This window comes from Corylus avellana, chromosome 2, assembly GCF_965113065.1.
Source record: "Corylus avellana chromosome 2, dhCorAvel1.hap1.2, whole genome shotgun sequence".
NCBI lineage: Eukaryota > Viridiplantae > Streptophyta > Magnoliopsida > Fagales > Betulaceae > Corylus > Corylus avellana.
This window is the reverse complement of record NC_142491.1, coordinates 224,852-364,532: the sequence shown is the minus strand read 5'-3', so window position 1 is coordinate 364,532 and position 139,681 is coordinate 224,852. Positions and strand designations below refer to the sequence as shown.

The following is a 139,681-nucleotide window of genomic DNA, read 5'->3' as shown; positions in this document are numbered from 1 at the left end:
TTCCATTTTCAAATTTTGTCAAAATGAGTGGTTTGGCATTCCTAAACTCTCTTGGATGCTCAAACTATTCTTTTGACTACTAGGGTAGTTTGGCTACCTTAAAGTAGCAAGCTAGTCAAAAGGGTGGCAACTGCGTACCCTTAGCGTCGGTGATAATGGGACTATGGGAGACTGATAATGATAATGTTACGTGAATGCTTTCACAAACAAGCAACAGAATAAATTGTTAGGTTTTAAGGGAACCTAAAACATTTTCAAACACAATGTTTAAAATAATTTTCTACTTACCTTTTCACTATTTCATCATAGATATCCTATCTTAACATATATTCTAACATAAATAAAATATTTTACCATATCATATATTTTAATATATTCTAACATTAATAATTATTTCCCATAAAACTCAATTCTCATAACAAATAATTACATAATTACAGTAGAGGTGAAATTGGTGAGAATGGCCACCGTTGCTAGAAATAAAACTTTAGGTTTTAAATGATATGATAATTTGCGAGAAATTTCCCGTTTCTGATAATTTGGACGTTCTTTAAAATAATCTGCCCAAATTAAAACTCAGACATATTAGTCTTCTATTTCTCATTCATCTCTTATATATATATATATATATATATATATATATATATATATTTTAAATTTACCATTAAATCTGTGGAGGATTTAAAAAACATATAGATTAGCATTTTTGTATTGGAGAGGCTTTGTTCTGACAGAATTGGCAGGCCACAAAGCCTAATAGCCAAACAGGAATATGCATCATCATGATTTACTAGACCTACTTTTCAGCGTCACATTCACACATGTGAACAGCAGGCACAAAGAAATATAATTATGAATATTAAAATGTTTAGCTAGCTTGGGACTCACCTACTCCTTTCCCCATTAATATATATTTATTTATTTCAGTAATTGTTTAACCGATAATGGCCGTCCATCATTCATCATCAGCGCTTAGAAAAAAACAAAAAAGAAGAAGAGAATTTTCAACTTTCTTCCAGGTTAAGTTATATGGACATGATCACCCACTACTTTGTTTGAGAGAGAGAGAGGGAGAGAGAAAGAGAAAGAAAATGAAGACATCTTCCCTCTTCATTGTGTTCATCATCACCATTGATATCTATGGTTTATCATCATCCTTTGTGAATTCACAGGCAGAAACTTGCAGCTCTAACCTAAACTTCAATGGTTCTGTGTCTTTCGATACATCTTCCCTCAAATGTCTTGCTGTTTGGGATGCTCAAGGTTTCATCCTACGAGTAAGTTCTTCACCTTTCTTTTTTAACTTTTTCATAAATTAGATCTCAAAAACCCTGTGCAAAGCGCCCCGTAAAGTTTTAACTTTCATCCATAGACATAGTCCTTAGAATTGTTTGCATTCAAAAAGAGTTGAGCCAAAGCATTCAAACCAAGTTATTTGCAACTTGAACCAACCCTCCGGGCAAGCACCCTTCCATACGGGTCGCATAAAGTTCAAACTTTTGCTAGTGGGTGTGATCTTAAAAGATTATTTGCACTCAAAAGTGATTGAATGTTAAAGATTATGCTTCATATTTAGAATATCGTGCAAAACGTCTTTTTTACACTGACTAGGATAAATTTCGAGCTTTCGCATATGGACGTGGCTCAAAAAATTGTTTGTATTCAAAAGGAGTCGAACCAAAATTCTCGAACCAAGTCACTTACCACTTAAACCACCTTCCGGAAAAAGGCACCATTCCACACGAATCGGATAAAATTCAAACTTTATGGGCAATCATAGCCGAGCCCTTTTGAGTTGGAATGGAATCCTTTCCACGGAATTGGTTAAAATTTGAGGGGTAAAATTGTAATTTTACCGTTGATGGACAATTTTACCCCTTAAAAGTAAGAAACGGGTTCGTCTCCTTTCCGTTTGCTTTTGGGTTGAAGTTGTTTCAATTTCATCAATGTCGCCACCATTTTTTGTACTTGTACTAATTAATTAACAAATCTATGGATGGAGAAACTGTGCAGTATTCGCAGACGGCATCATCATCAAACACATGGAGCTTCGTTCTCTCGGCTCCTAACACCAACTCCTACATAGCCATGGGGTTCTCAAGCAACGGCGCGATGGTGGGCTCGAGCGCGGTGGTGGGTTGGGTGCCGTCGAACGGCGTCGGAGTGGTGAAGCAATATTATCTGGGCGGAACTTCGCCGAGCCTTGTGACGCCTGATCAGGGAAACTTGCAAATTGTGGGCACCTCAACCACTATTATATCCCAATCCTCGCGTTTATATCTGGCCTTCCAGTTGCAGACCACTCAGCCGCAGACTCGGCTGCTGTACTCCGTCGGGCGGGGTGGCGCGCTGCCTTCTCCGCCCAACTACGCCTTGTCGGAGCACCAAGCAAAGGTCTCTACTACCATCAACTATGGAACAGGTAGATTTAACCCCGGCCCCCTTTGATCTTAATTATTTGCTTTTCTTCATTTTCTTTTGGGAAATTTTATTTATTTATTTAATTTTATTTATTTATAACTATCCCATCTCACAACGTTGACACAACATCTTAACTCATTTTTAATATATAAAATTTTTATTTTCTTTTGGGAGGAACCTTCTTTTTTCTTTTTTAATTAATTATTTATGGGTTGGTTTGAGTGGTAATTTTGTATTGTGAGATAATTATAAAATAAAAATGTAATTTTTATTATTATTTTTGAAAATATGAGATTTTAAAAAAGAGTAATATTAGAAATTATATTTTTATTTTATAATTATCTCGTAATGCTAACGGAAACAACTTTAATCGACCATTGGATCTGTTTTTGTTTTAAAAAAAATAATAATTAAGGGGTTGATAGAACCGTCACATCAGTATTATGGGATAAAAATAAAAAATTTTAATGCTTTAATAAACTACGGTATTTTAAAATGAAGTTAATGTTTTTGATACGATATATAAAAAGAATGCTGTTTTTATAAAATCAGATAGATATTTTTTATGATTTTGTTTAAAAAATATGGATTTCCCTACTAAATCAGGAAAACTCAATCCCAGTAGGAATATAACCAATAACTTGCATTTTAATAGTTCAATAATTTGATGCTTATATAATCAAAAGCCAAAGTCAGCTACTTCTCTAAGCTGTTAGGTGCAATTGACAACAACAATTACCATTAAAAAAACAAGAGATTAAAGAAATTAAAACAAAAAAAAAATTAATAAACGTGGCCATCACATCTAAGTCTATATATAAATATATATTATTTTTTTTTCTACCACCAACCGTTGAACATTTGGTTTACCAGGTAAAAGAAGGTTGGTTGGAACAGTTTGCCCATGCGACTTTATAAGTTGGAGTAAATTTAAATACTCAATTTTTATTTTTATTTGATTGGGCTAAGCGTTTATTAGTTCTTAATTATTATTTTTTCTTTTTTAATAGCTGATGGTTACCTTGAATATAAATATGAGGGAAGTCTTCAATATCAAAATTGTCTATAAAAATTAAAAAAAAAAAAAAAAAAGAAAGAAAAGAAAATTGTCTATAAAAAGTTTCCTTCCACTAATTAATGACCTTTGGAGGGTGGACCAAATGTCATCTCCACCTCCATGGTTGGTAAGTAAAGCTAAGGTGGACCAAATGTCATCTCCATGGTTGGTAAGTAAAGCTAAGGTGGACCAAATTCTTTTAGGTGCTTAGATGGATAAAACGAAAGGTGATTCTTTAGTTAAAAATGCTTTAAGTTAAGATTTCAATTTCTTTTAGGGTCATTGAGGGATGAAACCAATTATATTTTTCATTTGAGGGTCAAAATATGAATGATGGGCCAAAAACTAATTTTGACAAGTGTCTAGCGTAATTTTTAAGCCTAAAAACATATATAGACCTTAATAAATTTTTTTTAAGGAAACTTTTCAAAACCAAGGGGCTCATAGCCCTCTTAGCTCCCTTAGCTCTATTTTTTTTTTTTCTTTTTTGACATGTCCACACAAAAGAAGAGGGAGGAGGAATTCGAACTAATGACCTCTACTTTATGAGGCGTGGTCCCCAGTCGATTGAATTATCCCTTAAAGACTAACTTCCGTATCTGTTCTTGAAGTAATGCTAGAAATATGACTTTTATTTCATTTTTTATCCCCAAAAGTGAAGTGACTCTTAAAAATGGGCAAAAGCCTTACTTTTATAGCCTAGTGCATGAGTAAGAATAAGTAAATTAGTTAAACACACACACATACACACACACACACACACACACACACACACACATATATATATATATATATATATATATATATATATATATATATATTTATTTTAGATATTTATTTCCTATTGTTAAAGGGTCTCTTGCAAAGGTGTTCATTTGGGTAAAGATTCTCAAGAGTCTTGTTTTTTTTTTTTTTTGGAAAATTTTAAGATCTCTAAACAATCACGTATTTTGAGAAGACCTCCCAAATTTAAAAAAGCTCTCAATTCCATCCTCTAAACTTTTAATTTAATGCAATGCACCTCCTTTCTTTTTAAATGTTAAAAGTGATAAAATGACCTTTATACCTCTGACTTTTTTATAAAATTTCAAATTTATCCTTAATTTCAATTTTTTTTTTAAAAAAAATTAAATAGTACTTTAGTCTTTTTAGTCATTTCCTTAGAGGTTAACAGTTGAATCTGACGGATGGGAGTCAATTGAATCAAATTGAAAGTTAAGGGGGTTAAATTGAGAGTTTTTGAAATTTAGGGGTCTTCTCAAAACACATGGTAGTTCAGGGGTCTAAAGTAAAGTTTTTCCTATATTTTTCATTTGATGGTCAAAATATGAATGATGGGCCAAAAACTAATTTTGATAGGTGTCTAACGTAATTTTTAAGCCTAAACACACACACACACACACACACACACACACACACACACATATATATATATATATATATATATATATATATATATATATATATATGTTTTCTTAATAAAAAAAATTTTAAGGAAACTTTTCAAAACCAAGGGGATCATAGACCTCTTAGCTCCCTTATTTCTGTTCCTGAAGTAATTAATGCTAGAAATAAGACTTTTATCCTTCAAAAGTGATGTGTCAATGGTGAAGTAAATTAGTGAAACAAATTTTGTTTATTCTTAAGATTGTAGATCTTTATTTCCTATTGTAAAGGGTCTTTAATTTGGAAAGGAATTCATTTGGGTAATTAAAGATTCTCAAGAGCCTTTTTTCTGTGCTTATTATTGAATAATACAAGGGTTCATGGCTCAAATAGAGTAATTATCTATGGTTGTTTAATTGACTGCATGCAACAGGTCAAAGTGCAACAGGAGGAAGCCCATACGTAAGACTAAGAAGGAGCCATGGAGTGCTAAATATGCTTGGGTGGGGCATTCTAATGATCATTGGAGCCATGGTTGCTCGTTACTTGAAGGAAAAAGATCCATTTTGGTTTTATTTCCATGCCTCTATTCAATTATTCGGATTTGTTCTTGGATTAGCGGGAATAATATGTGGATTTGTCTTAAATAATCGTCTCAATGCTACTGTCACTACTCACAAGGGTCTTGGAATCTTCATTCTTGTGCTTGGCTGCCTCCAGGTTTGTATCATATCATTTCAATTTCGAGATATAACTTTATTATATGTTGGATTTAAATTTATTTACATTTTTTCATGAATATCTCAAATATTTTGAATTTTTTTCCTTAAAATATTTCTATATAGTTAAAAGTAATGCTATATGGGGAATTTCTATCTCTCAAAGGTCCAATTAATGGATTTCACTAATCAATCACATTTACCTACCACATAAAATTTAGAGTAATGTTATTCTTCATATTTATTTTAAACGGGCTCATATAATGTGTTTTAAGTGGTTTTCTTTTCATTTTGTTTTGTGGAAGGTGACCTTTTGTTTCCAAAGGGGACGTTTTTGCAAAAATGTCAATTTGTAAGGTCTTTTTCACCGTTCAAACGTCCATAATTTTTATTCTAGTCACTATATATAAGAACATTTGCAAAATGTCACTATTCAAACGCCCCTAATAGAATAGAGACATATTTTTTTGGCTTAAAATGTCACCTTCCACATGTCACTATTTTGCCTAATTTTTGTAGTGTTGATATGAGAAACTACTTAAAATATAACACATTAATGGGTGTGAAATGGAAGTAAGTAATAAATGAGTGTGAAGAGTAGCATCAGTGTAACACTTAACAACACGTGTCATCTATTTAAGTTTGCTAGATTGATGAAACAATTTAATTGTAATTTTTTAAATTATTTGTAAACTTGATTACTACTTTCAAATTTTTAAAACCAAATTAGAATTACTTTATGAATTTTTCAAAGACCAACCAAATTTTATTATTGTTATTATTTTTCTGGTGGACTGTAGATTATAATATTTTAATTAAGATTATTTGTATTGATATCATTTTACAGGTGATGGCCTTTTTGGCTCGACCAAACAAGATGTCAAAATTTCGAAAATACTGGAATTGGTACCATCAAAATGTGGGGAGAATTTTAATTATTTTCACAATTGCAAATATCTTCTATGGAATCCATTTGGGTGAAAATGGACATGGTTGGAGTGCTGGGTATGGAGTTGTTCTTGGCATCTTGTTCATTATTAGTGTTGTATTAGAGATAAGAATTTGGATTAGGAAATAAAACTCATTGCTAAGTAGCTTAAGTCTAATTATGCTTTGTTAATTACTTACCCCACCCTAGCTATGATGTTCCCCTTGAATATTTGATTTGATTAATATTTCCCCCAATTTGTTTCCTTTTTTTTATTATTATTATTTTAATTTTTAATTTTTAATTTTTTATCAACCAAATGAAGTCTTGTGTAAACAAACCCCTTTGCCATACAATTGGCTGATTTTCAACGGCTAATTTTTACATAGTCATTTAAAAGTTTACTAAATAGTATTACTTATTTTTCATTAACAAAGCTAGCTATTAGGGTAATTGCTATATATGAAGAAAAATGATATATTTTATCATTGACTACATGTGAAATTTGAAGAAAGTGGATTATTTATTGTGAAGTTGAGAAATTGATTTTTCCATTTTTTTTTTTTTTAAATACAACAAAGTAAGCTCTGAGAAAATAAATTTGGTGGCACAAAATTATTATACAATTTTGTAAGTAGATCTGACGTGCGATTTTAAAATGTGTATTTAAAAAATACATTTAAGTATTTAGCTCTCTTCACCATCTTCTGTTGAACACCTCCACCGAAGTCACTAGGATTCTCTCCAGTTGGTTTCAATTTGAGAGGAATCGAACAACATGAGGGTAAAATGGTCCAACCAAAAAGTAAAATTATCATTTTACCCTCATGTTACAACTAAGTGGTTCCTCTCTTTGAAACCGTAGCATTTGGGTACTAACTTTTTTACTAACAAATGGGTACTAATTCCTAGCATGATGTGAAGCTTATTTATTGGTGAGGATCAAAACAATTAATAATAATAAATAAAAAAATGCTACGAATACCAATAAATAAGCTTCACATCATGTTAATACCACTTGTTAGTAAAAAAGTTAGTATTATATATTTTCTCTCTTTAGTTCATAGAGGCATTAAATTTTCATTAACTCTAATATTTATTTTGTGTGATAGCTCGCATGTTGTAGACTGTTAGATGTAAGGAAAAGCATGGTTAGGATTTAACAATATGAGAATCTCATATTTGAAAGAAATCTGAAAAGATCTTGATCCAAATTGAAAATGTGGATCTAATTAAGGACAGAAATTTCCTCCAAACCAGTTTGAAGGAAATATCCTCCAACACATTTAAAATAGTGCCAAGTGTCTATAAACATTTAAACCACACATTAAATTTAGTCTAAGTTAGTAAACTCCTATTAATGATGTTAGTAATTTAATATGAGTTTTAAATGTTTATAAACATTTGACACTATTTTAAATGAATTGGAGGATATTTCCTTCAAACTGGTATGGAGAAAATTTATGTCCTCTAATTAATTGAAACATACATTTTGGGTTGTCGCCGAATGTTCTAAAAGAAATAACTCATTCTCGGTGATTATTGAAAATGGAAATTACTTTTGCTCGTACATATTACGGAAATCACAGAAATTTCATCCAAATCAGTCTAAAGAAAAATATCTTTTGACTCATTCAAAATAGCTTCTAGTGTCTATTTTGGGAGATGGTGCGAAAATCGAAGGCCCTTCAATCCCAGTTGAATTCTTCAGTGGCCTTTACTTTCTAACGCTAGATGGAATCAACGTGGGAATCAAACGGCTTGAAATTGACCTCCAAACATTCAGAAGAACAGAGTCGGGGAAATGTGGGGTTATAATCGACTCGGGTACAATAGATGCTTCTCTCGCTAGCCAGAGCTGGTCTCATAGATTCAATGATAAATCTACACATATCTTAATGGAGATGGACAAAAGATGTATAATGGAACGAAAGCAAATATTCCTCTACAAAACAACACACAACTCTTAGAATTTAAATAAAATATAAAACCCAAATTAACTCTCTCTTGTCTGTCCCACATCGATCACTAGCTAGAATTTGGTCTCCAATAGTTCACAATCTATCCGCTGGAAGGAAATCTTTTTTCCAGCAAGATCATAGCCAACATTATAGTTCTGCTGTGCCAACACTCCAATAATACTCACCTCACCATACGTAGGCGGGATTACAGCCATGCAAAATTGATTTGGAACATCCTCAAAAAACATGCTCTTTGCGTCCAACGATAGGTCAACTCCTAAGGCGAAGTTAAAGGAAACTATAGGAAATCCGGCGAGGTCACCGTCGATAGCACCCTTGAAGCAGGGAGTAGGGAAGCCAGGTCTGTCCACACGTGTCAGCAGGGCCTTCTCCATTAATCTCTGCACTTCACTGCTAAACGGCTCGAATGCAGATCTTGGTAGAAAAGTAAATGGCGTACCGGAGTCAATTATGACCCCACGATTCCCCGATGGTGTTCTTCTGAATATTATGGGATCAATGGCGAGCTTTTTGTCTCCCAAGGTGATGCCATCAAGCTTTAGATAGTACAAGCCATTGAAAAATTCAACTGGGGTTGAAGGGCCTTCGACTTTCGCACCATCTCCCAAAATCAAGTGATTGTGAGGAGCATTTAAACGCCCAATGCAGTACGAAAATTTAGAACCCATTTGAGTCGCCAAAGATAGTTCACCGTTGCCAAGACCAACTATTCCGTTGCTTTGGCCTTCAGGAACTACACTACTAAACTCGTTTGCACAACCAAAAACAATGTCGGAAACCGATGTTGTTCCTTCATCGGAGGTCTCAAACGTGAGCTTTTCAGTGGCAATAACTCCGGCTGCAGTGGTGCCATCCACGTAGCGTAAGTAGAACTTGCAATTCTGGGAAGAATCACACCTGGGCAAACATGGGTTGTATATAACTCTTAACTCTTAGGTTTTTTTTTTTTTTTTTTTTTTTTTTTTTTTTTTTCTCAATAGCATTAACTCAAACTTGCAATTATGGGAATTAGAGTCAAACCCGAGATTGTGTGGAAACGAGGGGCAGGAAGCAGTCATGCAAGACGTGATAGCGTATGTGGAGGACTTGGAATTTTTTGGAAAGAACAGAGTTACCGGAATGATTTGGTGCAGGGGAAGCATCGAGTCCACAGTAGATTGCTGCCTGTGTGTAAGCTTAGAAGTTGTGGAACAGGAGGATTTCCGATGGATATGTTTGCCATAAACACACCACGAAGTTTGTTGTCCTCAATAACACCCGACCGGAAATCATCATCGCCATTGGTATTGGCGACAGCCCTTGCCTGTAACACGTACAGAAACGGAACTAAGAATTTTTATCGATAGCAAAAGAATGAATGATAGATATATTAATATTAAATATTAAACCAACATATATAAAAATAAAATTAGTATCCTCATATGCATATGCATGTACACTACACTCAAGGAAACAATATGGATTTTGGGGAAATACTAATGGCATTTTAATTCTATGGGTTTGGGGCATTATGGTCATATGGATTTTCTTGTTTGAGAGGCACAATGTATTCTTAAAAATTCTAGACTGTTTTTTATGGGTCTAAGCCAAACATAAAATTGTGAACTAATTACTTTCTTTTTGGCCCGGGGCCAAACTATAGATTTTTTTTCTCAAATATAAATTTTAAAAGTAAAATTAATAAGAAAATGGTAAACCATGCATAGGTCCTTCTCTACCTGTAAGTAGGCAAAACGTGCGGCTGAGCTTTCATTCCTTCAATGACAGATCCAACGGTGTTATGGTGAATGAGTTTGCTGACAAACCAAAGCCAAAGCAGTGAAGCAAGAGAGTTGAAAGAGATTGATAGCCATGATATATCCGGTGGACGCTTTAACAATTTTGGGGGTTGAGGTGCTCAACCATTCTAACTACAAGATATGGATCGGAGGTCGTGCATGGAATCTTATCTTGTTGGAAAGACTTATGGGAGGTGGTTGGTGGTGATGATGTGAATCCTCCAGAAAATGCTCTGAAGAACGTCAATAACTTAAAGAAATGGCTGATAACGAACGCAAAGGCGGAATCTATCTTAAAGAGATCTATTTCTCATGGGCTATTTGAGCATATCATCGAGTGCAAATCAGCTGGTGAGATTTGGACCAACCTCGATGGGTTGTTCAATAAAAATGATGTTGCTTGATTGCAATTATTGGAGACTGAGTTGGCAAATACAACTCAAGGTGGTGATCTCTCTATTTCTCAATTTTTCTTGAAGATTAAAAATCTCTGTTAATTTGGATATTTCAGCCCTTGATCCATAAGAACCTATATATATAGGAGGCACCGATGAAGTGGCATATTATTCGTGGATTAAAGAGGGAGTATATTCGATCCCTATGTTACTTCTATTCAAGGATGGGCTCTTCTCACATCACAAGAATCATTGGCTAGACAAATGGAGGGATGTTTCATTTCAGGAAATGAAGGAGCTAGATGCTCTCTTTTCCAACAAAAAGAAAAAAAATTCAGCATGACAAAAGACAAAGCTAGCAAGTATGAAGATGGTGGAGATCGAATCATTCGAGAAGTGATATGGAAATAAAAAAGGTGTCAAGTGTTATTGATGTGGTAAACTTGGACACATAAAGAAAGATTGTTGTGTGAAACTCAAAGAAGGATATGTAGCCAAGAAGGAAGGTGAACCTAAACATGAAGAAGAGTACCGGGGAAAGTGCTTTATGGCGGGAACCACTAAGTTTAATTAATGCCTTGTCATCAGTCAATTATAAAAATGATTTGGTTGTTCCTAATTTTTGGACATGCATCGTATAACTAGCATCGATAAAAACTCAAAGCTTCCAAGAATTTTAACTACATACAATAATTTAGATACATAATACTATATATGTCTAAAAAATTTAGTACAAGATCCCAATTTCATATACATGGATAGATACATATATAGTACTCCTAAAATTACAAACAAACAAAAAAAGGAAAAATTTATTGAGCACACTATTTATGAAACAGTGTAGTTCGCATTTTTATCCTTAAATTCTTTTGGATGGATGAATTTTTTTAACTAATTAACAAAGAACAAGTTTACAATTCCCGCCAGATTAAAATAAATCGGAACGACTGCATAACATTATCTGCAACGCAATAACTGCAGAACCCACAATACAATCCCACCCAAAAGCCACAAAGTCCTCAGGATCAACATCTCTAGGATACAATTATGGAAAATCTAAGCACAACAACCAAACAAAACTGTACACATGCACCTATACACTCCTAGACAAACAAACTACAAAATCAATCTATTCACAAGAAAATCAACACAAAATCTTTACATGTACATGTATTCCCTAATTAACTTTCACAAAGGGCTTCATTTTCTCGTGTCTTTTTAAACCTCCCAATAAAGATGATCTTTGATCTGACTTGCCATTTGATTTGAGCAACAACTTTCTCATACATGTAAAACCACATTGAAAAAATAAGAGATCTCCCAAGTTAATTCTTCTATAGTATTTTGGAAAGTATAAATTGGAAAGTTTGGCACCATTAAGCTGCTATTATCAAGCATGTCTCCCCGATCGGTTTCTAGAAGATGTTCCATCTCCAAAGTTTCCTCCTCCGGAACCCCTGATGCTAGCAAACATCTACTCAAACCGATTATGGGTAGCAACAAACATCTCCTCCATTTTTTGATCATTCGCTCATGTTCTTCGTCTTTGAAGATCCTATTGCTCGATACCCAAAGAGCTAATTTCTTTCTCCAAATATTCCAAACGATGGTTTGCCATGGCAGAACCTAGCTCTGATATCAAGTTGTTATGTGGCTTGGATTGAGAACGCGTATGGGGATGATGAACGAGCAATCCTGCAAAAAAATCGGTTTTCCAGAGCTTGCCTATAATGGTGAATAGGATAATATATTTTGATAACACAGTAGGGTAGTTTGAGTCACCTTGGTCCTCATCTGAATACTTGAAATATTGATACTTGATAATATTATTCATCAATCCCTTTCTTAAATTAGTGTTACAAGACACTGTGATAAGAACGGAGTAGATGTTCCTCAAAAAAAAAAAAAGATCAGAGTAGATGAATTACATTGGGTTTCAACGACCGATATTGATAAATACTACTACTAAACTACTAAAAAGATACCCTCTTATTCCAGGAGTCCTTTTATTCCACGCCTACGTCTCCTTGATCGTGTATGATTCATGCCACATAACACATAACTAAACCCCAAAAACTCAAAATGTAAAAAGAAAAACATAAGAGAAAAATCCTTGCGCACACTAATTATAACACGTAATACAATTTAGTAAATTGTTATATAACTATCGTACAACATAATAATGTGAAAGTGAAAATCAGCCATATGATCAAAACTTTATAAAACAATGCTAATTTTTACTGCCACATCATCCAAATTGTACAGAAGTTGAATAACAGTCTACTAAATAGTATTATTCATTATGAAATAGCTAGTGTAGATCCCATTTTAGTTATCGATCAAATATCTAAGCAAACAATGCATATAGTTGAGCAGGAAGTCGTGGAGTGAGATGGACTTCGAGTGGTGTGGCTTTCATGTCGGTAAGTCCGACTTTCTCTGTCATGTCCACGGGCTCATCTAATGGGGTTGCAATTTCAAAAGTGTGCAGCAAGGTGGCAAGAGTGAGTTGCATGACTTGCAACGCTAATGAGATTCCTGGGCACATTCTTCTACCGGCACCAAATGGTAACAATTCAAAATGTTGGCCCTTAACATCAACACCCTTATGGCTTGTAAGGAATCTTTCTGGCTGAAATTCATTTGGATCAGACCACACATGTGGGTCTCGATGGATCTTTGAAAAATTAACAAGGAGTTGTGTGCCTGCTGGAACGTGATAGCCTGCCAAAGTGCAGTCTTCCATAGACTCGTGTGGGATAGTGAGCGGTCCAGCAGGGTATAAACGCATTGCTTCTGTGATGATAGCTTGGAGATAGACTAGATTTTTTGTGTCTGATTCATTTACTTGCCTCTCCCTGCCAATCTGGACATCTAACTCTTGTTGTGCTTTCTTTAGGGATTCTTGGTTGTTAAGAAGTAGAGAGAGAGTCCATATCAATGTTGTTGCTGTTGTATCTATGCCCGCAATGATTAGGGACTGCAAAAGCACCAAATTAACTTAAAGCATCATATGGTCATGCTAAAAAGATTGAGGTCACTCGTGTTTCAAAAGCACCAAAATTAAATGCCTAGTAAGTATTAATAAAAATAACAAAAAAAAAAAAAAAATCCTAACGTTTAAAAATGTGCGTGGTCCCTAGTTAATTTTGGGACAATCAAGGAAATAAAGAACAACGATTGATGTAACTGTAACGTGGCAATCTTTGTCGTTTGGTCCAATAACTGATCTTTAATTCAAAGAGAAGCTTGACACACAAATTACACCCTGAATATTGAACCTCAAGCTTTTGGATAGACTTAATTAAACACTTCCACAACCTGACATCACTGCTAGCTAGCCAAATCCACAATACTTCTATTTGGCTAAAGAAAAATATTTGAAATACTTCAACTTTTATTGTAAAGCCATTTAAAAATTGATTTGGCAATCCATAATTGATGAAATACTTAAGAGAAATTGATAAATTAGATTTTTTTTAAGCTAGATCTTTTTGCTTAATTATTTTACCAATTATAATTAAAGTGACTCATCGGTTTATAAATAACTTTATAGTAATAGTTGGGGTTAAATTTACTCTACCCTCTGAAGTTTTAGGGGTTTTTTTAATTCGAATTCTATTGTTTAAAAATTGGCAATGTACCCCCTAATGTTTCAAAAAATTTCAATTCAAACCCTTCGTTACTAATTTTTGTCTAATTAGACGAAAATCATCCCACGTGCGTGTCACGTGGGATTTTGATGCCCTCTATTCCAATTTTGCCCTCATTAAAACCTATAAAATTACGTTTTTAAACATTGAAATTTGAATTGAAAAACTCCTGAGACTTCAGGGGGGGTAAAGTGGATTTTTTCCTAATAATTGTAGTACCCAAATCACTCTTTGTTAAAAATTTGATTAAGAGTAATGATACGATCTTCACACCCATTAATTCATACTAACATGATTTTCTTTTGTTTATTAAAGTGACAGACATAAGAAGCTGCTTAAAACACGTAACGTTGGCTAATGTGAAATAAACATAATAAATGGATGTGAAAAGTAGCAGAACTATTCGTTTAAACCAACACATACATCACTAATATATAGTGTTAAGACAAGTATTATTTTGGTTGTTATTTTTTGTATCATAGACTTCATCAAAATGGTTGATTACCAAACATCCTAAAATTCAAGGTGAAGCAAAAGGCATCCTGACAAGACATGTAGCTTAATTACCAAGGTATATGAATGTGAATTTTAGTTATAATTTGATACATAAAAAGCTTACCTGACATGTAGCTTTAATGATTGTATCAGTATCATAATTTGATATCTTTTCGTCGTCGTCGGCAACAACAGACAACATCACATCCATAAGATCTTGGTGTCCCTTTGCCTCACTGGAAACTTTCCTTTGCTTATGTTCTTCTAACCATCCTTGAAGCACATGATCAAATTCTTTTGCAGTTCGCTTCATGGCCTTCTGGTAGCCTCCCAAGTCCAACCACCTTAGGTAAGGAAGCGCATCTGCAACCACAAATGTACTACTCAACTCCAAGAGATCTCTTAATACCTTCATGCACTCATCGTTAGCTTCATTCTCCTCCTTGGTTCCACTCCCATCAAATCGCTTCCCTATAACCATCTGCAATACAACATTTAGGGTTATGGATCCGAACCATCTCTTCATCTCTACCAACACGTTGTTGTTCTTCACCCAGACCTCATATATCTCTTTCACAGCTCTATTTACCTCAGACTCTCGGATGTCTTTGACAATCTCAACGCGGTGGTTTGAGAGAAACTCGACGGTGGCTATTTTACGCACTTGGCGCCAGTGAGGACCATAAGGGCTAAGCACAAACGCGGCATAGTTGTAGCCCAAGAGTTCTGAAACTATAGATTTTGGACGGCTGGCAAAGGCTCTGTCGTTTGTGGTGAAGCACTCTTTTGCTATCTCCCAACTGCTCACTATCAGAGTACGATGTACTCCCAGCCTGATACTGAAGATTGATCCATACTTGTCGGCCATGTTACCCAATGTTATATGGGTTGGTTTTGTCCCTCCTAATTGGTGGAGGTGGCCAATCAAAGGCCAGGCGCCACCAGCTTCTGGTGGAAGTACTGTTGTTTTACGAGCTTTTCTTAGTATCCATAGTAGAAAGAAGAGGAAGAGAAAAAAGGCGAGGATAGTGGCCATGAAAGTTGTAGAGGATGCGTGAAGAAATCAAGAGCATACTTGTGTAGGGCGCAGTCCCTTGTATATATACTACTCCAGTCCAGGTCAAATGTACAAGATTTGCTAAAACCACGTGGTCTTGACTCTTGACTACTGAGGGTACTTAAACCTATAAATTAATGCAGTAGTTCTGTAAACTTGTTATTATTCATGGAGAGAGTGAGAGGTAAAAGAGAAATGCTTGAATGCATTCTCCCAACCATCTTCCCACCATGTCGTTTCTTTAGCATCGATCTTATTTTTAAAAAAAAAAAAAGAAAAAAAAAAATTAAACAGGGAAAAAATGGTGGGGAGATGGTTGGGAGAATGCATTCAAGTATTTCTCGAGGTAAAAAGGATAACCGTCTTCTCTGGTCATTGACAATCAGCATTGGCTCAAAATAATGCCAACTTGTATTCGTTTCATCACGCATGCTTCTTCTCAATAAGGCCACGTAATTATCAAACTTTTCCCCAAGGACAACAACCGTCTTCTCTGGTTGTTGACTAGCAACATAGGCTCCAAATTCCAATAATGCAACATAATCATTAATTAATTAAGCCTTGCATGGGCAAACCGCAACCACAACCCCCGGAGGAGTACTACTATTTCTCTTTTTTTTTCAGATATTCACCATGATTATATATAACCCAATTTTTAATGGGAGGGGTGAGTTTCTCTCTAGCTCGTAGTCTCGGTACCTTTTTTAGTGAACTTGGTATTATTCATCAAATCATTTGTGTTGATATTTTTCAACAAAATAGAGTTTTTGAGTGAAAAAATAAACTTCTTAATTACTGAGATAACTCGTTTATATGCATGTTCCTAACCTACTCATTTCATACTAGTTTTATATTGTACTTGTCATCGTGTACAAAATTGTCAAACCTTATCAACAATGAATATAAATAACGAGAGAGACTTCAACGTGTAGATTTCAATTCAACTAAATGAAATCTAATGGTAGTAAAACACGCTAGCTTGCTATTGTTTGTTGGCCGTCGACGTTTACTATACGAGTTTTAGACTAGTCAACAAACAGTGATCGTTGATTAAATGAAACTAAATTTTTGAAACAAGTGGTTAGGTAAAATGTTATTAGAGCTAAATGATCTAACTTCAAATTTTAACTTCGTTATTTACTATTATTTTAATTAAATATTCAACGTATAGTATTAGGTATTATCTATTAAAATGGAGTTAAACTTAGTGGAATTTCAGTTTCTAAAATTTTAGATTTTGACCGTTCATTTTTCATCAAATGGTCATTGTTTCTGTCACATGTCCCACTACTAATAAAATAATAAATATTTATTATTTTATTAATAATGAGACATGTGACAAAACAATGACTCTTGGATGAAAAATGGAGAGCCTGAATTTAAAATTTCAGGAACTAAAATTCTTAGAATTTCAATAAATCTTGATTTAAACTCATACGCTTAAACTTTTAAGACAAATAGTAACGGTCATATAGCGAATAATTAGAAGAAAACAACTCTTGGTTGTGGTCCAGGCCAGCGTCACCTTGGAAAACTCTTTTAAAGCTATTATTAAGGGATTTTGAATGAAGAGCTCTCCCGATCCCTGCTAATATGGTCCCCTTCTAAGATGACAAGTCAAAAATTGTATAATTGAAATGTCAAAAATTTCTGCAGTTTACCATTATTATCATGATTCATGCATATTGAAAAATTAAACGTGCACACGTGTACCAGTTGAATTTTTTTTTTATAGCGCGTCAAGTGACATCTTTTTTTTTTTTTTTTTTTTTTAATTCACTAATGAGACAAAGGTTATAGAAAAAATATAAATGAAATGGGGTGAGCTCTCCAACAATAAATCCCAAACGAAAAAGAAGCAATACAAAGATAAGAATGAAAACACACAGTAGGCAATAAAACAAAAAAATATATGAGCCTCTCTAAGAGCCTCATGGCGCGGTATACAAGGAAAAAAGGGATTCGTTAAAAGCTCTATGCAGTAAAAGCAACTACTAGCATTGCCACCACCAAGGTGGTAGTCGAGTTAGTAATGGAATTCTTTTCATCCTAGTGGTCGCGTGTTCGAATCCGCTTGCGGTAGTAGATGCGTGAACCAGATGCTACTTTGAAGAGGCTTTATCGGCTTGCACCTTGGTGGGATTGTGGTGACGGGCTCGCCTTCCCTGACAGTAGCTATGGCTCAAACCGAACATTCCACAGCGGGTGGGGACCCCGATGGTAACGCCCAAGGGGGAAAATTACACTGGTCGCCCATTCCCATCCTTTTAATTAAAAAAAAAAAAAAAAACTACTAGCATTGTCAAGAACTGAGTGAGATCTGTCAATGAGAAAAACACACTAGTTACAAAAGTTTCTATTTTCAGATCAGTCCACAAAAAGGATAGGAGACGGTAACCCAAACACCAAAAAAAAAAAAGAAAAAGAAAAAGAAAAAAAGAAAGAGTAGCAAAAGCACAAAAAGAGCTGCGTAAATACATTAAAAAAAAAAAAAAAAACACAACAGAAATACAACAAAACACCATAAAACAATCACCAAACCGACTATTAACGGCACTGACGAAAAAAAAACTAAAGCATATATTAAAACATTGAATTGCGATTCTGCGAAACTCTCAAATTTGCAAGTTCAACTTTAATTTATACCACAACCCTCAAATTGCCATTATTCTTATGATAGTTCTTTTTTTTTCAGAGCATGTGAAGAGACGGCTCAAAACAGAGAAAAAAATTAACCTTTTTTTTTTTTTTTTTCTTACAATTTCTATTTTTTGAAAAGTTTTAGGTATGGAATCAAATCGATTAAGCTTTTATATTGAGATTGCTATTTTAAATTAATTGTTTATATATATAGCTTTTGTTATATATTTCATTTGTATGAAAGATATAAATATAGTTACTTGAGATTATGGAGAACAATAATTTCATTGAGCTTTAATCAAATTCATAGCAAGTCAACCAGTAGATCATTGTTTAATTTTTTTTATTACCATTCTAATAATGGAGACCAACTTAATAAATTAATGCTTAAATAGCAACTAAATAAATTAGCGCTAAGAGTGAAAAAATAAATTGTAAGTTACATTTATATGTTTTTATCAACATTAAATTTTGTTGAATTGATTATTTATTTTGTTAGTTCTATTCTTTAATATTTATAATAAATTTTTATTTAATTTTATTTTTTAATCTTGACCTCTCTGGACCAAAATCTTGACACCCACTGCCTGATTTTACTACACTTAACACTAACTATTAGAGTAAAGTTGAGCGGGAGGAAAACTAGATATCTTTAATTATAGAACATTGTTAAATTTTAAAGTGTATTTTCTAGAATGATGTAATTATTAATTTTCTTCTTTTTGTTTTGAGTGATGCAGTGGGAAATTTATGTAAGTTTAAATGTGGAGAGACTCATTTGCACATGATAGATGATGCATGTCATTCTCTCCTTATTCAGCCTTTCCACCTTACTACCTTCTATCTTGGTCATCTAACCATAACTACCCTCATTCAACCCACTTCATCTTTCAAGACAACCTTACACCTTCGCATGAAACATTATTACCATTTCTTGCACAAATTCGTTGCTCTTCCTTAGTCTCATGAAAAGTCACACCTATCTTGTTAATTAAGTGTGAGAATACTCTAGAACACTTCCTATATATATATATATCCTAGGCATGTTTCTAAGCCTCTCATTCCATCATATCTCAACAAAACCTTCTACTATCTTGTGCAAGTGTGGTCCAACCCAAGTTTTTCCATTGTTGCAATATTTCATAAATAAGAAGTATATTTTTCCCATAGAGTTTTGATCTTCTATTTTTGGTTGTGAGTCATTGGGCTAGTATACCTTTGTTGCACTTCTTGAAAATTAGTTGTTCCTAATTTTTACACATAAATTGAAGGGTTTCAGATGAAATGAATAATGATCTTTTAAAAGTTTTTACACGTGAGGAGGTTGATTATGCACTCAAGCAGATGGCACTGCTCAAAGCCCCGAGGCTGGATGGTTTTTCAGCAGGCTTCTTCCAAAACCATTAGGAGACAATTGGGGTTGAGGTTAGCACAGGTGGTTCTAGAGATATTAAATTATGTTATTATGCCCTCTACTTTAAACTTGACGTACATAGCTTTGATTCCCAAGGTTAAGAACCTATTGAGTGTCACCGAATTTAGACATATTAGTTTGTGTAATGTGTTATACAAATTTTCTAAGGTCCTTGCAAATTGTTTGAAAAAAATATTGCCTCATATTATATCCCCAACGCAAAGCACATTTATACCTGGTAGACTTATAACTGACAACATATTGGCAGCTTATGAAAACCCATCATACCATGCATTCTCGGATGAAGGGAAAAAAGGGTTTTATGGCGGTCAAGTTGGATATGAGTAAAGCCTATGACCAGGTGGAGTAGAGTTTTTTGAAAGAAAAAATGAGAAGGATGGGGTTTGCGTCTAGATGGGTCCAATTGATTATGATGTGTGTGAAGACAGTTCAATATTCAATTTTGGTGAACGGTGAGCCATGTGGGAATATTCATCCTTTTAGAGGACTTCGGCAAGAAGATCCCATTTCTCCACACTTGTTTCTAATTTGTGCTGAAGTTTTGAGCTCTATGTTGACACAAGCTAATATAGATGGACTACTTTTGAGTGTTCCAACCTCCAAAACTGGACCCGGAGTAAGCCATTTATTTTTTGCCGATGATAGTGTGCTTTTTTGCAAGACTAGTATTTTACAGTGGCATCATTTGACTCATCTCTTGCAAATCTATGCAGAGGCTTCTGGACAGAGGCATAACAACAACAAGACTACTATATTTTTTAGCAAAAATACCTCCCAGATTAAGAAGGAAGAAATTATGGAGGCGGCAGGAATTCCAGTTACACAACGATACGACACTTACTTAGGCTTACTAGCATTGGTGGGAAAGTTGAGAGTGGCTGCCTTTAAGAGCATAAAAGATTGTGTATCGAAGCGACTTCAAGATTGGAAACTAAAATTTCTGTCCCAAGCTGGAAAGGAAATTCTTCTCAAGACGGTGATACAAGCTATTCCTACATAGAGCGTGGGCGTGTTTCTTTTACAGAAGTCTTTATGTTCGAAAATTAACGCTCTTATGCAAAATTTCTGGTGGTGTAACCAAAACAAGTCAAGAGTGTATTGGATGAGTTGGAGCTAGGTGTGAATAGCCAAAGCAAATGGAGGTATGGGCTAGAGAGATTTTGGTTGCTTGAATAAGGCTATTTTAGCAAAACAGGGTTGGCCACTTAATTTGGCAACAGCCAAACAGCTTTCTTGCACAAATTATGGAAGCTAAATACTATCGGGGTGGAAATTTTTTGGAGTCACTAATAGGCACCCGACCCTCGTTTGCTTGGCAGAGTATTCACAGTTCTTGTGCACTAATCAAGGAGGGTTTGATATTGAGGATTGGGAATGGGACTGGAACTCGTATATGGAAGGATAAATGGAAGGTAAGTGTCATTGATCAGGGGGATGTGCAGGTCTGGAGGGCAACCAAAAATGGCATTTTTTCCGTTAAAAGTGCCTACTATATCCAAAAGGACCTAGAAGCTAAAGGAGTGGCTGAGTGTTCATCGAGGCATAAGAAGAATACAATATGGCGAGATATTTGGGACCTCAAGCTTCCCAATGTGGAGAAAAATTTTCTATGGCGTGCTAGTCATGATATTTTGCCCACTCGGGTTAATTTGCATCGGCAGAAAATAATTGATGATCCCTTGTGCCCCATTTGCGAAATTGAGGAGGAAACTGTTCTTCATGTTTTGTTGCAGTGCCCTGCAGCGGTGGACGTGTGGTGTGTGGGGGATAAAAAATTGCAGAAAAGCACAATGACTGGCAAGGAATTCATACAAATAGTTGAAAGTATTTTTGCAAAATGCAATATGGAGGAGATTCAACTATTTTTCGAAATTGCATGGAAGATTTGGATGAGAAGGAATGATGTTGTGCATGGAAATTTTTTGCGTCCATCCTACGGAGCTGGTACAGTGTGCGAGAAGAAATCTGGATGAATTCTTGCAGGTGACAGAAGGAAGTACAACACAAAACTTAGTGAGTGCAGATGCTAGGTTGCGGAGTTGGTCTGCACCATTAACTGGATGGCTGAAGGCGAATTGGGATGCTTCTTTTGAGAAGCACCATGGCTGGATGGGATTCGGGGTAGTGGTGCGGGATGAGAGGGGCTTCATGGTAGTGGCTCAGTGTAAAACTTTCCTCGACAGCTTTGATCCATCAGTGGCGGAGGCCCGAGTAGCGTTAATGGCGATCCAGCTGTGTAAGGAAATGGGCTTCATGCACGTTCTTTTTGAAGGTGATGCGAAGGTTGTGATTGATGCGGTAAATTCCTCAGCGTCAGATTGGAGTAGAATCGGATTATTGGTGAAAGATATTCGACGTGAAATACAAGCTATCCAACAATGGCGGATGTCGTTCATCCACGTACAGGGAGGGAAACTAAGCAACACCTGCGTTATCTAAATTAGCTACACGTAGTGTTGTGGATCAACAATGGCTCTATGAGTCACCCGAATGTATTGATGAGATTATTTCGATAGAGCTAGCTGCTCTTATCTCTTTGAGACTTTAATGAGAATGCTTTGGATTTTACAAATAATAATAATAATAATAATAGTCCTCAAAAGGTAGCTCAATCGGCTGTGGACCACGCCTTATGAAGCGGAGGTCACTAATTCGAATCCCTCATCTCCCTTCCCTTGTGTCGGCATGTCAAAAAAAAAAAATAATAATAATAATAATAATAAACAAAATATATGAGAGAATTGAGTGGAACCCACGTTGGGATTTTATTCAACACTTATAAAGAAGAATCCCATATTAAATAACATATTTTTTTGTTTCCAACTTGAGCCAAAAAAAAAAAATCTCAAGTTCTTCTAAGTATTTCTCATGGTAATTGAAATTTATCAACTTCTCTTTTATTAGTCCCAAAATATTAGAATTACGATTCACAAAATTTTCAATTGCATATTCATCACTTTATAATATATATGCTCCCATTAATGAAAAAAAAAAAAAAAATCAAAAGATTATATTTTCCTCAAACATTCTTTAATTTTTATGCACACAAAACATAGCTCTTGAATTTTTCTCAAAAATTTTACTACATTTTTTTGTATGCATAATTCTCCAGGAATTTTTTGAAATTTAAGGAGCATTAATAAAAATAAATCACTTGATTTTTTTCATTAATGGGAGATTTTGCCCTCCACCACGGAAATTACTAATATAAGCAGGCAAATGGCTGCTACCATATATAGGATGAAGGCACATCTGATCAATAATTTTAACAATTATTTGGTGATCATGGTGGTTGAAGTTGAACGTAAGAAAATTATTGGATCTTATTTGATCTGATACCAAATTGATGTAGAGCAAGGAAATTAGGAAGAAGAATAAAAAAGGATTATTGAGGAAAAGAAAAGAGATTGAGTCCTACAATCGGCAGAAAAAGAGAAGAAGAATCACACCTCAAACAAAATTTGTTTAGTTATTCATCAATTCCGGCTCCATTTGAATAGACTCAATGAGCGAATGACTGACTAAACTTTAACCCTAATTTGGCTCCGTTTGGGATTACGGTTTCAATGAGTACAATTTTAAAAATTGCGTTTTTAAAATCGTTACTTTTTAAAATCTCAAAGGCGTTTGGTAAAACATATTAAAAAGTATATTTTTATCAAATATTTGTTATTCGAAATCGTGATTTTGGTTTAAATTAACGCATTTTCAAATAAACACCCTTAGTCTGCTTATAGAAATCACATATTTTTTCCTATTTTAAATTAAGTACTGGTTTTTAAATTGCAATGTCAAACGTCTTACGTTTTACGATATCTTTTAAAAGTGCAGATTATTTTTGTGAAATAGCAATTTTATATGCACAATTTGACTGACTTTAGAGCAGACCCATTCATTAAATTACAAAATAGATATGTGTTTGGTGTCTTTCTCCTACACATCTCTTGTCCAATTTTTTTAAATCCTTGTACCATTGAATCTAGAGACATGTTACACATCATTCTCTCAAGCATCTCTTTTGCAAATTTATCATTGGATTTGTGGATCCAGACTTACATTTGAATTCTACAAATTCGTTAATGGTGGATTCACACATCCATTGTACGTGGATGAGTGAAAAATAGGACAAAGAATAATTTTTATCATTTCTCTTGAATCCCTGAGATTTACATGTGGTCTTATAAATTCAATGGTAGATCTGCACATTTCTTATATGGAGATAGGCAAAAGATGTGTAGTAGAATGAAAGCAAACATTTATCTAGAAATAACACAACTCTTAGAATTTAAATAAAATATAAAATCAAATAATTAATAGAACTTAAATTAAACTAATTAAAGACCAAATTAACTATGTCTTGTCCCACATCATGACTAGATTTTGGTCGACGTCTCCAAGAGTTCACAGTCTATCCTTTCGATGGAAATAGTTTTTCCAGCAAGATCATAGCCAATATTATAGTTCTGCTGAGCCAATAATCCAATAACACTCAAGCTAGGATTCTTAATACTCGGTGCCACAGCCATGCAAAATTGATTTGGAAGAGCCTCCACAAACAAGCTCTTTGTGTCCAACGCCAGGTCAGCTCCACCCGCGAAGTTAAAGATGAGGATCGGAAATCCGGAAAGGTCACGGTCAATAACACCCTCGTAACAGGGAGGTTCGTAACCAGGTTTGTCCCTACGTGTCAACACCCCATTCGTCAAGGCTTCTACTTCAAGCTTAAGTATGTTGAACGCAGCTCTTGCTAGATAAGTCAATGACGTACCCGAGTCGATGATGACTCCACCTGACGGCGTGTTTTTGAATACTATGGGATCAATGTAAAGCTTTGTATTTCCCAAAGTAATCCCTTCTAGGGTTAGAAAGTAAAGGCCCATGACATATTCAACTGGGGTTTTGGGGCCTTCCATTCTTGCACCCTCACCAAGTATCAACTGATTATGAGGATATTGAAGATCCCTCACAAGCCCTAGACAATAAGAAAATTTAGAACCCAATTGAGTCGCCAAAGACAGATTATCATTGCTAAGACCAAGTATTCCACTACTTTGGTCATTCAAATTAGCACCGCTATCAACGTTATTTGCACAACCAAAAACAATATTGGAAACCGATGTTATTCCTTCATCAGAGGTCTCAAAGGTCAGCTTTTCCGTCGCAACCACTCCGGCCGTGGCCGTGCCATCGGTGTAATTTTCAGAGAACTGACAATTTTTTGCAGCGTCGCACGGGCCGTCCTTGCTGCGGAATGCGAGACAGGTCGACGTCGTGCAAGACATAACGGCGTATGTGGAAGACTTTGAAGGATCAAAAACTGGGAGGGTTTGGGTAAAACAAGGTTTCCAGAATGATTTGGTGCAAGGGAGGCATTGTGTCCACAGCACAGGGCTGCCTGTGTCCATAGATAGGAGCTGTGGAGCAGGGGGTTCACCAATGGATATGTTTGCCATAAAAAGCGCATGATATTTACTGTCTGGAACAAGACCAGACCGAAAGTCATCACTGCTAGTGCCAAGAGTCCTTGCCTGTAAGTAATCAAAACGTGCGGCTGAGCTTTCAATGGGAGATTCAACGGTGTGATGAGAGTGAATGAGTTTGCTGACAAACCGCCGAGGTTTTGAGATGGTGATGGCGGTGGTGGTAAGGGACATGATCATCATCACCAAAGCAAGAGTAATGAAGCAAGAGAGTTGAAAGAGATTGATGATAGCCATGGCCACAACGTTATTGTTGTTGTAAACCAATGAATCTGTTTATTGTATATAAACACATTGCATTAATGTAATTTTCATAATATTTATTAAAATGACAGAAATTTCTTCCTAACCAGTCGGAAGTATCCCCCAACCCATGTAATTTCCATAATATTTAAAACGTCAGTTTAAGTTAGTAAATTGCTAGCTATTAATAACCTTAAAAATTTAATGTGCGTTTTAAATATTTATAGACATACTATTTCAAATAAATTAGAGGATATTTCCTCCATATTAGTTTGGAAGCCTTACTAAAAACTAATGTATCTGTTTATTGTATATAAACATATTGCATGAATGTAATTTCCATAATATGTTCTAAAAAAAAGTAATTTCATCGACAACTTTGGTCGATATGTTTTAATTTCCGTAATCTGGGTGTGTTTTAATTAGAGTATTCATCGACAACCAAAAAGGTATGTTTTAGCTACACCTACATTTTCAATTTAAAGAATGCTCAACTCTTTCTATGATCACATTTATTTCCTTAAACATCCTATCTACATGTCATGCTATTGCTACATTACATACCTACGACTTGATTTCCAAAAAAATTTAAATTTAAATTTGCCTTCTTTTGGAAAGCCCTAATTTCAAATTATCTCAAATTCTTACCCGAGCATTTCCATCATCATTAGGTATTTTACCTAGTGAAAAAGTACAATTCTTTACTTTAACTATTGTTTTTTCACTACACACAACAACAGATTCTCTATTTCATTATCTACTTGGTTTAAAATATTATTTCTCATTCTTTTTTTATTATATTATTGCCAAAAAGAGAAAACAAACACATATATAGAAATCATTCATAAAAACCAAAATAAATACATATGAGGAACATTCATCTCACATGCAGATACTAATTCTTAAAATTAATAACATAAATAAATTTTTCATCTGCAATTGATTTGTTTCCATTCGTGTGTTTCTATGCGATTATTTTTATTTTATTTTTTTGCATTAAATTTTTTCATCCAACTACAATTGATTTGTTTCTATCGGTGTGTTTCCATGAAATAAATTTTTTCTGCATTCAATTTTTTCATCCAACTGTGTGAAGAAATTTTGTGAGCGAGAGAGATAAATTTTGTGTGAAAAAATTGTGTTTGAGAGAGAGACATAGCAAATGTGAAGAGGTGTTCAAAAGAAATAAAAGATATTTGGTGAAAAAAGGTGAAATGAAGAAACAATAAACAAAAGAAAAAGGGAAAATTATATTTTACCCCTTCCCCTAAAGTTTGGGGCGATTTGCAATTTGACCTCTAAAATTTTAATTTTGACACTCCGCCCTCCCAAAGTTTCAAATTTTTGCAATTTGACTAATTATATCCAAAACTTCCCATATTGTCCCTCATTTTTAATTTTTAATTTTTAATTTTTTATAAAAAAAAAAAATTAAAAAAAATTTGGGGTGGCTACGACCATCTGGCCATTTTTGCACCCCCAAATTTGTTTTTGTTTTTATAAACAATTAAAATTAAAATTAAAAATTATGGGCAATATGAGAATTTTTGAATAATATTAGTCGAATTGCAAAAATTTGAAATTTTAGGAGGGGTGGATTGCTAAAATTAAAATTTTGGAGTTCGAATTGCAAATTGCTCCGAACTTTGGGGGGGGGGGGGTGGAGGGGGGTAAAGTGTAATTTTTCTAACGAAAAATAAACAATAGTTTATTCATCTAGTGTGCTACAGTGAATAGCTCGAAATTGCTATTCACGGTAGCAATGTAGTTATTCTAGCTAATGGCAAGCTACTTTGTTCGAGCTAAAAAAAGAGCAATAATAACTAAATATAGCTAAGTCGGATTGAGATCCTTCAAATTTTTTAAAATATGAGCCCTTTATTTCATCTAACAATTTAAACAAATGCAAAAGTTTGTATGTTATTGAAGTAATTAATTTTAATTTTCAATATGTCAAATACACTAGTCTCCATAATATAAACTACTGCATTTGTTTAAACCGTTATGGATGACTCAAATTTTAGAATTCGAGAATCTCACATTTTAAAAATTATGAGGAAATCCAAATCCCCAAAAGTCATTTGCTTCATGCATAAATGACAAATATCACTCTTTAGAGGTCGGTAGGAGTTTCTACAAATAAATTCCTAGAAATTTTATGTCCAAAGTGTAACTAGATGCACGTACATTTTTTTTTTCTTCCTAAGTGTTTTAAAAATAATTGTCCAAATGCCTTAACTACCATGTTTTGTTTTAAAAAATTATTTTTCGGAAACAATTTGTCAAACACTTTTTTAATGAAAAAGCAATAAAACATGGTTTTATATTTTTGTTCTCGAAAACCTTTTATTTTGCAGTGTTGTAATTAATGTCATTGCTAAAGGCTAGTTCTGTCGTTTTGTAGTGGCTTTGGCCGGCTACCCTTATCATTTTTTCACTTTTTCATTAAAAAAAAAAAATTTTAACGTCTTTCTAATTTATATCACATAAACCACATTTTAGTACTATTAAAAAAAAAAAAAAAAAAAAAAACTCACCTCAAAAAGCTTTACCAAGTATTACACCGGGTCCCTCTCAATCTCGTCTCTCTTTTCCTGCCAACAGAAGGAACATAAGAAAGTTTTGAGTTAATTTTTCTCTACACCTTTCGTCTCTCTCTTTAGTGTATCTTTTCCATCACGAGTTTTCTCTTGATTTCTCGGTATGGGTGTTTTGAAGAGAGGTTTGTGAGGGGTGTTAGAGCAGTTTTTGGACAGCGTGATTGTCGATGGGCTACCTAGTACGTAAAATAGTAAAAAGCCTCAAATGAACCATAAAAAGTTAGCATTATTATTTGGAGTAATAATACAGCAATGAGATAGTTTTTTTTAGACAAAAATCGAGTCTTTTTACCTAATGTATAATGTATTGTGTCCCTTTTATAGGGTTTTCCGTTGTTGATTCCTTGTTCTAAGGAGAGATTGAATATGGATTGAATATCAGAATCACTTACTTTTTTGGGATTTATATCTTTCATTTAAGGAGATTCTGCAATTATTATCCATACAGTCTTAATATTTGAGTGGGACTCTCCATATATATCGAAATTGAGTGTAGGGTTTCCATGAGGAGAGGATTATGATTTTCCTTTAACAGCTTGATTATCTTCCATGTATATGTGATTGAATGAGACCCATGATGAGATTTATTCCCAACAATGGGTATATAATTTCTTTGATTTTCTTTATTTTTGCTAGTATTCATAGAAGTTAGGACATAAATTTCCTTCAAATCAGTTTGAAAGAAATATCCTCCAAACCATGTAAAATAGTGTTAAATGTCTATAAACATTTAAAATGTACATTAAATTTTTAATCTATTAATAAATGAGTATATGTGGTTTTAGATTGTTATAAAAATTGATAACTTCTCTTATCATATGGGTGATTATGTGTTGTTTGTGGGTGATTATTAAAAAGTGATCATTTTGGGTTTAGCAAAAATACTTTGACCAACAAATTTCAGCTAAAACCCCGCTTTACATCATCAATCACACCTTTCATCAACCCCAGCCACAAAGACTGGTGGCCGGCCAGCTCGTGGCGACTGTTAATGGCTTTGGTGTTGTTGTGAAGATTGTTTATGTTACATTATTCCTTGTATTTGCACCTCCAAGGATGAGGGTATATGTTACGTACTCATCATCAACAACCATATGCATGTATGCTATGGTATTAATTAATTGGGAAAAATACAGTTTATCCTTCTGAAGTTTCAGAGGTTTATCAATTTTAACCCTAAAGTTCAAAAATTAGCAATCTACTCCTTAATTTGAAGTTTCAAAAATTGGCAATTTAAACCCCCGTTTAATTTTTTTTGTCTAAATTGACGGAAATCTATAAAATTACATCATTACCCTCAAACTTTTTTTAAAAAAAAATTTCTGTCCAATTTAATGGAAATTAGTAACAAAGGTTTAAATTATCAATTTTTGAAACTTCAGGGGGATAGATTGCCAATTTTTGAACTTTGAGATTAAAATTGAAAAACTCCTGAAACTTCATAGGATAAACTGCATTTTCTCCTAATTAATTAATTAATACCATAGCATACATGATTAATTTCTTTTCAGGCAAAGACGGCTACATTTGCTGCTGTTTTGGATGTGGGGTTTCTTGCAGGAGCAATTTTGATCACTCGTTTTACGTTGCACGGAGATACACGGATCGATGTCATAGGATTCTTGTGTGCAAGCCTTAATATAATCATGTATGCTTCTCCCCTGGCAGCCATGGTTAGTAATTTTGTCTTCCTCCATGATATATATATATATAGCCATGGTTAGTAATTTTGTCTTCCTCCATGTTCTTGATCATCTGCCATTAAAAGCTCATGGACACAGGCAGCAATCTAGTGTGGACTCAGTGCCTCCCCTGCACCCTCCCATGTTTTCCCCAAACCCTCCCAGTTTTTGACCCCTCCAAGTCTTCCACATTTGCCACCAAATCTTGCATTTCTTTTTCCTGCCCCGGTGATGGGTGTGACTCTTTGCTTCAATGCAAGTTCTGCAAGCACTACGTACCTGGATGGCACTGCTGTAGCTCAGTAGCTGGCCGGAGTGATTGCCACTGAAAAGTTCACATTTGAGACATCTGACAACCTTTGTTTCCGACATAGTTTTTGGTTGTGCAAATGATGTCAGGGCTCGTTTGGTCGGCCAACATAGTGGAATAGTTGGTCTAGGCAGTGCCAATGACAAAACATCATTGCCGGCTCAATTGGGTTCAAAATTCTCAGGATCCTTTGTATCCCCACAATCAGTTGATTTTGGGAGATGGGGCAAAAATAGAAGGCGTTTCAACCCCAGTTGAATTTTTCAATGGCCTTTACTTTTTAACACTAGATGGCATTAGCGTGGGAGACAAGCAACTTGATATTGATCCCCAGACATTCAGAAGAACAGCATCAGGCAATGGTGGAGTCATAATTGACTCTAGAGCAACATTAACTTACCTAGCCAGAGGTGGGTTCGAGCCACTTAGAGCTGAAGTGCAAAGATTGGCAGATGGGTTGCTACAACCTGTGGAAATGCCTGGCTTAAAGGTCCCCTGCTACAATGGTGTTATTGAGCGTGATCTTGTGGGGTTTCCATGGGTGGTTTTTCACTTTGCAGGGGGGGTTGAGTTGGAGTTGGACACAGAGAGCATGTTCGTGGAGATTACTTCAAATCAATTTTGTATGGCTGTGATGCCGAGTGAGGGAGGAGTTGAGTATTATTGGAGTATTGGCTCAGCAGAAGTATAACATTGGCTATGATATTCTTGCTGCAAAAAAGATTTCCTTCCAACGGATAGATTGTGAACTCTTGGAGAGATAAATATTGCAGCTGCATTTTGTTTTTTTTTTTTTGACATGTTCGCATAAGGAGGGGGGAATTCGAACTAGTGACCTCCGCTTCATTAAGCGTGGTCACAGTCGATTGAGCTACCTCTTAGGGACTCAGCTGCATTTTGTTAAAAATATATAATGAAAAAGAAGAAATCAAGTCTCCATATCGTAACGACGGTATCTTTAGAGCGTATTTTCTCCTATTTTCAAGTGCTAAGGGTATATGACAAAAGTAACAAAAAATCATCCTTATGGAGAATTATACAAAATAAATTTAAAAAAAAAAAAAAAAAAAAAAAACTAAATGCTTGTGTCCTGGCACTTCGCCAAAGGGTCATATTTATCTATATGTTATTTATCTCCCGTTCGTCTTTATATATATATATAAATTCACTACTAAATCTATAGGACTCACATATATTCCATAGCGAATTTGAAAAAGAGATTGATGAAAGATGGATGAGAGATGGAGGAATTGGTCTCTTCCAAAATATGCTCATAATATTCTTATAGGTGCCGTTTCTTTATCCTTTGGTGACGTGTGAACAGTGCAAAACGGTACCTTTTATAAAAGGTGCCGTTTCGCACTATTAAAACAACACTATCCCATTTTCTAGTTTTTGCACTTTTTGCCATTTTCAAATAGTCACAATTTGAATGTCACTAAGCAATTAATGATGTTTTTTGGCACAAAAATGCCATTATATGGCAGTCACAAAACCAAAGAATTTTTGTTGATATTTTCTCATAATATTATCCCTTAATATTCTCTTAATATAGTTCATAAGGGACCTGCTATTCCTCTAACTCTTATCCTGACTCTTTCAAATTCACCATTGAATCTGTGGAACCCACACAATTCAATGGTAGATTTGAAAAAAATTATGAATGGAGGTAGACGGATGATGGATTATGGATAGGAGAAGGAAAAATAGCATTTATCTTTTCATACTTAGAATGATTATGTATTTTTCAAATACATTTATTTTTTGCATTATCTAGTATAATTATTTTCCTAAATAAACGGCAATACTTTCTACAAAATGACGAAGATTCCTAGGCTACAATTCAATTATAAATGGGAAAATAGAATTGATCAGTGGAAGTCGTAAAACCCTAGCTATGATTCCTATCACCAGTACTCCAATGGAAACGAACAAGGCCAAAGATGATGAGCTCATCATCCCCTCTCCTTTCAAACCCTTTTGCAAGTGGCGTAAAGAAGAAGGATGTAACGTTCTTGAGGTTCATCTTCAAGGTATTATCTAATTTTAGTTTTCCGGATTAACATGTGATTACTCAAGGGCTTGTTGGAATGATTTTCTTTTAGTCTATTTCGCTCCGCGTTTTCAAAAAAATTGGGATTTTACCAAACGGGTGTTTTCAAATCGTTTTCATTAAGTTGCAAATCTAATCGGACCATAAGTTGTACAACACTAGTCATTCTAATTCAAGAGTAACAAAGCCTTTTTTATATATTAATTTAGTCTTTAATCTTAGGATATTTTTCATCTATTATTTGGCTCTCTATTTAAATATATTTCAAATTCATTCTTTGGCCCATGTCGATAAAAATCTCTTGATCCGTCTCTGCTTCTTTGATAAAGCGTTTTAAAGAGTACTTTTTTTTTTTTTTAATGATTTTTCTTGTGTGATTATTTTGTGTTGGAAAAATCTCTTGTTCCGTCTCTGCTTCTTTGATAAAGCGTTTTAAAGAGTACTTCTTGTTTTTTTTTTTTTTAATGATTTTTCTTGTGTGATTATTTTGTGTTGGAAAATATTTGTATTTTTTTGGTAGAAAGTCAAAAAGTGTTGCCATACGAGAGTAGTGGCCATATATATATATATATGCATTGTAAAAACGATCAATAATAAAGTGAATAAAAAAGTTTCCTTTTGCCATTTTGTAGGGTACAAAAGTGAAGAAGTTACCGTTGATCGAACTTATGAGTGAAAATCTTTGCATAAGGGGAGAAAGCACTAGTCTAATCAGTAGCTGCTTTCACAAAGAAATTAAATTTCCAAGAGATTGTACAATATATGAAATTAGTTCAAAGTTTGATGGCGGAATTCTTTATATAACAATGCCCACAGAAGACCCTTGGTCGAGTGTTGGAGAGAGGATTAAGGGAAGGTTAAGTATAAGAGATATGTTGCCATTAGCGGGGCTTATGACTCTAGCGATGGTTCTAATTATTATATATATAACGTTTATGGCAATATTAAGCGGACCGAAAATAGAAGCATCACAACAAATCACCACGCAGATGGGCCAAGCGGCGACACTTGATATGCCAATGAAAGACTCAGCAAGCATCGTGAAAGCTATGGTGCAGGCAAATGTATGACAAACCTTACTAATTTACTTGCATTGTAGGCCAATTTAATCCATTTGATTCAGAAAAATCTCTTAGATTTTCGGCGTTGTATGTTTTGTAGGTCAGAGGACAAAATGCTCCGGACTCCAACTCCCCGGTCGGCCAACCAACTAGTCAGCCAAGTGATGGTAAGTTGCTTGGTGTAGCGTGCACTAGTAAAAAAAATGCAGTTTTATGTCGTTTTCATAGAACGACATTATTTATACCATTGAAGGGAAAAGTAAAAAATATTTACCTTTTGGTAAAAACAGAGTCAATTGTGTGGTTGTTTGACATCAAAACTTGATTGCACCTTATAATTTTATTATCACATGTAGAATTAGGGCAGTAAATTAATCGAATTGTTCGTGAATATATAGTTTTGAGTATTGATTTTTCTTTTTTTTTTTTAAAAAAAAAAAAATTAAAATACTTGTGGGGTTGTAGATTTGTATTGAACTAATTGTATCAGGTTAATTTAGAGAAAAGTTGAGAATGAATTGCAGTTTCGGGTTTGCATTTCATTTCTATTTGATTTTTTTTTTAAGATCGATATGATATAAAAATTATAAAATATATTTTGATTGGGCAGGTGAGATTCCAAATGGGATGAAGATGATGAATTTGAGGATGAGGATGATGGGTAAGACCGTAAGAGTGACTGCTTGAAGGGCTAACTAGACATATTTTGGCTGCATGCATGATTTAATGGACCAGATTTATGTTATGTTTTATTTATCTGTTTAATTGTGTTTTTTAGATAATAATTATGTTTTCATATTTTTTGGAGTACTACATTATGTAGCTTATATTGACAATTAATATTTATGAGCCTTCAAATCGCCTCCTTTCACATGGAAGGTGAGGCACTGGTTTGGTTCCAGGACTTAGATGAAACAGGTCAGTTCCCTACTTGGGATATTTTTCTTCAAGCTCTGCTCACTCGATTTGGTCCAACCTATGATGATCCCATGGAGTCCTTGGTCAAGCTTCGACAGACCTCTACGGTGGCAGAATATACAGCCCATTTTGAGTCTCTCTCTAATCACCTCCGTGGACTCTCCGATGCATATAAACTGAGTTGCTATCTCAGTAGTCTTAAAGATGAGGTTCATCTTCCCTTGAGGATGTTGGCACCTTGCACTCTAGTAGCAACCTTTGGCTTGGCTAAGTTGCAAGAGGAGTATCTGTCCAGCTCCCGCAGAACCTTTAAACCTCAAGGTTCTTCCTTTTCCTATAGTCGGCAACAATGGGGACCGCCTGGAGCTTCTTCCAGCCAACATGGGGGGTCTCAGATGTCTCAATACTCCTCTACATCTAAAGCTTCAACTCTGGTACCTGTTCAGAAAATTTCACTAGCTCAAATGCACGAACGAAGAGAGAAAGGCTTATGTTACAACTGCGAAGAAAAGTGGAGTCCCACTCACAAATGTAAGGCCCCTAAACTCTATCTTTTGCATGGAACTGAAGTATCTGCTGATGACAAGACCGAGGAAATTTTCTATGATACCTCTGATAAGGTAGAACCTTTGTCAGAACCTATTATTCCTGAGATGTTAGAACCTAAAATTTCGTTAAATGCTATATCTGGCTCCTTGAACCCTAATACTATGCGAGTAGTGGGGGTCATTAAAAATCAAAGGGTAATGATTTTAATCGATTTGGGTAGCACTCATAATTTTATCGATACATCTGTGTTCAACAAGGTCTCTTTGGGTTTAATTCTACCACACAATCTCCAAGTGAGGGTAGCGAATAGGGCAACAATCTTAAGTGAGGGTATGTGTAAATCTGTTTCTCTCAGGGTGCAAGGTCATTCCATTACTACAGATTTTTACCTTATTCCATTGGGTGGTTGTGACGTTGTGTTGGGAGTGGAATGGTTAAGAACCCTAGGACCTATATTGTGGGATTTCTCTCGCATGACAATGCAATTTGGTCATGGTCCTAACCTCACATTGTTCAAGGGTTTACACCCTATGGGTTTAACTATGGAAGATGGCCACCAATTTCTAAGGTCCTCTAATTCTGAGAATATGGGGTTCTTCTTACAACTTTTGACTCAAGTAGTGGGCTCTAACATTCCAGATTGCCCTCTTCAGATCAGGGAATTATTGGAAGGGTTTACGAAGGTTTTTGAGGAACCTAAGGAGTTACCACCACCTAGAAGTCAGGACCATCAAATCCAACTTAAGGGGACACAACCTATTAGTGTAAGACCCTATAGGTACCCTTACTTCTAGAAGTCAGAAATTGAAAAGATTGTGAAAGAACTCTTGTAGACAGGGGTTATTTGACCTAGCCAAAGTCCTTTTTCCTCCCCGATCTTGTTGGTTCGTAAGGCGGATGGAAGTTGGCGTATGTGTGTCGACTACAGGGCTTTAAATCAGGACACCATCAAGGATAAATATCCTATTCCCGTCATCGATGAGCTGCTGGATGAGCTCTTTGGAGCTCAAATTTTTTCTAAGTTGGATTTGCGATCCGGGTATCACCAAATACGAGTCCGACCGGAGGATGTGCCTAAAACAGCATTTCGGACTCATGAAGGGCACTATGAGTTTCTTGTCATGCCCTTCAGTCTCACCAATGCACCCTCAACATTCCAAAGTTTAATGAATGACCTATTCAAGCCTTTCCTACGGAAATTTGTCTTGGTTTTCTTCGATGACATATTGGTCTATAGTAAGTCATTGGAAGAGCACCTAACACACTTGGAAACAGTTTTGGGTGTGATACAAACTAACAATCAGTTTGCTAAGGCTTCTAAATGCAGGTTTGGCGTCTTGGAGATTGACTACTTGGGTCATTTGATACCTAGCCAAGGTGTACGGGCTGACCCATCTAAGCTTAACTCTATGCTACAATGGCCACTTCCTCATTCCATCAAGTCCCTACGAGGATTTTTGGGATTGACGGGCTACTAACTAAAGTTCATTCGGGGTTATGGGGTGATAGCTGCCCCCCTCACAGATCTCCTTAAGAAGAATTCTTTTTCCTGGACCCCCTCGGCTACTGCAGCATTTAACAAACTCAAGGAGGCTGTCACAAGTCCTCCTGTATTGCAACTCCCGGATTTCACTCAAACCTTCACTATTGAGTGCGACGCATGTGGTACAGGCCTAGGGGCAGTTTTGATATAGGGTGGGCATCCTATAGCTTTCTTTAGTAAGGCTTTGAGGCAGGCTTTGTATCTTTCCACATACGAAAAAGAGTTCCTTTCACTGATCTCGGCTATCCAAAAGTGGCGTCCTTACTTACTCGGACAGTCCTTCAAGGTGAAGACCGACCAACAAGCACTCAAATTTCTCTTGGAGCAGAAAATAGGTACACCTTCCCAACAGAAGTGGATTTCTAAACTCTTAGGGTATGACTTTGTGATAGAGTATAAGAAGGGGAAAGAGAACTTGGTGGCTAATGCCTTATCAAGGAGGTTTGAAGAGCCAAACAAAAAGGGGGAATTATCCATTTCCCTCATCTCCTTTCCAACTCCATCTTGGGTTGATGAATTGAAGGAATCCTATTCACAAGATCATGAGACAAAGGCCTTACTCATTGCCTTACAACAAGGCCACTCTGTGCCTAAAGGTTACTCCTTACAACAAGGGCTGATTTTGAGGAAGGGGAGGTTGTGGATTGTTAAAGGTTCTCCATTCCAACTACAACTCCTCGACTATATTCACTCTAATCCCACGGCTAGCCTTTCTGGTTACCACAAAACTGTTCAAAGAGCCAAGATGGATTTTTATTGGAAGGGTATGCGGAAGGACATCAAGAAGGTAGTCAAGGAATGTGAGGTATGCCAAGTCAACAAACATGAGACAATTCATCATGCTGGGCTACTACAGCCACTCCCCATTCCATCTAGAGCTTGGTCAGATATCTCGATGGATTTCATAGAGGGGTTGCCGCCCTCTTATGGGTGTAATGTAATCCTAGTAGTGGTGGATAGGTTTACAAAATATGGCCATTTTCTATCTCTCTCTCACCTCTATACAGCTTCTAAGGTGGCCCATATTTTTTTGACTCACATCTTCAAGCTACACGGCATGTCTAAGACAATTGTTTCTGACCGAGACCCTACATTTACTAGTACTTTTTGGAGAGAGCTCTTTCATCTTCAGGGTATATCCCTTGCTTTTAGTTCTGCTTATCACCCACAGTCTGATGGGCAAACCGAAGCACTAAATAAATGCTTAGAGACATATCTAAGGTGCTATGCAGAAGCCAAACCTAAGGAATGGAACACATGGCTTCCTATGGCGGAATGGTGGTACAATACCAATCACCATTCCTCTACCGGATTGACCCCATTTGAGGATGTCTATGGGTATCCTCCACCCTCCCTATTATCTTATGTTCTTGGCACCTTAGCAAACATGGCAGTAGACACTCAACTCAAAGATCGCAACACTGTCATTACTATTCTGAAGGAACATTTGCAGCAAGCCCAAAACCGTATGAAGACCTAAGCGGATAAGAAGAGAACAGAGAGAGAATTCCAGGAACAGGATTGGGTTTACCTTAGATTGCAGCCTTATCGACATAAATCAATTGCTATGCGAAAAAATCTGAAGCTATCTCCTTGATTTTTTGGCCCATTCCAAATTCTGAAAAGGATTGGTTATGTCGCATATAAACTGAATTTACCCCCTAATGCATGCATCCATCCCATCTTCCATGTTTCATGTCTTAAGAAAAAATTGGGCAAACACTCCACACTACTACTAACACTGCCTCCTGTTGACATACATGGAGAACTCAAGCCAGAGCTTGAACTAATCCTGGATTGGCGTTTGATAAAAAAGAAGGGCAGGGCTGTTACCGAAGTTTTGATTCACTAGAAGGATGCTCCGTCTGAGGATGACACTTGGGAGAACCTCTGGAATTTACAAAATCAATACCCGCACCTTGTGGGCAAGGTGCTTTGAAGGGGGGGAGACTTGTTACGGGTGCTGTTGGTGGAGCTAGGTCATGTTGGTGAGTCACTCAGTGGCAAGACACGTGTGAAGAGGAAGGGGAAGACTCTAGAAGATTGCTCTGCACAGCTGGCATCCCTTATCATTTAAATGCTTTATTTTATTTACCTTGTCATTTTACCTTGTATTTACGCTTTGTGTTCACTTTGCTGTGTTTGTAATATTCCCTCAAGCTATCGTTTGTTAGCTTGTGTGAATAGGTGGAATTCTGTTAGAATCCTTTCTAACAGAATGCTGGATATAAGGGCTAGGCTAGAGGGGTAGAAGGGTAGATTTGAGAATATTTGTATTACCTGAGTCTATGGAGAGTAGCTCTCTCGAAGCAGCTTATCTTTAATATTATTGCACTCTGTGTTTTTTTTTTCTCCATTATCATCTTCAACCTTCCTTCATTTTGCCCCAATATCCCCTGTAAATCTGCACTGCCAGTAAACACCCCTTACATTGGTTGTTGAAGGATTTTTATTTCTCTATTTAAATGAATATGATTTTGATGTACACATCAATTAATGTTAAATTTAACCTTTTTTTAAACATAAAATAAAATACAAACTAAGTTTTTGGTGCTTGTACGTATAAAACTATGCACCGATAATAATAAGAAAAACTTGCAAGAGTGGAGGGGTAAAACTATGAAGGCATATCTTTGTCGGTTAGTTTTTGATTCTATAATTTGTAACATTTGGAGGAATAGAAATACATTGAGACATGGAAATAATCCTTGAACCAAAGAGAAGCATGTACAACATATATATATTAAGTGGTATAACTTAAAATGAATTTTATCATCCTAAATTTAGTGCGAATACCTCAAATTTGAATTTCTCTTTAATATCTCTTTTCTTCAATTTAAAAAACAAATTTTAAAAATAAATTTGCTTTTGAGTTTATGAACTTGTTTGTGTTTTATTTTATTTCCGTGTGAATTTATGAACTTGCTTGTGAGTTTATGAACTTGTTTGAATTTATGTATAAGACTACATTTGAAGTGATGATTTTGTTGTAATTTTATTTGTATATTATATGATGTGTAGATTTGTAGAAGGTGACCAACAAGATTTTGGCATATAGCAATTTTTAATGCTAAAATGGCCATGAAAAGGGGGGGGGGGGGGGGGGGGGGAAACGTTTAAGATGAGCAAAAAAAATGTTTAAAGTGAGCCAAAAACTGATCTAAAACCAGCCCAAAATCGGTCTTAAAAAAAAGTTAAAAAAAAGGCTCAAAAAAGCGGTTAGAAAAAAGCGGTTATCCCAAAGCGGTTAACCGCTACTCGGTTAGTAAAAATTACTAACTGCCTAGGCGGTTGCGGTTAGCGGTTAGCGGGTTTTGAAAACTAGATCCTTCTTATTAGGGATTGGATACCTAATTCATTCTAACACATCATTGAGGGGTTTGTAATTAATTACCAACCTAGGGGTTCTTCTCTCAAGTTCAACATTTTTCATAACATAAAAGGCAGCAGAAGACCAAGGGGACTTGCTTTTGTGAATGATTCCTTTAGCAAGGAAATCAACAGTTTCCTTTTGACAAAATTCCAAAGTCTAAGCATTCATTTGGATAGGTCTGACTTTAGTAGGAATTTTGTTTTCAGAAAAATCTTTAATATAAGGTAAAGAAACAATGTGTTTTTTCCTGTGCCAGAAAGCAATAGGAAGGTCATAACAAACGGTATCAATTATCAGAGTATTAAAAGCATTAATCTTTGATTGCAAATATATATATATATATATCTGTGTGTGTGTGAAAGATATGATGATAAATAATTTTTATTATTTTTATATAAACAAACTACATTTTTTTTTTAACAACTATTTTATAATATTAATATGACTGTTTTAATCAACTATTGGGTTAGTCATTGTTAAAAAAAAAATTGTATTCTACCAATTTTGCAAGAGTATCATCAAATTACTATTTATGACACCTACCCCTCGAAGTATTAATTTACAAAAGGGGCCTTCGATAGTTATTGGCATTAAAATGGACCCAAAAGAAAAAAATGGCATATGCGACATATTTTTCAAATATCAAAATTTTCTTAAATTACTGTTTGCAAAGACACTTCAAACTCCCGATTTGTGACACTTGGTTTGCTGCATCAAATTGTCATTTTGTTGTAATTTGGCCCCTCTTATCAATGATGGTGTCAAAATATACCAAAAATGGCTTAAATTATCTTGATTTTGGAAGAAAATGTAACAATTTAAAAAATAAAAAAAATAAAATTGAACGAAAATAAGGGTTTGAGAGGTTGCTGACCACTAAGTAGTGGATCGTAACCTCAAAAGCTTGTACAGCGGCGATCATCAGTTTTGGGATGACCGAACCACCTCATGATAAACCAATTTCAAGAGTCTTTTTATGATGGCCTAATTAAGGGGATGTTCATTCACCCCTAAAAACAAGGGAGAAAGATCATCTCCATTTTTCACTTGAAGTGGAGATGGTTCATTTAGTGTGCTTAAGAGGGCAATATTGTCCATTTAATTTTTGAACAAATTTTTTTAGACAATTATGCTCTTCTAAATGCACTTAATGGAGAGGATCCGTTTCCCAAAATAAGAGATTATCGCTTCACAGTCCACAGGCTTAGGCCTTGGGCTGCCCGCTACTTTGAAAGTTTTAACAATTGGTAGAGGGCTCCTCCATTCTATATTTATGTTTTGGGCCCAAAAAAAGATGTAGATAGGACCTTGGCCCTTAGAAGAAAGTCCAAACAAGCCCAAAAGTTGGAATACATCTCAGAATTTGAAGCAGCCAAAAACTCTTATAATATGGCAGCTCATCTTTTGGCAAAAACGGCTCTTCAAGTCTTTAATGGATAGCTCAATCGGCTATAAACCACATCTCATAAAGTGGAGGTTACTAGTTCAAATCTCCCTCTCCCTCTCCCTCTCCCTTCCCTTGTGTGAACATGTCAAAAAAAAAAAAAAAAAGCTCTTCAAAGCTCATCTTTTGAAAAAACGACTCTACAACAAGTTAGAGAAGAAATTTGAATGAAAGATTGTCATTCACTCATTTGTTTCTCAATGATATTGTAATTTTTGAGCGTTGTAGTATTTGATTTGGTATTATTGAAAGTCTAATACTCACATTTTCATAAATAAATAAATAAATAATTGTTTTGAGGTCAAGACACCTAATAAAGGGTTGTTTTTTTTAAAAAAAAATTACTCATTTATCAATTATAAATGGCATTCCCTTATTTATTATTAAACATAATAACTTTAATATTATTCTTCTGAGTTTTTATTATGGAGAATATTATGCACCCTGTTGTTTTAATTATGCTTATACGAATGCCAATACAAGAAATGGCACTAAATTCTGTAATTTAACAAGTGATTGATTTAAAAATTGAAATATCTTTTGAAAAACAATTACTCTTTGTTTTAATCTTCAAACTTGATACATTTTTCATTCATGTCTGACCCATCGATAAAAATTTATGGTTCCGTCGTCCATCTCCAACTTACTAAAAGGGTTAGCTTTCTTGTGGCAGCACCTCTCTCTTCCAGTCTCCCTCTTAGCTCTCTCTCTCCCTCTATCGCAGCTTTGCAGGCACCATCAGGCAGCAGCTCCCCCCCCCCCCCCCCCAGTGCCACTCTCTCTCCCTCTCGGCTCTCTCTCTCTCTCTCATCTTTGCCAATGGCATTGGTAATTTGATATATTATTAATTTATTATTAATATTAAATTATTTTTTCCATTTTTTATCAAGGGTTTTTTAACGGGTCGTGTCTACCCGATATGACTTGGTAATTTTTAACGGGTTAAACGGGTCGTGTCGGCTGTCGGGTTACCCGGATATTTTTCGTGTTATAATCGTATTAGACCCGCTAAACCGTTTAGCTAAACAGGTCGTGTTCATGTCTATGGTAATCGGGTCGTGGGTCTTAACGGGTCGTTATTGGGTCTACCCGAGTACCCGTTTTGCTGGCCCTAATTATGTGTTATTTGTGGGCTAACTAAGCTTAATAACAAAATGAACTAAAATAACAAACTAAGTGCAGTTATATATATTATTATATACGAACTAGAAATTCAAAGAAAAAGATGGCTGTGAGTTACATTCTTGGAATAGTAGGTAATCATCCTCCGCATATATTTCTTGGAGGGCATTCATGCATGTTAATTAGGGTTCTAACTTGATCTTCCAAAATACCTTCGTTGCAGGAAGCATCATATCAGTTTTACTATTCATTTCCCCACTGTAAGTATTCCATCAATCGATCTTTAGATTTCTTGTTTTGGGATGAAATGAGAAATTCAGACATTTTTGCAGACAAACATTTTGGACAATTGATCATCAAGATCAATCACAAAAGTTCGACAGCCTTCTTTACATTTTTATGCTACTTAATACAGCACTGTGGATTTACTATGGAGTTGAAAAGACTGCTGTGCTTGTGGTGACTGTTAATGTCATTGGTGCCACTCTGGCTTTTGTTTATGTCGTATTATCCCTTGTATATGCACCTCGAGGGACAAGGGTATATGTTAATTACTCATCATCATTGTAATGTGTACATCATACTCATCATCATCACCATATGCAATTTGCTTTTCAGGCAAAGACAGCCATATTTGCTGCGGTTTTTGATGTTGGGGTTCTGGCAACGGCAATGGCTATCACTCGCTTTATGTTGCACGGAGATACACGGATCAAAGTCCTAGGAGTCTTGGGTGCATTCCTAACCATAATCATGTATGGTTCTCCCATGGCAGCCATGGTAAGTAATTTTGTCTTGCTCCATGTTCTTGATCATCTGATATATATATATATATAGAGAGAGAGAGTTCTAGTTGTTAAATTATTGATGAATTTTAATTTTATATATATATAATTGCAACGTGTAGATCAACAGCAGTGAGCACGTGCCTTTCCTTCCCCCCTTCTTCACGTTCTTGAATGGAGGGATTTGGACTATTTATGCCATCCTTGCGAAGGATTTGTTCATGGGGGTAAGTAACTCATTTTCATCTTCATGGTCGGCATCTTTAATTGTATTTAATTTTCTGATTATATACAGTATAAATTAAATGATTTAATTACAACATGATATTAAACAAAAGGTTTTAAATTTGAACTTTGTTAAGCCAATACAAGAATTGATGGGTGAGTAATTGCAGATACCAAATGGGGTTGGGACTGTTTCGGGAGTAGTACAACTGGTTCTATATGCAAAACGCAAGAACTCCAACTCCTCCCAGATAACATCCGAACATTTGGAGGATCAATCGCAACGCCAGCCTCTTCTCTCCTCCCCCAACGACTTGGAGCATGCTCCAAGTACGGATCAATTGCAACAGCAGCCCTGTCTCTCCTCCTCCAATGACTTGGAGCATGCTGCAAGTACGGATCAATCGCAACACCAACCCCGTCTCCCCTCCTCCCAGATAATATCTGAAGACTTGGGAGATCAATCGCAACACTAGCTAGCGGCTGCTCCCCTCTTAAAGTACTCCTTTCAGGATAGAGATCTAGAACTTGCTATTTCATTGATTCATTTGTTTGTATACCATGTATAAAAGATTGTTAAAAAAAAAAAAAAAATTAGCTGCTGAGTAGATTCTATAAAAAATGCTTTTACTAGAGAAATGTAATACGAAAGAAAGTGTTTTTCTCATGTGTAAACAATTTGCTACAACAAAGACCCATCTGCCATAAATGTATGATTTATGGTCTGTCCTTTGACACGAGGAACCAGATATAAATTGCAGAGCTGATATCGGGAACATGATGGTTTTCGCCTTAAAATTAAGAAGAAGAAGAAGAAGAAGAAGAAGAAGAAATGAGACTCATATTCACTAATCAGAATTCCTAAAGCTCCGATCTTAACTAAAAGACTGTACGCCCATGTTCAGTTTCTTTCATTTAGCACTCCACTATCAAAGAGTAGCGTTCAAAAATCCATCTGAATATCCTACTGACAGATATAACATCTGCAAAAAATTGAAGGCACTATTCCCACTAATAGTCACAGAATCATAATCCACCCTAAAGTTTATTTCATCTATAAATTCCATACTTCAAAGTAACATTCAAAATTCAACAAAGTGAAACCCCGTTTTCATTATGCTACCACCCAACAAAGTATCCCCGTCATCCTAGGCATCCTTTCTATTCAAAATACCCATCACTCATCCTAATCACCCCCAACGAAGCGTTATTCAAACCAAAAAAGAAAAAAACACATACGCACAAACTGAAAAGTCAAAATTACGAATAATAAAAATTTGTTATCTCGTACGTTATGTGGGGGTCATTGATGTACCTTTGAGTATAGCAGTGAGCTCCTGCTCCTCCCTCTGGAGCCTCATAGGCATAGCCTCCTCAGCCCTCTCCTTCTCAGCGTCATCACCCCCCAGAAGTAGTACTGTAACTACTCTCAACCCCCGGTTTCACCGACCTCCCTTACAACCTCCTCCTTGAAACCGAACAAGTCGTCCTTGTCCTCCTCCTCCACCAAGCTCCAGGGCTTGTACCCCTCCGCTGTGGCCCCACTCCTCATCGCCACGCGTCTTTCCCTCGCTTGCTCTCAGCCAAGACTCGTCCTTCTCGGCGGACGGAGAGGTCCCGGCAAGGTCTCCGGATTCCTGGGTGAAGAATTGGTCGAATTTTCCAGGGAGTCGATGCGGATTGGTCAAATTTACCACTGCTGTTGTTGTCGCGGGAAAAGAATTTGGGGAGGGGAGGGAAATAAGTGTTTGGGGGGAAATGGATGTGATTTGGAGGAGAGTCGGGTCAGGCGACGGAAATGTGAGGATTTGGGGAGGAGACGGGGGGAGAGCATTGTAAATGACAGAAGCAGATCGAGGAGAGCCGGATGACAGGGTTTGGGGGAGGATTGGATTTTCGGTAGGGTTTTAGAATTGGGAACAAAGATCCGGCCCGGTTCAACTCAGGCGGGTACAGGATCGTATATTATGTTATATATATATATATATATATGCATTTTCGTGGTACGTAGATCATAGATTATAATATGCATTTGTATGTCTAGAGACTAGACATATTTCAGTTGTCCAAGGTAGTTCCTCCCATATTGTATATAAAAGAAATATGCCCATAACTAGGGATGTTTATGCCCTTAACTAGGGATGTTTGCACAATAAACGTCCTATTCCAAATTTTGCGACCCTCTATATTTTGAAGTTGTTGAAGGAAATTGTTCTAGGTGTTGCATTTTAAAAGGTAACGCTTTTTTGGGTAAAAAAACGTCCCCATTAAGGCATCACTATTTGGACCTATTTTGTAGTGACGTTGAGAATTTGTCAATGCTTAAGCCGACAAATATATATTTTATTAATATTTATTGCCCTACAAGGTGCAGGTAAATATTAGTGGTCGTAACCAACTTAGTTTGTATTTTATTATTATTATTTTTTAAAATGTTCACATTTAACATTAATTGATGTCATTCATTGATTCAACAACACACTATTAAATAGAGAAATAAAAATCCTTCAACAACCTTCATAAATATTAATTGTTAATATAAGCTGCATAATGTAGTACTTCAAAAAATATAAAAACATAATTATTGTCTAAAAAACACAATTAAACCACAAAATTGACTCCATTTTTACCAAAAGGTAAATATTTTTTTACTTTTCCCCGGTATGTCAAGGTATAAATAATAACATTCTATGAAAACGACATAAAATTGCATTTTTTTTTACTAGTGCACGCTACACCAAGCAACTTACCATCACTTGGGTGACTAGTTGGTTGTTTGGCCGGAGAGTTGGAGTCCGGAGCACTTTGTCCTCCGACCTGCAAAACATACAATGCCGAAAATCTAAGAGATTTTTCTGAATCAAATGGATTAAATTGGCCAACAATGTAAGTAAATTAGTAAGGTTTGTCATACATTTGCCTGCACCATAGCTTTCACGATGCTTGCTGAGTCCTCCATCGGCGTATCAAGTGTCGCCGCTTGGCCCATCCGCGTGATGATTTGTTGCGACGGTTCTATTTTCATCATAGATAAAATCACTATAGTAATTAAAGCCAAGGATAGAATCACACCCCACACAAGTGACACAACTACCAATTCCCTTCTTTTAACTAAGGTGTCCTCAATCCTCTTTCCAGCACTGGACCAAGGATCTTCATTAGGAATTGTTATATAAAGAATTCCGCCATCAAACTTTGAACGAATTTCATGCAATGTACAATATTTTGGAATTTTAATTTCTTTGTGAAAGCGGCTATTGATTAGAATAGTGCTTTCTCCGCTTATGTGAAGATTTAAACTCACACGTTCAACAGTAACTTCTTCACTTTTGAACCCTGCAAAACGGCAAAATGAAATTTTTTATTCACTTTATTATCGATCGATTTTACAATGCATATATTTTATATATGGCCACTAATCTCGTTTGAAAACGCTTTTTGACTTTCTAATAAAAAACGCAAAAGCATTAACAAACAATATTTTCAAACACAAAATAGTCACACAAGAAAAATCATAAAAAAGCAAAAAGTGATCTTTAAAATGTGTTACCAAACAAGCAGAGATGAAAAAATAAATTTTTATCGACATGGGTCAAAGCATGAATTTGAAATATATTTGAATAGATAGCCAAATAATTGATGAGAAATATATTAAGATTAAAGACTAAATTAATATATAAAAAATAAAATTAGTATTCATTCAATGTTAAGAAAATATAAACAAAATAAAAAATAATTATTTTTTAATATAGTTCAATTTTCAAAGTGTATTAAAACAGATCATCACACACAGTCACACAACATAAATGTAAAGAGCATTAAAACTAAATATTTTTGGACTATTTTTTATGGTTCACGACCAAACTTTGGACTGCTTTTTTAATGGGAATGGGGCCAAAGTAAAATATAAGCATATTTAATAATAATAAAAAAAAAAAAAAAAAAAAAAAAAAAAAAATTCAAAACTAGGGCCACCCTGTAAGTTCATCTCTGCAAACAAGGCATTGTCACTCTTGAATTAGAAGGACCAGTGTTGTACAACTTACGGTCCGATTGGATTTACAATTTAACGAAATCGTTTGGTGAAATCGCAGTTTTTTTTTAACAAAGAAAAAAAAACGGAGTGAAACATACTAAAAGAAAATCATCCCAACAAGCCCTTGAGTAATCACATGTTAATCCAGAAAACTAAAATTAGATAATACCTTGAAGATGAACCTCAAGAACGTTACTTCTTTCTTCTTTACGCCACTTGCAAATGGGTTCGAAAGGAGATGGGATGATGAGCTCATCATCTTCGGCCTTGTTTGTTTCCATTAGAGTACTGGTGATAGGAATCATAGCTAGGGTTTTACCACTTCGATCCACTGAATTCTATTTTCCAATTTATAATTGAATTGTCGATTTCTACCTCATTTTGTGGAGAGTATTGCCGTTTATTTAGGAAACTAATTATCTTAGATAATGCCTAAAATAAATGTATTTGAAAATATAAAATCTTTCTAATTATGAAAGATAAAGGAGGAATTTCACTTTAGACCGTTGAACTACTTTGCGTTTTAAAAATACTCCCCAAAGTTCGAAAACTCTCAATTTGAACCCCTCAACTTTTAATTGCAATCAATTTTAATATTTTGTTAGTTTTTAAACGTTAAAAGTGATACAATAACCAGTATACCCCTGACTTTTTTATAAAATTATATATTTTCCCTTAATTTCAAATTATTATTATTATTATTTTTTTTTAAAAAAAAAAAAAAAAATTATCAAAAAATAAATAAAAATTCACAAGGTGACCCACGGTTGGGCCACCTTGTGACCCTTTTTTTTTTCATTTTTTTTCTTCATATTTTTCAATTTGTTTTTTTTTTTTTTTTTTTTTAAAAAAAAAAAATGAAGGGTAATTTTGTCTTTTTAGGGGTTTTAAAGGCAAAAATTGACAGAGGGAGATAAATTGCAGCAAATTGAAAGACCAAGGGGTAAAATTGAGAGTTTTTAAAATTTATGGATGTCTTCTCAAAACGCGCAGTAGATCACAGGAATCCTTTGTGAAGTTTCCGCAAAGATAAATTTTATTTTTGCTTCTCATATCCATCTTCCGTCCAACTTCCTTCATATATATATATATATATATATATATATATATATATATATATATATTTCAAATCTACCATTTAATCATGTGGGTCCTACATATCTAATAGTAAATTTAAAAAATAGTTAAACAAGAGTTCGAGGAATAGCAAATCTCTTATGAACAATATTAAGCGAATATTAAGGGTTGAGGAGTACTACACATCCAAAATTTGTTTTTCAAAAATTGATTCCCAAATGATGTGTCACCATTTCATGAGATTTATTATTTTGGGAAGCGTGTCAGAAACTCATGAGATGGTGACACGTCATTTGGAAAACAAATTTAAAATATGTAGCATTATCCTTAAGGGATACTATTATGAGAAAATATCATACGAATATTATGAGCATATTTTGGGAGACCAATTCCTTCATCTCTCATCTATCTTTCATCAATCTCATTTTCAAATTCGCTATGGAATATATGTGAGTCCTACAGATTTAGTAGTGAAGTGAATTTGAAATATATATATATATATATATATATATATATATATATATATATATAAAGACGAACTAGAGATAAATAACATATAGATAAATATGACCCTTTGGTCAAGTGCCAAGACACAAGCATATATATAGCTTATTTGTTTCTCTTAAGGTTGATTTCTTGTTACTTTTGTCATATGCCCTTAGCACGTGAAAATGGGAGAAAATACGTTCTACAGATAACCGTTACGATGGAGCCTTGATTTCTTCTTTTTCATTATATATTTTTAACAAAATGCAGCTGCAATTATCTATCCAAGAGTTTACAATCTATCCGTTGGAACGAAATCTTTTTTGAAGCAAGATCATAGCCAATGTTAATATGTTATAGTTCTCTGTGCCCAACCCCAGGTCAACCCCCTGCAAACTGAAAGACCACCCAGGAAAGACTACTGTGTTTTGTTTCTAAGAAATTATTTTCGGAAACAATTTGCCAAAGACTTTTTTAATAAAAAATGGTTTTATGTTTGGGTTAAATTCCTTATTCACCTATGAGGTTTAACATCTATATTTTTTGACCTTTAAGATTTACTTTTTATCACAGGAGGTCCCTCTTGTTTGCCTAAAGACCGAGATGGTCCTTCCAACCATTTGCCGTTAGTAGACTTACAGAAATCTACTTCACTGACACTTAGACCAATTACATTTCGACACGTGTCCTAATTGCCAAATCATCATATATGACTGGATTTACATCATTGCCACGTAATAATTTTATTTTATATATTTTTCTTTTACAAGTACTAGATTAAAATACTGGGAAAATAGATTAAACGAACCCATTCCAGCTTCCATCGTTCTTCCACGCCAACCTAACAAAAACCCCAAACCCATTCGAACCCAACCCCAATCCTAACAGAAACCCCAAACCCCGCAAAACTATATAGATTAAAACTATATTTTCCAGTTATCGAGCCTGTTCCATATGTGAGGTCGAAAGCTCCTGTCATGGACACGTATAAATGTCATTGGGACGTGGCAGTGAAATCGGATGCTAGAAGGGTGGGAGTTGGTATCATAATCAGGGACTATATGGGGCTCGTATGTGCAACTTCTTGCCTATGCTTAGATCGTAGTCCACACCCTACAGTAGCAGAAAAAATGGGAGCCCGATGTGCAATGGAATTTGGTAGAGATCTGGGTTTCCAAAATATTATATTAGAAGGGGATTCAAAAACAGTGGTCCAAGCTATTGCTGGGAGAAATAGCTTTATTTCATGTGGCTATGTCATTCCATTTTTGTTTTTTTCTTAAATTTTCTACTAAATTATATATTATTTTTGATTCAGATTGATTATTTTTCTGTGGTAAATTTTACATTGAATTCAGGGAAATGATAGTGAGAGAGAGTTTCTTATCATTATTTTTGGTACGAGGTATGACTTTTTTTTTTTATTATTACATTGATCTTTATTGAGTAGTTTTTTTGTTTTTTTTTTCCTATGTGTCCTAAAAGTAGTTCATTTTACGAGATATATATATATATATATATATATATTCAAATTGATTATTTTTCTTTTGTAAATTTTACATTGAATTGAAGTAAATGATAGTGAAAAGAGGTATAAGGTATGAGGTATAAATTTTTAAATTATGTTGATGTTCATTGATTTTTTTTTCTTTTTCTTTTCTTCAGTTTGTCCTAAAAGTAGTTCTTTTTATGTTATATACGTGAAGGATAGTCGGAAAAAAAAAAGCCTTTATTTGATAATACTTTTTTCCTTATTTTATGTTCTACGTTTGAGTCACTTATATTTTTTTCAAATTTATATATTATTTTTATTCAAATTGATTACTTCTCTTTTGTAAATTTTATAATTAAAACATAGGAGTTTTATTTGTAATATATTTAATTGTCTTTATCCTGTAGTTATGTTATTCCATTTTTGTTTTTGTTCCTTATATATATATATTCTAATTTATACATTATTTTTATTCAAATTAATTACTTTTTTTTTTTTTGGTAAATTTTACTTTGAATTCAAGAAATGATAATGAGAAATAGTTCTCTATGTTATTTTTAGTTGATGATTTTTAGTTTGCGTTGTTGTTCATTGAGTAATTCATTTTTCTGTTTACATGCTTAATTAATGGATGACATTGGTTTTCAAGGTTTTTTTTGGAATCGAGAAACGTATACTGCAAAAAAAGACAATACTTTCAATTATATTAAAAATTTTATTTTTAGTTTTTTATCTTTATTTCATATGGTTATGTTCTTCCATTTTTGTTTTTCCCTTAAATTTTCTACTAAATTATATATTATTTTTATTCAAATTGATTATTTCTCTTTGGTAAATTTTACATTGAATTCAGGGAAATGATAGTGAGAGAGAGTTTTCTATCATTATTTTTGGTACGAGGTATAACTTTTTTTATATTTTTTATTTTATTACGTTGATGTTTATTGGGTAGTTTTTTTATTTTTATTTTTATTTATTTATTTATTATTATTATTATTTTTTTTTTTTTATGTGTCCTAAAAGTAGTTCATTTTACGTTATATATATTGTTATGTTATTTCATTCTTCAATTTTTTTTTCCTTATATTTTTTTTTCTAATTTATATATATTTTTATTCAAATTAATTATTTTTCTTTTGTAAATTTTACGTTGAATTGAAGGAATTGATAGTGAAAAAGAGGCATGAGGTATGAGGTATGAATTTTTAGATTATGTTGATGTTCATTGAGTTTTTTTTTTTTTTTTTTTTTCTTCTTCTTCTTCTTCAATTTGTCCTAAAAGTAGTTCATTTTATGTTATATATGTGAAGGATAGTTGAATTTCATTGGATCTAGGAAAAATATAGAGAAAGGGATATTTATTTCATGTTGTTCATTTTATATATATATATATATTTTCCTAGGTTTGTCCTAAAAGTAGTTCATATATGTGAAGGATAGTCTAAAAAAAAAAAAAAAAAAGGACAAAAACTTTATTTGATAATACTTTTTTTCCTATACCTCTGAATTTCATTAGATCTAAGAAAAATATAGAGAAAGAGATATTTCATGTTGTTTTATTTTTCATTTTTTCCTTATTTTCTGTTCTAATTTATATATTATTTTTCATTCAAATTTCTTATTTTTCTTTTGTAAATTTAATCGACTTTGTTGTTCATTATTATTATTATTATTTTGTGTTCCAATATTCCTTCCATGATTTTTTTATCTCTTTATTTATGAAAGAGATAGTATATGGTTCTTATGATAGTATATTTTTATGTGATTTATATATTCATGCAATCTTATGTGTAATTGTGTCACTATGTTCAGTAATATACTGTTGTATAACTTTCAATATATCTTTTTATTATTATTATTAGGGGAAAGTCTATATAACCCCATCAAACTACCACTCAATTGACAATATCTCCCCAAACTTTCAATTGTGACAATGTTCCCCCCAATGACGAAATTACCCTTAGTAAAATTTCAAAAAAAAAAACAAAAAAAAAAACTTAAACTTCTAGAAAAAACCTAAAACTAACAAAAAAAAAAAAATCCAAACGTTGGCCAATTTTTTTTTTTTTTCAATAAAAATTGAAAATTTTTGTTTTTTTTCTTTAAAATTTTTGTTTTTGTTTTATAATTTTATTTAAATAAAAATTTACGTTTAAAAAAAATAAAATTTTCGTTTAATAAAATGAATTTTTTTGTTTTTTTAAAACTAAATAAAAAAAATTGTTTTTTTTTAAATAAAAATTTCCGTTTTTTTAAAAAAAAAAATTAAAATTTTTTGTTTAAAAAAAATTGTTTTTCTAGAAAATATTATTTTTAAATTAAAATTTTTCGTTTTTTTTTTAAATCAATTTTTTTTTTGAATTTATAAGGGTATTTTTGTTTTATTGAGAAATTTATAGTGGCATTTTTATCTTATTACTAGTCTTGGGGGAGGACATTGACGATGTTTTGATAGTTTGAAGGGAACATTGTCACAATTGAAAGATTGGAAGGACATTATTAATTGGGTGGTAGTTTGAGGGGATATGTGGACTTTACTCTTATTTTTATTATTATTATTGAAATAGGCGTGATAGATTTTTTTTACACAACTTTTTTGACCTATGATAAAAAATACAATGGAGATGTGTTTTAAGTTTTAAAATTAAATTATAATGAATAATTTCGCGCATTGCACGGGTTTTGAGCTAGTTTTAATAACATGTGAGATGCACATGAGTTTTTAATAACCTAGTCTAAACAATAAAAAGAAATAAAATGAAAATATAGTTTTAAATTGAAAATGGTAAATATGTTTAGCCCCCTTTTTTTCATGAATGAATAATAAATTAACCAAAAAGAAGATCGAACAGCATAATAAGGGTAGCAAGCCAAGGGCCGCCTAAAAAATGAGAGAACTAGCCCTACAACATTACGTATAAAAAGATTACCAATGGTGCAATGCCATTACACACAACAAAACAAAAGTCCAACTGATTTTTTTTTTTTTTTAATTTTTTAATTTTTATATGTCCACGCAAGAGGGAGATGGAGATTCGAACCAATAATTTTTATATGATATTGCGCTACCACTTGGGGATCTCACTACAAAAAATTCAACATTCAATGACATTTGAATAGTGATGTTTTTAGAAAATGTCACTAAATTGAGATTTTTTTTTTAACTGTTCAAATGTCACTATTCATAAAATAGTGGTGTTTGAATAGTATTGCTAACGTTTGAACACCCACCCCAGATGTCCTTGGGGTGGCTCGAAAGGCCACTCCCAACATATTTTTAATATAACTATATATATTTATTATTATAAATATTATTTTGGTAATTTTATTCGAATAATTTTTTAAAGGGTAGTGATGTTTGAATAGCGCAAAACGGCATCTTTTAGAAGGTGTCGTACACTGTTCAAACGACACCTTCTAAAAGGTGCCGTTTTGCTGAAAATGGCACCAAATAGTGTCATTTTCATTGTTCAAACGACACTAGCCCCTTTTCTAGTCTCTGCACTTTTTTTCATTTTGAAAAAAAAAAAATACTATTTGAACATCACTAGACAAATAATGAAATTTTTTTGGGCCAAAAACGTCATTATTGTGAGTCATTAAACACCAAAATTTGTGTAGTATTGTTTTTTGTTTTTGAGATCTGTTTTCGAGAACAAAAACATAAAGGGTAAATAACATAACTTATTCACCCTTAGGGTTTACACATCTTTATTTTTTGATCCCTAGGGTTTACTTTTTGCCATAGGAGATCTCTCTAGTTTGCCTAAAAGCCGAGATGGTCCTTCCATCCATCTGCCGTTAGTAGACTTTATAGAAATTCACGTCACTAACACGAGGGCCAATTACATTTTTACACGTGTCCTAATTGCCAAATCATCAAATATGACTGAATTTACACCTTTGCCACGTAATAGTTTTTTATTTTTTTTATTTTTAGAAGTAATGGATTAAAATAATGGGAAAATAGATTAAACGGACCCCTTCCAGCTTCCATTGTTCTTCCACGCCAACCTAATAGAAACCCCAAACCCATTCGAACCCAACCCTAATCCTAACAGAAACCCCAAACCCATTCGAACCCTACCCCAATCTTCGGCCACGAAGCCTCCACACTCTCTGGCCATGAAGCTTCCCCAATCTCCGGCCACGATGCTTCCCCAATCTCTGTTCAAACCCTACGCTTGATACCCAAAACCCATTCAAACCCAACCCCAATCTTCGGTCACGAGCCTTCTTACCCAACCTCTAGCCACGAAACCTCCACACTCTCTGGCCACGAAGCCTCCACACTATCCAAACTCAAGCAACCACCATCACTATTGCCAGAATCTTCCTTCGGCTCGTTTGAATTTCATATCTGTCACTCAAGAGTTGTGATCAATTTGGTTTCTCAATTTTCAATTTGAAAGATTTAGTTTGCATTGTTGCCCTTAATATCCCAGCAAGTATAAGGAAACTAAAGCAAATCAGTTCTTATTGGAACGACATATGTTGTTACAATTTTATGCAGAAAACAACCCGGCTTTTTATGGGAAAATTTAATCAAACTGAGCAATTTTTAATAAAACTAATGCTCGTGACCGGAGAGTGTGGAGGCTTCGTGGCCGGAGGTTGAGGAAGAAGGCTTGTGGCCGGAGATTGGGGTTGGGTTAGAATAGGTTTGGGGTATCAAGATTAGGGTCTGAACGGAGATTGGGGGAGCATCATGGCTAGAGATTAGGGAAGTTTCGTGGCTGGAGAGTGTGGAGGCTCCGTGGCCGAAGATTGGGGTTGGGTTCGAATGGGTTCGGGGTTTTTGTTAGGTTGGCGTGGAAGAACAATGGAAGCTGGAAGGGGTCCGTTTAATCTATTACTTGTAAAAAAAATAAAATTATTACGTGGCAATGGTGTAAATCCAGTCATATTTGATGATTTGGCAATTAGGACACGTGTCGAAATGTAATTGGTCTAAGTGTCAGTGAAGTAGATTTCTGTAAGTCTACTAACGGCAAATGGTTGGAAGGACCATCTCGGTATTTATGCAAACAAGAGAGACCTTCTGTGATAAAGAGTAAATCTTAGAGGTCAAAAAATATAGATGTTAAACCCCATGGGTGAATAAGGAATTTAACCCAAACATAAAACCATTTTTTATTAAAAAAGTCTTTGGCAAATTGTTTCCGCAAAATAATTTCTGAAAAACAAAACACAGTAGTCTTTCCTGGGTGGCCTTTCAGTTTGCAGGGGGGTTGACCTGGGGTTGGACACTGTGAAGTGAGAACTATAACATATTAACATTGGCTATGATCTTGCTTCAAAAAAGATTTCGTTCCAACGGATAGATTGTAAACTCTTGGATAGATAATTGCAGCTGCATTTTGTTAAAAATATATAATGAAAAAGAAGAAATCAAGGCTCCATCGTAACGGTTATCTGTAGAACGTATTTTCTCCCATTTTCACGTGCTAAGGGCATATGACAAAAGTAACAAGAAATCAACCTTAAGAGAAACAAATAAGCTATATATATGCTTGTGTCTTGGCACTTGACCAAAGGGTCATATTTATCTATATGTTATTTATCTCTAGTTCGTCTTTATATATATATATATATATATATATATATATATATATTTCAAATTCACTTCACTACTAAATCTGTTGGACTCACATATATTCCATAGCGAATTTGAAAATGAGATTGATGAAAGATAGATGAGAGATGAAGGAATTGGTCTCCCAAAATATGCTCATAATATTCGTATGATATTTTCTCATAATAGTATCCCTTAAGGATAATGCTACATATTTTAAATTTGTTTTCCAAATGACGTGTCACCATCTCATGAGTTTCTGACACGCTTCCCAAAATAATAAATCTTATGAAATGGTGACACATCATTTGGGAATCAATTTTTGAAAAACAAATTTTGGATGTGTAGTACTCCTCAACCCTTAATATTCGCTTAATATTGTTCATAAGAGATTTGCTATTCCTCGAACTCTTGTTTAACTATTTTTTAAATTTACTATTAGATATGTAGGACCCACATGATTAAATGGTAGATTTGAAAATATATATATATATATATATATATATATATATATATATGAAGGAAGTTGGACGGAAGATGGATATGAGAAGCAAAAATAAAATTTATCTTTGCGGAAACTTCACAAAGGATTCCTGTGATCTACTGCGCGTTTTGAGAAGACATCCATAAATTTTAAAAACTCTCAATTTTACCCCTTGGTCTTTCAATTTGCTGCAATTTATCTCCCTCTGTCAATTTTTGCCTTTAAAACCCCTAAAAAGACAAAATTACCCTTCATTTTTTTTTAAAAAAAAAAAAAAAAAAAAAAACAAATTGAAAAATATGAAGAAAAAAAATGAAAAAAAAAAGGGTCACAAGGTGGCCCAACCGTGGGTCACCTTGTGAATTTTTATTTATTTTTTGATAATTTTTTTTTTTTTTTTAAAAAAAAAAAAATAATAATAATAATTTGAAATTAAGGGAAAATATATAATTTTATAAAAAAGTCAGGGGTATACTGGTTATTGTATCACTTTTAACGTTTAAAAACTAACAAAATATTAAAATTGATTGCAATTAAAAGTTGAGGGGTTCAAATTGAGAGTTTTCGAACTTTGGGGAGTATTTTTAAAACGCAAAGTAGTTCAACGGTCTAAAGTGAAATTCCTCCTTTATCTTTCATAATTAGAAAGATTTTATATTTTCAAATACATTTATTTTAGGCATTATCTAAGATAATTAGTTTCCTAAATAAACGGCAATACTCTCCACAAAATGAGGTAGAAATCGACAATTCAATTATAAATTGGAAAATAGAATTCAGTGGATCGAAGTGGTAAAACCCTAGCTATGATTCCTATCACCAGTACTCTAATGGAAACAAACAAGGCCGAAGATGATGAGCTCATCATCCCATCTCCTTTCGAACCCATTTGCAAGTGGCGTAAAGAAGAAAGAAGTAACGTTCTTGAGGTTCATCTTCAAGGTATTATCTAATTTTAGTTTTCTGGATTAACATGTGATTACTCAAGGGCTTGTTGGGATGATTTTCTTTTAGTATGTTTCACTCCGTTTTTTTTTCTTTGTTAAAAAAAAACTGCGATTTCACCAAACGATTTCGTTAAATTGTAAATCCAATCGGACCGTAAGTTGTACAACACTGGTCCTTCTAATTCAAGAGTGACAATGCCTTGTTTGCAGAGATGAACTTACAGGGTGGCCCTAGTTTTGAATTTTTTTTTTTTTTTTTTTTTTTTTTTTTTTATTATTATTAAATATGCTTATATTTTACTTTGGCCCCATTCCCATTAAAAAAGCAGTCCAAAGTTTGGTCGTGAACCATAAAAAATAGTCCAAAAATATTTAGTTTTAATGCTCTTTACATTTATGTTGTGTGACTGTGTGTGATGATCTGTTTTAATACACTTTGAAAATTGAACTATATTAAAAAATAATTATTTTTTATTTTGTTTATATTTTCTTAACATTGAATGAATACTAATTTTATTTTTTATATATTAATTTAGTCTTTAATCTTAATATATTTCTCATCAATTATTTGGCTATCTATTCAAATATATTTCAAATTCATGCTTTGACCCATGTCGATAAAAATTTATTTTTTCATCTCTGCTTGTTTGGTAACACATTTTAAAGATCACTTTTTGCTTTTTTATGATTTTTCTTGTGTGACTATTTTGTGTTTGAAAATATTGTTTGTTAATGCTTTTGCGTTTTTTATTAGAAAGTCAAAAAGCGTTTTCAAACGAGATTAGTGGCCATATATAAAATATATGCATTGTAAAATCGATCGATAATAAAGTGAATAAAAAATTTCATTTTGCCGTTTTGCAGGGTTCAAAAGTGAAGAAGTTACTGTTGAACGTGTGAGTTTAAATCTTCACATAAGCGGAGAAAGCACTATTCTAATCAATAGCCGCTTTCACAAAGAAATTAAAATTCCAAAATATTGTACATTGCATGAAATTCGTTCAAAGTTTGATGGCGGAATTCTTTATATAACAATTCCTAATGAAGATCCTTGGTCCAGTGCTGGAAAGAGGATTGAGGACACCTTAGTTAAAAGAAGGGAATTGGTAGTTGTGTCACTTGTGTGGGGTGTGATTCTATCCTTGGCTTTAATTACTATAGTGATTTTATCTATGATGAAAATAGAACCGTCGCAACAAATCATCACGCGGATGGGCCAAGCGGCGACACTTGATACGCCGATGGAGGACTCAGCAAGCATCGTGAAAGCTATGGTGCAGGCAAATGTATGACAAACCTTACTAATTTACTTACATTGTTGGCCAATTTAATCCATTTGATTCAGAAAAATCTCTTAGATTTTCGGCATTGTATGTTTTGCAGGTCGGAGGACAAAGTGCTCCGGACTCCAACTCTCCGGCCAAACAACCAACTAGTCACCCAAGTGATGGTAAGTTGCTTGGTGTAGCGTGCACTAGTAAAAAAAAATGCAATTTTATGTCGTTTTCATAGAATGTTATTATTTATACCTTGACATACCGGGGAAAAGTAAAAAAATATTTACCTTTTGGTAAAAATGGAGTCAATTTTGTGGTTTAATTGTGTTTTTTAGACAATAATTATGTTTTTATATTTTTTGAAGTACTACATTATGCAGCTTATATTAACAATTAATATTTATGAAGGTTGTTGAAGGATTTTTATTTCTCTATTTAATAGTGTGTTGTTGAATCAATGAATGACATCAATTAATGTTAAATGTGAACATTTTAAAAAATAATAATAATAAAATACAAACTAAGTTGGTTACGACCACTAATATTTACCTGCACCTTGTAGGGCAATAAATATTAATAAAATATATATTTGTCGGCTTAAGCATTGACAAATTCTCAACGTCACTACAAAATAGGTCCAAATAGTGATGCCTTAATGGGGACGTTTTTTTACCCAAAAAAGCGTTACCTTTTAAAATGCAACACCTAGAACAATTTCCTTCAACAACTTCAAAATATAGAGGGTCGCAAAATTTGGAATAGGACGTTTATTGTGCAAACATCCCTAGTTAAGGGCATAAACATCCCTAGTTATGGGCATATTTCTTTTATATACAATATGGGAGGAACTACCTTGGACAACTGAAATATGTCTAGTCTCTAGACATACAAATGCATATTATAATCTATGATCTACGTACCACGAAAATGCATATATATATATATATATATAACATAATATACGATCCTGTACCCGCCTGAGTTGAACCGGGCCGGATCTTTGTTCCCAATTCTAAAACCCTACCGAAAATCCAATCCTCCCCCAAACCCTGTCATCCGGCTCTCCTCGATCTGCTTCTGTCATTTACAATGCTCTCCCCCCGTCTCCTCCCCAAATCCTCACATTTCCGTCGCCTGACCCGACTCTCCTCCAAATCACATCCATTTCCCCCCAAACACTTATTTCCCTCCCCTCCCCAAATTCTTTTCCCGCGACAACAACAGCAGTGGTAAATTTGACCAATCCGCATCGACTCCCTGGAAAATTCGACCAATTCTTCACCCAGGAATCCGGAGACCTTGCCGGGACCTCTCCGTCCGCCGAGAAGGACGAGTCTTGGCTGAGAGCAAGCGAGGGAAAGACGCGTGGCGATGAGGAGTGGGGCCACAGCGGAGGGGTACAAGCCCTGGAGCTTGGTGGAGGAGGAGGACAAGGACGACTTGTTCGGTTTCAAGGAGGAGGTTGTAAGGGAGGTCGGTGAAACCGGGGGTTGAGAGTAGTTACAGTACTACTTCTGGGGGGTGATGACGCTGAGAAGGAGAGGGCTGAGGAGGCTATGCCTATGAGGCTCCAGAGGGAGGAGCAGGAGCTCACTGCTATACTCAAAGGTACATCAATGACCCCCACATAACGTACGAGATAACAAATTTTTATTATTCGTAATTTTGACTTTTCAGTTTGTGCGTATGTGTTTTTTTCTTTTTTGGTTTGAATAACGCTTCGTTGGGGGTGATTAGGATGAGTGATGGGTATTTTGAATAGAAAGGATGCCTAGGATGACGGGGATACTTTGTTGGGTGGTAGCATAATGAAAACGGGGTTTCACTTTGTTGAATTTTGAATGTTACTTTGAAGTATGGAATTTATAGATGAAATAAACTTTAGGGTGGATTATGATTCTGTGACTATTAGTGGGAATAGTGCCTTCAATTTTTTGCAGATGTTATATCTGTCAGTAGGATATTCAGATGGATTTTTGAACGCTACTCTTTGATAGTGGAGTGCTAAATGAAAGAAACTGAACATGGGCGTACAGTCTTTTAGTTAAGATCGGAGCTTTAGGAATTCTGATTAGTGAATATGAGTCTCATTTCTTCTTCTTCTTCTTCTTCTTCTTCTTCTTAATTTTAAGGCGAAAACCATCATGTTCCCGATATCAGCTCTGCAATTTATATCTGGTTCCTCGTGTCAAAGGACAGACCATAAATCATACATTTATGGCAGATGGGTCTTTGTTGTAGCAAATTGTTTACACATGAGAAAAACACTTTCTTTCGTATTACATTTCTCTAGTAAAAGCATTTTTTATAGAATCTACTCAGCAGCTAATTTTTTTTTTTTTTTTAACAATCTTTTATACATGGTATACAAACAAATGAATCAATGAAATAGCAAGTTCTAGATCTCTATCCTGAAAGGAGTACTTTAAGAGGGGAGCAGCCGCTAGCTAGTGTTGCGATTGATCTCCCAAGTCTTCAGATATTATCTGGGAGGAGGGGAGACGGGGTTGGTGTTGCGATTGATCCGTACTTGCAGCATGCTCCAAGTCATTGGAGGAGGAGAGACAGGGCTGCTGTTGCAATTGATCCGTACTTGGAGCATGCTCCAAGTCGTTGGGGGAGGAGAGAAGAGGCTGGCGTTGCGATTGATCCTCCAAATGTTCGGATGTTATCTGGGAGGAGTTGGAGTTCTTGCGTTTTGCATATAGAACCAGTTGTACTACTCCCGAAACAGTCCCAACCCCATTTGGTATCTGCAATTACTCACCCATCAATTCTTGTATTGGCTTAACAAAGTTCAAATTTAAAACCTTTTGTTTAATATCATGTTGTAATTAAATCATTTAATTTATACTGTATATAATCAGAAAATTAAATACAATTAAAGATGCCGACCATGAAGATGAAAATGAGTTACTTACCCCCATGAACAAATCCTTCGCAAGGATGGCATAAATAGTCCAAATCCCTCCATTCAAGAACGTGAAGAAGGGGGGAAGGAAAGGCACGTGCTCACTGCTGTTGATCTACACGTTGCAATTATATATATATAAAATTAAAATTCATCAATAATTTAACAACTAGAACTCTCTCTCTCTATATATATATATATATCAGATGATCAAGAACATGGAGCAAGACAAAATTACTTACCATGGCTGCCATGGGAGAACCATACATGATTATGGTTAGGAATGCACCCAAGACTCCTAGGACTTTGATCCGTGTATCTCCGTGCAACATAAAGCGAGTGATAGCCATTGCCGTTGCCAGAACCCCAACATCAAAAACCGCAGCAAATATGGCTGTCTTTGCCTGAAAAGCAAATTGCATATGGTGATGATGATGAGTATGATGTACACATTACAATGATGATGAGTAATTAACATATACCCTTGTCCCTCGAGGTGCATATACAAGGGATAATACGACATAAACAAAAGCCAGAGTGGCACCAATGACATTAACAGTCACCACAAGCACAGCAGTCTTTTCAACTCCATAGTAAATCCACAGTGCTGTATTAAGTAGCATAAAAATGTAAAGAAGGCTGTCGAACTTTTGTGATTGATCTTGATGATCAATTGTCCAAAATGTTTGTCTGCAAAAATGTCTGAATTTCTCATTTCATCCCAAAACAAGAAATCTAAAGATCGATTGATGGAATACTTACAGTGGGGAAATGAATAGTAAAACTGATATGATGCTTCCTGCAACGAAGGTATTTTGGAAGATCAAGTTAGAACCCTAATTAACATGCATGAATGCCCTCCAAGAAATATATGCGGAGGATGATTACCTACTATTCCAAGAATGTAACTCACAGCCATCTTTTTCTTTGAATTTCTAGTTCGTATATAATAATATATATAACTGCACTTAGTTTGTTATTTTAGTTCATTTTGTTATTAAGCTTAGTTAGCCCACAAATAACACATAATTAGGGCCAGCAAAACGGGTACTCGGGTAGACCCAATAACGACCCGTTAAGACCCACGACCCGATTACCATAGACATGAACACGACCTGTTTAGCTAAACGGTTTAGCGGGTCTAATACGATTATAACACGAAAAATATCCGGGTAACCCGACAGCCGACACGACCCGTTTAACCCGTTAAAAATTACCAAGTCATATCGGGTAGACACGACCCGTTAAAAAACCCTTGATAAAAAATGGAAAAAATAATTTAATATTAATAATAAATTAATAATATATCAAATTACCAATGCCATTGGCAAAGATGAGAGAGAGAGAGAGAGCCGAGAGGGAGAGAGAGTGGCACTGGGGGGGGGGGGGGGGGGGAGCTGCTGCCTGATGGTGCCTGCAAAGCTGCGATAGAGGGAGAGAGAGAGCTAAGAGGGAGACTGGAAGAGAGAGGTGCTGCCACAAGAAAGCTAACCCTTTTAGTAAGTTGGAGATGGACGACGGAACCATAAATTTTTATCGATGGGTCAGACATGAATGAAAAATGTATCAAGTTTGAAGATTAAAACAAAGAGTAATTGTTTTTCAAAAGATATTTCAATTTTTAAATCAATCACTTGTTAAATTACAGAATTTAGTGCCATTTCTTGTATTGGCATTCGTATAAGCATAATTAAAACAACAGGGTGCATAATATTCTCCATAATAAAAACTCAGAAGAATAATATTAAAGTTATTATGTTTAATAATAAATAAGGGAATGCCATTTATAATTGATAAATGAGTAATTTTTTTTAAAAAAAAACAACCCTTTATTAGGTGTCTTGACCTCAAAACAATTATTTATTTATTTATTTATGAAAATGTGAGTATTAGACTTTCAATAATACCAAATCAAATACTACAACGCTCAAAAATTACAATATCATTGAGAAACAAATGAGTGAATGACAATCTTTCATTCAAATTTCTTCTCTAACTTGTTGTAGAGTCGTTTTTTCAAAAGATGAGCTTTGAAGAGCTTTTTTTTTTTTTTTTTGACATGTTCACACAAGGGAAGGGAGAGGGAGAGGGAGAGGGAGATTTGAACTAGTAACCTCCACTTTATGAGATGTGGTTTATAGCCGATTGAGCTATCCATTAAAGACTTGAAGAGCCGTTTTTGCCAAAAGATGAGCTGCCATATTATAAGAGTTTTTGGCTGCTTCAAATTCTGAGATGTATTCCAACTTTTGGGCTTGTTTGGACTTTCTTCTAAGGGCCAAGGTCCTATCTACATCTTTTTTTGGGCCCAAAACATAAATATAGAATGGAGGAGCCCTCTACCAATTGTTAAAACTTTCAAAGTAGCGGGCAGCCCAAGGCCTAAGCCTGTGGACTGTGAAGCGATAATCTCTTATTTTGGGAAACGGATCCTCTCCATTAAGTGCATTTAGAAGAGCATAATTGTCTAAAAAAATTTGTTCAAAAATTAAATGGACAATATTGCCCTCTTAAGCACACTAAATGAACCATCTCCACTTCAAGTGAAAAATGGAGATGATCTTTCTCCCTTGTTTTTAGGGGTGAATGAACATCCCCTTAATTAGGCCATCATAAAAAGACTCTTGAAATTGGTTTATCATGAGGTGGTTCGGTCATCCCAAAACTGATGATCGCCGCTGTACAAGCTTTTGAGGTTACGATCCACTACTTAGTGGTCAGCAACCTCTCAAACCCTTATTTTCGTTCAATTTTATTTTTTTTATTTTTTAAATTGTTACATTTTCTTCCAAAATCAAGATAATTTAAGCCATTTTTGGTATATTTTGACACCATCATTGATAAGAGGGGCCAAATTACAACAAAATGACAATTTGATGCAGCAAACCAAGTGTCACAAATCGGGAGTTTGAAGTGTCTTTGCAAACAGTAATTTAAGAAAATTTTGATATTTGAAAAATATGTCGCATATGCCATTTTTTTCTTTTGGGTCCATTTTAATGCCAATAACTATCGAAGGCCCCTTTTGTAAATTAATACTTCGAGGGGTAGGTGTCATAAATAGTAATTTGATGATACTCTTGCAAAATTGGTAGAATACAATTTTTTTTTTAACAATGACTAACCCAATAGTTGATTAAAACAGTCATATTAATATTATAAAATAGTTGTTAAAAAAAAAATGTAGTTTGTTTATATAAAAATAATAAAAATTATTTATCATCATATCTTTCACACACACACAGATATATATATATATATATTTGCAATCAAAGATTAATGCTTTTAATACTCTGATAATTGATACCGTTTGTTATGACCTTCCTATTGCTTTCTGGCACAGGAAAAAACACATTGTTTCTTTACCTTATATTAAAGATTTTTCTGAAAACAAAATTCCTACTAAAGTCAGACCTATCCAAATGAATGCTTAGACTTTGGAATTTTGTCAAAAGGAAACTGTTGATTTCCTTGCTAAAGGAATCATTCACAAAAGCAAGTCCCCTTGGTCTTCTGCTGCCTTTTATGTTATGAAAAATGTTGAACTTGAGAGAAGAACCCCTAGGTTGGTAATTAATTACAAACCCCTCAATGATGTGTTAGAATGAATTAGGTATCCAATCCCTAATAAGAAGGATCTAGTTTTCAAAACCCGCTAACCGCTAACCGCAACCGCCTAGGCAGTTAGTAATTTTTACTAACCGAGTAGCGGTTAACCGCTTTGGGATAACCGCTTTTTTCTAACCGCTTTTTTGAGCCTTTTTTTTAGCTTTTTTTTAAGACCGATTTTGGGCTGGTTTTAGATCAGTTTTTGGCTCACTTTAAACATTTTTTTTGCTCATCTTAAACGTTTCCCCCCCCCCCCCCCCTTTTCATGGCCATTTTAGCATTAAAAATTGCTATATGCCAAAATCTTGTTGGTCACCTTCTACAAATCTACACATCATATAATATACAAATAAAATTACAACAAAATCATCACTTCAAATGTAGTCTTATACATAAATTCAAACAAGTTCATAAACTCACAAGCAAGTTCATAAATTCACACGGAAATAAAATAAAACACAAACAAGTTCATAAACTCAAAAGCAAATTTATTTTTAAAATTTGTTTTTTAAATTGAAGAAAAGAGATATTAAAGAGAAATTCAAATTTGAGGTATTCGCACTAAATTTAGGATGATAAAATTCATTTTAAGTTATACCACTTAATATATATATGTTGTACATGCTTCTCTTTGGTTCAAGGATTATTTCCATGTCTCAATGTATTTCTATTCCTCCAAATGTTACAAATTATAGAATCAAAAACTAACCGACAAAGATATGCCTTCATAGTTTTACCCCTCCACTCTTGCAAGTTTTTCTTATTATTATCGGTGCATAGTTTTATACGTACAAGCACCAAAAACTTAGTTTGTATTTTATTTTATGTTTAAAAAAAGGTTAAATTTAACATTAATTGATGTGTACATCAAAATCATATTCATTTAAATAGAGAAATAAAAATCCTTCAACAACCAATGTAAGGGGTGTTTACTGGCAGTGCAGATTTACAGGGGATATTGGGGCAAAATGAAGGAAGGTTGAAGATGATAATGGAGAAAAAAAAAACACAGAGTGCAATAATATTAAAGATAAGCTGCTTCGAGAGAGCTACTCTCCATAGACTCAGGTAATACAAATATTCTCAAATCTACCCTTCTACCCCTCTAGCCTAGCCCTTATATCCAGCATTCTGTTAGAAAGGATTCTAACAGAATTCCACCTATTCACACAAGCTAACAAACGATAGCTTGAGGGAATATTACAAACACAGCAAAGTGAACACAAAGCGTAAATACAAGGTAAAATGACAAGGTAAATAAAATAAAGCATTTAAATGATAAGGGATGCCAGCTGTGCAGAGCAATCTTCTAGAGTCTTCCCCTTCCTCTTCACACGTGTCTTGCCACTGAGTGACTCACCAACATGACCTAGCTCCACCAACAGCACCCGTAACAAGTCTCCCCCCCTTCAAAGCACCTTGCCCACAAGGTGCGGGTATTGATTTTGTAAATTCCAGAGGTTCTCCCAAGTGTCATCCTCAGACGGAGCATCCTTCTAGTGAATCAAAACTTCGGTAACAGCCCTGCCCTTCTTTTTTATCAAACGCCAATCCAGGATTAGTTCAAGCTCTGGCTTGAGTTCTCCATGTATGTCAACAGGAGGCAGTGTTAGTAGTAGTGTGGAGTGTTTGCCCAATTTTTTCTTAAGACATGAAACATGGAAGATGGGATGGATGCATGCATTAGGGGGTAAATTCAGTTTATATGCGACATAACCAATCCTTTTCAGAATTTGGAATGGGCCAAAAAATCAAGGAGATAGCTTCAGATTTTTTCGCATAGCAATTGATTTATGTCGATAAGGCTGCAATCTAAGGTAAACCCAATCCTGTTCCTGGAATTCTCTCTCTGTTCTCTTCTTATCCGCTTAGGTCTTCATACGGTTTTGGGCTTGCTGCAAATGTTCCTTCAGAATAGTAATGACAGTGTTGCGATCTTTGAGTTGAGTGTCTACTGCCATGTTTGCTAAGGTGCCAAGAACATAAGATAATAGGGAGGGTGGAGGATACCCATAGACATCCTCAAATGGGGTCAATCCGGTAGAGGAATGGTGATTGGTATTGTACCACCATTCCGCCATAGGAAGCCATGTGTTCCATTCCTTAGGTTTGGCTTCTGCATAGCACCTTAGATATGTCTCTAAGCATTTATTTAGTGCTTCGGTTTGCCCATCAGACTGTGGGTGATAAGCAGAACTAAAAGCAAGGGATATACCCTGAAGATGAAAGAGCTCTCTCCAAAAAGTACTAGTAAATGTAGGGTCTCGGTCAGAAACAATTGTCTTAGGCATGCCGTGTAGCTTGAAGATGTGAGTCAAAAAAATATGGGCCACCTTAGAAGCTGTATAGAGGTGAGAGAGAGATAGAAAATGGCCATATTTTGTAAACCTATCCACCACTACTAGGATTACATTACACCCATAAGAGGGCGGCAACCCCTCTATGAAATCCATCGAGATATCTGACCAAGCTCTAGATGGAATGGGGAGTGGCTGTAGTAGCCCAGCATGATGAATTGTCTCATGTTTGTTGACTTGGCATACCTCACATTCCTTGACTACCTTCTTGATGTCCTTCCGCATACCCTTCCAATAAAAATCCATCTTGGCTCTTTGAACAGTTTTGTGGTAACCAGAAAGGCTAGCCGTGGGATTAGAGTGAATATAGTCGAGGAGTTGTAGTTGGAATGGAGAACCTTTAACAATCCACAACCTCCCCTTCCTCAAAATCAGCCCTTGTTGTAAGGAGTAACCTTTAGGCACAGAGTGGCCTTGTTGTAAGGCAATGAGTAAGGCCTTTGTCTCATGATCTTGTGAATAGGATTCCTTCAATTCATCAACCCAAGATGGAGTTGGAAAGGAGATGAGGGAAATGGATAATTCCCCCTTTTTGTTTGGCTCTTCAAACCTCCTTGATAAGGCATTAGCCACCAAGTTCTCTTTCCCCTTCTTATACTCTATCACAAAGTCATACCCTAAGAGTTTAGAAATCCACTTCTGTTGGGAAGGTGTACCTATTTTCTGCTCCAAGAGAAATTTGAGTGCTTGTTGGTCGGTCTTCACCTTGAAGGACTGTCCGAGTAAGTAAGGACGCCACTTTTGGATAGCCGAGATCAGTGAAAGGAACTCTTTTTCGTATGTGGAAAGATACAAAGCCTGCCTCAAAGCCTTACTAAAGAAAGCTATAGGATGCCCACCCTATATCAAAACTGCCCCTAGGCCTGTACCACATGTGTCGCACTCAATAGTGAAGGTTTGAGTGAAATCCGGGAGTTGCAATACAGGAGGACTTGTGACAGCCTCCTTGAGTTTGTTAAATGCTGCAGTAGCCGAGGGGGTCCAGGAAAAAGAATTCTTCTTAAGGAGATCTGTGAGGGGGGCAGCTATCACCCCATAACCCCGAATGAACTTTAGTTAGTAGCTCGTCAATCCCAAAAATCCTCGTAGGGACTTGATGGAATGAGGAAGTGGCCATTGTAGCATAGAGTTAAGCTTAGATGGGTCAGCCCGTACACCTTGGCTAGGTATCAAATGACCCAAGTAGTCAATCTCCAAGACGCCAAACCTGCATTTAGAAGCCTTAGCAAACTGATTGTTAGTTTGTATCACACCCAAAACTGTTTCCAAGTGTGTTAGGTGCTCTTCCAATGACTTACTATAGACCAATATGTCATCGAAGAAAACCAAGACAAATTTCCGTAGGAAAGGCTTGAATAGGTCATTCATTAAACTTTGGAATGTTGAGGGTGCATTGGTGAGACCGAAGGGCATGACAAGAAACTCATAGTGCCCTTCATGAGTCCGAAATGCTGTTTTAGGCACATCCTCCGGTCGGACTCGTATTTGGTGATACCCGGATCGCAAATCCAACTTAGAAAAAATTTGAGCTCCAAAGAGCTCATCCAGCAGCTCATCGATGACGGGAATAGGATATTTATCCTTGATGGTGTCCTGATTTAAAGCCCTGTAGTCGACACACATACGCCAACTTCCATCCGCCTTACGAACCAACAAGATTGGGGAGGAAAAAGGACTTTGGCTAGGTCGAATAACCCCTGTCTACAAGAGTTCTTTCACAATCTTTTCAATTTCTGACTTCTAGAAGTAAGGGTACCTATAGGGTCTTACACTAATAGGTTGTGTCCCCTTAAGTTGGATTTGATGGTCCTGACTTCTAGGTGGTGGTAACTCCTTAGGTTCCTCAAAAACCTTCGTAAACCCTTCCAATAATTCCCTGATCTGAAGAGGGCAATCTGGAATGTTAGAGCCCACTACTTGAGTCAAAAGTTGTAAGAAGAACCCCATATTCTCAGAATTAGAGGACCTTAGAAATTGGTGGCCATCTTCCATAGTTAAACCCATAGGGTGTAAACCCTTGAATAATGTGAGGTTAGGACCATGACCAAATTGCATTGTCATGCGAGAGAAATCCCACAATATAGGTCCTAGGGTTCTTAACCATTCCACTCCCAACACAACGTCACAACCACCCAATGGAATAAGGTAAAAATCTGTAGTAATGGAATGACCTTGCACCCTGAGAGAAACAGATTTACACATACCCTCACTTAAGATTGTTGCCCTATTCGCTACCCTCACTTGGAGATTGTGTGGTAGAATTAAACCCAAAGAGACCTTGTTGAACACAGATGTATTGATAAAATTATGAGTGCTACCCAAATCGATTAAAATCACTACCCTTTGATTTTTAATGACCCCCACTAGTCGCATAGTATTAGGGTTCAAGGAGCCAGATATAGCATTTAACGAAATTTTAGGTTCTAACATCTCAGGAATAATAGGTTCTGACAAAGGTTCTACCTTATCAGAGGTATCATAGAAAATTTCCTCGGTCTTGTCATCAGCAGATACTTCAGTTCCATGCAAAAGATAGAGTTTAGGGGCCTTACATTTGTGAGTGGGACTCCACTTTTCTTCGCAGTTGTAACATAAGCCTTTCTCTCTTCGTTCGCGCATTTGAGCTAGTGAAATTTTCTGAACAGGTACCAGAGTTGAAGCTTTAGATGTAGAGGAGTATTGAGACATCTGAGACCCCCCATGTTGGCTGGAAGAAGCTCCAGGCGGTCCCCATTGTTGCCGACTATAGGAAAAGGAAGAACCTTGAGGTTTAAAGGTTCTGCGGGAGCTGGACAGATACTCCTCTTGCAACTTAGCCAAGCCAAAGGTTGCTACTAGAGTGCGAGGTGCCAACATCCTCAAGGGAAGATGAACCTCATCTTTAAGACTACTGAGATAGCAACTCAGTTTATATGCATCGGAGAGTCCACGGAGGTGATTAGAGAGAGACTCAAACTGGGCTGTATATTCTGCCACCGTAGAGGTCTGTCGAAGCTTGACCAAGGACTCCATGGGATCATCATAGGTTGGACCAAATCGAGTGAGCAGAGCTTGAAGAAAAATATCCCAAGTAGGGAACTGACCTGTTTCATCTAAGTCCTGGAACCAAACCAGTGCCTCACCTTCCATGTGAAAGGAGGCGATTTGAAGGCTCATAAATATTAATTGTCAATATAAGCTACATAATGTAGTACTCCAAAAAATATGAAAACATAATTATTATCTAAAAAACACAATTAAACAGATAAATAAAACATAACATAAATCTGGTCCATTAAATCATGCATGCAGCCAAAATATGTCTAGTTAGCCCTTCAAGCAGTCACTCTTACGGTCTTACCCATCATCCTCATCCTCAAATTCATCATCTTCATCCCATTTGGAATCTCACCTGCCCAATCAAAATATATTTTATAATTTTTATATCATATCGATCTTAAAAAAAAAATCAAATAGAAATGAAATGCAAACCCGAAACTGCAATTCATTCTCAACTTTTCTCTAAATTAACCTGATACAATTAGTTCAATACAAATCTACAACCCCACAAGTATTTTAATTTTAATTTTTTTTAAAAAAAAAGAAAAATCAATACTCAAAACTATATATTCACGAACAATTCGATTAATTTACTGCCCTAATTCTACATGTGATAATAAAATTATAAGGTGCAATCAAGTTTTGATGTCAAACAACCACACAATTGACTCTGTTTTTACCAAAAGGTAAATATTTTTTACTTTTCCCTTCAATGGTATAAATAATGTCGTTCTATGAAAACGACATAAAACTGCATTTTTTTTACTAGTGCACGCTACACCAAGCAACTTACCATCACTTGGCTGACTAGTTGGTTGGCCGACCGGGGAGTTGGAGTCCGGAGCATTTTGTCCTCTGACCTACAAAACATACAACGCCGAAAATCTAAGAGATTTTTCTGAATCAAATGGATTAAATTGGCCTACAATGCAAGTAAATTAGTAAGGTTTGTCATACATTTGCCTGCACCATAGCTTTCATGATGCTTGCTGAGTCTTCCATCGGCATATCAAGTGTCGCCGCTTGGCCCATCTGCGTGGTGATTTGTTGTGATGCTTCTATTTTCGGCCAGATGTATATTACCATAAAGATTATATATATAATAATTAGAACCATCGCTAGAATCATAGGCACCGCTAATGGCAACTTTTCTCTTATACTTAACCTTCCCTTAATCCTCTCTCCAGCACTCGACCAAGGATCATTAGTAGGCATTGTTATATAAAGAATTCCGCCATCAAACTTTGAACGAATTTCATATATTGTACAATCTCTTGGAATTTTAATTTCTTTGTGAAAGCGGCTATTGATTAGACTAGTGCTTTCTCCCCTTATGCAAAGATTTTCACTCATAAGTTCAACGGTAACTTCTTCACTTTTGAACCCTACAAAATGGCAAAAAGAAACTTTTTTATTCACTTTATTATTGATCGTTTTTATGAGGCCACTACTCTCGAACACAAAAAAAAACACAAATATTTTCGAACACAAAATAATGACACAAGAAAAATCATAAAAAAAAGAAAAAAGTACTCTTTAAAACACATTATCAAAGAAGCAGAGACGGAATAAGATATTTTTATGACATGAGCCAAAGCATGAATTTGAAATATATTTAAATAGAGAGCCAAATAATAGATGAGAAATATATTAAGATTAAAGGATAAATTAATATATAAAAAATAAAATCAGTATTCATTCAATGTTAAGAAAATATAAACAAAATAAAAAATAAAAATAAAAAATTAATATAATTCAATTTTCAGTTTAATCCCTAAATGTAAAGTGTATTAGTCACACGACACGAATGTAAAGAGCATTAAAACTCGAAATTTTTGAACTATTTTTTATGGTCCACGACCAAACTTGGGGCCAAGCTAAGGTAGTATTTTGGCTCAAATTCACATTTTAAAGCATATTTAATAAAAAAAAAATTTCAAAACTGGGGATGGCCATATCGCCCAACCGCCTGCATGTAAGTCCATGGCTGCAAACAAGGCATTGTCACTCTTGAATTAGAAGAACCAGTGTTATACAACTTATGGTCAGATTAGATTTGCAATTTAAAGAGAACGATTTGAAAACGCCCATTTGGTAAAATCGCAGTTTTTTTTAAAACGCAGAGCGAAATAGACTAAAAGAAAATCATCCCAACAAGCCCTTGAGTAATCACATGTTAATCCGGAAAACTAAAATTAGATAATACCTTGAAGATGAACCTCAAGAACGTTACATCCTTCTTCTTTACGCCACTTGCAAAAGGGTTTGAAAGGAGAGGGGGCGATGAGCTCATCATCTTTGGCCTTGTTCGTTTCCATTGGAGTACTGGTGATAGGAATCATAGCTAGAGTTTTATAATTGAATTGTAGCCTAGGTATCTACGTCATTTTGTAGAAAGTATTGCCGTTTATTTAGGAAAATAATTATCTTAGATAATGCATAAAATAAATGTATTTGAAAAATACATAATCATTCTGAGTATGAAAAGATAAATGCTATTTTTACTTCTCCTATCCATCTTCTGTCTAACTTCATTCATATTTTTTTTCAAATCGATCTACCATTGAATTGTGTGGGTTCCATAGATCCAATGGTAAATTTGAAAGAGACAGGATAAGAGTTAGAGGAATAGCAGGTCCCTTATGAACTATATAAGAGAATATTAAGGGATAATATTATGAGAAAATATCAACAAAAATTCTTTGGTTTTGTGACCGCCATATAATGGCGTTTTTGTGCCCAAAAAATGTCATTAAATGGTTAGTGACATTCAAATAGTGACTTTTTTTAAATGGCAAAAAGTGCAGAGACTAAAAAATGGGATAATGTCGTTTAATTAACAGTGCGAAATGGTACCTTTTATAAAAAGTACAATTTTACACTGTTCACACGTCAGCAAAGGATAAAGAAACGGCACCTATAGGAATATTGTGAGCATATTTTGGAAGAGACCAATTCCTCCATCTCTCATCCATCTTTCATCAATCTCTTATTCAAATTCACTATCGAATATATGTGAGTCATACAGATTTAGTAGTAAATTTGAAAAAATATATATATATATATATAAAGATAAATGAGTGATAAGTAACATATCGATAAATATGACCCTTTGGTCAAGTGCCAAGACACAAGCATATAGCTTTTCTTTTTCTTTTCTTTTTTTTTTTCTTTTTTTTTTTAAATTTTTTTAATTTTTAATTTTTAATTTTTTGTATAATTCTCCATAAGGATGATTTTTTGTTACTTTTGTCATATACCCTTAGCACTTGAAAATAGGAGAAAATACGTTCTAAAGATACCGTCGTTACGATATGGAGCCTTGATTTCTTCTTTTTCATGATATATTTTTAACAAAATGCAGCTGCAATTATCTCTCCAAGAGTTCACAATCTATCCGTTGGAAGGATATCTTTTTTGCAACAAGAATATCATAGCCAATGTTATATTTCTGCTGAGCCAATACTCCAATAATACTCAACTCCTGTCTCTCCCTCGGCATCACAGCCATACAAAATTGATTTGAAGTAATCTCCATGAACATGCTCTCTGTGTCCAACCCGAACTCAACCCCCCTGCAAAGTGAAAAACCACCCATGGAAACCCCACAAGATCACGCTCAATAACACCATTGTAGCAGGGGACCTTTAAGCCAGGCATTTCCACAGGTTGTAGCAACCCATCTGCCAATCTTTGCACTTCAGCTTTAAGTGGCTCGAACCCACCTCTGGCTAGGTAAGTTAATGTTGCACCAGAGTCTATTATGACTCCACCATTGCCTGATGCTGTTCTTCTGAATGTTTGGGGATCAATATCAAGTTGCTTGTCTCCCACGCTAATGCCATCTAGTGTTAAAAAGTAAAGGCCATTGAAAAATTCAACTGGGGTTGAAACGCCTTCTATTTTTGCCCCATCTCCCAAAATCAACTGATTGTGGGGATACAAAGGATCCCTGAGAATTTTAAACCCAATTGAGCCGGCAATGATGTTTTAGGGGAAACATCACAAAATTTTCACGCATTTTAAAATTACCCCACCCCCCAAAGTTTAAGAACTCTTAATTTATGGTATCAAATTTTTAATTTTAATTTTTTTTTGCAATGTCTCATCTCGGTTAGAATTTTTCGTTAAATCTTGTCAAAGTTTCCAAAATACTCTTTTTTTTTATATATATAAAAATTTGCAAAAATTCAAGCATGAGTATTTTTGCAAATTCTGTTAAATTGCATGAATCTTTGCAATTTTTTAGAATAAAAAAATGGCATTTTGAAAATTGACAAGATTTAACGAAAAATTCTAAAGGAAATATTACAAAAAATTGAAAAGTTTATTTTAGAGAATTATAACTCTCCAACTAAATTTTACCATGAGATTGATGACACTTGCAAATTTTTTGTGAATCTCAACAATATATAAATTTAAGTACATAATAAATTCCTTTATTTTTTTTTTTGAGCACATGTATATTAATTACTTATGAAAATAAATACACGATTTGATATCATACACTTATCATAGAGATCTACTACAACCTACATGTACATCTGAGGTCTATCTCTTTTATAAATTAATAATTACATTTGTGGACTCAAACGTACAAAAACATTTATCCTTATCAAATAAATAGGCATGACATTTAACAACTTAAGAAAATTTTAGGACGACTAACTACCAACGGTCCACCTGAAAAATAAGGGAAGAATATCAGGTGACGTCGGTTGGGTGAAAGACTGACGGGGAGCCATCTTTTTTTTTTTTTTGAAGAAAATTGAATAGAAAGAGAGAAATAGAGAATGTGTGTACCCCTTTTTTTTTCTTTTTTTTTTTTTTTTACCAACTTGCGGACTGCTGAGGAGGAACCTACACAACAAAAATCGCAGACGCACCCTAAAGAGCAACCGAACCATAGTTTAACTGCTTGTTCTACTAAAGTATCAATGATAATCAAGGTGATTTATAATAATCAGGCATAAAAATTCTCTATTACGAAGATTTGAACACACACCTTAATTCTTACTTAACCACTTACAAATTTTTTTAAGTTATTAAGCCACCACCCTTGATGGTAGAGAATGCGCGTACTTGATTATGAGGCAGTGTGACCATTTTATGTGAGAGATTCTTTGTCTAACATGACATCAATAAAACATGATTTTCTTTGTTGGTTTGCATTAATAGTCGTTTGAGAATTGATGAGGGCCTACAATTTTCTTGTAGACAAGATTCTAAGAGCTAATAATTATCCTCGTAGAGAGATGCCATAGATTATTTAGTAATTGTACTATCATGGTAACGAGGAAGCATTGGGGTCAAAAAGATATGCCACCGCCAAATTACCCAACTTTCCCAAATCGATTTTACACGCTTTATTGGCCCGCAATTTGATTTCTGATTTGAAAAGTCGTGGAAAACACCATAGCTCTGGCTCAAATCTCCATGAACGGCAACAAATGGGACCCATCATACTGCCCAACAGGCACCTCTGACGGCCCGAGTTGTTTCCCTTCCAGAACCCACGTGAGAACTCTCTCTCTCTCTCTCTGTCAAGATGATATGCTACTGCCATTCTTTACTCTACCGGCAAATCCCACCCACCCAATTCTCTCTTTCTCTTTCTTTCTCTTTTTCAGTAAAGAAGTAGAGGAAAGAAATTAAGAAAACAGAAGACACCCAGAAAAGAAAAGAAAAGAAATAAAGAAGAGTAGTAACACAAGAAGAATCGGAATCCAATGCCAGCCTCTTCCTTCTTCTTTGTTATCCTTCTCTTCTGCTTCTCAACTGCTGCTTTGGCGGGTGACCCTTTTGCGTTCTTTGATTGGACTGTCTCCTACATCACTGCCTCCCCGCTTGGAGCTAAACAACGGGTTATTTCTTCACTCCCATTCTCTTCAATTCTCTTCTTACTTGTTGATCTCGTATCTATACTTCACGTTTTGTCACTCTGATTCTTAGCACTAGATGGACACTGTTTAGTAGTAGTTCACGTTAGATTTCAAGTAATGCTCATGTAATTAGTTTGTTGGACACTAGTTGCTTACTTTCTAGTAAATTTTGATTCGGTAAATCATGATTTGTACCAAAAATTTAAGCAGATAGTAAATTATTGATTTAATTACGTATATTTGGTTAATGTACGTAACAAGACCCAAGCTCATTAGCTTAGACTTTGGGGTTAAAAGTATAAAAGTAGTGTCTAATATGTATATTAATTTACTCTTGAATCTTGATTGACTTTTCTTGGTGTTTCTCTCACCAACAATTGGTATGAGAGTCCATGGTTAGCTTTGGCTACACTTGTAAGGTTTGTGTCCTACATTAAGAAAGTATAAAGAAAAAGAGTGGTTAATATACGTAAGTGGACCCAAGCTCATTAGCTTAGGCTTTTGGGCTAGAAGTGGTGTCCTAATATGTATATTAATTTACTCTTTTTTGACTTCCCTTGTGTTTCTCTCCCCAACATAATTATTTAACTAATATTCTAAACGATTCCTTCACTTCGGGTGTGGACTTAAACTCTCCTTAATAAATGAGGCCTATTATGTAAAATACTTGGGGGTAATTGCCTTTTCCCCCCAGCAACTATAATGCATTGTCACTTTACTCCCATGAACTGACAGCCCTACTGTCCGACCCTATCAAACTACCATTTTGTGCTCAAAACCTCTATTTCGTCAGTCAAAGGCGTTAACTCAGACGGTCAACCCGTCACGTACGTCCCACATGCCATCTTGAAATTTTCTATCCCACATTTTTCTCCCATCAACTACAACGCATTGTCACTTTGCTCCCATGAACTAACAACCCTACTGTGACAAAAGTGGGATAGAAAATTTTAAGATGGCATGTGGGACGTACGTGACGGGTTGACCGTCTGAGTTAACGCCTTTGACTGACAGAATGGGGTTTTTGGACACAAAATGGTAGTTTGATAAGGTCGGGCAGTAGAGTTGTCAGTTCATGAGGATAAAGTGACAATGTGTTGTAGTTGATGGGGGAAAAAAGTAATTACCCCAAATATTTTATTAAAATGAAAGGTAAATGATGGAGACAAGTTTAATTTCAAGACCTTTGTTACCATATTAAATCATCAATTGTCTTAAAATGTTAAGCTAATAAAAAATTATTGATTTAATTATTTAATTAATATTATGACAGGGACTACACAAAAATCATTTATAGGGATTATATTGAAAAGTTATGTAGTAATTTAACTTTAAAAAGTTCCTACTTGTAAATCTTGTAAGACTTAGGCCATTAATGAAGTAAAGATAGAAATTTGCATTACCATTACTCACTTTAGAGAAGACGGATTTATCTAAACTTTCCAGAACTCTACCTCCATTGTGTTGAATTCCTAGAATTAGAACCTTTTTTTTCCCCCCAGTAACAGCCTTATCAGACTTTTTGTTAAAATTCATTGCTTTGAAGTAGAAGCTTTTTTATTCAATTAAAAAAATTGTATAAAAGTCTAAGTAGAGTTTGAATCTTAAAAAGTCTGTATTGTCCATATACAATCTTGTTTGCCAGTAGCTCGACATTTGACAATTTCTTTGTTTTGTTTTTTGGGGTCAACCGTAAGGCCAACATGTGTATTCCCAGTTCCTCAATCATGCAAACTTACTTGAGTATTATTGTTGTTGATGTTGCTTTCATCACTGGCTACCTAGACTCTGAAGCTGAATCAAGTAACATTTTTCTTTAGAAATCTGTGAACCACTTGTTTCCTGAGTTTCTGTACCGTATAGATGGGATAAAATCCATACTGAACAGAATAAGTTTGAACTAATTTCGTCTCAAAACAGTCACGATCTACGCGAGCCAATTTGTAGGCTTAGATACTAGTATCGAATTATAGACTGTAGTAATTGTGATCCTATTATTGAGTAATCTAATCATGAAGCATGTAACAGCCATATGAATAAGTTTTTCAATTTATCTCAATCCTTTAACCTTCTTGTATTAAAAGATTTTACATCACATTTTTCTCATGTGAAACTGGTACCACTCATCTCACATTTTATGGTATTAGACGTGAAAAGTGCTACAATAGGTCGTTGAACAAAAAATGAGAAATTTATACTTGTGATAATAAATATTGCCTTTGTAAATTTCCAAAATCTGCTTAACATCTGGAGATTGACTCTAGTGATGGGCACCTTTTCTTAATCCATTGTTTGGTACTATTCTTCCTGCCATGTGATTTTCGCTACTTTTTTATGTTACTTCTAGGGATTTATTCTTGTTCTACCCATTAGCTTTCAATTCCCTATAAATTTGTGTTACTGACTCGTGCTTCTTCAAATATGCTGTAACATGACAATTGTGTCTTGCCCTCTGTACTTCCTGTTTCACCTGGGCCATGAGTTATGAATGATTGGGCAAAGGTTTGGTATGGAAATGAGGTTTACCTGCTGGCTACTTAAGCATGGCCAATCTTGTTATTTTTTTACCCCTTATTTCTTTCTCATACTGATCCTAGTTTTGGAATCAAAAGTTTTTGTTTATCTTTTTAGCTGTGATATTCTACTTCTATTTATTTTGGTAACTATCTATATGTTGGTAGTTTATATACCAAAAAGTTCTTAAATCTTTTGGCTGCTTCGCCCATGCCAATTAATTTGTACCAATAATTTCAGGTGATTGCGATTAATGGGCAATTTCCAGGACCGGTTCTCAATGTCACTACAAATTGGAATGTTGTTGTAAATGTCAAGAATGACCTTGATGAACCATTGCTTCTTACATGGTAATATACATTTTCCTCAAGAGTAAGAAAAATTAGCACATTTGATTTATTAATTTTAACATTGCTTCGTTTAATGCAGGAATGGCATACAACATAGGAAGAACTCTTGGCAAGATGGTGTTTCAGGGACGAATTGTCCAATTCCTTCTGGTTGGAACTGGACATATCAGTTTCAGGTCAAAGATCAGATTGGGAGCTTCTTTTACTTCCCTTCCCTAGGCTTCCAAAGAGCTGCGGGTGGATATGGAGGAATCGTCATAAACAACAGAGAAGTGATTGCAGTACCATTCGGGATGCCAGATGGAGATATTACAATCTTCATTAGTGACTGGTATACTAAGAGTCATAAGGTCGGTGTAAATCTTGTTTGGCTCACTGACTGTGGTGACTAGTGAAAACTAGTTACTTTTATTGATTTCCTTATTGAACAATGCTTATGGGGAAACAGGAACTAAGGAAGGATGTTGAAAAAGGAATCGACCTTGGAGCTCCTGACGGTATCCTTATAAATGGACTGGGTCCCTATCGCTTTGATGACGCGGTTGTTCCAGATGGTATTGCTTACCAGATAATAAATGTTGATCCAGGTAACTTCTTGCAATGTTTGTGCTGATTAAGTAGCATTAACATGCTCAAATGAACTAGTTTTTGGAACTATCTAAAATTTATCTAAACACATATTCCAAGAGTATACTGATTTACAATTTTATGTAGGGCAGATCTAGCTGTCCCAAATTTAATGACTCCAGTTTGTGTTAATAGCAGGTAAAGTTATAAAAATCCATTGTTATGATTTCTGCGATTATGGAAAATGGCAGCTCTCTCATAATGATGGTTGAATGCTGGAAGTGCTAGTTTGACCAAACCCCTTTTGATGCAGCAAGAGGAAACAACTTTTTTTTTTTTTTGTAAGTAATTGAGATATCATTAAAAGCGTAAGGTGCCCCCATGTACACATGAAATATAGAGCAGAAGCTACCTAACCAGCAATAACTAGGGAAATATGATATCTACATATTCATCCCCACACAAGTGTTCCCCCCAAAAAATGTTTTTTTAAAAAAAGCAACTGCAATTAATTAATGAGAAAAAAAAAAAAAAAAAGTAGCAAAAGCGATAAGATACGTTCAAGACCCTAGACAGCTTGCAGAGCTCGGCAACTCAAAACACTAAAAACTGATATGCATAAACTCCTTTTCTGTACTTTTTAATCCACAAATAATTCTTTGACTTATAAATATTCTAACCACTTAAGAAATGAAGCAAAAAGTATACAAATAAGATTTCAGAAGAAAGAAAAATGGCATAGGAATTTGGATCATGGGGGCCCCTTCTTCTTCCTGCAATGATAGTATTTAATTGCAAGATGCTCTATAGGTGCATCATCTCCATTATATATTTGGCCTCATTCTAGGATATGGTTTCCTTTTTGAGTGTTTGCTGAAAGGCAATACATTCATTTGAATTTTGTATGACATTCAAAAATACCATTCAAATCTGTTTGTTGTTTGTTAAGGCAAGCTTAAATGTTCTGAGATTCAAATCATTCTTTTGCATTGTATAGAATTTGAAAGATGTCCGAATTACTTTCCAGAACTTCTGAAATTACGCTTGGAACTTTCTTTCTTTTTTCCTTTTGTGCATGCTCTCTGTCTTATCAAGCTTGTTTGGCCAACCCTTTCAAGGGGATGTTTGTGTGCCTTCAAATATTATGATAGCAGAATGGAAATTATCTCATTTTCATGAGAATCTCATGTATGCTCAAAAGAAATTTGTGAGGTATACTACTTCTCTATCCTGATAGGTGAGGTATTTGAACCTGCAAGGGCTCCCTTTCGTAGTAGTTCTAAATAAACTCTTGTAGGTTTTCTTCCCAAGAACATGACAACTGCAATATATTGTAATTGATCACCCTCATGGTGGTTTTTACGTGTACAATGTTCTGCTAACATGCTGTATCTATTCAGTTTCTCTTTGTTGCAGTTTTACTGATAGCCGAATGTTTTCAATTTAATTTGCTACAGGAAAAACATACCGCCTCAGGGTGCACAATGTTGGTATTTCAACTAGCTTGAATTTCAGAATACAAGATCATAACTTAATTCTTGTGGAGACTGAAGGATCTTACACAGTTCAGCAGAACTACACAAACATGGATATTCACGTGGGTCAGTCATACTCATTCTTGGTCACAATGGATCAAAATGCTAGCCATGACTACTACATTGTTGCAACTTCTCGGTTTGTCAATTCATCTGCTTGGGTTAGAGCTACTGGAGTTGCCATCTTGCGCTACTCCAATTCTCTAGGACCTGCTTCAGGTCCTCTTCCTGATCTTCCTAATGAATACGACACTTATTTCTCAATGAATCAAGCAAGATCCATAAGGTTGTAGTTTAAGTTTTTATCTCTCTTTGGATTGTTGATATAAATATCCTGAAAGGACATATTCTAGACCTCAAGAAGATTCTCAGTCTTTCATTAATAAGTAGCATTTCCTATGCATGAATGTGTGTGGTTGAAAAGATGGCTTCATCCCTTTCTGTATATTAATAATTTTTATGATCTGGGATAAATTTATCTTTTCAACTGCTTATAACTAACAGTTTCATCTGAAGGGAAGCAAACAAAACTAGAACAGACACTAAAGAAGGGTTTTATTATTTTGCTCGGTTTCGTGTTTGCTCTCCTTGAAGTCAAATATTTGCAACATTGTTGTTCTGTTAGTGGGTTGCGTAGGTAATCATGGATGCTGGGCTGACTATTTTACATTCTTGTCCCGGTGGTGCATTTTCCAGATGGAACGTCTCTGCTGGTGCTGCTCGTCCAAACCCTCAGGGATCTTTCAGATATGGTCAAATTACTGTCACAGAAGTATATGTGATCCTCAATAGACCTCCAGAGCTTATTGATGGAAAGTGGCGTACTACCCTCAATGGTATTTCATACTTACCACCTTCAACACCCCTGAAGCTTGCCCACCAGTTCAACATTCCAGGGGTGTACAAGCTAGATTTCCCAAACAGATTGATGAACAGACCTCCCAAATTTGATACATCTCTAATTAATGGTACTTTCAAAGGATTTATGGAAATCATCTTTCAAAACAATGATACCACTGTCCAGAGCTACCACATGGATGGCTATGCATTCTTTGTTGTGGGGTGAGCCTTTAGCTATGATATTATCGGCTGAGTGATTCTAATTTGTGGAATTCAAAAATTGATTTGGACAATTTTCCATTTGAACTGTAGTATGGATTTTGGAGTGTGGACGGAGAATAGCAGAGGCACTTATAACAAATGGGATGGCGTTGCTCGCAGCACTACACAGGTATGCCCATCTAATAATCTTGACCCTAATTGCTTTTGTATAAATCAATTGGTTAAGAAGTTTTTGCTACAAGGGATAGAATAGACAATGATAAGAAAGGCATACAAGATCAATTTTATGAAAAAGAAAACTAGAGTTTATTTTAAAAGCCAAAGAGTTCTACAATCTGTATGGATGCTAATTTTCTTTTAAATATATGTATCGAAGAATTTCAGAGTGGTTCTAAGTGCTTGTGGATTTGTGATGCTCCCAGATACTAGGACCCTTTACTAGGCATGTTGTCAAAATGAAATAAAATGCAATGCCTTGCAAGTTTTTACATGCTGAGAAGATCTTCTCTCAAAATCTAATAAATGAGCACTATTAACTTCTTCCTGAGATAGGTGCTGTTGCATTTGTCAGGTACCACTTCAATAGCGAACTTTAAGCAAATTTCGCACTAAGCCATAATAAGATACCTTAAGTTGCATACCGGAATCTAGTGGCCGGAGAAATCCATCATCATAGATAATAAGGAATTTTGCATACACCCAGAATTTTGAAAAAAATCAAAAAGAATCATCATAGATGACAGTACACATTTTAATCAAAACATTTTCAAAATCAAATAATTGATTTGACACTAAAAAGGATGCTCACATGGTGATCAATGACAAATTAGGAGTTTATTTGCCATGGTTGCTTATGTACTTTTGGGTTAATTCTCAGACTCCCTTCAACCTTTTCATTTATATGATATGTTTTGGATGGGAACGCATAATTTTAAATGGAAAATAAGTAGATACTCATTTCCATAATTTCATTGCACGGATATGTTTTGGATGGGAACGCATAATTTTAAATGGAAAATAAGTAGATACTCATTTCCGTAATTTCATTGCACGGATCTATCCTTTAACCTGGGAGCTTTTGCGGCTTTCAAGCTTATATGTGAAAGCTTTTTAGTTACTTTCTTAGTGGCTGTTATTGAAGTACTTGTGCTACATGCACCCAGAACAAAAAAATTTATTATGTTTAGGTTTGATTTGTTGTTGATAATTGATGAGCTATAAACAATAAAGAAAGAAAGAAAACATAAAATAAAAGGAAAAAAATAATGAGAGATTGTGTTGAATAACTACTTATTTCTCACTTGAGTACAGGTCTTTCCTGGAGCTTGGACAGCCATTTTAGTTTCTCTTGACAATTCTGGCATTTGGAACCTTCGAGCGGAGAATCTCAACTCATGGTATCTGGGACAAGAAGTTTACATGAATGTTATAAACCCGGAGAATGACAACACTGAGGCTCCTTTGCCTGAGAATACCATATACTGTGGCTTACTTTCATCCTTACAAGGGTAAGAAGTCAAACACAACTATATCCTGTCTAATATACTATTTTTGGTCAGTGGATATCCAAATGCCAAAACCCTTTTCAGATTTACCCTTGCTTTTGAAATGAATGATGCTGGAAAGTTACTTCCTATTTCTTTATTATTATATAGATCTTCAACACTACAAACCCCTTTTGTCATCTTTACTAGGAGTTCATGTTTGTTTCTTTCTTCTGCAGTGATCAGGCTCAGAGAGTCAAGTTCTCCAGTGCACCATCTTTATCCGATTCACGTAGAAGAATATTGGTTGTATTATTGATGGCTTTAGTTGGAATTTCCATCAGGTAATCAAGTTGTGGCTGTATGATAAGCAAGCTATATGTTTCAACTAATCGAAAAAAAAATTATTTGATTGGTAGTTTGAGGAAATAGTGGAATGCAAAATATAGAGGTTTTATCTGTTTCCATGGGAAAGGAAAATGAGTAAAAGGAGTGTAGAATATTCCCTCGGTGAAAGTATGTAACATTGTAACTGTAACTTGTATCATTGTAATTTAAACACAACGTTGTGTTTAGGAAGTATTGTGGTGTAATTGATAGATGAGCATATTTTTTGTGTACCAAAGAGCAAAGACATGGTAATGATATTGTAGTTGCATAAGCAAAAGAAGCATAAGAAAAGGAAACAAAAAATTGCTATTCCTTGTTCTATGTTTTTTTTACTTCTGAAACATATTTTGGGTATAAAATGATTTGAAAAGCATATATATATATATATATATATATATACTGTCAATAAAGCTAGTACAGAAATATTGTTTCAAATAGTTAACAGCAAATGTTGATAGGGTGTTAGAATAATTTCCATGGTTAGCTATGATTTAGTTTTCTTCTGTCTATCATTAATCTCCTACTGTATTTGGTTTACCTTCCCTTGTTTACCATATCTAAATTTCTCTATAAATACCACACATTGTAAAATAATTATACATAATTTAATATTGTCGCATGAACTTTTTGTACATCGTATGCCTACTTTTTTTAAAAACATTTCTGGTTGTTTTGGTAGACGGATCGAGATGGAATTGTTAGAGCTGAAACAAGATATAGCCCTAATTCTTGTTTTCTTTCGTACTTTATATATTTTACATATGAGTAATGCTATATATCACAATTATTCTACAATGATAATGTGTAAGTCCCAATCAATCTTTGGATTTTTTTTTTTTTCAAAAATATTGATCTAGTGATTGGTTGGAACTCTCAGGTTATCATTGTTGAATAGTTGTGGTATATAGCATTACTCTTGTTATATGCTTCTATAGAGAGGGCAAACTAAGAGTACCTGATCGATTAAGAGGGTCCGTTGTTAATTTTTAAGTTTGGGGATGATTGCAAATGGCGTGTACCATAATTTCCTCTCTCTCTCTCTCTCTATATATATATATATATATATATATGAGCAATGCTACAAACTCAGCTTTATATAACTCCTGATCAATTGGGCTGGTGTGGAGTGCTCATAAACTATGGATCAATATTTTTTTTTTAAATGTCCATAAATTATGGGCACTTAACATAAGCCTAGTTGTTTGTATATACATATAGGGTTTAGGGGCTACTTGTATTCTATGAGCAATACAAGAGAAGGGGAGGGGCTACAAAGAAGAAGAAATAAGAGAATACATAGGAGAAAACTACATGGATATAACACAAAAGAGTAATTGGGTTTGGTTGAAATGTTGAGTAAATGGGTTGTTTTTTATGGTGGCGCCCGGCAGAGGAACAGAGAGCGGTGGCATTTTGACAGAGGAGAGGGTGGTGGCCTGGTGGGTCTTTAATGGGGATTAGGGGTTTTATCATAAATTGAAATATCATATTTGATATTTCAAGCTGATGTGTCTTTCTCTCATTGAAAAGGATTTTTTTTTAAAAAAAAAATTGTACAAAATTCTTACAAAAGTTAATTATATTTTCTTTTAATATAAACTCTCTCACATTACTTATTCAACATGCCAAACACACTTGCCTCCAACGGCGTCGTCACACATCATGCTCGATCTATTCCTCCCCAACTTCCTCTGTCTCTCTCTCATAAAAGCACCAAAATATCCGGCTTTTCTCTTTTGTTTTAATCTTTTAGTTGAACAATGACATATCACCACGTGGTGTCGCTAAAATGAAACAAACACGTGGTGTCCATTGTTTTCTTTATAATGAGCTCTCTCTACGCTTGTCGTTTTTGTTTTGGAAATATTCTAGTACGCCACCACCAAAAACAAAATCTCAATAAAAGTAATTCATCAACTTAATCAATACTTGCAAAATAACGTCCAATCACCACATTTACTTCTCGCTTGCTTTGCGTTTGCATTTGCGAAATTGACCCTTAAAATTGACTAAAAGTTTGTTTAGAATTACGTTTGAGAAATAAAATTTTTAAGTCAAAAAGAGCTTTTTGGCAAAAACTTTAAAATGAAGTTTTTGCCAAAAGTGTTTTTTAACCATTTTTAGGCTTTTTGAACCCTTAAAAGTACTTTTAATTTTTTTTACCAAACGAGTACCTTTTTTTTTTTTAAACAGGCTTTTTGAGTGTTAAAAGCACTTTTAGGCCCCTCAAACGCAATTCCAAGCAGACTCTAACTAATCTTAAGTATACTTATTCCGTTGTTTGGTAACACATTATTTCTGTGAATAGTTTATTCTCATGGAACTACTAATTTCATACACACTAGCTAAGCCACTCAAGAATGAGTAGCTTAGTCAAAAAAAAAAAAAAAAAAAAAAAAAAAAAAAAAAAGCTTAGCTAATCCTTAAGGAATGTAATACATTTTTCAAAAATACTCATACAATTTTTTTAAAAAAAAAATTTAATTTAAAACAAAACAAAATAAAATAAAATAAAAAATATGAAAAATAAAGTGGGTGGCTTGACCACCCATTGGGGTGGTCGGCCACCCACAAAAGAGGTCGGGGTGGTCGCAGCCACCCTGGTCCCCAGATGAGCTCACCCATTTTATTTCAGGTTTTTTTTTTTTTTTTTTTTTTAATATGAGTTTGAAAATACACACACACACACACACACATATATATATATATATATATATATATATATATATAGGGTTTTTCGAAATTTTGATTCAATTTTAATTTTTTTATGTATGTTGTTACAAAATTAAGAAATATGAATAGCTCTTTTGTTCTTATTCCTAGTAGTAGCTATTCTTTTTTTTCTTTTATTTTTTTTACAATATAAACTAATGGTATGATTTTATCCACAAAAACTTCAATCTAAATCAACAACACAAGTTATTTTTTTGCATTACTTTTATGAGTTACTTTTCTACCAGCCACCATTTTCTTCATTTATTTTTTTATTTATTTTTTCTATTCAAAGAGAAAAAAAAAAAAAAAAAAAAAAGGATTTTTCTTCCAAAATTCGTTGTATATGTTTACTCCAATTGCACATGTGATTGTAGGGTTGTAAGAAGTCCTGATGGGCTCCTATTTAGTTTTCTGTTATTCTTTTGGCATTCCTTTAGTTTTCATCCCGTTTTTGTCCATTTTACTAATAAAACCCTTTTATTTTCTTATTCTGAATCAGTTTGATGGGAGAGTTTCTCATATTTACCATATATACATTCCCCTTTCTCTTAGGAGATAAGAGTGAAACGTGTAAAACCCACTAAAAACCCTTCAAAATGTGTGGATAATTTTCAGGATAAGCTGACGAGGACAATGATCATTCAACTTCAATGCTTTCTTCCTTAATTGAACTCCCACTGTTTTTAGTAAAGCTGTCGAGGATAATTATGGTCATTATAGTTAGCATTTCTCCTTAAGCAAAGGTCTAAAAATCATTCCTACTTTGTGAATGGAGACGGAATGTAAGTGAACTATGCATATTGCACATGACAGGAGTAATTGAGTTATATATGCTCGAGCGACTCAAATTATAGCATCTCTCGTAAAGCAAATGGGACGGGAATTGAGTGTAATTAACTGCAAGTATTGCTCGTGAAAAGGGTACGTGGGCTACACCTGACTGGACAGGTGCTCGATGAATGGGGAAGAAATATAATGAGATTTGCAAGCATTGCTTGTGAAAAGGGTAAGTGGGCTACACCTGATTGGACAAGTGCTCGGTAAACGGGGATAAGATGTAATGAGTTGTGCGTATTGCATATGATAAGAATAATTGAGCCATACTTATTGGGTTGCCCAAATTATATCATCTCTCCTAAAGCAACGATTGAAAAATCATTACTACTTCATGGACGGAAATTAAGTACAATGAATAACTCGTATTGCTTGTGAAAAGGGTACGTGGCTACGCCCACTCTAGCAAGCACTCAAGCACTTGTCCAAATAGGTGAAACTCACTTGTTTTCTTAATAAATTATCTCTAATCAGGACAGAGCTAGCTTTGAATTTCGAGGGGACTCAGGGCTAAGTCTTTTTTGAAAATGGACCAATTGACAAAAAAATACTTTAAATTAATTTTTTTTACCTTAATTTTTTTTTTCTTGTAATTTAGGGGGTTCAGGGCTACTGTAAGTCCTCCCATAAATCCGTTTCTATATCTAATGCATTCAATATGAACTGTTGATTACATCTTATCCAAGTAATGCTCTTACAAAGAATCACCTCATCAAGATAGAGCAATTAGCGACACATTTGCCTCATCACATCAACAAATACTTCAAACCAAGAAGAGTTTATGAATAGTTAGATGAAACCACCTTCACAATAGCCTTCTCCTTTTCATTTTCTTTTTCCTTCTTTTTTTTTTTCATTGCCATCAATGTTTAAGAATAAAGAAACATTATGTGAACAACGTGTAAAGCTATAATTGGCCCTCCCACAATCCTGCCATTTTTTTCCCAGCGTCCGCTTGTCAATTAAGACTGCCACAGCCACAGGTCCACAGCACTTTTTTCTTCATTCGCTCTCTCTCTCTCTGATCTTGCCTTGGAAGCAACCACAATCGCAAGAGGTTGTTAGCAAAAGGAGAAAAACCCGCAATCATATATCTCTCAAGTTGCATTCTTGGCACGTTCTCCTATGCATCGCCGTCAATAAATACCATAAAAAAATGAAACCATGTTCTTCACCAAACAACTTAGCTATGGCATGCTTGTGTGGTTGACGTCTCTCCCAAGTCTCATCTCCAACAACAGATCCCACCCCACAAACTAGTCTATACTCTCAGGCCACGCCATGGCAGGAGCTTGTCTTATCATCTACAAGGTGTTGGTGTACATCTTCTTGAGCTTTGTGGTCACCCAGTCAGCCCCAAATACTGCTCTTATAGCAGAGATTCCTGGCTTCACTGGGACTCTCCCTTCCAAACACTACTCTGGGTATGCCTTTACATTTACCATTTCTCTTTTTGTTTTATCCAATTTGGTTTCCCATTTTCTGGGAGTTGTCTGTTTCCCATAACTTCTTTCATGTTAATGTTTTGGATTAATCCTTGTTGGGTTTCTCTTGTTATGTGGGTTTTTTGAAGGTATGTGACAATCGACCAAAGTCATGGTAAGAATCTGTTTTACTACTTTATTGAATCCGAAGGAAACCCATCAAAGGATCCGGTGGTTTTGTGGCTTAACGGCGGACCAGGCTGCTCCAGCTTTGATGGATTTGTATATGAACATGGTATCATTTCAATTCTGTCATAAAGTTTTTTCTTTTCTTTCTTAGTTTTTGATGAATTTGGAAGTTCCCCTTTCCTTATTTGTTCCGTCATTTAAAAAAAAAAAAAATTAGATTAGAGCTTCTGCATATATGAGTGTGGTTTTGGGTATTTTGAAGACTAAGAAGATGATAAGGTTTGACCAAATTGGTGTTTCATGTTTGATTAGTCTAGTATCATTAACATTAAGGGGCATGTGGGACATATGATAATGAGATTGATTTTTCATGACTAGTGAAAGGCTTTGACTCTTACTGTGTTTTATTTGATTATAGTTTGTTCTGAGTATCACCTAAGATAAGTTCACCAACAGTTCCAATGATTGTGTTTCAGTGTTTTTATTATTATTATTATTGAATTGTGCTAATTACTCTCTTATACCAAAATTAGAATCATAAATTCTATAACATGATCTTATTTACTGGTTAGTGGGCAGTCTATTGTAGTAGCCTTTGAATAGTCATGAATCTAAAACAGATAGTTCTGATTTCAAGTACTTCTATGCCTTTCTACTTCTAGGTACTGCTTAAAAGTCTTATAATATTAATTATGTGCTTGAATTTAATTGATTTGTAAAGTATTTTTTCTATGATTTTTGCAGGCCCATTCAATTTTGAAGCAGCAAAGACTAAGGGAGGCCTTCCCCAACTGCACCTCAATCCGTACAGCTGGTCAAAGGTTGAATTTGTTGAACTAATTCTAAGTTAAAAAAGAAAATAGATTTTTTTTTTTCTTAATGCAAACATTAAGAAATGACTGTAATGAGTTTGATTTTGTACTGTTTCCTTTTTTTCATATCCACGTTTAATCGCTCATCTATAATTCTGCTTTACATTTTAGGTTTCCAACATTATATATTTGGATTCTCCTGCTGGTGTTGGATTTTCTTACTCAAAAAATCAAACAGATTATAAAACTGGCGACCTAAAGACTGCCTCTGACACACACACATTTCTCCTTAAGGTAAAAAGGAAAAAATTTTAAAAGCCTTACAAACTAGTTGATAGATTTTTATTTATTTTTCTTAATTTTCGGATACTAATTGTCTACATTTTACTGTTGTGCAACCAGTGGTTTGAGTTGTACCCAGAGTTCCTCTCCAACCCATTTTTTATTGCTGGAGAGTCCTATGCTGGAGTATATGTGCCGACTCTAGCTTTTGAAGTAGTGAATGGTATTCTTTCTGATATTTGAACTTGCAATAATTAAAATCAAAACTAAACGGCAGTTTTAAAATTTTTACAGGAATTGATGCTGGTATAAAGCCCATTCTGAACTTCAAGGTGTGTATCTTTAGCTATTCTCTTTTTTTTTTTTTTCTTTTTTTTTTTTTTTTTTCTTTTTTTTGTCTGTTAATTTTGAAAGTTATGAATGCAATCTGAATTCATTGTATACAGGGTTACTTGGTGGGAAATGGAGTTGCAGATGAGGACTTTGATGGCAATGCTCTTGTTCCATTTGCACATGGGATGGGCCTAATCTCTGATGACCTATTTGAGGTACCGGTGGAGCCTCTAAATTTTGATGTATATAGTGATGCCAATTTCATCAGCCTCACTTAGCCCAAAATGAAAGAAAAAAAGATATGTTGCACTGACTAGGGTTCTAGACTATGAAATATCAACATTTTGACCTTTTATTCCATTTTCCAAGTCATATCTAAAATTTTGATGTTGGGATATCTACCAATTTCAGTCTTTGACTTCACATGGTCCTGGAAACTATTCTTGTTAACAAACATAATTTCCCTACTGTTACCTCTTTAAACAAGTTGAAGCTCATATTGCATAATAGTAGTTTTTTGGGGAAAGTACATTTACCCCCCCTAACTACAAACAAATTTACAATGTCCCCTCAATCTTTCAATTTCTGATTTTTTTTTTTTTTTTTCTAAATTATGTAGTTTCCCCCTAGTTTTTTTTGTCAGGAATGTCTATTCTCAGTTATGTTTTATTCTGTATTAATTAGTTGATAAAATTTTATTATTAACTTTCTTGGAAGTTACTTCCAGCTATTTTGATTAGTTAAAAGAGACGCAACTAATTTCAATGTGGTTGTAACATTTAAAATATTGTTGGTTTATATACATTTATGGGATATAAATTGCATAACAAAAAGAAGAACAAAAAAACATTTGAAATTTAATTCGTCTTTCAAAAAATGCAAGTTTCCTATCAAATATGGCTAGATAGTTCCCTTACCCCCAAACATGGTTCCAATCACCTATGCTACATATTGCAGGAGGTTAACAATGAGTGTAAAGGAAACTACTATAATTCACTTGATGAAACCTGTCAGAGCAAGCTTGCAAAAGTTGATGAGGTAATAACTTATCTACTATGACGGTTTATAGAAGAAATTGAAATTTGAATTATGTGCCCATTCATTTACTTTAACATTCTTATTAATCCACAGGACATAGATGGTTTAAACATATACGACATTCTAGAACCATGCTATCATGGCACAGATATAAGAGAGATTGCAACTGATAACATTAGGTTACCATCCAGCTTCCGCCGACTAGGTGAGACTGAGAGGCCTCTTGCTGTTAGAAAAAGAATGTTTGGTCGTGCCTGGCCTCTTAGAGCTCCTGTGAGAGATGGATATGTTCCAACTTGGCCACAGCTAATAAATAGCAACAATGTTCCATGCACGGTAAGTTATGTATATTACTATACATCTAATTTTTTTTTTTCTCTTGTTCCTTTTCTCTACTGGTGATTTGGCACTGCTTAATTTGCTCAAACATGGGTATTAGCATCTAGGTTTCTGAGAAAGTTGAAAGAAGCCAACTTTGAAATGCTGTTTCTTCTCATTTCATATATATCTTCTTTCATGCTACTATTAGTTGTATAAGATGCATTAGTATAAATTACTCATTTGTGGCATGTACTCCGACATTACTGTTGATGAAGAGGTGATTTCTTATATTCTTATTCAAGTTATGATGCCCTTTTCTTCTATAGATCATGTCCATTCTTGATTTTTTTTTTCTTTCTCTACTTGCTATAGAGTTTGTGATAATATTGGGTGCTTTCTTGTCATATAAGACTGCTATATACTTTTGATTAGATGCTTCAATTAAGTTATCATAGGAGGTGAGCTTTGTTATGAAAAAGTTGGCTCCGTTTGTTAATGTGTTTTGGAGGGTGCTTTTTGTTTTTGGTTTGAAAAAGTGATTTGGTGTAATATAAATGTGAAAACAGTTGAGTGTTTTGTATTTTGGGTTGTTTGTTAATGTTTTTGTTTTGAAAATAGAAAACAAAAATGAGGAGAAGAATGGTCTAACAAAACAAAGTCTGTTATTTTTGGGAGAAAATCTAGTAGAAAGATGTTTCTGGAGTCCTAAGAGATCAATACCTAGCAATCAACTATAATGGGAAAGGCAACAGTATAACCTTTATCTATTTGGACTAAGTAGCACGTTGATGGATATTTTGTTGTGGCTGAGATGAAAATGTATGATTGGCAAGATATGAAGTAGGTCAAATTGAAGTTAAATGCAGCATGGGTACTTAGATGTAACACTATTTAGTGAAAGAAGAGATGAAATTTGACCAAGTTTTTGTCATGTAGAACAAACATCATGAGCACACCAATAGAACAAAGACTTGACTCAAATTAGGGATAGGATTGGAAGCCACATTAGGATTTCTAGGAACTCCCATTCTTTGACTATGCTCCTATGAAATAGAGGAGCATATTGTAAATTTAAATTTGAATCCCTGCCTTTTGGACCTATTATTGGGTTCTATAGATGAATTGTCATGAAGGGCTAAAAGCTCTAGGCTATGTTTGTTGACTTGCTCAAAAACTCTTTTCTCTTTTCTACACTAAACATTTTTGAAAAGTGGCCTTCACCACTAACATGATTTTCAAAAAAATCACGAACCATTTTTCAAAAGATAAATACTTTCTAGAAAACTTCTCGCACCTTCCTACAAGAATATTTTGAAAACACTAACTTATTTTCTTGAGGGTAGAGGCTGACTTATTAAAAAAAAATGGCTACAAGGCCACCTCCAACAGAGGAGAGGGTGTGGCTGCCGCACAATGACCCTTGGGGGGGGGGGGGGGGGGGGGGGGGTGGGGTTTGGGGAGGGTTGCACGACGACCCTCAAAACCAAAGAGAAGGGGGGTGTTGATGCGCGTCCACCCAAATAAGACAAAGGTGGCTGAGCAACCACCCCAAACATAGGAGAGGGGGTGGCCGAGCAACAAAGGATATGCGTGTTTTTTTGTTTTAATTTTTTCAATTTTTAGAAACACTTACCAGATTTTTGCTTTTCAGAAATACTTTTCAACAATTTTCTTTTGTGGATCCCGCAACACTTTTTTAAATGTGGACCCCACTGAAAATGCTTTTCACCTCTTCAAAAACTCTTTTCAAAACACAATAAAAAAAGTACTCTTTTCAAAAACAAAAACTTTACCATCACCTAGTTTCTGGTATAGATTCTCCAAGCCATTTCCTTTTCACTATTTTTTGTCAACAACTGATCAAATTGGTGTTCTCAGTGATGCCATGGTTTATTTAAATTGTTGATAAAATAGTTTCTTGCTTATGTTTTTTCTGGACTACTTTGCCCACAATACTGGGATTGTCTTCAAGTAACTTGCTCTCTTTTACTTAACAGAAAATTTTTCTCTCATTTATTTATTTATTTTCTGTAGGATGATGAGGTTGCAACATCATGGTTGAATGATAAAGCACTCAGGAAAGCTATTCACGCTGAAGATGTATGGTTCTCTAAATATTACTAATTCACACTAGATTATGAAAGCTGTAAATATTACGATCCATGTTGTGTAACAGGAAAGTGTGGCGGGTAGTTGGGAGTTATGCACAGACAGAATCTCATATTATCATGATGCTGGAAGCATGATCAAGTACCACAAGAACCTTACTTCCAGGGGATATCCGGCACTTATTTACAGGTAGATCTCCAACTTTGATGTTTCTTAATGACTTAAGAGCCTGCCAAGAAACTTTCTTTTGCTTTGGATTGTTTGCACTCATTGTTCCATTTGATTGCAAATAAAATTAAAGAATATGAAAATTGTTGGGATCTATGCTGTTTGGGTCAAACAATTCCCTTAAGATTCTAAATGCTCTTTCTTTTTCGTTGGTCTGATTGATATATATATATATATATATATATATATCCTTTTAGCTTCATCAATCCCCAATCCTTTTAGCTTCATCAATCCCCAATCCGTTTAAGGCAAACCTCACATACATTTCCTCATTACTCCCCTCCAGTCTTTTAGTAAATCCATATTCAAAGTAGAGATGATTTCTACTCTTAATACAGTTTGGTTTTCACAATTGATTAATTCTAAACTCTATAGTTTTCATAATTAATGTTTCAGCTATGTTTTTGTTGACCTACTTTAAGAACACTTTTGAGGCTGCATTTTCTTCAAGCTCATCTGACTGTTAAAAAACCTTGGAAAAAGAAGAATCTCGGAATGATAATGTGGCTCTACATTGGCATAGAGCATGGAAAAATGTTAACTGCAATCAGTTGATTAAAATCTGGTTACTGCTACCATGACATTCTTTTTTTTTTCTCCTTTTGAATACTGACATTTCATATATGGTCAAGTTAGATTTATGCTTGTTGCAGCCTACATATACTGATATAAAATGCAAGGAATCCTTGCAAAAAATTTTCTTGTTTGAGAGGTTGGGTTCTTTTAATTGTGGCAGTGGCAAGAACCTAAGTTGGTGGGGTATAATTCTTCAAGAATGCCTGCTGGCACTGAAGTTACTATTATAGTAGTTATGTGAAGAGAAAAAGAAAAATTACAACTTACGTTGCTTGTGGCCTTCAGATTTCCATTGACCTGTTGAAATGTAGTATTTGCTCTCATAATCTGATCCTTGAGACATTTGATTTAATATGAAGCGCTGACCTGGAGTTTTCTATTCCTTTGAACATATTCAGTAATTGCTGATGTTTATGCTTGTGTCTCTTTTCTATTTGGTGATAAGTCAGCATTGTAATACACTATTGCAAGATAGCTCTCCACCATATTGTAAATCGCCCAACCTATCCCATGGTCTCTACTACAGCTACTTAGAGGTTTTATTAGTAGACATGATTGCTTCTAAACTGTTTTCTAATTAAAAATTCCTTCACACTGTTATTTTTAATGAGATACGAACATGTTTTGACTTTGTTAATATCTCCTAAACACGTGGTTTCTGATAATGGGATACACGTTTCTATTTCTTTTTTTGCAGTGGTGATCATGATATGTGTGTTCCATACACTGGGAGTCAAGCATGGACGCGATCAATTGGATATAAGATTTTGGATGAATGGAGGCCTTGGACTTCAAATGGACAAATTGCTGGGTACTTTCTACGTTTCCCTGTTTTTTTTTTTTTTTTTCATTTTTCCTTCCTCTATCAAGAACTTTGGAATAGTATCTTAGCATGAAAGAACTATGTTTCAATAACCATTGCATTAAATGGATGATTTTCTCTCTGCTTCTACACATTTTTGAAGCAATGGTTTTCAGCGAAGTTCTCAATACATTTTTGTAAATACCCATATCGATAGGGCTGAAAAATTTTTATACAACTCACGAACCCAACACAAAATTAGCGGATTGAAATTAGGGTTGGACTCTTTTAATTAAATGGATTGAGTTGGGGTTGACTTAAATAGTTTTATACTCATGCCTTGACACGATCCGAACTGGATTCATGAACATGAACTGTCGTCCCTATCTACTAAATTACTCTTTGTTTTCTGTGCAGGTATACACAAGGGTATGACAACAATCTCACCTTTCTAACCGTAAAGGTCAGTCCATGGAGATCTTCTGATTATATTATAACTTATATTGAAATTGGACCTTAATTTGAAGGATGCAATTATTTGCGGCTTTCATTCTTGAAGATCATATGTTCGTTTGCTTGTGTTGGTGCAGGGATCTGGACATACTGTCCCAGAATACAAACCAAAAGAAGCATTAGATTTTTATAGACGGTTCTTGGCTGGAAAACCAATATGAGAGAAATATGTAAGGTCTTTTTTCTCTTTCTTTTTTTTTTTTTTTTTTTTTTTTTTCCCTCTGAGCAAGAAATATGTAAGTTATAATTGAGTGCATGCAGCAAATAAGTTTAATGTGTGGGAGAGAGAGGGAGAGGAGTCTTTATATTCTGATTCTTTTCCCCCCTTCAATATATGTAGTTTAAGAGTATGTGAGAAACTTGATTATATAATAGAAATTGGAAAATGATATGATTTGGTGGCTGAACAACTTCCTTTGATTTGGACAATCACCTTGGATTTTACCTTACAGTTGTGAAATCTAATACTTGCTGTAATGTAAATTTGAATTTGTAAATGCACTTGCCCTAAAGCGTGTAAAAGAAAAACAAAAGCAAGCAGAAAAAGATAAAAAATGTAGGGCTCAGTTTAAATTCTCAAACTATAATGGCCTTTAAATTACTTGTAAAATGAAAATCGTTTCTGACTCCAACTGATGTTTTAGCCAATTTAAATTATTCATAAATTGGACCTTGGCCGTTTTAGCCTGTATCCGACCCCAATTGGCTTGTTGGCTTGTTTTGAGCCGCTTAGCCGAATTAAAGCATTCTCAATAAGCTCTATAAAATTTTTCGCTAAAAAAACCTACTTTTACCATTTTAGTTAGCCACTTTCCAATGCTACATTTATCAATCTCTCTCTAAATATTTCCATACTTCATTTAAATATTATTTTTATTGATTTCCAATAGCTTCTTTTCAATGCAATACTTTCATGAGTCAGATGTTCAATGTCATTCGGATCCCTTCATATTTTCTAAAATATGATATTCTTTTTTTTTTTAACAAATTATTTCTTTATTGATATAACAATCAAATTAGGTAAAATGCTCCGTACAAATACAATGCCAAAGATACAATTTGAAATTTTCACAACTCAAATATTATCTATGATATAAACAATAGTCTCTCGAACTATTGTAAAACAATATTTATGAAAAGTCACTGTCCTAATTAGCTTTAGAGCTATAGCAAATTTCGACGAATCATGTCTCTATTCGCTGCCAAGTCATTGATTTCCTAGCTTTTTTATCTCTACTATTAGTGTTTTATCAATCGCAATCACACTTGCTGCTTCTATCATAGTGACAATTCTTCTTTATGTCTGATAACTCTTTCATCATCGGTGTATGGTTTGCTCTCAGAAAATGAACCATAAGAAAACAAAAGACCAACCAGAAACCAATTCCGTTATTCTTAAGGATTCATGAAAACAAAACCTAAGAAAATGAATAAAACTCCACTTTATCGATTGCTACTAAAAACAGATATAGTGATGATATATTTTTATTTAAAAACAATGAAAATACAATAACAAAAACCCAACACACTTTCACGCGTCACTAGAATGCACCCCGATGACCATTGACACACGCGCTCTCTTCGATCTACGGTGGAGGCGAGAAAAAGGAGGGAGAGAGCCAGAGAGGGGGCTGGTGGAGGGAGTCGTAACTCCCCCCACTTTGCTATGCTCTCTTTTTAGGGTTTAACGATTTACGTATGCTGTAAAAAAAAAATAATAATAAATAATAAAATTGAATAGTTAAGGAAAATTGAGCAACAAATTTAGAGAGAATATATATATCTGACGAGAACCAACTTGGAAAAAAGATAAGAGTTTGATAAATGTTGGTTTTTGAAGATTTCCTTCAAATTTGGGCGAAATCCAAGTAATGGAAAGCTTGAGGATGCTTTTAGAAGCGCTCTGCTATTATCGAGTATTTTGAGAGAAGAATGGGCAGTGCTGCTAAATTGAGAAACTCTCTTGCTTTCCTACTGAATCACTATTATCATGTAAGGCTTTCATTTCATGCTCAGAACTATTCTTCTTGTTGTTCCGGAGAGAATGTGGAAACCCCAATTCAGTTCTTGGCTTCTGTGAGAGCTCAATGCAAATCCGGAAGCTTAAGGAGTCTCGATGATGCATTGGGGTTCTTTCGTCGAATGGTTCGCATGCACCCTTTGCCTACCATTGTCGATTTCACACAATTGCTGTGTGCGATTGCGAGAATGAAGCATTACTCCACAGTTATTACTCTGATTAAAGAAATGGAACTTCTGGGAATTTCCCATGATGTTTATACTCTTAGTATTTTGATTAATTCCTTCTGCCATTTACACCGGGTGGATTTTGGGTTCTCTGTCTTGGCAAGAATTTTGAAACTTGGTCATCAACCGGACTGTAACATTCTAACCACTCTTGTCAAGGGGCTCTGTCTTCTGGGTGAAATCAATCAAGCTATGTGTTTGGTTGATGAGATTGACAAGAATGGGCATAGCCCTGATATATTTACCTTCAGCATATTGGTGGACGCACTTTGCAAACAGGGGATGCTGACAGAGGCCGAAAAGGTTTTTGGTGTGATGATTCGGAGAGGTATAGAGCCTAACCCAGTTACGTATAATTCATTGATTGATGGTTACTGTTCGCAAAACAGAATTTATGAGGCAGTCAAAGCATTTCATATTATGGTTGAGGACGGTTGGTTGCCTTGTGTTGTTAGCTATGGCATATTGATCAATGGATATTGTAAAAGTAGAAGAATTGATGAGGCAATGAGTCTCATTCATGAAATGTCTAACAAGGGAATGAATCTCGATGTTGTAAGTTACAACACTCTTATAGGTGGGCTTTGTCGAGTGGGGAGACCCCAGGCTGCACAAGAGCTACTGCATAAGATGCAAGCTTGGGGCAACCGTCCAAATCTCCGAACTTATGCTGTTTTGTTAGATGGTCTGTTTAAGAATGAAAATTTTTCCAAAGCAATGGCATTGTTTCAAGAGATGGAAGACTACAAGCTTTGCCTTGATATTGTGATTTACAACATCTTTATTGGCGGTATGTGTAATGCCGGGAAAATTATGACTGCTAGAGAACTCTTTTATAGTCTTCCTTCCAAAGGTTTGCAACCTAATATTCGGACTTACACTATAATGATCAAAGGGCTTTGCAAAGAGGGACTACTAGATGAAGCAAGTGAGCTGCTTGAAAAAATGGACGGAAATGGTTGCTCACCTGATGCTTTCACATATGAGACAATCATTCGAGGAACACTGCAGCATAATGAGACATCCAGGGCTGTAAAATACCTCCAAATAATGGTTGCGAAGGGGTTTTCTGTAAATATGACCAATGCAATGTTGGTTGACTTGTTGTCAGCTATTCAAACGGATAGAACAATTCAAGAATAGGTTTAGAAGTTTCTGTGAGGGCTTTCTACTTTTTCAACATCAAAAAGTACTTTCACACTTTGACCCATCACTACTCAACCCTAAAGGGTAATTATTTGCTTTGAGTAGATTTGATTCGTTCAGAAATATTTCTATGAGTTAAGATTGTTTGTTTCCCTAATTGCTACTGGCAGCTTATATTCATAAAAGATTTATTTCAAAGTTTGGCTGATACGGAGTTATTGTAGAATAATCTTTTTGAGTTTAGAATTTTGGTAGTTTTATGTCCATTGGCTATTGGAGTGGATGTTTTTAAATGTTCCTTCTTTTGAAATTAATTTGTGAGCTGCATGTCAAAGGTTGTTAAATAGAAATGTATGTTATGCTCAAATGTGAATACATACTCTTTGTTAACTAGGTGCAACAATTAAGTAACCCGTGCTTCTAACCTGAATTTGCCTAGGTATTATAAGCTTTCCTAAGCTCTTGGACATTGGATTGGGAACCAGTTTAGATTACCATTGTCTGAATAGCTTGTCAACTTAAAGAAAGTTTCTGATAATCATATTTGCTTCTTTGTCTATTCACTAGAAGGTAAGCATCTTTCATTGTTGTCTGTTATAAAAGTAGTTGATAGTTTGGTGATCATGAGTGTCATAGATGCTTACTGGCCTAATTTATTATAAAAGTATTTGGGTTATAATTTGCTGGTCAGATTCGGTGTTAATGCAGAACCTAGGTGCTTGCAAGTTAGGCCATTGTTATAAAACCAAAATAGACTGAACTGTTGGACATTTGAATCGTTAACCTGTCTAAGTTACAGTCTGTTTCATCCTTTTGATTGTCTTCAGCCAAAACTCAGGAGCATTTTGTTGAGTTGTCCAACCCTCATGGTTTTCTGATCCTTGTTCTGTTTACACTTACTGCTTTTCTAGGGTGTTAGTAAGGATGCTTGAACCTTGATTTATTTGATTGTACCGAGTCTTACATTTTTTAGGTAAGAATGCGTTTATTGCTAATGTTATTTAGTTCTGTGCCACACAGCAAATGGAGTTTAGTTTGAGGCCCATAGCAATTAGTTTTGTGCTTTTGCTTGCTCCATGCCTCCATCCCTTCAATTAAATAGAGCTCCATTTCTAGAGTAGAGTAAGTGTTTTACTCTTCTTTGTACTGGTAGGATACTGTTGTCGAGCATTTGACTAGTTCTGCTGGACTAGTAACGAACTCATCCTCTTGGCATCTCAGCATTTGACTTCAAACTAGACTATGTGTTACTATGAAATAAAGCAGCATATTTTATGTAAATTTAAATTTGAATCCCTGGTTTCTGGACGTACGTATTATTGGTTTCTATACATGTATTGTCATGAAGGGCTAAAAGCTCTAGGCTATGTTTCTCTAACCATCTCAAAAACTCTTCTCCTCTCAAACACTATAACACACTTTTCAGAAAACTTTATCAAACAATTTTGAAAAAGTGATGGCCATGATGCTGGAAGCATGATCAATTACACCACAAGAACCTTACTTCCAGGGGATATCTGGCACTTATTTTCAGGTAGATCTCCAACTTTGATTGTTCATAATAACTTAAGTGCCTGTCAAGAAACTTTACGTTGCTTTGTATTGTTTTCACTCAATGTTTTATTGGATTGCAAATAAAATGAAAGAATGTGAAAATAGTTGGGATCTATACTGTTTGGTTCCACAATTATCATAAGATTCTAGATGCTCTTTTTTTTTTCTGTATATATATATATATATTTCAAGATAGCTCGACAGGTATCTTGAAAACAGATTTAGATGGAACTAAATTCAGCAAGTACATTATGGTCTCTTTGTATTTCCACTAGTGAAATAGAGGAAGAAAAAGAAAAGAAACAGAAGGAAAGAAATATCTCCTTCACATACAAAGAATGGCCGGTGATGTAGATGATGATGGGAAAGAAATATGGATTCCCGTCATCCCCCCAAGCTATCCCACGGATCTCTTCTTACAGCCACGTAGAGGTTTTATAAGTAGACAGGATTGCTTCTAGACTGTTTTCTACTTAAAAACTCCTTCCCACTGTTATTTTTCATAAGACAATGTACATGCTTTTGACTTAGTTGATATCTTTCTAAAATGTGGTTTCTGATCACTGGATAAGCATTTCTATTCACTTTTCTGCAGTGGTGATCATGATATGTGTTTTCCATACACTGGGAGTGAAGATGGATGAGATCAGTTGCATAGAAGATTGGGGATGAATGGAGGCCTTGAACTTCAAATGGAAATGTTGCTGGGTACTTCCATTTCCCTTTCTTTTTTCTATTTTCATTTTTCCTTCCCCTTCAAGAACTTTGGGATAGTATGTTGACATGAAAGAACTATGTTTCATAATCATTGCAGTAAATGGATGGTTTTCTTTCTGTTTCTACACATTTTCAAAGCAATGGTTTTCAGCCAAGTGCTCAATACATTACTGAAAAGACCCATATGACTTGCTACTAAATTACTCTTTGTTTTCTCTGCAGGTATACACAAGTGTATGATAACAATCTGACCCTTTTAACCATAAAGGTCAGATCTTCTGATTATTGAAACTTCCATTGGAATTGCACCTTAATTTGAATTATTCAATTTTTTGTGTGGCATTGGCTGGAAAACCAATATGAGAGAAATATGTAATTTTTTTTTTTAATTTAATTTAATTTTATGAGCAAGAAATATGTAAGTTATAGTTGAGTGCTTGCAGCACATAAGTTTCATGTGTGGGAGAGACACAGATGAGAGGGGAGTCTTTCTATTCTGATTCTTTTTTCCCCTTCAATATATCATAGAAAATTTATTCTGATAAATTTTGATTGAACAGTTTTATTATGGGTATCAATTAATTAAGTTGATAATGTCTCTCAATATGTTGGATGTGGCTTAAACGAAGGAATATGATATTTAAAAAATAATTATAAAAAAAAAAATCATTGGTTTTTATGAACCCAAATCCGAGTGACACTCTTTATAACAATTATCATATTTATTCATATTTCAAAAATAATAACTTTTAATTAAATTTCAATCTTTAATTTAAAAGTTGAGATTTAATTAAAAAAAAAAAAATCAATAATTTTTCAGATAAGCTTTTCTTTCAATTTGGATTAGAATAATTTCTTTCAATTTAATCTATTCAATTGACACTTGTTTAAAATATATGTTAATCATAAAAGCAATTGAATTACCCCAAATATTTTTTCAGTTTTTATAAAGTATATGATAATCATATGCATTTTAGATACGTGTCAGAGTATTGCTATACATCTCACTCTTATCCGATTTTTATCTCACTTTGTTGAATTGGCATCGTCAATCAACCTTGCATTTTTATTTTTTATTTTTGTTGAAACAAAGGCCGATTGGCAGTGTCACGTTGAAGTGAAATAAAACTATAAAAGTGTGTTGAACTCATCAATCTAATATACTAAATTAACTAGATTAGAAGGAAAATTTTGTCATTTTTCTTTTACTATCGTTAAAATGTGAGTAATGCTATTATATATATGTTATTATGTTATACCAATTTACATATCATATTTTAAGAAGCTTTTTTTAAGTGACTAATATAAAAAGTTACTTAAAACATGTGAAATTAATCAGTATCATATGAGTCTCATATATGCTCTTAAAATATTAAACAAAAGAAATAATTTTATATATTTCATAATTATCTTATAATGCTGGTATAATAATTTAAATTAATCTTTAATTATTTTTAACAATGAAAATAAAAAATTGATCGGTCTTTGTGATATATATATATATATATATTAGCCTTTGGAATTACGACGCATTTTGCAATAAATGTTGAAATAAGACATTTCCTTTGGAAAGTCACAAAGGCAATATTGCGCACTGTATTCTGTTAAGCCCAAGAGAGTGGCGACCAGCCATGGCAGCTCTGCTTTCTGTGCTGCCGCAGAGACGCTGCCTCTGCACAAAATCCCACAAGAAATGGAGCGTAAAGCAAGTGAAGAAGACAAACTTCGAGGAATCTCTCTCGGAGATCAAGACCCACATCGCCCACTCCGACTTCATCGCCGTGTCGCTGCAGAGGACCGGCTCCGTGTCCGCGCCGTGGCACCGCTTCCTCCCCTTCGACACGTCCCACACCGCCTACGCCAAGGCCAAGCGCGCCGCCGAGCGCTTCCAGCTCCTCCAGTTCGCCGTCTGCCCCTTCTCCATTAAAGACTCCAAGCTACTCGCTCACCCGTGAGTCGTACTTATCCTTATGTTCTGTTTTGTTTGCAAGAAAATGTGGGAAAATAACAAACAAAATGAAAAGTCCTCAGCTTCATCACCGCTTGTCCTGCCCTGCTTGGTGCTACATGTCCAATCAATTTCTTGTTTCTTCTTTGCGTTCTGTTTGGTTTCCGAGAACATATGGGAAAAGGAAAAAAATAAAAAATAAAAGAGAAATGTCACCTGACCTCCAAACCAATTTGTGGGGGTGGAAATAAGGCCATAAAAAGGAGAAAATTTTGAATCCTAAGATTCAAACAGACTTCTTATACACAAAACTTGGTTGATGACGGTATTTTCTTGCTTCTGGTGCAGATATAACTTCCATTTGTTTCCTAGGGATGAACTGAAGATAGGGATGCCATCTTATAGTTTTTCATGTCAAACGTCATATCTGACGTCCATGGCTCGAGAAGGTTTTGATTTTAATGCCTGCATATACGATGGTGAGCCTTATAGTTATATAGAACTCCAAAGATTTAAAATTTTTAATCTCAGACCATAATCTTGTCTAATAATATTAGAGTACTGCCAATTGTCATACAACTTGATGATTTGACAGCAAAAATCAGCTCTTGGATGATCATTTTAAAAAAAAAATACAAAGGCTAATTTTTAGTGGCACACTATCTCAGGTGAATGACAGCTGAATAATAATCTACTAAATAGCATTACTCATAATATTATCTTCAATAAAAGAAGTGTGTAGTTAAGGATATGGTGCAAGTGGCAGATGCTGATGATTTTACTAAGGATATTGTAACCAAAGGCAGATAAAATGCTATTTAGGTTTTGGGGCTAATATCTCATGAAATGTCCTATACCAAGCTGAACGAAAAGGTTAATTTTCTTGTGACAGGAATATCATATTTATCTAGGGCACAAGAGTCTGCGGCCATACTTCAGATGAGGAATCCAATTCCCATCACTCATGTTGTGAAATCTTCTTCTACACCTAGTGTTGCTGATTCAGTATTCATTGAGAGGATTAAATCACGTGTTAAGTATTGGAGAAATGCATGCAAAGATTCTAGTGGAAACAGAGATGGTAAGGATAATGCTCCTACTTTGATTATTTCTTTCAGCATCTATTAACTCCTGTTCAATTTTATTCCTTGGTGCATTTACTTGTAATTTGCAGAGCCTCTATTGAGTTCCCTAAGAAAGCTGGTCTTAGGGACTGAAGAGTATGGATCAAGACCATGCATGAATATTGATGTTTGCAGTGAACGTCAAGTGCAGCTCGTGCTAGAGGTAGATTGATCTAATAAAGTTTTATATCCGTTGGTTGAAGTGATGCTGAGGTTTTCTCTCCCTTAGTGCTGCTATAATTAGTGCGGATTTTGATTTTCATTTGGGGCTGCATGTGGAATATTTTTTCTGGGTTGGCTACAGATGTTGGAAGAGTTCTCTGATGACCTTGTTCCTTTAATAATCCCAGCGAAGGGTGGAGCAACCCAGGCAGTTCGAGTCATTTTGACAAGTTCAAAAGAGGACAAGGTTTTACTTCAGGTAGCAAGTAGAATCAATTTTTTTTGGTTATTAAATGCATGGTGAAGCTTCTACTAAGCTATGTAATTGAGATTTTGATTGACAGAATGAGCTTCAAAATCTTCAAGAAGAACAAACCAAGAAAGTCCGTGGCTTTCGAGAGGTGATCGACTTGATTTCTGCTTCACAGAGACCTGTTGTCTCCCACAATTCCCTTAATGGTGTATCTCTATATAAATAATTTTCAATACCTTCAAACACTAATAACCATGACTTGCTTTCTTTAATTCTTCATCTTACAGTATTTTGTTGCTTCATGCAGATTTTACATTTATTCATTCGAAGTTCCTCACTCCTTTACCTCCTAATGTTGATGAATTTATGTGCTCCTTGCGCTTGGTTTTCCCACATATACTTGATGTCCAGCAACTGATGAAGGAAATTGGCCCTTTGAGAAAAGTTACCAATATACCTACAGCTATTTCCTACTTAAAGGATCATTTTTTTGCACCCATCGATATGGAAACTCTGCACCAAGGTCGGTCACTCTTTCTCAGGCCTAACACAAACACAAACACATACATGCACTCATACACACATAGGCAGGCTCAATTTTTTTCTCTTTTCTTTTTCAGTCTTTTGGCTACGGGTAGGCAGGCTTAAACTATTGCTGCAATAATGCAAACAACTTGTTTATTTCTGTTTTGCTGATCTGTTGCTTCTTTGTTCTTTTGGCTAATTCATTTCTTTTCAAAATTTTCAAAGGCAATGAATGTCAAACATAGATGGGTTTGTTTTGTTATTTATAATATCTATAACAGATTAATTACTTATACATATTTTAAGCCTTTGTATTTATATTCAAAATATTTTATTCATATACTAATTAACTAATGTTCACGAATTGATTTCTTTTCATGTCCGTATCTTAACGTATCTGCGTCCAGCATCGGTATCGGTACTTCATAAAAATAAACACCAAGTTTATGTTCCAAATAGAAATTTTCTTTTGTTAAAATACAAGTTATATACTACTTGACCTTAATCTCATGCTTGTGAGACTGTTAGTAACCACATCATGGTCATTTACATCACTGCATCATGGTTATTTACCTCAGAGCAGACCTGAATTCTGTATACCAATTTTATGTTTATCAGATACTGCGAATGACGGTAAGATTCATGGGCATAATGTTCTACGCATTGCTCATTTGTTTGCAAAGCTCTGTTCCATTTTGCAAATTGCACCAACCGAATCTGGTAACAAAAGTTTGGTTCTGGCCCTTGAGGAGTATGCAAACATTTTAAATCCATGCTCCATGAGCCCTCAAGAATCAACTGATGGGGATGTTAGTATTTGGACTAACAATACAAGAAAAGTGAGTTGTGAGCATTTGGTTTTCATGTGGGGATTTAAGCGTACGATGACTGCTGGAATACTGAAAAGGTTGCTCCAAGGGTCACATGACGTTTTCTCTGAAGAATTTGATGTTCGGTTGGTGGATAAGAGCTGTGCCATTGTCGTATTTTGGAAACCTGGTTTATCTAAGACTTTTCTCAATGTAATGAATAGCAAAGAGATTTGTGGATCTTTGAGGGAGTTGGTCTCGGAAGGCCTAAGAGCAGCTTGTTATGCAACCTACAAGAGAGTTTGTAGTTTAGGTATATGGGAGGCAGATTTGGCTGAGTCATTAGAAAAAGCTTTGGAAGAGCCTGATTGCCTTAGGAAAACTGAGTCTGGAACAAATCCATTAGAAGTTTACTGGTTTAGTGACTTGGTTATTAACTTGGATGAACTTTGATATATGGTGTTCTGTTTCTTGAACAACAGATCAACATTGACCTGAGCTTAATTCTGCTTTAACTTAATCACAAAGAGCAACAACTTGTTCTTTTTCCATTCGGAGATCAACTTCAGGCACCAATGGGAAGTGGGTTTATAGGCTTCCAACTGTTGGGAACCTCAAAAAGCAAATGAAAGTAATGGTTCGTGAATGCCTGTGCCATGAGACCTTGCTATTTTTATATATTTCTTCATGTAATACTTTTTATTTGCTGGAGTTTCTCATGTATTTCCTCCTCATTGCCCGTTCTTAAATTTTGGTGTCCACTGTCCAGACAATGTGCCTGTACAATTTTGTTTTGGAAGCCCTTTATTTTATTTTATTTTATTTTTTATATTTCATGTGTATTTGAGACAGATGTCAATTTAATAGATTTGGTTGGAGGAATTTCCTATGATCTAGTTTGGAAGAAACTTTGTTCTTTTTATTTTCTGTGTTTTGGAACTTCTAGTGTGGAATTGAATAAAATTACCCCTTAATACTGTGAATGGGAGGAGATGTCCAAAAGGGGAGGGAAAAAGATAGGTGATAAGCAAAATCCTTTAATTGGGACATCAATGAGGAAGTTGTAGGAGGAAATTAAAAAAAAAATATAAAATAAACTTTTTTGCCCACTTTTCAAGTCCTCTCCATCCAAGTTCTTTACTCTCCTCAGCTTTCAATCATAGTATAGGATCTGCAGAAGCTATATCTGTCTGTCCAGCTCTCTAGTGCACTAAGAGCTGCATATTTTAACCTACAACCTTCTGCAGAAGTTTTTTTTTTTTTTTTTTAATCTTGGCCTTGATTCTGTAGCAGTTCAACTGCAGATACCAGCTCATATTTATCAGACTGAGGTTGGACCATGGATGGCATGAGCTTCAGGAAGTAGGCCAAGTTTGGGTTAAGTATGATTTGACCCTATTTCAAGATTCCTCAATTACCTTAGTATACAACATGAATCACCTAACTAGAATGAAAAAACAAACAAAAAAAAATCATCATAACTAATTGGCAAAGACCACCTGAAGTTAGGGTAATGTTTAAACTTTTATCTTAGTGTTGGCCTCCACTCCAATTTGGCTGCTATTGATATTTGGAAATCTATTGTGCATTGTCTTACATCAATGGCCAATAGATGGCATATACAAACTGTCTCTTATTCCAAAAGGATTGGGGAGGTCATACTTTGATGAGACCAAAGCCTAATTGGATAAGTCGAGTCATTTCCCATGGATGGAACACATCCTAATGGCCTATGGACCACCTATGTAGCCTAACCATTTTATTAAACTTCATTTCTTGATTATCGAATTTCATTACGATGTTCTTCCAGAGAAAGAAATGAAATGGAGATAATTTATTTAGTGCATTTAAGAAGATAAATTTGTCCCAAATTAATGAATAATATTGACCTCTTAAATATACTAAAGGAATCGTTTCCATTTCACTTGAAATGGAGAGGATATGTTTCTGTTTTATATAAGATCAATGTTATACAACATATTTATCACAAATTAGGATTCCCCTTCCCTCCTAAATACAACTTACTTAATTAAGTATATTAATGTTGTTATGCAAATGAGTAATGTTATATACTTCATTTTTATTACACTTTGTTAATGACTTGGTAGTGTCACATAAACAAAATAAGATAAAAATAAAATAAAAGTGTGATTTATAGCATTTTTATTTACAAAGTGTGCTGCCAATGTTTAGCAATTTCCCTTTCTCGATCTCTCATAGTTATCAAACCCACTCTTGAAAAGAAAAAAAAGAAAAAAAGAAAAGAGGAAACTTTAGTTACAAACCAATATTTCAGGGCCTTTAAAATCGTGCGTATTTTTAAAACACATCATCTTTAACTTTTGTGTGAAAATATGAATTTTTCATGGCCGTTTTTTTAAAAATCAACTCTCAAATAAAGTAATCTTTTTTTCTTTTTCTTTTTTGGAGATTTTATTTATAAAAAAAGAAAAAAAGAAAAGAAAAGAAAAGAAGCCCATTAGGTAGGGATTCGAATCCCTAACAATTTACTACTCTTGTTGCTAACATGAATTTTTCATGGTCATTTTTTAAAAATCAACTCTCAAATAAAGTAATCTTTTTTTTTTTTTTTTTGAGATTTTATTTATTTTTAAATAAAAAGCCCATTAGGTAGGGATTTCTTATTCCTAACAATTTACTAAGCTTGTTGCTATCAATTCAAGCATCAGGTAAGAAAGTTTTCATGAGATTTACTTGTCCAAAAAATAAGACGTTTATCGTTTATAGCCCGTTTGGGATTGAGTTTAAGAAATAAAGCTTTTAAGTCAAAAAAACGTTTTATAGTAAAAGCTTTATTTTTAAGTTTATGCCAAAATTGCGTTTTAGCTATTTTTGAGCCTTTTGGACACTTAAAAATCGCTTTCAATTTCTTTTACCAACATGTTACTTTTTTTTTCAAACGAATTTTTCGAGTGTTAAATTCACTTTTAGATCTATCAAACGCACACCCAAACATACCCTTAATATTAAAAAAATTAGTAATAATAGATATATCCGGGGGCATGTTAGACATTTTGCTTGAGGAGTACACTCGTACTCGGTGCTCTCAGCAGCTTTTTACGTGATAAAATATTACTATTGAAGCTGATGAGCAGAGTTGACTGAAGTAGCTATAAAATGGCTTCGACGACAACGTTCCGCCCATATCCCAACCCCGGCCTGCACCAACGGCGTCGTCTCATCTCCAAGGAGACAGTTTGGTAGCTTCGCCTTTGGGTCAACCACAAGCTTGTTTGGCTCCATTGGACCATTTCGATGTCCACCGGAATAAACCGACCCGAAGCCGTGATATCCGCGACTTCTCGTACTTTTGATGTGGTGATCATCGGAGCTGGAATCATCGGGTTGACTATCGCCCGGCAGTTCCTGATCGGGTCGGACCTGTCTGTCGCCGTGGTCGACAAGGCTGTCCCTTGTTCCGGTGCCACTGGTGCAGGTAAAGCCTATTCTCTCGGATCCTTTATCCGGATCTTTCTCCTTGTGCTCTGTTTGTTTATCGAGCAAATGTGGAAAAAGGAAAGAACAAGAGAACCACTTCCTTATATTCTTTATGTGCGTGTATATATATATATATTGTAACAAACTTTGGTAAAACTCACAATTAAAAACTGGCTTGCAAGAAAAATGTGTTCAAGACATAGTTAAGATCAGATTTAACCCATGTCGAACACTATGATCGTAACACATATAAATATATAGGTATGTGTTGAGTATATATATGTGAGTATAAAAATGATAGAGTCCGATCACCTTGAATATGTAATAAGTGTGAATGCTTAATTTAAATCAAAACCCGTAGGTTTAGTGTGGTGTCCCACATTGCTTGAGGCTTGAGATGTGCTTATATGTATATTCGCATCCTTCTTGACAAAACGTGTTTTAAAGCGGTGATGACCATGAATCTATTAGAAGTTTGTTGTATAAGCATTGTATTGAGAGGGTAAAGTTGAAGAGTTGTATTGAAAATTTGAGATGATTGAGCATTTCCAAAAAAAAAATATGTGCATTTGACAACTCAAAAACTTTATCTTTAGGATTGCATAGAAAATTAAGCAAAAGATTGTTTAAGAAAGGTCTTAGTTTGTACATCCTTTTGGGATAAAAGGTTGGGTGATATTTGCAAGACCTTTTGAAAAAGGTCTTGCAATAAATTTGTGGCTTTTGTGATAAAAGGTCATGGTTTTTACACCTTTAGGGATAAAAGGTTGGCTTAAATTTTTTAAGGGTTAATTACCTTTTTCCCCATAAACTATAACGCATTGTTACTTTGCTCCCATGAGCTGACAACTCTACTGTCCGACCTTATTAAACTACCATTTTGTGCCCAAAACTTCCATTCCGTCAGTCAAAAGCGTTAACTCAAACGGTTAACCTGTCACGTGCGCTCCACATGCCATATTGAAATCTCCCATCAACTACAATGCATTGTCACTTTGCTTCCATAAACTGACAACCCTATTGTAGGCAAAAGTGGGATAGAAAATTTTAAGATGGCATGTGGGACGCACGTGACGGGTTGATTATCTGAGTTAATGCCTTTGATTGACGGAAATGAGTTTTTGGCACAAAATGGTAGTTTGATAGGGTCGGATAATAGGGTTGTCAGTTCATGGAGGCAAAGTAACAATGCATCGTAGTTGATGAGGGAAAATGTAATTACCCATTTTTTTAAAGATTCCAAATTTGATACCCTTTGCAAGTGTCTAAATTTAAAGGTCACTCACTACTTTAACTACCTTTTCCCATGTTTGCAGACTTTTCTAAAAGGATGCAAATGCTCCATATTTTTATAGTGTACTCGTATGGTTACTGTGTTTCTAAATTTTTCTTAAACTATCTCATAACTTTCATTTCATAGAGGAAAATGTGTAACACTTACGTCATTGTATGAGAATTTTACGTGTTTAGTATGTTTATTCTGTTTGTAAGTCTTTTTTTTTTTTTGCCTCCCTTCCCAATATCTAATTGGTAGTAGGATATCTCCATCTTTGGTTTGGCATTTGAGCCGGTGCAGGGCTATATATGGAGGGTACACAAAACACCTGGAAGTGAAAAATGGGAGCTGGCAATGAGAAGTCATGAATTGTGGGAATTGTTGGCAGAGAGCATACATGAACAAGGGTTGAATCCTCTTGAAGTGTTGGGTTGGAAGAAGACAGGTATTTAAACTCTTCACTTTGGGAATGGAGTTTAGATTGTTGTACACAATTCAGATTGGATAGGCCATTCTATGCATAGGCCTTTGAAATTTTTACTATTTTGATTTTGATTTTTTTTTTTTTTTCTCAATGTCAATTCTGATTACCTATAAAATAAATTAATATCTAAACCTTGTCGAATGGTAAAAATATCATAAATGTTAGGAAAATTTATTTTACTCTTTTCTTTTTATTTTGACATGTGATTTTAATAATTCTTCACTTAAACATCATCCATGGTGCACACATTACCTAAACATTCATAGGACAGATAAGGTGTGGATCAGGGAATGACCAACCTACCTTACTTTTTGTTGGAACTAGTGGCTCATATTAGAACACCAGTGGAAGGCCAAGTAGTCGGGAGCAGAGTGAACAATAGCGACGTTCATGGAGCAGGAGTTTTGGGGATTTTCAAAATACGTCGGTACAATTAGGGTTTAGAATTTTCCTGTATATATATGTTATGATGTAACTCTGAATCATTAATAGCAAAATACAGCCGCACTCGTAAGTACATTGCCAAATCACGTTAAATCTGTGTCTCAACTCTCTCTTTTCGATTCTATATTGTTTATCATTGTTGTGTTCGGTAACAACAATATGGTACTCAAATTTGTAGGAAGCCTATTAATTGGTAGAACTCCTGGAGATTCAGATTTATTAAAAAGGAGAGTGCAGCAGTTATCTGAAGCTGGATTGCAAGCAGAGTACCTGTCTGGCCATGATTTGCTTCAAAAGGAACCTGCCCTTATGGTTGAAGAAGATAGTAGTGCTGCTTTTCTTCCTGATGACTGCCAATTGGATGCTCAACTTACTGTTGCATTTATTGAAAAGGTTAGTTATTTTTGTACTTTTAACTATACCAAACATTTTCTTGTTTTTTTATTGAGATAATATGGTTAATATGTAGGCCAACAGACATTTTGCATCAGAAGGCAGATATGCAGAGTTCTATCATGACCCAGTAACATGTTTATTAAGGTTTGTTGTCACATTATGACATGCAGTTGAAACTATAGCCATGAGTAGAGTAATGTTATAAGTCCCTATTGTGTCACTCTAAAAATGATGTTACTTCTAAAATTACCATTGAAAAACTTTACGAAGAACACAAGAGTGACTTTAGAATTACTTGTGCAAAACGCAATATGAAGGTGATACCAATTGTTCGGCTAACTACATATTCTTTCATACTCAGGTCTGGTAGCCATGAGGGGTTTGAAGCTGTTCTTACTTCCAAAAATACCTTGTACAGTAAGAAGGCTGTTATAGTTGCAGCTGGCTGCTGGAGTGGGCCTTTAATGCATGAATTGCTCATAGAATCAGAGATTTTGTTGGATGTCCCTGTAAAGCCAAGAAAGGTAAGTTCAAGTGTACTGATTTGTTCCTGCACAGCTTAAGATTTCTTAGGGCTTGTTTAAGATTACGTTTATGAACCTCAAAAGTGCATTTAATACCCTAAAAGTTCATTTGAAAAAAAGAAGAACACTCGTTTGGTAAAAAAAATTCAAAGCGCTTTTGAATGTCAAAAAGCTTAAAAATTGTCAAAATGCACTTTTAGTAAAAGCTTAAAAATGAAGTTTTTGTCCAAAAACGTTTTTTTTACTTAAAAGCTTTATATTTCAAATACAATCCAAAACAAGCCCTTAGTTTGTTTTGACAGATGTCATTTATACTACACTTGGTTAGGTAGCGGAGAAGAGGAAAGCGAGGTAGAATTAAGAATTTTCTTTTACTTTGTGCATTTAATTGGTTTGTGTGAGGAGTAGAGGATGGAAAATCACATAAACTTCTTTTATTGACAAACTTTTTATGCAATCTTTCCTAGCGTTTAACACTCAAAAAGTTCATTTCCCAAAAAAAAAAAAAAAGAAAGGGAAAGAAAAAAAGTATCCTTCTGGTAAAAAAAAATTGAAAGCGCTTTTAAGAGTCCAAAAAGCCTAAAAATGACAAAAACGCACTTTTGGCAAAAGCTTCATTTTTAAGCTTTTGCCAAAAACCACTTTTTAACTTAAAAGCTCTATTTCTCAAACATAATCCAAAACAAGCTTTTAGTAGCTTGTGTTTTTATGCAACACCCCACCTTTTGTATGATCTGCATGGTAGGGTCACCTCCTTGTGCTTGAAAATTCAATGCCCTTCAACTGAATCATGGTCTAATGGAGGCGGGCTATGTCAATCATCAAACCATTTCACCTTCTGGATCACTTGATCATGGGCAAGCCTTGTCTGTTTCAATGACAGCCACAATGGATGCTATGGGTAACCTTGTTCTTGGTATGATTTTTATACCTTTTAATTATCATTACATGTAGACAGAACTTCCAGTTCTGTACTTTTTACTTTTATTTCTTTCTTGTAGAATTACTTCTCCATTCAATTCAACTGCAATGGTTTTGCTTGTCCAGTCTTGGCCTTTAGGCTTTTATATATATATATATACATGTACGTATGTATGCGTGTGTGCGCGTGCAATAGATCATGTTGGCTGTTGGTAGAAATTCCAGTCTCACTTTCAATCTCTATTTATTTACTTTTCACCCTAAGTTTGCAACGAGATAAATTAAGTTATAAAGGAACCTAGACTTTTCAAACACAAAGTTTAGTATTAATTCTTTTCATGTCTTTATTCATAACATAGTCCTTTTTAAATAGAAGATTTATTATATATTACATAAGAGAGCTATGGCTAAGTCAACAAAGACTATTATTGAAATAACATCTTAACCCTAATATGGTTAGGGTTGGCCGATGTATTATAACATAATATAAACCTAATACATAAAATTAATAAAGCTGGCCTAATATGGAAATGCTTGTAACACTGACCATCAATCCAATATTTATCTTTTCAGGGAGCAGTCGCCAGTTTTCAGAGTTCAGCAGAGAAGTAGATGAGCCCATCATCACTCAAATATGGAAGCAGGCTAGGAAATTTTTTCCCACATTAAAAGAATTGCCCCTTTCAGATTTCAGTGGGAGTAGAGAAGTGAGAGTAGGATTACGCCCTTATAGTGAGTCCCAATATGATTTAAAATCCTGTGGAACAGAGAATTATTTTTAAGTAGTTGGCTTTTGAATATCTGCAATGATACTATCATTTGCTTGTCTAGTGCCTGATGGGAAGCCAGTGATTGGGCCTGTGCCTGGCTTGTCAAATGTGTTCCTTGCAACTGGGCATGAAGGAGAAGGACTTTCTTTGGTAAGTTCGTACTCTCTTATTCTGCTAAAGAATATGTGCATGGAAATCAAAAGACTTGCAAAAGGATAAATTGCCCCATTTTGTGTAAAAAGTTAAGCTATATCTGGCAAATGCCATAATACATTTTGTATGGAATTCCATATGTGACGGCTCACGTTGTCTAGGTGTAAGAAATGCGATGTGCTTATATAGAGCATACTCTTTTTAAATGGTATGAGACTTTTTTTAGGTAAATCTAATAACAAAACTGTTGAGGCTGAGGCCCAAAGCGGATAATATTATACCACTTGGAGCGGGGTATTACATAATATGCCATAATTGTAAGATTTACTCATCATTTTGGTCCAATTTCCAGGCTTTGGGAACTGCTGAGATGGTTGCTGACATGGTGCTGGGCAATCCTGGGAAAGTTGATAATGCACCTTTTGCCGTCCTAGGCCGATGCTGATTGGATGAGTGCTAGGGCAACTAGCTCATTTGGAGTGGGACTTCACTTGTTTTGGTTTAAGGTTGTACAAATAAACTGGATATGTTTCATAACATGTCAAATGGATATGCTGTTAGGAATCCCCTTTCCTGTAGAAGTTCTTTGTTGGTTTCTTTTTGTTTTCATGGCCTTGATTCTGTAGCAGTTCAACTGCAAATAAGATGTAAATTGTAAGAAAATAAGGAGCAATTTGGACACAAAATTTTCTGGAAATCCTTTTTCTCTTCCTACATGTGGTGTGGAAACATGAATTCTTTTTTTGGTTAAATACTAAATACCCCCTAGGGTTTAATAACTTTATTTTTTCCTTTCTTAAGATTTGATTTTTAATCATAAGAGGTCCCCGTGATTTTGATAATAGACCAAATTAATCATTCTGTCAGTTGACCGTTAGTTGATTTAACAGAATTTCACGTGGACCAATCAGATATTAACACATGGCACCTACTTAATTTTTTTAATTTTTTTAATTTTTTTTTTTTAAAAAAGGAAAAAAAGTTGGGGGTGGCTCAGGCCATGGGCCACCCCCTTTTTTTTTTTTGTTTTTTCTAAATTACTTTTTCTTTTTTTAAAAAAAAAAAAAATTAAGTAGGTATTACGTGTCAACATCTGATTAGTTCACATAAAATTTCGTTAAGTCAACTAACAATTAACTGACAAAAAGATTAATTTGGTCTATTATAAAAACTACAAAAATTTCTTGTGATAAAAATCAAATCATAAGGAAAAAAAAAAAGAAAAAAGAAAAAAGGAGGTTATAAAACCTAAGAAGTATTTAGTATTAATTTTTTTTTTTTAAAAAAAAAACTTTAAATTAAATGCTATTTAAATCGTAAAATTAAAGACGCATAATCATGATACTAAATACCTTACATTTTAGATATTTTTTAAAGACGGATTATTGTTGAAAGATCGCAATCTCATACTCTCCTTGATGCTTCCAGTTGCATGTCAGACGGTTTTCTTGTACACTCTCTACTCTACTCACTAGCTCAGAGTCTTCTCAGCTGATTTCCTACATTTTCACTCTGGATAAATCGATAGAGCTGCAAAGAACAATACTTTTGGAGACAGAAAATGGCTTCAACATTAACGTTTCGCCCAAATCCCAACCCCTGCACCAACGGCGTCGTCTCATCTCCAAGGAGACAGCTTGGTAGCTTCGCCTTCGAGTCAACCACAGGCTTGTTTCGTTCCAAATTACTCGCCGGGAAATCCTTTTCGCTTTCGACCGGAATAAACCGACCCGAAGCCGTGATATCAGCGTCTTCTCGTGCTTTTGATGTGGTGATCGTAGGAGCTGGAATCATCGGGTTGACTATCGCCCGGCAGTTCCTGATCGGGTCGGACTTGTCTGTCGCCGTTGTCGACAAGGCCGTCCCTTGTTCCGGTGCCACTGGTGCAGGTAAAGTCTACTCTCCGATCCTTTATCGGGATCTTTTTCTTTGTGCTCTGTTTGTTTATCGAGAAAAGGTGGACAGAGGAAAGAACAAGAGAACCACGTCCTTATACAATACCAACTCTTTGGGTTTCATATATATATATATATATATATAAGTATCATTTCGACAAATGGATTAAAGATTGGATTTTTCTTTGTTTATGAGTAATTCAAATCTTATTATCAATTGTTTAGGGGTGCAACTCTCAGTACAAATGAAGTACACAAGAGAACTCGTTAACAAACGTCTAAAATCTCAGGGGAGTTGGGAAAAAAAAAAAAAAACTATTACTTGCTGCTATCCATGTGTAAAGGGAATTGAACATGATTTTTTTAAGCTTTACTACTGACATCTCTTGATCTTCAAAGCTCCTTGCATTCCGTTCTTTCCAAATACACCACATTAAACACAAAGGAGCCAACCTGCAAAATTTCAAAATGTTGCAATGTCCTGCCGACCTCCCAAACTCACCAACAACCCTCTCACTCTTTTAGGCATAACCCAAACAATACCAAACAAATTGGAAGACAAGCTCCATAAATCTCTCGCTCCTTCACAATGAAAAAGAAGGTGATCAATGGACTCCTCACTCATCTTGTACGTACAATACCAATCTACCATAATGATGTTCCTCTTCCTCGGGTTATCCAAAGTCAGTATTTTTCCTAATGCCGCCATCCACACAAAGAATGCTCGAAGGAACCTTAATTCTCCAAATATTCTTCCATGGAAAAGGGGAACCAATAAGTATGGTTAACATATGATAGTATGACCTTACTTCAAATTGCTCCCTTTGGAAGGGATCCAACATATTCTATTCAGATCTCCTTGCCTTACTCTTAACATCTCCAAAAAAGAGGTGATAATATGTACTTCCCAATCATGTACTGGTAAACAATATATTCCATTGAATACCCCCATTTCGGAACTACATATGACTCCAAAAACTGCTGGCCCCCTACACCAGACTCCAATGACTCCAAAAATCTATTATGGCCGTTTGCACGCCTCTGTGCAATGTACACTAAATCCCTAGACCTAAATGTCCTATAAAAATCTCTCAGCTTCTCTCCCCTAACCAACTCTTCCACTGTTGACCTCAGTCACATCACGCTCGGCTTGCTCAAAAGCACCACTCGATAGGTTCCTCTGCTCCTCTTGGCAAAACAAATGCCTTGTTTCCCATCTTCGGATCAAATCTTGAATGATTTTGCTTCAACATAGAAAAATCCTAAATAACACATCTTTCATGACATTGAAAAAATTGAAAAAACCGATGGCTCTCTTTAGAACACTTTCTCACACGCACACACGCCGCCTACTTCCTCGATTTCCCAATCATTCATTTATATTGTGACGGAGAGCAAAAATTTTTTGTTAAAAAAAAATGCCTTTTTTATCTTTTAAATTTGTTTACAAAAAACACATTTTAGGTCCTGTTTTTTTACTTTGGCTCCTCAAAAAAAAAAATTACTATAGTTTGACCCCCCCTAAAATTAACTCTCTAGTTTCATCCCTGCATTGATATATAAGTAAAATAATTAAGAAGGGTTTCGACAACAATTAGACTCAATGTAGTTGTGACATTTCTGTTCCTTTAGAGTGAGAAACTAAGGGTGTATTAGAGTAAAGATTGGAATATACTATAATTAATAGGTCTTGCCTAAAAAAACAACTGATATGATGACTTATATTCCCTCCCTTGGTCCAGAAATCAAATCAAAAAGTTTCTACACTTTCCCACAATACCCTTTACTATTAATATAAAAGAAAAAGCCTAGGAAGAATTTGAAAACTTGAGAGGGTAAAGTTGAAGAGTTGTATTGAAAATTTGAGATGATTGACCATTTCTAAAAAATGTGTGCATTTGGAAACTCGAAAACTTTATCTTTAGTATTGCATAGAAAATTAAGCAAAAGATTGTTTATGTTAGTCGTGTGGCTACTGTGTTTCTAAATTTTGCTTAAAATCATTCTCATTGATCATAACTTTCATTTCATTCAGGAAAATGTGAAACACTCATGTCCTTGTATGAGAATTTGAAGTGTTTAGGATGTTTATTCCGTTAGTGCGTCTATTTATTTTTTTTCTTTCTTTCTTTTTTTGTCTTCTTTCTCCGCCCTTACTAATTTCTCCACCTTTGGTTTGGCATTTGAGCTTGTTGTAGGGCAGGGCTATATATGGAAGGTACACAAAACACCCGGAAGTGATAAATGGGAGCTAGCAATGAGAAGTCATGAATTGTGGGAGATGTTGGCAGACAGCATACACGATCAAGGGTTGAATCCTCTAGAAGTGTTGGGTTGGAAGAAGACAGGTATTCAAACTCTTAACTTTTTTCAGATTACAAATTCCTCTGATGCTTCAACCTCCACACACACCAAAAAAAAAAATCTTAGTTTATAGTTTCTTTGGGAAGTGAGTTTAGATTGTTGTACGCAATTCTGATTGCCATAGCATTCAGTTATGTCCATTCTATGCATAGGCCTTTTAAATTTTACTATTTTTTTTTTTTCCCCATCAAAGTCAGTTCTGAGTACCTACAAAATAAATTAGATATCTAAATCTTGTCGAATGGCCATTGTGCTTAAAAATATCATAAATGCTATGAATTTATTTGACTCTTTTCTTTTTTATTTTAACTTGTGTAGCATCATCCATCCTCCATGACCATTCTGGATTGCAAGCAGAATGGCCATTCTTTTTATTTTCAGTAATTCTTCACCCAAACATCATCCATGGTACAAACATTACCTAAACATTCATAGAACAGATAAGGTGTGGATCAGAGAACGAACAACCTACGTTACTTTTTCTATTGCTTACTGAGCACAACGGAAGTCCTCAAGCAGAAATCGCTTTGCTGCTGTAGATATCACAAACTTAAAAAATTGTGAGATTATTTTAGTAAATTTTTTTTTTGTTTCTTTTTCGAGATACAAAAGGTCAAATATTAAAACTATGGGATGATATGGTACTAAACTTTATAGGAAGCCTATTAATTGGTAGAACTCCTGGAGATTCGAATTTATTAAAAAGGAGGGTGCAGCAGTTATCTGAAGCTGGATTGCAAGCAGAGTACCTGTCTGGCCATGATTTACTTCAAGAGGAACCTGCCCTTATGGTTGGAGAAGATAGTAGTGCTGCCTTTCTTCCTGATGACTGCCAATTGGATGCTCAACGTACTGTTGCATTTATTGAAAAGGTTAGTTATTTTGTACTTTCGAACAAGCCGTTGTTGTATAGTGGTAAGTATTCCCGCTTACTTATCAAAAAAATATATATATATATATATTTTGTACTTTTGACCATATGGCAAACATTTTCTTGTGTTTTTTTTTTTTTTTTTTAATTAAGATAAATTATCTGCCATTCATACACAGTATAATTTATATAGATAGATATGGTTAATATGTAGGGCAACAGACATTTTGCATCAAAAGGCAGATATGCGGAGTTCTTTCATGACCCAGTGACATGTTTATTAAGGTTTGTTGTCACATTATAACATGCACTTGAAACTAGTGCCATGAGTGGAAAATGCAGCATGGAGGTGATACCGGCTGTTAGGCTAACTACATATTCTTACATACTCAGGTCTGGTAGCCATGAGGAGGTCAAAGCTGTTCTTACTTCCAAAACTACTGTGTACAGTAAGAAGGCTGTTATAGTTGCAGCTGGTTGTTGGAGTGGGTCTTTAATGCATGAATTGCTTAGAGAATCAGAGATTTTGTTGGATGTCCCTGTAAAGCCACGAAAGGTAAGTTCAAATGTACTGACTTGTTGCTGCACAGCTTAATCCTTAGTTTGTTTTGACAGATGTCATCTATACTGCACTTGGTTAGGGGGAAGAGGAAAGGGGGGTAGAATTAAGAATTTTCTTTTACTTTGCTCATATGGTTTGTGTGAGGAGTAAAGGATGGAAAATCACAGAAACTTCTTTTATTGGCCCACCAAAAATTTAGTTTTGAAATAGGTCATTTTTTAAGTGTAAAACTTCTGAGACAAGTCATGTACAAAGTTTTTAGCATAAGTTACAAGCATTCAAGTGAAGCCTTGGTTAACTCACAAAATAAAATAAAATGAAACCTTGGTTTATTTTATATTCACTCTTAATTTCCAAGATCTCACTTTCCTTGCATATATATTTCCTTCTGTGCGCTTATTTTGACCTCATAATTTTCCTTCCTTTCCTTTTCATGTTCTCTGTTATTGTATTGTGGTGAGATAGAGGTCGAGTTTCTTGGACCCATCACAACGAACAAAGTACTCATGTCAGACAATGACATGACACACCATGGGTATGGGTGTGTTAGATGCATTTCTGGTATTCCCAAGTTCAAACATGTAATTAGAAATAATGGACTTTCATACTTAAGAAAAATATCCCTCAGGTACTTCTCTGATAAAGTTCTACTATTACATAAAAATTTCTAATTTGAGTGGAAGTATGTAACATGTGCATCATCATCTGAGTTTTAGTGGATAAATGAAAATGGGACATTTTGCTAATATGAATTGTTTCATTGTTCTAAGATCTTGTGCACATATGTACCTCTTACCACATGCACACTTGACTCGTGTGTCCCAGTCCTTGTGACATGGGAACGAGTGAAGTTTCCAGCAAGACAAATAATGATGTGTTTGTGTGAATCCAATGTCAGCATTTGTCATGGGAGGCTCAGATGTCATAAGGTGATATTAGTGATTTTTTTTATTGTTGAAGTGAAGATACTATTCCATTGACAAACTTTTTAATGCGTTCTTTCCTTCTGAATGAGTTAAACTAGTAGCTTGTGTTTTTGTGTGACACCCCACCTGTCCTTTAATCTGCATGATAGGGTCACCTCCTTGTGCTTGAAAATTTCAATGCCCTTCAACTGAATCATGGTCTAATGGAGGCGGGCTATGTCAATCATCAAACCATTTCAGCTTCTGGACCACTTGATCATGGGCAAGCCTTGTCTGTTTCAATGACAGCCACAATGGATGCTATGGGGAACCTTGTTCTTGGTACGATTTTTATATCTTTTATCATTACATGGTGGACAGAACTTTCAGTTCTGTATTTGTTTACTTTTATTTCTTTCTTCTAGAGTTACTTCTCCATTCAATTGCAATGGTTTTGCATTTCCAGTCTTGGCCTTAAGGCTATAAAACGTTATTTCAGTCATATTATTTCATGAATAATTAACTGAAATAACATTTACCTGTATCGTTCAGCACATTTTTTGTTTTGTTTTGCTTTTTATTCCTTTTTTTTTATAAAAATAAGGAGCACTTCTCATTTGTTCTGAGCTTTAAGATTCATTCAGCTAGATACTACATATACTATGGGTGGATTACGAGCCCAAGAGTCTCATACTTGATGGTGTTTCAATGCTAAGTTGCCAAAACATGCATTTAGTAGACCTAAGCTGGGAGTGTGTTTTCCTGGCAAAACTTTCTGTACTCTTTTCCTTTTACTAGTCTGCCCTCAGAGATTTATGGCTGTGCAATAGATCATTGATAGGATCCAACGGATCTATTACAAGAAATCAGAAAAATAACTGAGGAAAAGAGAATATAATGATCACTTCGAGGGGATCGGGCCTCCTATTCTTGCCTTAAGCAAAGGTAATTTTCCTTGATGATTTTGCCATACGGCATTTACAGCTTTTATATGGGGAAAATTAAGCTAAATATGGAAATATGAATTCAAGAGTAATTAAGAAAATATGAAACTTGCAAGAAAACAATCCATAGAAGGAAATTAATGTAGTAACTAAGCTAAGCGTAGGGACCAAGCCAAAGAGAGGATTCTAGAACCCTCAAGAATCCTATCAATCATGCTGGCTGTTGGTAGAAATTCCAGTCTCACCTTCATTCTTTATTTATTTACTTTTCTCGCTGTTGAGTATTCTATATTTTCGTGACAAAACCCCCAATCGAATATCTGTCTTTTCAGGGAGCAGCCGCCAGTTTTCAGGGTTCAACTCCGAAGTGGATGAGCCCATCATCACTCATATATGGAAGCGGGCTGGGGAATTCTTTCCCACATTAAAAGAATTGCCCCTTTCTGATTTTATTAAGAGCAGAAAAGTGAGAGTAGGATTACGCCCTTATAGTGAGTCCCAATATGATTTAAAATCCTGGGGAACAGTGAATTATTTTTAAATAGTTGGCATTTGAATATCTGCAATGACAAATATCATTTGCTTGTCTAGTGCCTGATGGGAGGCCAGTGATTGGGCCTGTGCCTGGCTTGTCAAATGTGTTCCTTGCAACTGGGCATGAAGGAGAAGGACTTTCTTTGGTAATTTTCATACTCTCTTATTCTGCTAAAGAATGCATGGAAATCATAAGACTTGCAAAAGGATAAATTGCCCTGTATGCATGCAGATTTTATTAGTCTTCCATTACATTTTGTTGCTGGGGGTAAGCTAAATTGACCCATTTTGTGTAAAAAGTTAAGCTGTATTTAGCAAATGCTATGTCACATTGTGTATTCCATTACCTCTCAGTGAAGTAATACGTCATAATTGTAAAGCTTATTCATCATTTTGGTCCAATTTCCAGGCTTTGGGAACTGCTGAGATGGTTGCTGATATGGTGCTGGGCAATCCTGGGAAAGTTGATAATGCACCTTTTGCTGTCCCAGGCCGATGTTGATTGGATGAGTGCTAGGGCAACTATTATAACCAGGTTTTGACCTGCAAACCTGTAGAGCTAGAGTAACACATTGGGAGTGGGACTTCATTTGTTTTGATTTAAGGTTATACAAATATACAGGATATGCTTCATAACATGTTAAATGGATATGCTGTTAGGAATCCCCTTTCCTGTGATGCCCTCTTTGGATCCAATATTTGATGTATCAGGGTACAAAAGATTGTATGGAATTTTGGCAGGACCTTGTCTGTTCTTGAGCTCAGGATTCCTATTCCTCGCCTTGATTTTTTTCTCTATCTTTTGAAGTTCTTCATTGAACTTCTCAAATTTATGCTGAACCTCTTCATTGTCTGTCCACTCTGATGGCCTCTGACCCAAGTACAATTCATCTGATGTGTGCCGTGATAGGACATCCGCTAATGCTACACCAATGCTCATCTCGAATTTTTCAGGCAACATCTTAAGATAGTATTGGTCTGGATCCTTTAGGAACTCAGCAAATTCGAATGTTCCTTCCTCTGGAATGAACTTTCGACATAGTCCGGGACGATTTAGCGGGTAGCCAGCATATGCGTATTGCCCGAAGTTCACCACAGCATGGAAGCCAGAGGTGATCCATATGAGAATTGTCAGAATCTGTATTAGGTTTGAGCAAGTTGTCATTTCATACCACCGTGCATAACTCTTATCACCATGACCTACTGTTCGAATTTCCTTCCGCCATGCTTTGAGTTCTGAGTCAGCCTTGACAGAGTCATCATCTTTGTAGAAGATGGAGCAAAAATCTGTGACCCATGTCTTGATGGCAGTCCATACGTCAAGTCCATCTACTGCATAGGGATAGTCGAAGAGGAGCTCAACTCCGGTGGGACTATTTGGATCTGATTGGACCAAACCTCTAGAGGAATTTGCCATGAAGTTCTAATATCAGAATATCGAAAAAAAAAATAATAATAATAATTCTAAAAATAATAATAATAATTCTATGTCCCACTTCTGAATTTCTTGTAAATTATCCAGACAATTTACCTTGCACTCATAAAAATCAATATTAATTTAAAGAAATACCTTTTGAGTAGATCAGCAGGAAGGGCCTGCTCATCAAATCTCCACTCCTTGTAAAGCTTAGAAGACAACTCCATGGAGATTTCGCCAGAAAACAATATTTTCTCAAGGATACCTCCAGAGTTAATGAGGATGCTCCGAGCCAATGCATTTATGTGCATGGTGTCTTTGAAATGAGGATCCAGTAAACGATGGATTGGGTGCATCGCACTCAACTGCCTTCTAGTGGCAATGATGAATGGTTCGACTACTGCATGAGTTTTCAACCTGAAAAAGTGCGTCAAATTGCAACCACTAACAATATTTCTTGTCACAAATATGATATTAGAAAGAATAATGATAGAAATTATATTTTTATTCGATAATTATCTCACAATCTTAACGTGATAGTATTAACCATTATACTTGGCGCCAGGTACAATGAGGGATCAAAGATCTACCAACTATTTGGCTGCCAATAGCACAGCACACCATTTAAATAGATAAGTGTAAATGTAGAAACTGTTAAATGGTATGTATTGTTAAAATAATAATTAAATGATTAAATCTACTCTTTCTTGTAATCTTAAGTTTTTGAAAAAAGCAATGATTTTGTGTTAGGTCTCACTTGTTGATGGAGAGTTTGAATCTAAACATGTAGAGAAGTGTAACAATGTTAATTAAGTTTATAAATAAGTGGTGATTTAACATGCATGTCTTACAATTTTGTACCATTAAATTGAAATATATAACACTAATATAACAAAAGTTTTACTATGTGAGCAGGTACTGCCCTAAAACACTTTGGAATCTGGATTCCCTTGAGTGCACAGAATTGTTGAACTCACCAATGGCTGATTAGTTGATGATAAACAGAGTCATTGGCTGCAACATGAGCTTTAGCAAGCTGCCACAATGCTGCTTCAGTGCCCTCACTTGCTGGAACAAACACCCTATTGATCTGCTGATTGCCACAAGAGCAGCCAGGCAAGCTAAGTTCTATCGCTAATGGCTTTAGCGTGCTATCACTCCTTGAGTATAGTAGTGTTCGAGATGCATAAACACAAACACCCTCTTTGTTTATTCTGCTTAAAAATGGCATTAGGTAGTCATGGTGATCCAAGATGACCATACTACCTCTGGCCTGTGACATTTATTGGAAGTCAGAAAGGAGGAAGACGAGGCCAGAAAACTGTCGTTAAACATGACTTGAATGTCTTTTTCAATAATTAGTTAATTTTACTTTCAAATGAAATCAGTAGATTCTTTGATAAGCAGAGTGATGATACATTACTGGTTGGTAGTATTCTCACCGGGGGGAGGGGGGTGGGAGAAGGTGAAGAAAGAGAGCAAAAGCAAAAGCAATACTATTGGTTACCTCATGAAAAGGCACGCCATCAAGGCTGTGCTCTATGTGTGATAGCGTTATTGAACTAGACATTCCACTTTTGCTTTTTGGTGGAAAGTCCTGCAAGGTTAAGTCATATAAATAAAAACATTTGAAAACATCTAGAAACTCAGCCATCACAGAGTACCCGCTGCACCTCAAAACCCCACTTGCTTCACGGAACAAATTAGCCCCCCAAAAAGCATCCCTACGATTTTCCATTGAAAACGGCGTAAGTAAATGTTTGCTTATGATGTTTAAGAATGACAATGTTTGGTTGAAATTTTTGTTTGGTTAAATCTAGACCCTTGGTTGTTTTACTAGAGATTTGCTGTAGTTTTTTTACCACAACACATAAGCCGGATCCCTTCAGAGTACCCTGCCTACTGTATTGAACCACATCTATATCACTTTGCACAGATATGTGCTCATACGACTTAAATAAGCTGTATCAGCATAGTTTGATTCTATTTCCGTAATATTTTATTGCCTAGTAAGCTAAACCCTTGATTTTCTTATCTAAATAAGTCTTGCTTGATGCTATGAATTCAATTTAGATGTCGTATTGCAATTCAGTGAAGAAGAAACATAATTTTGCATGAGGCAATTGAAGATTGATCCCCTTGAAGCGATCAATTGGAGGTTTCATCCCCTCAAAGTGATCAGTTCCTTTGATTTTCTGATTTTCAATCAATAGAAACCCTTGGATTCCTATAAAACTTAACGCCAAAGTCCTAGCATTTCTTTTTCTTAATCTTTTTGGAAGATAAGTGTGGGAATGGCATGGTGGTTCTGATCTAGGCCATGACCTGAGCTGACAATTGCTTAAACCTGGCCCATAAGGGTAGTAGATACCTTCAACCACTTGATACGTGTTGGATTAATTCCAGCAAGCATTTGGCGCCCAAACTCCTGATCATCCAGCCATGCCAATTGGTTTTCTGAAAATAGAAAGCAAAACTGAAAATGAAAATGAAATTTTGTGTGTTGCACTGAGTATAAATTGACAGTGGGCACTTCACCTGCAATAATTTGAGGCAATGGAAACTTCAATAATGGGTTTTTCTTGCTTGCATCAATAACTTCTTTGTAAAGCTTATCTGGTACCATTTTCTTTAATGTCTCTTTAACCCTTTTCTCCGCTACTTGGCTTCTTTTTCCAGAAAAGATGCTGCTTGTCTCTTCAAATGAACTAAAACTCCTAGAATCTTGGACTGTCTGAGGGATAAGGAAATGTACAGTAGCCTGGACTGCATTTGATATCAACTCAGACAGTTTCTTGGGGTTTAACTGCTCGTCCGAAGGAACATATATGTCTAACTTTCCTTTCTCCGGACGGCTCTCAGTTAGAGGATCTGCAAGGTAGTCATGAAGAAGAAAAAGGAAAAAGAAAAGTATTGGGTTTGTCAAATTTTGAGCCATGGTAGGGATGGAACATGATCAATATCTGAAACCTATCTAGTGATGACAGCCAATATATGGTGCAACATGAATTCAAGGAACCCTCTCCCTTTTTTTTTTTTTTTTTTTTTGGCTTAACAAGTTAATTCTACCTTGTGTGCCAAGTTTAATAGAACAGATTAGGGTTCTCTGTGGACTACACAATATGTTGACTAATTTAATTGAAATAGGAGATAAAGTGTAGAGTTAGGATTCGAATTCAAAACTCCTAATGAGATGAGGGAAGTTGTATACCTTGATTGCTCGGGGGTCGACCTGTTCTTACCCTGCGAGGATATGGATGCAGAGGTCCCCCTAAGACAGGCCTCGCATGTTCTCTACCTTTATCAGGATTGCCAAGATCATTGTAGCAGTCATAGTCATAGATTCTATCCCATTCCTTCCTCTCCCCAGTTCCATTTCCTCTCAATCGTCCAAGTTCTCTCATCCTCAGTCCCCTTAGACCACTTGGCGTTTGGTTTGGAAGATAACTCTGAGATACCAACATTATACTTTGGTTGCTTGATTATATTGCATCTAAGAATGTATATATATACACAAGTCTAATAAATCAAATTTGTGTCTGTTGAAATACCATGTTGAAGTTTGTGAAAAATAAAATATGAGAATAATAGCGGGAACAAGAGACGGGTTCCATCACTCACTGTGTTAGAGAAAAAAATTCGATCTGCATTTGTGTTCTTGAAAGGGTATATCCAGGAGTTGCAGTTGAAGTGGATATTCTGGTTGATGATTTCAAGAGTTGCAGACTGAAGGAAGAGTTTATGCTTATGTTGGCTTTTAATGACCAAAGCTCCTGGAATTCCAAAGTCTGGCTTCACTTGAAACTTCACTTTATATGTTGTGGTTTTCATGCCATCAAAGCTGTTGCTTTCTCCATGTTTGAGGTATGCCTCCTCACTGAACTTCCCTTCGCCAGATCCTGCTGCATGGCATATGAAGGAATTATGCAACTGTAATGCATCAGAAGCAAGAGTATTGGTTGCTATATATCACTTTTTTTAATTTTTTTTTTTTTTTTTTTGAACAATTTCTGATCCGAGTGTTGGTTCATAATTGAGACTGTTATATCAGCATTGTGGGTTAGTTGTGGGAGAAAAATATGATTTATAGCACTACTCTTATAAGCAACGCTATTAGATAGGAGTAATGCTACATACCACACAAACATCCCACAAAGTTAATATGGCAAGGTCCAATAACTATTGAAATTTTTTTTTTTTTTTAGAAATGCTAGAAATTATATTTTTATCTTGTAATTAGCTTACAATGCTGAAGTGTCAGTCTCAATTAACCCTTAGATATTTTTGTTCTTCGTTTTAATAGGGACTAATCCAGGGTAGGTTGGAACTACCACAACAAAGTTGTTGGATAAAAATGTAATACAGCAAAACTCTTAAAATATTATATTTCTCATTAGACATTGAATTAATATTTGTGGGTTCTCTCACGCTTTTGACACAAAGACTATAAATGTTTGTTTAAAACTATTCTTTTTCTTTTCTTTTTTCCTTGTCTCATGTATCTAGATTATAGGTTGTAGATTATCCAAATAACATGTTATTATTAAAATAACAGCATGTAAGTTAAATCCTAAATATATATAATTTCCTTGCAATTGGCTATCTAAATTGCAAGAGGAAGGTTGTAGGGCTTACTTGTCCCTAGCAAATAGGCTTTGTAGTACGAGCTGCCTAGGATAGATGGACATATAGGCTTTATAGCAGTGACGGAGGGAGGGGGACCAGCATAGGCCATCGCCCCCCCCCCCCCCCCCCAAAAAAAAAAAATTGTAAGTAAAATTTTAATTTTAGTCATTTGGCCCCGGGCTCCTACCAAAAACTTTTTGGCCCTATTTTTAAATTTTTTGGCCCTCTCCAGTACAAATTTTTAGCCCTATTCTTAAATTTTTTTTGGCCATACCCATTATTATTATTTGTTTTTTTGGCCCTTACGGCCTTACCCACGCAAAACTTGCATTTCAAAATTTCTAGAATAAGAGAGAAGAGATTGATATGCACTTGTTTTGTGGTTTGGGAAATGAGAGTAAATGGGCACACATATGATAAGAGACAAGAATGGGCAGTGACTTTTTATTGTTTATTTTTTCAAGTTTCAATTTTCTTGTCTCTTGCCAGACTTGCTGTATAAATAATTATTTAAACAGTATGTGTATATATATATATATATATATATATATATATATATATATATATATATATATTGGCGTGCATGAATAGTCATGCACGCCAGTGTTTTGTAAATCACTGTTCTGCATTGTGTGTGGGTGTGAGAATTTAAGTGTGGGAATGGGCGCACCAAGGCAAGTTGGGACCGTGAGAATTATAGTTATTTAGTTGTCATTTAATTAAGTATAGTTATTTAATTGTAAACTGCAATATTTTTTTTAATTTTTATTCAATAATTATAGTTTGAGGTAGTCTCTAGTTCATAAAAAACAAGCAAAATATATATTTTTTTAATTAAAAAAAAAAATGTGGGGGTTGGCCTCTCCCAAAAAAATTTCTGGCTCCGTCCCTGCCCTACAGCCTCCTCTTTGTCATACAATTCAAACATTTAATTGCGGGATCTTTATCCAAAATTAAAAATATATATATATATATATATATATATATATGAAAGAAGCCATTTATTTAGGATAAAATTATGAAAGAAGAAGAAATTAATGATTAAAAAGAAGTAAATAACCTGGGGTGTCTTCAGTGCAACTATAGATCCGAAGCAAAAGTGAATTTCCAGGAGCCGATTGGCCTTCAGGGATAATGACAACCTTCCCGTTGATTTTGGAAAATGATTTAGCCGAAGGAGAAGAAGACCGTTGGAGCTGTTCCATTTTTATATAATTAATTAATTAGCACTTTCTTTTTCCCGGCTGGTTAACTCACTCTTTCTTTCTTTGTTGTTGATGGGTGAATGAATGCATGATCATCAATATATATATATATGGAAAACTTGAATCTTTGGTTTTTGGTTATGCATCTGATACCTTTCGTCCATCTTAGGTTTCTTGTTTGGTGAGCTAATATAAAATGCCTAAATCATACACTCGACAAGAGCAGCACACATATATATATATACTAACACAAACCAGACAAAATAATAATAATAATAATAATTAAGGTAAATTTTGATATACGTTTGTGGTCAACTTTGCTATTTGGATTTGCAGTTTCAAAACATGCGATTTAAAACAAAATAGCAATTTCAAAGCCTGTGATTTGAAAACACAGTCATTTTTTAAAAATGCACTCTCAAACGATATACTTTTCACGATTCAGTTTAAAATCACAATTTTAAAATAGCACTTTTGGCCTGCGAAATTGCAAAGCTAAACGGACTCTAGTGTGTTTAGTGATTTCAAAATGTGTGGTTTGAAAAAAATAAAATAAAATAAAATAGCGATTTCAAAACACAGTTAAGTGTGTAATAATATTATAGTTCGACCTTTAAAATCCTACATTTTTAAAAAATACACCCCTTTCTTGTTTTAAAAATCTTACATATTTTCCGCGTTTTTAAACCAACATTATTATCAAACAAGATACTTTTCAAAATTTTATTTAAAAAATCTCATGTTTTAATCTGCAAAATTGCAATCTCAAACAAGATACTTTTCAAAATGTAATTTAAAAATGCTTGTTTAATTTGTAAAATTGCAAAGCCAAAGGTATAGAAGAAGTTCAGGTGCAAACCTCTTTTACAGACTTTGGGTAAAAGCAACCAACAATTTCATTGGCTTGGGTGCATCACAATGCAAGAATATAAATTCTAGGGATGTGCTCTAAATCCCTCATCTCTCTCTTACTTGTAAACAATTAAGTGAAATAAAGTACAATAATATAACTCTTAAAATTATATTTTGTTTCATATAATGGTGTATATGATATGACATTATTTAAAAGTTTTAAATGATGTGACAACATATTCATCTCGTGAAATATAACATTAGATGAAACAAAATAAAATATCGACCATAAAATTAATTTTTTCTATTTCACTTGAAATGAAAAAGATCTTATTTCGTGCGCCCTATAGGAAGAAGCATGTAGCTACAAACAATGTAGGGTGTGTATATGACATCACATCATTTAAAAGTTTTTAAATGATGTGATAACATACTTATCATATAAGTATAGCGTCAGATGAAACAAAATAAAATATCGACCATGAAATAATTTTTTTTCTATTTCACTTGAAATGGAAAAGATCCTATTTCGTGTGCCTTGCACCCACAAAGAATAAATACATATATGTAGAAGTGGGCATGAGGTTGGAACATAAAATGTATCATGTAAGAAGAAGCATGTAACTACAAGCAATGCGTGCCATATGTTTATTGGTGTCTTTGTTTTTCATCTTTTGTTTTCTTGTTCCCAAAACAAATACGTTAACAAAGAGTAATATTACTCTTCACTCATGTTGATCTGACGTGTTTTAATGGCTTCTTTTTTCTTTTTTTCTTTTTTTTTTTTTTTTATTTTTAGAGAAAATTTCACTTAAAATTCTTGAACTATAACGCATTTTGAGAAAATCTTTCAAAATTTTAAAAATTCTCAATTTTAGCCTAAGAACTTTTAATTTGATGCAATGTATCCACGTCAGATTTTAAACGTTAAAAATGATAAAATGACATATATACCACTTACTTTTTTATAAAATTCCAATTTTACCCTTAATTTCAAATTATTTTTTTAAAAAAAAAATCGAAGGGTAATTTGGTCTTTTAGTCATTTTTATTAAGAGGTTAACGGCTAAATCTAACAGAGGGATCAATTGAATCAAATTAAAAGTTCAAGAAATTAATTAAGAGTTTTTAAAATTTGATAAATTTTTAAAAAACGCGTAATACTTCATAAATTTAAAGTAAAGTTTCTCAGCAAGATGGAACTCAACCAAAGATACCATTTTGGCATTTGCCATGTTCTTTTCCTTCCTCCCTTGCTAGGCAAACAAAGAGACAAAAACAACAAATGCCCAAAAAGGGCCCAACCATGAATTGAATTCAAAGAGGCACCATGAACAACAAACGTCAGTAAAACAAACATTAATGTGCCCATATATGGGGAAAGATCAAAACGAGGAGCCATCCAATTACTTTAATTTCTTTGGATGATTTTAAATTTTGAATGATAGTTCCAATGCTCATTCAATCCAACGGCACACAAGGGCTCCTCCTATATATATCCCCACATATCGACATGTTAACCTTCACAGAAAAAAATTGAACATTTTTTTTCAACATTTAAAGAGAATCAAATGGGTGAGTGTTGTAGCTTAGATAGCAATGGAGCAGAGAAATTGGTAGAACATTACAGCAGCTCTCATCAAATACTGCTTGTGGGTGAGGGAGATTTCTCTTTTGCTACATGCTTAGCAAAAGCATTTGGCACTGCCGCCAACATCACCGCCACCTCTTTTTATACCAAAGGTATAAGTTGGTCGAAATTCACAACAATTATTTATTTGAATTATTAATAATTTGAGTTTCGACCGGTAATATGAGAGATCCCGTATAAAATTCACATGTCCAAATAAATTTTGGGTTGTCCGAAATATATTTTATCACATGTTCAAATTATTAGCAATTTAGGTAGCGGAATTGCAGTGGATCCTTATCCCTGTCTTTAATACACAGTATGTCGTTTGTTTACATATATTTTTGGAGTTCTTTCTAACTGGGAGCTGTTTGACATGTATATGTATATATATATATATATACCAAAGAGGTGTTGATGAATAAACGTTCGAATGCGATGGCCAATTTGAAAGAACCGACACCCTTTCTTTCATTTGAAATTGTTCGACAGGATTGTCTTCATTTGTCCAGAACATCATAAGCGCCAAATCAAGTAATTAAGCCTTTTTTTTTCTTTTTCTTTTTTTTCTTTTTCCCTTTTTTCTTCTACTTCTTCTCTAAAATTATTATTATTATTATAAGGCTTCACAGGAAGTTGTTTAGGGGATTCTTGAAGAGTGCAATTGACATGCTGACAGAGAAGGGACAAATTCATGTTAGCCACAAGAAGGCTAACCCTTTTAGTAAGTTGGAGATGGTGGAGCCAGCGGAGGAGATTGGGGTGTGTTTAGGGACGACGGAACCAGAAATTTTTATCGATGGGTCAAACACGAATGAAAAATGTATCAAGTTTGAAGATTAAAACAAAGAGTAATTGTTTTTCAAAATATATTTCAATTTTTAAATCTCACTTGTTAAATTACAGAATTTAGAGCCATTTCTTGTATTGGCATTCGTATAAGCATAATTAAAACATCAGGGTGCATAATATTCTCCATAATAAAAACTCAGAAGAATAATATTAAAGTTATTATGTTTAATAATAAATAAGGGAATGCCATTTATAATTGATAAATGAGTAATATTTTTTTTAAAAAAAACCAACCCTTTATTGGGTGTCTTGACCTACAAAACGATTATTTATTTATGAAAATTTGAGTATTCGACTTTCAATAATACTAAATCAAATACTACAACTCTCAGAAATTACAATATCATTGAGAAACAAATGAGTGAATGACAATCTTCCATTCAAATTTCTTCTCTAACTTGTTGTAAAGTCGTTTTGCCAAAAGATGAGCTTTGAAGAGCTCTTTTTTTTTTTTTTTTTTGTGACATGTTCACACAAGAGAAGGGGGAGAGAGATTTGAACTAGTAACTTCTGCTTTATGAGACATAATTCATAGCCGATTGAGCTATTCATTAGGGACTTGAAGAGTCGTTTTTGCCAAAAGATGAGCTGTCGTATTATAAGAGTTTTTGGCTGCATCAAATTCTAAGATGTATTCCAACTTTTGGGCTTGTTTGGACTTTGTTTTAAGGGCCAAGGTCCTATCTACATTTTTTTTTGGGGCCCAAAACATAAATATAGAATGGAGGAGCCCTCTACTAATTGTTAAAACTTTCAAAGTAGCAGGCAGCCCAAGGCCTAAGCCTGTGGACTGTAGAGCGATAATCTCTTGTTTTGGGAAAAGGATCATTTCCATTAAGTGCATTTAGAAGGGCATAATTGTCTAAAAAAATTTGTTCAAAAATTAAATGGACAATATTGCCCTCTTAAGTACACTAAATAAACCATCTCCATTTCAAGTGAAAAATGGAGAGGATCCTTCTCCCTTGTTTCTAGGGTTTAAGGGTGAATGAGCGTCCCCTTAATTAGGCCATCATAAAAAGACTCTTGAAATTGGGCGATCATGAGGTAGTTTGGTCATCCCAAAACCGATGATGGCCGCTCTACAAGCTTTTGAGGTTATGAACCACTACTTAGTGGTCGGCAACCCCTCAAACCATTATTTTCGTTCAATTTTTTTAAAAAAAAATTGTTACATTTTCTTCCAAAATCGAGATAATTTAATCCATTTTTCGTATATTTTGACACCATCATTGATAAAAGCGCCAAATTACAACAAAATGACAATGTGATGCAGCCAACCAAGTGTCACAAATCGGTAGTTTGAAGTGTCTTTGCAAACAGTAATTTAAGAAAATTTTGATATCTGAAATCCAAAATACATTGCATATGCCATTTTTTTGTCGGATCCGACTTACATGCTGTAGTTTAGTCTTGACCGTTAATTAAACTACAGCATACATGCCGTTATTTTAATAGCAGCATGTAAGTTGAATCCTTTTTTGTCCATTTTAATGCCAATAACTATCGAAGGCCCCTTTTGTAAATTAATACTTCGAGGGGTAGGCGTCATAAATAGTAATTTATGATGCTCTTGCAAAATTGGTAGAATATATATTTTTTTTTTAACAATGACTAACCCAATGGTTGATTAGAACGGTCATTTATGAGATAGTTGTTGGAAAAAAAAATGTAGTTTGTTTATATAAAAATAATAAAAATTATTCGTCATTGCATCTTTCACACACACGTCAAAGATTAATGCTTTTAGTACTCTGATAATTGATACCGATTGTTCTGACCTTCCTACTGCTTTTGGCACAGGGAAAAACCCATTGTTTCTTTGGCTCATATTAAAGATTTTTCTGAAAACAAAATTCCTACTAAAACTAGGCCTATCCAAATGAATGCTTAAACTTTGGAATTTTGTCAAAAGGAAATTGCTGATTTGCTTGCTAAAGGAATCATTCGCAAAAGCAAGTCCCATTGGTCTTGTACTGCTTTCTATGTTATGAAAAATGCTAAACTTGAGAGAGGAACCCCTAGGTTGGTAATTAATTACAAACCCATCAATAATGTGTTAGAATGGATTAGGTATCCAATCCCTAATATGAAGGATCTAGTCAATCGTCTTAGTGAGGCTATAGTATTCTCTAAGTTTGATATGAAATCTAGAGGTGGGCAAATTAACCGTTACCGTTTAACCGGCCGTCTACCGGCTTCGACCGAACCGATATAAACCGTAGCCGATATGCCGATATCCTTATCGGTTAAAAAAAGTATACCGGAATTCGGTCCGGTCCGGTCCGGTCCAGTTAAGCGGTTCTTATCGGTTAACCGGTTAACCGATAAGAAACCGGAAATTTTTTTTTTTTTTAAGTCCTAGTCCCAAAACGGCGCCGTTTAGTCTTTTAGAGAGGTTTCCAAATTCCCACAAGTGACACAGGTTTTCGAATTTGTGTAATGGTGTTGCCCATGACTTATTTTCCTTTTGCTAAGTGACTTTAATTAGTTAATACTTTGTTTATTATTCATTAATGAATTTTATTTTAATTTGGGTTTGGGTAGGTTTGATGTTTTTTTTTTTAAGTGATGGCATTTGATGAGATTTATTTGCCTTTGGTAAAAGCATTTTTCATTAACTAGTTTTGCTAGTCTAATTAGCATTCATTATGTTAATTAGTCCATTTGCTTTGGAAAAATGTATTTTATAATATTTAAAAAAAAAAAAAAAAAAAAAAAAAAGTTGAAGTGGATCAATATAAAAAAGCTTCAATTTTTAGCCCAAAAAACAAATATTTGGGTCCCAACAAAAAGTATTTGGTCCCTAAAACAACTCATTTTTAATAAATTATTTTAGCCCAACAAAAAGTATTTGGGTTCTCAAAAGTAAAAAAAACTCATTTTTTGTTTTTGGCCCAACAAAATAAATCAATATAAAGCTCTCGGTTAAATCGGTTAACCGGTTTAACCGGACCGTTTAACCGTGTACCGTTTTAACCGAAATTATCGGTTAAAATTCTTATTGGTTCGGTATCGGTTAATAAACCGTTTAACCGAAAATTATCGGTTAATAACCGATAAGGTCCTTAACCGGACCGTTTTGACCGATACCCAGGCCTAATGAAATCTAGATTTTGACAGGTCCAAATTGATGATAAAGGTAGATATAAAACTGCTTTTACCATTCCTTTTGGTCACTATGAGTGGAATGTTATGCATTTTGGATTAAAGAATGCTCAAAGTGAATTACCTCATACCACCTAATTACCTTAAAATGGCAATATATATATATATGAGAGAAGTACTATACGTTAAAATATTTTCTTCTAAAAAATTAGTTTTCAAATGATTTATCACCATCTCATGAGATTTATTATTTGAGAAATTATATATAAAATCTTTAGGTAAACGCGTTTTTATTAAAAACTCCTTGGGTATTTTTTTTTGGAAATTTAGTCCCTAAGTCACTTGAAACTACTAGAAAACTCTCTATCGTCAATTTTTGTTAACTTCCAAACTCACCGTTTTATCTGATTAAAATATTATTTTTTTTTATTAATTTAATTTAAAAAATTAAATCTTAAAAAAAAAAAAAAAAAAAAATTTGAAGGGCCCCAACCCCTATGGGGTGGCCGTAAGCCACCCTAGGGGTGGTTCGCCCACCCCTGGGGTGGTCGCAAGCCACCCCCAGGCGGAAAGGGGTGGCCTGCGGGCCACCCCAAACCACCCATGGGGTGGCTCGAGCCACCCCTACGACCCACCCCCTTGGGGGTTTGGGGTGGCCCGCAGGCCACCCCTTTCCACCTGGGGATGGCCGTAAGCCACCCCAGGGGTGGGCGAACCACCCCTAGGGGGGGGGGGGAGGGGGTGCCACCCCTGGCCACCCTTCAATTTTTTTTTTTTTTTTTTTTTTTTTTAAGATTTAATTTTTTAAATTAAATTAATAAAAAAATAATATTTTAATCAGATAAAACGGTGAGTTTTGAGTAGACTAACAGAAGTTAACAAAAATTGACGGTAGAGAGTTTTCTAGTAGTTTTGAGTGACCCAGGGACTAAATTTTCAAAAAAAAATACTCAAGGAATTTTTAATAAAAGCGCATTTACCTAAGGATTTTATATATGATTTCCTTTATTATTTTAAGAGGTGTGTTACCAACTTATAGAATGATTATGAGTTGGTGACACAAGAACTAGCTTTGAGATCAAGAGTTTGGGATGTTTAGGATATATGTTTTTATTTTCTACTAATTTGTTATTTTTTGGGTGCTGAATAAAGGTTTTGGTAATTATATTGGGAAATAATAGAATATGATAACAATGTTGAAAAACACTCAATTTCAGGAGATTTCTTCCCTTTAGTCCCAACAAGCAACAGCAGTTGTGAAGCGTGGTAGCAAGAGCGCAAGCAATGGCGATGGTGTCACGGCTAAGCAGCCTGCAGAGACTCTCCTCCCGAATCCCCTCCAAACCCCTCCTGATATCGCGCTCCTCCGCCACCGCCAGCGCCACCTCCACCTCCACCTCCACCTCAAAGAAAGTGTCGGATCGCATCGTGAATATCTTCGCGATTGACCCGGATGGCCAGAAGCGCGAGGTAGTGGGCCTTTCTGGGCAGACCCTGCTGAAGGCCCTGACCAACTGCGGGCTGATCGAGCCGGCCTCCCACCGCCTGGAGGAGATCGACGCCTGCTCGGCCGAGTGCGAGGTCAGCATCGCCCAGGAATGGCTCGAAAAGCTCCCCCCTCGCTCCTACGACGAGGAGTACGTGCTGAAGCGCAACTCTCGCGCACGCGTCCTCAACAAGCACTCCCGCCTCGGCTGCCAGGTCGTCCTCAACCATGACCTCCAAGGTATGGTCGTCGCCGTCCCCGAGCCCAAGCCCTGGGACATCCCATAATTCTTATCCATTCCTGTGTTGTTCTTTGCTTTCCATTCAATAAATTTGCTAAGCTCTTTTGTCTTAAGAGACTAATTTTGATTTGTTTTGTGATAAAAAGATTTTCCCTTTCAAGATTTGGCATAGTGGGCATGTTGAAGCTTGTTACTTTCTTGTGTAATTTATTTGTACTGTTTTTGCTTCCCTTGCTTCTGGGTTTTGGATTGTTAATGATGGGTTTATCGGATTGCTGGGGAAAGTGTAAGAGTTGAGTAGGGATCTTTGAATTGTGGGTAACTAGTTGTAACAATGATAACAATACATTGATGCACACTTTTATAATAATTCAAATTGTTCTTCAAGGTTGTGTTGAGCTAGTTCCTAAGGAAGCAATAATACTAGTCATTGATGCACACATGATTTAATATGTGTGGAAGGCCCAATTTTGTGTATGTATATAAAATAGTTTGATAGTTATTTGTTGCTTCGAAGCTTAATGTTGAACATAAGAGTTGGTGATTTGATCTATGTTGGGGGCATTGCTCATCAATCCACTAAGCACGAGGCATAAAGCCTACTTGACACCTCCCTAGATTTATCTGGTCCTATCTGACGCTCAATGATTATACGATGATCAACTGATTGGTTGTTTTATTCTCCCTAGATCT

General features: G+C 35.0%; 13 protein-coding genes and 1 pseudogene across 18 annotated transcripts; 10 read left to right on the top strand and 4 right to left on the bottom strand.

Moving 5' to 3' along the window:
* The first annotated feature begins 1,052 nt into the window (after window positions 1-1,052).
* On the top strand, window positions 1,053-6,677 carry LOC132166953 (Cytochrome b561/ferric reductase transmembrane with DOMON related domain-containing protein). The gene is made up of 4 exons (XM_059577819.2): window positions 1,053-1,277; window positions 2,014-2,422; window positions 5,298-5,584; window positions 6,431-6,677. The coding sequence occupies exons 1-4, from the start codon at window positions 1,092-1,094 to the stop codon at window positions 6,659-6,661; spliced, it is 1,113 nt and encodes a 370-aa protein (XP_059433802.2). The 5' UTR covers window positions 1,053-1,091; the 3' UTR covers window positions 6,662-6,677.
* A 1,866-nt stretch (window positions 6,678-8,543) lies between these two features.
* LOC132174395 (aspartyl protease UND-like) lies at window positions 8,544-10,346 on the bottom strand. The gene is made up of 3 exons (XM_059586060.2): window positions 10,299-10,346; window positions 9,609-9,796; window positions 8,544-9,390 (listed from the first exon to the last, which is right to left on the bottom strand). Exons 1-3 carry the CDS (start codon window positions 10,344-10,346, stop codon window positions 8,544-8,546), a joined length of 1,083 nt encoding a protein of 360 aa, XP_059442043.2.
* A 2,221-nt stretch (window positions 10,347-12,567) lies between these two features.
* LOC132167032 (cytochrome P450 CYP82D47-like) lies at window positions 12,568-15,865 on the bottom strand. The gene is made up of 2 exons (XM_088513400.1): window positions 14,939-15,865; window positions 12,568-13,646 (listed from the first exon to the last, which is right to left on the bottom strand). The coding sequence occupies exons 1-2, from the start codon at window positions 15,848-15,850 to the stop codon at window positions 13,014-13,016; spliced, it is 1,545 nt and encodes a 514-aa protein (XP_088369526.1). The 5' UTR covers window positions 15,851-15,865; the 3' UTR covers window positions 12,568-13,013.
* Window positions 15,866-24,319: 8,454 nt separating this feature from the next.
* LOC132174418 (aspartic proteinase nepenthesin-1) lies at window positions 24,320-25,663 on the bottom strand. The gene has a single exon (XM_059586080.1). It carries the CDS (start codon window positions 25,661-25,663, stop codon window positions 24,320-24,322), a length of 1,344 nt encoding a protein of 447 aa, XP_059442063.1.
* Window positions 25,664-30,182: 4,519 nt separating this feature from the next.
* Window positions 30,183-31,025, top strand: LOC132174425 (putative aspartic protease At2g35615; annotated as a pseudogene).
* Window positions 31,026-75,950: 44,925 nt separating this feature from the next.
* SKS3 (SKU5 similar 3) lies at window positions 75,951-84,722 on the top strand. The gene is made up of 10 exons (XM_059578191.2): window positions 75,951-76,141; window positions 76,255-76,488; window positions 79,261-79,370; window positions 79,450-79,720; window positions 79,819-79,957; window positions 81,395-81,758; window positions 82,169-82,534; window positions 82,625-82,703; window positions 83,846-84,042; window positions 84,258-84,722. Exons 2-10 carry the CDS (start codon window positions 76,354-76,356, stop codon window positions 84,364-84,366), a joined length of 1,770 nt encoding a protein of 589 aa, XP_059434174.1. The 5' UTR covers window positions 75,951-76,141; window positions 76,255-76,353; the 3' UTR covers window positions 84,367-84,722.
* A 4,217-nt stretch (window positions 84,723-88,939) lies between these two features.
* On the top strand, window positions 88,940-96,983 carry LOC132166195 (serine carboxypeptidase-like 20). The gene is made up of 14 exons (XM_059576978.2): window positions 88,940-89,381; window positions 89,531-89,676; window positions 90,315-90,391; window positions 90,554-90,676; window positions 90,785-90,887; window positions 90,959-90,996; window positions 91,111-91,212; window positions 91,955-92,035; window positions 92,129-92,371; window positions 94,391-94,456; window positions 94,533-94,654; window positions 95,967-96,080; window positions 96,489-96,534; window positions 96,662-96,983. The coding sequence occupies exons 1-14, from the start codon at window positions 89,239-89,241 to the stop codon at window positions 96,743-96,745; spliced, it is 1,488 nt and encodes a 495-aa protein (XP_059432961.2). The 5' UTR covers window positions 88,940-89,238; the 3' UTR covers window positions 96,746-96,983.
* A 1,382-nt stretch (window positions 96,984-98,365) lies between these two features.
* Window positions 98,366-102,804, top strand: LOC132192194 (uncharacterized). The gene is made up of 4 exons (XM_059607461.2): window positions 98,366-100,061; window positions 101,404-101,511; window positions 102,127-102,239; window positions 102,471-102,804. The coding sequence occupies exon 1, from the start codon at window positions 98,517-98,519 to the stop codon at window positions 99,972-99,974; it is 1,458 nt and encodes a 485-aa protein (XP_059463444.1). The 5' UTR covers window positions 98,366-98,516; the 3' UTR covers window positions 99,975-100,061; window positions 101,404-101,511; window positions 102,127-102,239; window positions 102,471-102,804.
* A 1,011-nt stretch (window positions 102,805-103,815) lies between these two features.
* LOC132184967 (Polynucleotidyl transferase, ribonuclease H-like superfamily protein) lies at window positions 103,816-107,970 on the top strand. Its single transcript, XM_059598777.2, has 8 exons — window positions 103,816-104,199; window positions 104,545-104,675; window positions 105,089-105,277; window positions 105,371-105,483; window positions 105,625-105,741; window positions 105,827-105,941; window positions 106,043-106,258; window positions 106,879-107,970. Exons 1-8 carry the CDS (start codon window positions 103,880-103,882, stop codon window positions 107,520-107,522), a joined length of 1,845 nt encoding a protein of 614 aa, XP_059454760.2. The 5' UTR covers window positions 103,816-103,879; the 3' UTR covers window positions 107,523-107,970.
* A 2,237-nt stretch (window positions 107,971-110,207) lies between these two features.
* On the top strand, window positions 110,208-115,991 carry LOC132167800 (uncharacterized). Its single transcript, XM_088513974.1, is given in 12 exon segments — window positions 110,208-110,249; window positions 110,251-110,338; window positions 110,341-110,531; window positions 112,105-112,249; window positions 112,911-113,125; window positions 113,202-113,272; window positions 113,490-113,652; window positions 114,398-114,416; window positions 114,419-114,568; window positions 115,147-115,305; window positions 115,405-115,493; window positions 115,849-115,991. Coding segments are annotated over 12 exon segments (1,425 nt in total). The 3' UTR covers window positions 115,942-115,991.
* Window positions 115,992-116,889: 898 nt separating this feature from the next.
* On the top strand, window positions 116,890-125,991 carry LOC132177408 (uncharacterized). Of its 6 annotated transcripts, none has more exons than XM_088513970.1 (11): window positions 116,890-117,385; window positions 119,590-119,739; window positions 120,413-120,627; window positions 120,841-120,911; window positions 121,020-121,182; window positions 121,959-122,117; window positions 122,264-122,435; window positions 123,370-123,528; window positions 123,629-123,717; window positions 123,981-124,106; window positions 125,904-125,991. In XM_088513970.1, exons 1-10 carry the CDS (start codon window positions 117,058-117,060, stop codon window positions 124,071-124,073), a joined length of 1,599 nt encoding a protein of 532 aa, XP_088370096.1. In that variant the 5' UTR covers window positions 116,890-117,057; the 3' UTR covers window positions 124,074-124,106; window positions 125,904-125,991. The 6 variants fall into 6 exon arrangements, 5 of the variants coding, with proteins under 5 accessions (XP_088370096.1, XP_088370098.1, XP_088370097.1 ...); XM_088513972.1 differs by having other exon boundaries at window positions 125,887-125,974; XM_088513971.1 differs by lacking the exon at window positions 125,904-125,991 and adding an exon at window positions 125,554-125,880.
* Window positions 124,128-129,723, bottom strand: LOC132174459 (linoleate 9S-lipoxygenase A). The gene is made up of 9 exons (XM_088513428.1): window positions 129,624-129,723; window positions 128,610-128,956; window positions 128,200-128,437; window positions 127,527-127,859; window positions 127,360-127,445; window positions 126,496-126,585; window positions 125,966-126,261; window positions 125,142-125,405; window positions 124,128-124,971 (listed from the first exon to the last, which is right to left on the bottom strand). The coding sequence occupies exons 1-9, from the start codon at window positions 129,721-129,723 to the stop codon at window positions 124,212-124,214; spliced, it is 2,514 nt and encodes an 837-aa protein (XP_088369554.1). The 3' UTR covers window positions 124,128-124,211.
* Window positions 129,724-133,242: 3,519 nt separating this feature from the next.
* LOC148587149 (uncharacterized protein At4g26485-like) lies at window positions 133,243-134,144 on the top strand. The gene is made up of 3 exons (XM_088513420.1): window positions 133,243-133,414; window positions 133,814-133,835; window positions 133,934-134,144. The coding sequence occupies exons 1-3, from the start codon at window positions 133,243-133,245 to the stop codon at window positions 134,142-134,144; spliced, it is 405 nt and encodes a 134-aa protein (XP_088369546.1).
* Window positions 134,145-138,433: 4,289 nt separating this feature from the next.
* On the top strand, window positions 138,434-139,375 carry LOC132165123 (2Fe-2S ferredoxin-like superfamily protein). The gene has a single exon (XM_059575622.2). The coding sequence runs from the start codon at window positions 138,546-138,548 to the stop codon at window positions 139,032-139,034; it is 489 nt and encodes a 162-aa protein (XP_059431605.2). The 5' UTR covers window positions 138,434-138,545; the 3' UTR covers window positions 139,035-139,375.
* Window positions 139,376-139,681: the final 306 nt, after the last annotated feature.

Coding starts and splice junctions, on each gene's coding strand:
- LOC132166953 (XM_059577819.2), top strand. CDS start 1,092: ATGAAGACATCTTCCCTCTTCATTGTGTTCATCATCACCATTGATATC. Junction 1,278..2,013: donor CTCAAGGTTTCATCCTACGA/GTAAGTTCTTCA, acceptor GAAACTGTGCAG/TATTCGCAGACGGCATCATC. Junction 5,585..6,430: donor TTGTGCTTGGCTGCCTCCAG/GTTTGTATCATA, acceptor ATCATTTTACAG/GTGATGGCCTTTTTGGCTCG.
- LOC132174395 (XM_059586060.2), bottom strand. CDS start 10,346: ATGGCTATCAATCTCTTTCAACTCTCTTGCTTCACTGCTTTGGCTTTG. Junction 9,797..10,298: donor GCTTCACTGCTTTGGCTTTG/GTTTGTCAGCAA, acceptor TACGTGTTACAG/GCAAGGGCTGTCGCCAATAC. Junction 9,391..9,608: donor CCCTGCACCAAATCATTCCG/GTAACTCTGTTC, acceptor ATGTTTGCCCAG/GTGTGATTCTTCCCAGAATT.
- LOC132167032 (XM_088513400.1), bottom strand. CDS start 15,850: ATGGCCACTATCCTCGCCTTTTTTCTCTTCCTCTTCTTTCTACTATGG. Junction 13,647..14,938: donor TCATTAAAGCTACATGTCAG/GTAAGCTTTTTA, acceptor GTGCTTTTGCAG/TCCCTAATCATTGCGGGCAT.
- LOC132174418 (XM_059586080.1), bottom strand. CDS start 25,663: ATGGCTATCATCAATCTCTTTCAACTCTCTTGCTTCATTACTCTTGCT.
- SKS3 (XM_059578191.2), top strand. CDS start 76,354: ATGCCAGCCTCTTCCTTCTTCTTTGTTATCCTTCTCTTCTGCTTCTCA. Junction 76,489..79,260: donor CGCTTGGAGCTAAACAACGG/GTTATTTCTTCA, acceptor CAATAATTTCAG/GTGATTGCGATTAATGGGCA. Junction 79,371..79,449: donor GAACCATTGCTTCTTACATG/GTAATATACATT, acceptor CGTTTAATGCAG/GAATGGCATACAACATAGGA.
- LOC132166195 (XM_059576978.2), top strand. CDS start 89,239: ATGGCAGGAGCTTGTCTTATCATCTACAAGGTGTTGGTGTACATCTTC. Junction 91,213..91,954: donor TCTCTGATGACCTATTTGAG/GTACCGGTGGAG, acceptor TACATATTGCAG/GAGGTTAACAATGAGTGTAA. Junction 94,457..94,532: donor AAGCTATTCACGCTGAAGAT/GTATGGTTCTCT, acceptor GTTGTGTAACAG/GAAAGTGTGGCGGGTAGTTG.
- LOC132192194 (XM_059607461.2), top strand. CDS start 98,517: ATGGGCAGTGCTGCTAAATTGAGAAACTCTCTTGCTTTCCTACTGAAT.
- LOC132184967 (XM_059598777.2), top strand. CDS start 103,880: ATGGCAGCTCTGCTTTCTGTGCTGCCGCAGAGACGCTGCCTCTGCACA. Junction 105,278..105,370: donor TTCTAGTGGAAACAGAGATG/GTAAGGATAATG, acceptor TGTAATTTGCAG/AGCCTCTATTGAGTTCCCTA. Junction 105,942..106,042: donor CTCCCACAATTCCCTTAATG/GTGTATCTCTAT, acceptor TGCTTCATGCAG/ATTTTACATTTATTCATTCG.
- LOC132177408 (XM_088513970.1), top strand. CDS start 117,058: ATGGCTTCAACATTAACGTTTCGCCCAAATCCCAACCCCTGCACCAAC. Junction 121,183..121,958: donor TCCCTGTAAAGCCACGAAAG/GTAAGTTCAAAT, acceptor CATTGTTCTAAG/ATCTTGTGCACATATGTACC. Junction 122,118..122,263: donor GGAGGCTCAGATGTCATAAG/GTGATATTAGTG, acceptor TCTGCATGATAG/GGTCACCTCCTTGTGCTTGA.
- LOC132174459 (XM_088513428.1), bottom strand. CDS start 129,723: ATGGCCTATGCTGGTCCCCCTCCCTCCGTCACTGCTATAAAGCCTATA. Junction 127,446..127,526: donor ATTGCCTCAAATTATTGCAG/GTGAAGTGCCCA, acceptor TTCTATTTTCAG/AAAACCAATTGGCATGGCTG. Junction 124,972..125,141: donor CCTGCTGATCTACTCAAAAG/GTATTTCTTTAA, acceptor AAATTCCTCTAG/AGGTTTGGTCCAATCAGATC.
- LOC148587149 (XM_088513420.1), top strand. CDS start 133,243: ATGGGTGAGTGTTGTAGCTTAGATAGCAATGGAGCAGAGAAATTGGTA. Junction 133,415..133,813: donor CACCTCTTTTTATACCAAAG/GTATAAGTTGGT, acceptor TCATTTGTCCAG/AACATCATAAGCGCCAAATC. Junction 133,836..133,933: donor CATCATAAGCGCCAAATCAA/GTAATTAAGCCT, acceptor AAGGCTTCACAG/GAAGTTGTTTAGGGGATTCT.
- LOC132165123 (XM_059575622.2), top strand. CDS start 138,546: ATGGCGATGGTGTCACGGCTAAGCAGCCTGCAGAGACTCTCCTCCCGA.